The 144,179-nt window shown below is 45.5% G+C and overlaps 1 protein-coding gene across 1 annotated transcript; it reads right to left on the bottom strand.

The window, feature by feature from the left end:
• Positions 1 to 27,238: 27,238 nt before the first annotated feature.
• Positions 27,239 to 109,002, bottom strand: SLCO2A1 (solute carrier organic anion transporter family member 2A1). Its single transcript, XM_079156044.1, has 14 exons — positions 108,765 to 109,002; positions 73,282 to 73,419; positions 69,860 to 70,022; positions 46,397 to 46,624; positions 45,629 to 45,727; positions 43,440 to 43,576; positions 41,719 to 41,797; positions 41,091 to 41,255; positions 39,887 to 40,076; positions 38,133 to 38,298; positions 35,989 to 36,152; positions 32,576 to 32,640; positions 29,940 to 30,063; positions 27,239 to 29,241 (listed from the first exon to the last, which is right to left on the bottom strand). The coding sequence occupies exons 1-14, from the start codon at positions 108,858 to 108,860 to the stop codon at positions 29,121 to 29,123; spliced, it is 1,935 nt and encodes a 644-aa protein (XP_079012170.1). The 5' UTR covers positions 108,861 to 109,002; the 3' UTR covers positions 27,239 to 29,120.
• Positions 109,003 to 144,179: the final 35,177 nt, after the last annotated feature.

Consider the following 144,179-nt stretch of genomic DNA (forward strand, 5'->3'; position numbering starts at 1 on the left):
TTTTAAAAATGGTATGTGGTATCTGATTGCTTGGGCACCATTTCTTGAAAATACTACTTCATCTTCATTGAATTCTCCTGGCATCATTCAATTCAATCGATTTATATGTGGGTCTATTTCTGGATTCTGTTCTGTTCAACTGAGCTGTCTTTATGCCAATGATACACTGTCTTTATTATTATAGATTTGTGATGGGTTTTAAATAAGTAAATCTTTCATCTCTTTTCTCTTTCAAAAGAAGAAAATTATTCTGAGACCCTTGCATTTCCAGATAAATTTTAGTATAAGCTTCTCAATTGCTACAGACTGGTTATTCTTTTTTTAAAACAGGAATTGGTCAAAATTATAGTACAACATGAAGATAATTGACTTTTTAGCAACACTGTGCCTTTTGACCTATGAATATGACATCTCTCATCCTTTACTTATTTCTTTAATTTCTTATGGTATGGTAATATGATTTTCAGCATAAAGGGCTTACAGATCTTCTGTTACATTATCCTTAAGTATTTCACATTTTAATATTATTGTAAATGGTATTGTTTTAAATGTTAATTTCCAATTGTGCTGCTGTATAGAGATACGATTAATATGAGTGTATTAGTTTTGTTTCCTGAAATCTTGCTAAATTTACTATTTCTAGTAGCCTTTGTTTGTAGATTCCATAAGATTTTCTACAAAGAATATTATGTCATCTGTTCATATAGACAATTTTACTTCTTTCTTTGTAATCCAGATATTTTTTCTTGCCTTATTGCAGTGGTTAGAACACTAATACAACACTGAGTAGAAGTGATGAGGGTAAACTTTCTCTTTTCTTTCTAATCTTTTGGGTAATAAGCATTAAGTCTTCCACCGGTAGGGATGGTGGTGCCTTTAGTTTAGTTGTTTAGTTTAGAAATTTTATTTTGTAGATAGCCTTTATCATGCTGAAGAAATTATTTCCTATTTATAGTTGACTGAGAATTTTTAGTCAGAAAAGAATGTTAGATTTTGTTACTTTCAGTTCTAAATATCTATTGAGTTAATCATATAGTTTTTCTGTTTTAGTCTGTTATTAAAATGAATTACATTAATTGGTAGTCAAAAACTAAGCAACTTGCAGTCTTTGAATAAACTTCACTTGGTCATGATATATTATTATTCTTTTTATATACGGTTGGATTCAACTTTCTAAAATTTTTAAAATCTAGGTGTGGCGGCATGCAACTGTAATCCCAGCAGCTCAGGATTCTGAGGCAGGAGGATCAAAATTTCAAAGAGCCAGTCTCAGCAACTTAGCAAGTCCCTACACTTAACAAGACCCTGTCTTAAAGTAAAAGGTGAAAAGGGCTGAGGATGTGGCTTGGTTGGTAAGCACTGCTGGGTTCCATTCCTGGTACCAAAATAAACAAATCAAATAGAATAAAATTTTGTGAGAAATATTTTTATTTGTGTTTGTGAATAATACTGACCTGTAGTTTTCTTGCAATATTTTTTGTTTTTTGAATAGCAAAGGAATGCTGGCCTCATAGAATCACCTGGGAAGTATTAGAGCTTCATCAATTTTCTCAAAGAGTTTGTTGGAAACTGATATTACTTCTTTAAAAGTTTGATAGAATAAACCAATGAAACTTTGGTTCTTGATTTCCTTTGTGGGGAGATTTTTTAAAAGTATAAATTCAGTTTCTTCAGTATAGTTTTCTGGTTTCATTTTTCTTGAAGGAACTTTGGTAGTTTGTATCTTTCAGGAACTATTCTACTTAATTTAAGGTATACAATTTATTGGTATAAAGCTATTTATAACATTACCTGATTATTCTTTAAAATATGTAGAACCTCTAGTGATATCAATTGTCTCATTCAGATATTGGTAATTTGTGTGTTGTTCTTTTTTTTCCCCTCAGCCTTCTGTCTAGAAGGTTATTGATTTTACTGCTCACCTCAAAGAATAAGTAGTTGATTGTATTGATCTTCTGTTGCTTTCTTTTTTATTGATTTCTGTTCTTTTTAATATAATTACCTTTATTTTCCATATTCTGAGTCTAATTAGCTCTTCTTTTTCTATTTTCTTAAAGTTAAGATTAATTTATTGATTTGAAATTTTCTTTTCTAGTATATGCATTTATTACTGTAAATTTCACTCCAAATGAAACAAGTCTTAGCTGCATTCCACCAATTTTAAGGTGTTTTCATTTTAGTTCAGTTCCACATATTTTTAACTTTCCTTTTGATTTATTGTTTTACCTATGGTTAGTTTTAGAATAGTGCTATTTTCTTTACAAATATTGGATGATATTCAAGAAATAGTTGGTTATAACTTATAATTTAATTTCTTTGGAATAAAATACCAAACTTTGCTAGTATTAAAACTTCTGTTTGCTGGGTGTTGTGGCACACACCTGTAATCCCAGCAGCTTGGGAGGCTGAGGTTGGGGAATCTCAAATTCAAAGCTAGCCTTTGCAACTTAGTAAGGCTCTAAACAACTTAGCAAGACCCTGCCTCAAAATTAAAAATTAAAAATTAAAAAAAGGTTGTGGATGAGGCTCAGTGGTAAAGTGCCTATGGGTTGAATCCCTGGTACCCAAAACAAACAAAATTTTTATATTATGTCTATGAATATGGTCTATCTTGGCAAATGTTCAGTATGTACTTGGTCTATTTTGCTGTTAGGTGAAGTATAATATTTGTATTTTGTATCAAGTTGGTTGACTGTACTGTTCAAGTCATGTGGATTTCTACTGATCTTCTACTTCTACCAACTACCAAGAGCAGGGTGTGGAAATCATGTTTTCATTGTGGACTGCTTTATTTTTCCTTGGAGTTCTAACTATTGTTGCTTCATGTGTCTTGAAATTCTGGCATGGGGTGTATTAACATGTAGAATGTTTACATCCTCTTAATGAATTGATCCATACACCATTATGGAAGGACCTTTCCTATTTTATGTAATATTATCCTTCCTTCCTTCCTTCCTTCCTTCCTTCCTTCCTTCCTTCCTTCCTTCCTTCCTTCCTTCCTTCCTTCCTTCCTCCCTTCCTTCCTTCCTGTTTTTGCTTGTTTGTTCATTTGATTTTGAGCTGGGACTTGAGCCCAGAGTCTTGTCCATGCTAGGCAAGTACCTTATCACTGAGCTATCCCCCATTTCCATTTTCTCATTCTCTATTCCAGATCTTCTTGTTGGATCCTGTATTTTCCCTTCCCCCGTCCTGGTATCAAGCATCTCTCCAAGGAGCCTGGTTCTCAGTATCCTGGTTCCTGGTATTTAGAAATCAAGATCTGGACTTTAGGTGTTCCTCCTGTTACTGACAGATCCCTGCTTCTAAGCCTCTGTCTTAGTCAACTTCATGTTACTATACTGAAACACTGGAGCCAATCAACTTATAAAAAGTGAGCATGAATTTAGCTCAGGTTCTGAGGTTTCCAGTGTGTGAGCTCACATTCAAGACCAGAAAGCCCATTGCTCTGGAACTCTGGTGAGGGCACAGCTGGCAGAGTGGAGAGGGGTGGTGGAGCAACTGCTTACGTCATGAGCAGGGAGGCAGAAAGAGACTGAGAGACTGGGATCCCATGATTCCTTTGAGAGCACTCACTCGGTGACTTAAGGACCTCCCCTGTCTCCTAAAGGTACCACCTCCCTGCAGTGCCAACCAGGGACAAAGCCTGGGACACACAGGTCTCTCAGGGACAGTCATCCAAACAGCACCTTCCAAGAGGACAGAGCAAGAAACTGTGTGCATGTGCACTAAGCCGTGAATGTGGATCGATTGATCTATCTATCTATCTATCTATCTATCTATCTATCTATCTATCTATCTATGTATATGTATCTATCTATGTATCTGTGTGTATATATCTATGTATCTGTGTCTGTCTATCCATCTATGTGTCTATGTATCTATGTTTCTATTTATGTATCTATGTGTCTATGTATGTTTGTATGTATCTATCTATCTCCATGTTTATGTATCTATTGGACAACAATGTGAGTTCACACATATTCCCAGCTACATTCGGACATCTCTGGGTTTATCCTAACACTGCCCACACTGGCTTATTTGTAACTTCTTCTGACAGAAAAGGGACTGTCATTATTTACAATATTGCTTTTCTATTCAAACGTGGAATACATCTAAACCAGTTTTGAATTGCCTACTCATCGCTCTAAGAAAAACAAGTTAATTGACTGCAACCTAGTGTTTGTGCAGAAGTCCTTTCATTATGAGACTCACAACATCCATTCAATGTGCTTCTGAGTCTCCTTCGGTCACCTCCTTTGTTCCCCACCCCTTCAGTGTGGTTATGTGATTAACTAGATTTAAGAAGCTGCCAAACTGTTTTCTTTTCAGTGTGTTTTTCAAACAAATGAGGCAAAGGTCACAATTTAAAATTTAAAAAACTGGAGCAGTATAAAATATTTTCTAAATAAACACAAGTTTAACGTGCTGACAGGACTGTATTTAACTGTTACGTTACATATTATTATACCATCGTGTGGTCAACAAGTTTATAGACACACAAAATACATCAGTTTCTATTTGGTGTTAATAGACTGACTCAGTATGAATGTTTTTATATATAACACTGTAATATTCTATATAGATAACATGATTACAGTGAGACCTAGCTATGTAAGTTGTAATTGGTAATGAAACAGTTTTTCCAGCTTAGAAAATAACTGTGAACAAAATTTTAAGTTTAAAATGAAAACATAAACTCAGAATCTAGTGAAGACGCTAATCCTATGACAAGAACAGTAAAGAAAAAAGAGACTGGCATAAATTATGTACATATTTTATTATGAATGGCAATTGCAACTTGTTATAGCAGAGAAAAACAGAACAGTGAATTACTATGTAAAAAATTAAAGACAACAAATTGGACAATACTAACAGACATTTTGAGCAAATAGTGAATTTAAGAATTTTCCTTTCAACAGTCATATAAGAAGCAATAAACTTTTACCCTCAAAATGCAAATAAGAACTGCATTGAGATTTCACCTCATTCCAGTCAGAATGACAATCATCAAGAATGATGAGAATGTGGTGGGAAAGGCACACTCATACATTGTTAGTGGGACTGCAAATTAGTGCAACCTCTCTGGAAGGCAATGTGGAGATTCCTCAAAAATCTAGGAACAGAACCACCATTTGACCCAGTTATCCCACTCCTTGGCATATATCTAAAGAATTTAAAATCAGCATACTTCAGTGATGCAGCCACATCAATGTTTATAGCAATGCATCGCGCTAATAGTTGATGGGACCAGACCAGGTGACTGTCAATAGATGAATAGATTAAGAAAATATACTCGGCCATTAAGAAGAATGAAATTATGGCATTTGCCAGTAAATGAATGGAACATCATGCTAAGTGAAACAAACCAGACTCAGAAAAAAACAAGGGTCAAATGTTTTCTTTCAAATGTAGAAGCTAGAACAAAATAAAGTAGGGTAAGGGGAAGGCAGGTGGGAGACTAGATATCATAGATTAAAGGAAGATCAGTAGAGTAGAAGGAGATTGAGTGGGTGGGAGGAGGGACAGAACAGGAAAGGGGAGGGAATGAGAAATGAATTTGACAAAATCACACCAGGTACATCTATAAATATAACACAGTGAACTTCAACTTTATATGTATCTTTATATAAAGCACCAATTAAAAATAAATAGAAGGAAAATCAACAAAGGAAGGGGAAGAGAGGGAGGGAATGAGGAGGTACCAGGGACTGAAATGGAACAAATTAAATTCCATGCATGCATAATCATGTGAAAATGAACCAACTACTATGTTAAAAAAAAAACACACTAAAAAATTATTCCTTCAAATCAATTTACAATAAAAATTTTCACAACATTTCACAGGATCTGAGCTGTAACTTTGCCCAGGTTACTGAGATTCTTGCACTAAAACCAGCAGCAACAACATTTTTAGATGGAGAAATGGCAAATAAATCATTATTTCAGTTATGAAAATTTTATTTAAAAATTAGGAAGAAATTAAAGATATTTTATGAAATGGGATCTTTGGTTAAGACATCTGACAATTGCCTGTAGACTAGAACACCTTTCTAATAATATCAAGGATCAACTGATTCAATAGTAGAAAAAATGCTAGTTCTTTTCTTTAGGTTAAGTAAGTCATGTGATATAATACAGACTACTTAATGAATATTTTGGTATGTTGTATCTCAAAGGAATTTCAAATTTATAAAAAAAATGGTCAGTTTGTTGTTCAAAAGATTGAACTGAACTTGTGACAAGAATATTTTGAATATTTTATGTCTGTCAAAAGTAATTTTAGCCAGCAGCAGTGATGCATGCCTGTAATTCCAGTGGCTCAGGAGGTTGAGATAGGAGGATCACAAGTTCAAAGACAGCCTTGCAACTTAGTGAGGCCCTAAGCAAATTAGTGAGATCCTCTTTCAAAATAAAATATAAAAAGGGCTGGGTGTGTGGTTCAGTGAATGGTTAAATGCTGCTGGATTCAATACCTGGTATCAAAATTAAGTAAATAAATAATTTCAACTAGAATAAAATTAAGTGAATAAAATTAGGTTCAATCATGATAGAAGGTGCTCCAGCAATGCTAAAGGTCCAGATTACTGGAAGTTTAAAACTAGAGACTGATATATTTAAAAATGAAGCTTATGTTGGCCAAGATTCAATAGTTAAAGATGAATATGTCAGTGGGATTTACATTTATACTGATGCTTTATCCTATGTGAGTGATCTAATTTTGAAATGGTAAAGAAAGAAAAAAAGTTTATTTGTGACCTAGCTAAATAGGAACCATAATTTATTTTGAAGGAACAACTTGTTATAATATAATCCCAACAATAATGATTTGACCTATTTTTCTACAATAAATCAATAAGTTGAAGGTTTTTATTGTGATTATCGCCATTGTATAAGCTGGCCACCAAAACTGCAAGAAAAATTTGAAGAATGCTTTGTTTATGTTGAACAGTTTAGAGTTGCTTTTTAATTTATGTATTACTTTTTTGATATGTTATTAATAATACTGAATCAAAACAAGGTATTAAATTTACTAACTTTAGTCAGACATAATTTGAAAACCAATATGCTTTTTCTTTAAAATCAAATCAATTTTTCTAAAAAAGATGAGTCCATTTCTTAGTATAGATGCAGATATTAAAGGAAAATGAAAATACTTAAGGAAAAATTTTAGAACTCAATTCAGTTATTAAAATGCTTTACTATATTTTTGAAAGAATGTAAATATGTGAATTTAATCTTTCATTTATAAATTTTGTGAAGATATAGCATCCAAACTATAATATACTATAAATGCAAACTACACACTAGAATTCCAAGACTTAATATGAAAAAAATGTAGAGTATCTCCTTATTAATTTTTTATGCACACTTATGAGCAGCTTAACAATGGCATATGTTCTGAGAAATGTACTGTTAGGCAATTTCATCATTGTGCAAACATCACAGAGTGTACTTACATAAGCTAAGACAAAAGAAGTCTCTCGATGGTATAATCTTAATGGATCACTGTCATACACGTGGTCCATTGTGACTGAAAGGTCATCACTCAGTGAATGACCATATTTATTATGCGTTGAAATCATAATATTTTGGATATATTGGATTAAGTAAAATATATTATTAAAATTAATTTCAAGTTTCCTTTTTGTCGTTTAGCATGGCTACTAGAAAATGCAAAGTGGCATACTTGGCATAGATCACACGTTTTTACTAGACAACGCTGTTCTAAAGAGTCCGTGTTCATTTAGGTCAACTTGTACATTTATTGGTTCACTGTTCTGTGCTTTTGTCTCCATTTCCATCTTCCCTTTGGGATAATTTTCTTTTTGTCTAAGAAGTTCTTAAGTATTATTGGGGAGCTGCCAGTGATGAATTTCCTGGAATTTTAAAAATGTATCTTTATTTTGCCTTTAAGATTGAAAGATTTTTGTTGGCCAAAAAATTCTAGGTTGCAGTTATTTGCATTCATTATTTTGTAAATATTCCTTTGTTTTCTGACTCCCATAGTTTCTGTTGAGAAGTTATTATTAAGTCTGTTGTTTCTTTAAGGGGAAATCTGTCTTGTATGCTCTGACTGTTCTAGTTTTCTTTTTGCTTTGGTTTCAGGAATTTGGTGTGTTTGGGTGTGCTTTTCTCTCTGTTCTCAAGGATAGAGTTCTTTCAGCTTTCTGAATCTGATTTTTTTATCAGTTTTGGAAAATTCTTAGACATTAAAATATTACTTCCTCCTCATTCTCTTCCTTCTCTCTTTCTGGAACTACTAGTATTGGTGATTAGAGATTACTGTATCCTATATATCTCTTATTTTTCATTCTTCTGCCATTTCATGCTCCATTGTGGATATTTTAGTCTGATTAACCTTCCAATTTATCAATTTTCTTTCCAGTTCTGTTTTTTCAAAAATTCATCCAAAGAGTTCCTAATTTTTATTGATATGCTTTAATGTCTAGGTTTATATTTTTCAAATCTCCCAAATTTAAAAAAAAAATACATCCTTTTAGGGTTTTCTCTTCCTTCCCCAAATTTCAAACTTATTTTTTTAAAGATCTCTTTGAATTTAGCAAGCATTAATTTAAAGTGTATCTCTAATATCTTCATTATCTAGAATCCTTATATAATGTCCTATTTCTTTTGTGGGTTTTTGGCATACTGTTTTTGTTCATGAAGTGTGTGTTTATGTGCATGTGTGTGCCAGAGAGAGTTTTGTTTTGTTTTGATTGTCCTTTAATTCATGTTACCATGTATCCTCAAGTGTCTAGGTATTTTTACTATATCATAGGCATTGCATTTGGAAGTCTGCTTCTGTAAAAATGCCCTGGACTAGGAGGATGTGGTCTTTTTCTAGGGATAATTTACATTTGTCTATGCTAGGTACCAGAGAATTCTAGTAAACACAGGGAGTTTTAATCCAATTACAGAGATGGAACTGATTTGAGGCTGGACTGAAGTTTCTGTGAGACCCAGTCTACTTGCAATCCAATCTTGTTACTATGCTGCAGTTTTCAGGTTTCCATCCCAACACTGATTTGCCTTGGTGAATCCTGGACTCTTGTCATTTTAATCCCATTCCTTTGAGTCTATTTAAAACATTGCTGAAGCTCTTGACTTCCTCTTCCTAAATCAGTAAATGCTCCCCAGGTAGAGGTAGTCCAGATGTTGACCTCATTTCTGGATTCTGATTGCCACCCCCCTATGATCTAGACCCCTACCTCATTGCTACCTTGTTATCCCTACAAGATAACAATATCTTCAAGAATATATATACATTAAAAAAAAAACTACTTAATTTGTTTTGATGTTCTGAATGAATTACTTATTCTTCTGTCCAAAGAGGAAAGATTTCTTTTTTATGAGTTCTTGTTCATACTTCATTTTACTAATATTTTCTCTCATCTTATGACTATATCTGTAATATTAATTATGCTTATTTTCCACTGTAGATTTGCCTATGTTATGCATTATGTTCAATTTGTGAAGACTTGTTACTGTAAGATTAGAAAATTCAATTATTGGGGAGATTGATGATAGAAGGCTCAGTGTTGAATAGTATGCCATAGGACCCACACTCCTTCTTACAAGAATGTTTGAGTGAGAGACAATTAGCATATGGGTTCACAGACCTCCTTATCAAGGTCATAAAATGTCATGGTCTTCTCTTGAATGAGATCAGAAGAGTCATAAAAGGACACCATTCCTTCTTCTGGAGAATAAAGATCTGAGTTTCAAGATTATCAGATAAATTGATGAACTTGTTGGATGAGTAGATGAATTAACAGGATAAATTAGGAATGGGAGATGGAATTTAGTGATTTGTGAATGGTTGACGTGGTGGGTAGGTAGATGAATAGATCAGAGTCTGGATAGTAGGTGTATCTAGTACAAATGTATGAATGGATGAATGTTGGAGTAAGTGAATGTAAATAAATGGATAGATAGGTAAACAGAAGATTATGAGTGGATTAATGGAATATCTGGATAGATGAAGTGGCTACATATCTATATGTGTATGTAAGTTTGCATTATTTGTGCATAGAGTAAAGAAGATGTAGGTAGATAGATATTTGATGGATGGATGGATGGATGGATGGATATAACAGATGGATAGATGCAGAACTAGCTAGGTAGGCATGATGGATAATGAGCAAATGTATAAGTGAATGTTGGCATGAATAATGGATAGATGAGAACAGAATATGCTCTGAAATTAGACCTGTATTTGTAAGGATACATCTGTATGACATTGAATAAAATCTTCTAATTTCTCTAAGTCTTGAGAAAAATTTAAATATCCAAAGAAAGGTCACAATTTGCAATGAAAACAAAATTTCTCTTTTTGTTGAAAATAGGTATTTTGAGAATAAAAACATAAAGAAATGAATATTGCTAGCTGAGAGTGGTAAAGGTCTTATTTGAAATTAAATTTATGTAAATCAAAATAAAGGTTTCAGGAGTGAAGAGCTATGGGGAAATATCTAGTGATCTAGTGTTAATTCTTTAAAACATTTAGCTATGAAATAGTATTAATAAAAATCATTTGTAAATTATAGCTACAAAGTAAAATTTAAATACTATTTATGGAAAAACACTAATATTATCATATGTAAAGGTAAAGGGGAGACAAAGAGTAATGAACTTTGTTTTTTTTTTTTTTTTTTTTTTTGAGATGGGGGTCTTGCTAAGTTGCCAAGGTTGGCTTTTTGAACTTGTGATCCTCCTGCCTCAGCCTCCCAAGCCTCTGGGAGCCACAGGGATTACAGGCATGCGCCACCTCACCTAGACACAGAGTAATGAACTTTGAATATAATGTCTTCATCTTTCACAGCAGGGAATCAAAAGATAAATTAAAATATGGAATACTATTCATATAAAATATGGAATTTAATATAATTAGTTAACTTTCTATTATCGTAACAAAATATCTGAGTTAATCAATTTATAAAGAGAAAAAGGAATATTTTGTCTAACAAGTTAGGGGTTCATTTGGTCCTGTTGCTTTGAGCCTGTGGCAAGCATCACATCATGGTGGCAGCATGTGACATAGCAAAACCACTGACATCTTAAGCTAGGGAGCAAAGAGAGAGAAGAAGGGACTAGGGTCTCATAATTTCCTCCAGGGGCACCTCCCCCAACAATGACCTAAAGACCTTCCATAAGACCCCGCCTCTCGGTAGTTCTACTGTCTCCTAAGATCACCACTCTGGAAACCAAGCCTTTGGAGGACACTAAAGAGCCAATCTACAGCAGAATAGAAACATCATTAATCTCAATGGTATTTTTTTCTCCAAAACTTTTGTAATTATAAAAGGGTCTTTCAAAATAAAACTCTCAAGGTGAATAAACAATTTATTTGAAATTTTATAATTCTTTCAGACTCCCTTTGGCTTCTTTTCTTAGTTTTAAATATAAATTAAATGCAATAACTTGTTATAAATAGCATATATAAAATGATCACATATTTATAAACGTATTTCAATCTAACTGTTCAATCTTGGAACACATGCAAAAAAGTATATCTAGAATGCTATGCCACTAATGTAAGTGCTGATTACTTGTGAGTGGTGGCATTTGAATTATTTTAACCTCTATGCTGTGCTTGAATAATTTATAATAAGCATGCATTCTTTTTACAAAACCTACACTGATTTTTCTTTACATAAAAGAGGAAACTGAAAATATTAATTCTCTGCTTGTTCTAATCTTATCATAACCTTGAGTAATTTGTTTGCAGAAATGTTCTCTTAACCTTCTCCATTTTAACCCTAGGCTTTGAGTTAATTCTCGAAGGAATGTACCCCTCATCTCAAGACCTTGAAAATGGCAGTGCTTGTTTTATTTTGCATGTTTCTTAGAGAAAAGTGCAGCTATTAAGATGTTTGTTATAAAAACTGTGACTGTTCACCTAGAGTTACAAACTATATTTTTGGTCGGAAATTGATTTTTTTCCCCAATCATTTGACAAGCAATCCCTGGCTATGCCCCCTCAGGTATTGCTATGATTTATCTGAGAGTTTATGAACTAAGTTGTGTCTTTGATGAATAAAAAGTGTAATGAGGCTGGGGTGTAGCTCAGTGGTACAGTGCTTGCCTAGCATGTATCAGGCCCTGGGTTTGATCCTCAGCACCTCAAAAAAAAAAAAAAAAAAGTAACAGTAAACTTTCCTCCTTAAAAAGATTTTTGTAAAGATTTTTAGCAGATCCATTTAAAAACACACACACACACAAAATCTCTTTTATGACAGTAAGGAGTGGTGATCCAGATGCAGCTGGGAGTGGTGGGCCAGGGGGTTCTATCCGATGGCATGCTGGGAGCATGAAAGCCCAGGCCAGCTCAAAGCTAAAAAGGAACTGATTTTGCTTTGCAATCACTCAGCCATGTGTGGAGAGGAAATGCCCACTCATGGTAGGTAGGGACCCAAGATTCTAGAAACCTGTCAGCCAGGAAGTTTTCTTGTGGAGACATGGTATATTAATTTCCTATGGTTGTTGCCACAAACTTGGTGGCTAAAACAATAGACTCCTATTTTCTCTCATTCCTGGAGGCCAGCAGTCTGAAATTAGTACCACTGGACTGTGATTAGGTGTCAGCAGGGCCCTGTTCCCTGGAGACTCTAAAGACAAATCCACGGGGTGCCTTTTGCAGATTCTGGTGTCTGCAGGTGTCCCTTGCCTGTGACTTGTCACACCAGTCTCTGCGTCCGTCATTTCTTTTCCTTCTCATGGTGTGCATGTCTCATCTCCCTTTACCTCCCTCCAGTGAGGACACTTGTAAATTGCATTTAGGCCCTACCCACATGTTCAGGACAACCTCCTCATTAAAGATCATAAATTGAATTATATCTGCCATCTCTGCCATATAAAGTAACATTCACAGGTTCCGGGGATTAGGACACAGGCATATCTTTAAAGACTAATTTTAGCCTACCCCCCAATGATAGTAAGATGTTAAGATTAAGAAAGAGATACATACACTTCTGTCTCCTCTAGTGGTGGCTATTTCACACCATATAAAGTAAGGTTTCAATCTGAAAGATGCGAATGAGCATTCTGGTTTGGATCTGGTATGTCCTGTAAAAGTTCATGTACTGCAAGCATGGAACCCAATGCAGCAAGGTTAGAGGTGGAGCTTTTAGACAATGATTAAGACCACAAGGGCTCTGTTCTCATCAATGGATAAATATATTGATGACTGAATGAATTATGGACTGCTGGGAGGTGGGAATAGGTGGAGGAAGTAGGTCCTGAAAGCAGGGGTGGGAGTGGGTGGGGGGGTGCCCTGGAAGGCTTTTTCCACCATGGCTCTCCACTTCCAGGCAGCCAAGAACTAAGAAAGTTTCCTCCATCACACCCTTCCAACATGATGTTTTCTGACTTGGAGCTAACTGATCACGCACTGAAACCTCTGAAACTGTGTGAGCCAAAAGAAATCTTTCCTCCTCTAATGTGTTTTTGTCAGACATTTTGGTCACAGAAATGAAAAGCTAACAAACCCAATGAGTTTACTCTGACCTGAACTGTGAAGCCCCCACATGAGGGGCTTCCAGACCACAGAGTAAGCTACCAATTCTCCTCTGGGATACCCAGGTGCACAGCCTCCATTCTGGATGGCCCTCTGTGGCTAGAGGGGAAAGACTCAGTTGGAGAATATTTCCATGCTGGGATGGTTTGAGTGTGTCTTTGCTCTTTGGGATCCTGGGTAAAGGACAAGAAGGAGGAAGTGGATGTGTTGATCCACAAATAACTGGTCTGGAGCTTTCATGCATCTAGTCCCTACCTGCTTCAACAGGAGGCAGTTCTGACCTAAGCATCTCTTTTTCTTTTTCTAATGGCCCATGGCATTCACATGGAATATCATTTGTGCTTAAATAGGGTTCACAATTTATAAGCCAGAACAAAAAGTGGGTGCTTGCTATATATGTCAAGGATGGGTAGACCCCCTCAGGATACTGTGCCTTCCATCCAAGAAAATCCCCTTCCCTGACTCACTAAGACTAATGGACTGCATGAGCACTACAGGAGAGAGCTCCTGGTTCATCCAGCTCCTTCAGGGTTGAGACCCTCTTCTCACTGTGTCACTGTGAAATGATGCTCCCCAAGGACACTCACACCAGGGAGCTGAGAGAAGGGCCCATCTCTAGGGATTCCTTCCTGCTCAGTACTATGAATCATGGCCATGTGAGGTTATTGATTCAAAGATGTGGAGTAATATTCCTGGATTCAGATGAACACTAAGGTGATTTTTAGATTCATGACTCATTGCCTTAACAACTAGAACTGATGAACAGTTTGTTCCTTCCCCTGCCCTCCATGTGTCCCTACAGCCTGGGGAAGGATGTGGGTGGGAAGAAAAGGGTGTGGAGACCATCTCTGCAGTCTCATAGAAAGCTGAATGAAGTGGTATGAATTTTAAACTAAGATGTGTGTTAGCATATTCAATGAGTTTTTTAAAAATCCATGGGTAGTGTTGGGCTTGGTATCACATGCTTGTAATCCTGGTGGCTCAGGAGGCTGAAGCAGGAGGATTGTGGGTTCAGAGCCAGCCTCAGCGACTTAGTGAGGTTCTAAGTAGTGTAGTGAGAAAAATAAAAATGGCTGGGGATGTGGCTCAGTGGTTGAGTGCCCCTGAGTTCAATCCCTGGCATCAATCAAGCAAACAATCAACCAAAATAAATTCATGGTTAGAGAACTGGACTTTATAAAAAAACAAAGACTTTGTTCTTGAAACAAGTACTTTGTAAGTATAAAATTAAATTATGCTTTAATAATTAAACTTTTATTTCTCAAGTAAATATTGCATTCTGATGAGAGATAACAAATAGATGAAGATATTTTGAGGTTAAAAACCCTATCAATTATAATGTTTTCAGTCCCAGGTGAGTTTCAAACAATAAAGACTAACATGTGGTTACAATTTATGCCAAGTATTAAAACTGATAATCCAATCTCTTCCCACATCACTTATTTTCTATCAGTGCAGACTGAGAAGAAGGGAAGAAAAGTCATCTTACTTTATTTTATTAAGTCAACAAATCAGATTTTTGGCTTGAAGCCATCTTTGGATAAAATAAGTTGCAGGGCAAGTGAAGCCTATCAGTCCGCATTCCAAACAACCTCACATAGGTAAAGTTGAACAGGTCAATGTTCTGCAATTGAAAGTGGTTTTCATGTGAGGATATTTTAAGACAAAACCATTTATTTAAAAAGGTGGTAGCATATTACTGTATAATAAAGCCATGAATGCTGATTTTAATCTAAAATTTACTCAAAACCTGTAATTAAATAAACTTGTAAAAAATATTAGGTCCGAGTTTTACTTTAAGAATGATTCTCCATTTTATCCCTAGGATGATGGTGCAATTATAATAGCATCCAACTGAGAAATGCACATGGCAATCCGTCATTTTACACTGTGAAGTATATTACACAGAAGTACATGAAGCGCGGATGTACAACTCAATAAGTTATGACAAAACGATGTGCCCACCACTAGTTCAAGAAATAAAGCATTTCCACAGTTACAGAATTCTCCCTCCCAGTTGCTAAGCCTTCCCTCCTTCCCAAATTTAGCATCTTTTTGGACTTATCACATGTCAATTGCTTATTTTTGGAATCACTGGGTATATATTCTTCTATGTTGTGGTTGTTCACTCAATGTTTGGAAGATTCATACATGATGTTGTGGTTAGTGCAGTTCATTTATATTTCATTGATGTATGTATGTGTGTGTGTGTGTGTGTGTGTGTGTGTTTGTGTGTGGTGTGGTGGTATTTCCAGTTTAGGGCTATTCTGAGTAATGTTATTAGGACTCACCCTGCACATGTTTCTTGGTGTGTGTGCATGCACACAATGCATTTCTGAAATTGTGTTGAGGAGTGGACTTTCTGTATCAGATGATACATAATTTGCTCAACTTTGGTAGAAAATGCCAAAATGATTTCAAAAGGATTACACCAATTTACACTCCCAACAGCACCATATGAGCATTCCCATTGCTCCTTGTTCTTGCCAGCACTTAGTATCATCAGTCTTTTTAACTTGGCCATTCTGGTGGGGGTATTTTAGAATACTGCTGTAATTACTTTAAATTTTCACTTCCTTGATGACTAAGAGTAAGTACATCTAAATGCATTTGATGGTCATTTGGTATTCTCTTCCCTATTAAATATATCTTTCTTATTTACCTGTAGGGGGTTTATGAACAGATTCAGAATACAAATCTTTTGTCTGTTATATAAATTGGAAATCTCCTTTTCTTCTCCAGAGAGCTATTCACTCTTTTAATGATGCTTTTTCTAAAAGTATTTAATTTTAATATCATTCAATTTATCTATCTTTTTATGGATAGCTTTAATTGTACTCTAAGATACCATTTCTGAGATCTTCCATTTCTACCTAAGAGGAAGAAAACTACAAGAAAACATTTCTTCCATTCTTAAACAACAGTAACAAGCCCAAATAAGCTACAAAGGTGTAGCTTTTCATGAATCCATCAGACAGTCCTTTCAACCAAGGACACATGAGATATATAAGCTATTTCACCTTTGGTGGTACATAGAGGAAGAGGTGACCACCATGCAGCTGGATAAAAAGAATTCAGCTAATATTTTAATGAATTCCTGAGGATTGAATCTGGTTCAGCATATCAGTTTAGAATAACTATGTGTCCCAGATACAAGTAGAGTTTGTGCACACTCTTGAAATATTCTTCATGACTTTCCCCTGAGTTCTCCTGAGAAAAATGGGGCCAGAGCAAGAGGCCAGAGAAAGCTCCCTTAGATGGTGTGGATATGCAGGAGGCCATTGCTGTTGCTGAAATACCACCTATTTCCCTGATCCCTTATCTTATATAACTCTAACCCTTAAGGGGTTGGGGTGGAACAGCAAGCCTTTAGAGCCCAGTGCTATTGGAGTAGGGATAGGAACATGTTCTTGAACCAGGCCTACTCTAAATGTGCATTAAAAAGGCCCCAAATCAAAACTCAATAGGATGCATAGGGGAAACAATTTGGAGATCAAATTCCACTAAAAGGAGCTTGCCAACTATTTGGATATGTTTTAAACTGTCTTGTACAGATTTGCCTTGACAAAGTATATAACACCCAATGAACTTCCTACTAAAATAGGAAATCAACATTCTTTAGAAGACAATAGCAGAGTCTGGAATCTCTACAACATGTTATTCACAATGTCCAGCATATACTAAAAAGCAGAAAAAGGGAAATGTGACCCAAAGTTCAGAAATATAAGCAGCCAAGAGAAATGGATCATGAGATGGCCCAGATGTTGGATGGAAAGGGCAAGGTAGCTATGATAAATAAATTCAAAGAGTTAAAGGAAAACAGAGGCAGGGTATAGCTCAGTGGTAAGCCAGGCAGGGTGGCATATGCCTGTAATCCCAGCTAATAAGGAGGCTGAGGCAGGAGGATCACAAGTTTTAGTCCAACCTGGGCAATTTAGTGACACCCTATCTCAAAATAACATAACAAAAAGGGCTGGGGTGTATCTCAGTAGTGAAACCCTTGCCTTGCATGTGTTAAGGCCCTGGCTTCAGTCCCCAGTACCATGCACACAGACCCACAAAGAGAGGAGAAGAAAAAAGGTTCCTAAAGTTGCAGAAAGAAAAAAATGGTCAACCTGAATTTTTGTATACCATGAAGTAAAAAACAACAGCCATGAAAAATGGAAGTCAAATAAAGCCGTTTTCAAGCTTAAAAAAAGCTGAGACAGTTTTGAACTATGAGAACGATAATATAAGAAATACTAAAGAAAGTTCTTTGGGCTAATGTTAAATGATTCCAGATGGAAACCTGAATCTATGGGAAGAAAGAAAGAGGGACAAAAATGGAACATTAATAGTGACCCAACTGTAACCTTAATAACTTCGGTAAACAGTGTGACATTTCTTATACACATTCACTTGGAAGGTGGCTCAGCAGTTCTACTCCTAGGTATTTACCCAAGAGAAATGAGAACTTATATCTCTATACATCTACAAATGTTTCATTGTACTTTGTTCAAATGACCCCAAAGTAGACTCAATCAAATGCCTATCAACAAATCAATGGGCAAAATGTTGAGATATATTCATATAGTGGAAAAGTACTGAGAAATAAAAGAGAATGAATTTGACACTAAAAGCATAATCCATAAAAGGAAAAAATTAGTGAATTGGATCTCATCAAAACTAAAAACTTTTGCTTTATGAAAGCCCACATGAAGAGGATGAAAAATAAATTACCAACAGAAAGAAACTATTTGGAAATCACATATCTAAGAAAAGGCTGGCACTTATTTAGACTACAAAAAAAAAAAAGTGCTTTCAAAACTCAAAAATTAGAAAACATATAATGAAATGAGGCAAAAGACAGAAGACATGAACAGGCGCTTTGCCAAGAAGGATATAGTAAACAAGATGGTAAACAAGCACCTGAAAAGAGATTCCACATCATTAACCATCAAGGAAATGCAAATTAAAACCATGATGAGATATCCCCACATACCTAAAACTTAAAAAGAGTGACTGTATCAAATGCTGGCAAGAATGTAGAGAAACTGGATCAGCTATACGTTGTTGTTGTTGGTGATAATGTAATATGGCACTGCTACTATGGAAAATGCTTTAGCAATATCTTTCTTTCTTTCTTTCTTTTTTTCTTTTTTTTTTGCAGTGCTGGGGATTGAACTCAGGGTCTTATGCTTGACAGGCAAGCACTCTACCAACTGAGCTATATCCCCAGCCCAGCAATTTCTTAAAAAACTAAACACACAATTATTTGACTCAGAAATTACACTCTTGGATATTTATTCCTGAAAAATGAGAATTTGTTTGCACAAAAACTTGTGCAAGAATACCAATAGCATATTTATTCATGCCAATTTGATTCAGATGTCCTTCAGTAGGTGAATGGTTAAACAAATTGCAGTACATCCATACTATGGAAAATTACTTAGTAGTAAAAAAAAAGAACAAAATATACATGCAAACAACCTGGATGAATCTCCAGTGAATTATGTTGAATAATAAATATTACATACTGTGTGATTCCATATATATCTAACATTGTTGAAACGGTAAAACTTTAGAAATGGAGGAGAGATTGATGTAATTGCCAGAGGAGAGGGGTAGGTTGGGAAAAGGCAGAGGAAGGGAGGTAGATGTGTTTGTAAAAGGGTAGCAGGAGAGATTCTTCCAGTGATGAAACCATTCAACCTCTCCACTGTGATAAGATTATATGGGGCTAACTATACATGAACATGTGCACATATACAAGCAGGAACAAATGAGCACAGATAAGCTGGGGGAATCTGAATAAAAAAGAAGGACTGTGTCAATGTGGATATTCTGATTATGATATTATAACACAATCTTTAAAACATTGCAATCAGTAGAAACTAGACAAAGCATTCAAAGAATTTCTCTGCAATTGGTTTCACAACCGCCTGTGAATCTGTAATGATCACAAGCAAAATTTCCATTAAACATATCCCTTGGAAAATTGTCCAAGCACAGGATGGTTAGGAGAGTGCCTTTTTTGAACCATCATATAAGAATTTTCATGTGAAACTGAAAAAGCAGACTCTAAATCGATGCCTTCATAGACTCCTAGGTGATACAATTGCCAAAAGCTTGTTCCACTTTAGAGACTACCCATAGGTATTGTGAAAATCAGGATATTCAACAGGTAGTCTTTAAGTACAAGCCTGGACAAGGTGCACTCAATAAATATATAACGTTGAAAGCTGCATATTTTTTAAATACTTAAGGAGTTGTAAAACAGTTTTAAAACAGACTGCTATGGTGGCTCATGCCTGTAATCCCAGTCACTTGGGAGGCTGAAGCAGGAGGATTGCAAATTCAAGGCCAGTCTCAGCAAGTTAGTGAGGTCCTAAGCGAAAAAGGAATGAACTACTCATGCATGCAACAATGCGGATGAATCTCAAAAGCATTATGGGGAGAGGACATGCTTAAGACTCTACTTCTATCACACTTTAGAACAGGAATAATTACTCTATAATGAGAGACATTACATCATAGTTCTCTGGGGGCAATGGGCAGCATAATGAGAAGAGTTTTGACTACAAAAGGCAAGAGGGAAATGAAAATGTTACCAGGGAGATGAAAATGTTGTATTTCTCCATTGGGATAAGGTAATCATATGAATGCATACATTTATCAAAATGAATTAAGCAATTGCTGAAAATGTGTAGATGTTATTGTATGCAAATAAAACTGCAATGCAGTTGATTTAAAAAAAAAAAAAAAACTAACAATACCAAATTTTCAAGAGGATGGGTGATTTCTACATTGCCAATGGGAAATTCGAAGTAGCACTACCTTAGAAATAGGTGGTTCCTTATAAAGTTAAACATACCCTGGGATCCAGCAATTTTTCTGTCTAGATATTTCCCCAAGAGAAATAAAGATATGGGCCTCCAAAGAGTCTCATCTAAAAATTTTAATAGCAGTTTTATACATAATTGTAAAAAATTATAAACCACTTAATCACCTAGATGAATAGAGAAACAAATTATGGTACATTCATTCAATGCAATACTACCTAGTAATAAAAGCAATGAATGACATACATACAACCACACAAATGAATCTCAAAGACATCATGCTAAGCAAAAGATGACAGATACATAAGAGAATGCAAAGTGCTGTGCTACTTATACGCCAAGTTAGAACAATTTAAATTAATAGTGAAATAAAACATATCAGTGGTTGCTTGTATAAAGTTGGGGTGGGAAAATAGGCATTAAGTATAGCATATAAAGGAGTACCAAGACACTTTCTGAGAGTCATAGAAATGTTCTATACCTTAATTAATATGGTGACAAGGATGTGGGAGAAAGGATCACTAATACATTGTTGGTGAGATTGTAAATTAGTACAATCACTGTGGAGTATGGAGGTTCCTCGAAAGACAAAGACTGGCACCGCCATACAATCCAGCAATACCATTTAGTATTAATCCAAAAGAACTAGCCAGTATACTACAGTGATTCATGCATACCCATGTTTAAAGCAGCACAATTCACAAGAGCCCAGTTACTGAACAATGCAGTAGATATACACAATGGAGTTCTACTCAGCCACAAAGAAGAACGAAATTATATAATTTGCAGGAAAATAGATGGAATCTGAGAGCATTGTACTGAGATTAGTCAGACTTGGAAAGTCAAGGGTTATGTTTTTTCTTATATGTGGAAGCTAGAGAGAAGAAAGAAAGAAAAGGAACCTAGTGAAAAATAGAAAAGAGACCAGTAGAGTAGAGGAAGGGGAACAGGGGAGGGGGAAGAGGAGGCAAAGAGGGAATTAAATGAATGAAATGGAGGAAATTATGCATTGTGCATGTATGGATATATCACAATGAATCCCATTAGTATGCATAATTATAACACCAATACCAAATGGAAAGAATGGTATTGCATGGTGGTATACATTTTTCAAAACTCATTGAACAGTAGGTAGAATTAAAATTATTTTCATTGTATGTAAATTGCCAGTAAATTTTTTTTTTTTAATAAGGCTTTTTAAAAGCTTACTTCCTATCAGCTAAGGCCGGAACGCCATTAGCTGAGATGGGAAAGTCAGCTAAAAGAGGTTTGGGGAGAAAGAAAGATGAGGAGTTGAGCGTCCCTGCCTTTGGATGTGGGTGTCCTCCTGCACTTCTCCTTCACGCACGAATGCACCTCCAATTGATCAGCCAATTGCAATTGCGTAGTTTGTGTGCTTTCCTGGTTATGTCTGTTTTCCTCCCCAAGGAGGAAGGGGCTTTATTTGTCTTGTCCATCTGCTTCTCCAGGCCTGGCGTACAGCATTTGCCCGAATGCCCTAGTCTCTTGACAAGGGCCACTTGGTCCCTTTCCAAGGTGGTCAGCGTCGCGGATAATGACAGGTTTCTTTCTAATGCCGGCTCCTGTCTCAGGGCCGGGCCGCCGGAGGTGTTCTGGTAAACGTTTGGAGAACTGGGGGAAGGAGGCGGGGGAAGCTACTTGAACTCCCGGGGCAGCCGCTGAGTTCCAGATGGTGGTGCCCTGGGGAGGTTGCCAGCATCTGGGTGCGAGAGTCCCCCACTGCAGTCGGGTGACTGCCCGGCCCATAGCAGGTAGAGGCCTGGAGAGGCAATGCGTGCCGGCACCCGATCTCGGAGCCTGGTGCGGGCACGTGATTCTCACATCCTTGTTCTTCAACGTGCTTATTACACTTTCCTACTGAAAATGTAAACAGGCCGAATGCTGCTCTGTTGCAGGGGAGGGAGAGGAGAGTCTTCTCCAGGTCCTGACCAGCGAGCAGGCGCTGGTTGGCTCAGATCGCGGGCCCTTCTGGGGTAGCCAGAGTGGGGAGATGCGGCGTGGGTGTGGGCGCAGGGAGCCCCGCAAGACCCAGGGCACCCTGGCGGGGAGACCCGGCTGTCCGAGGGGCGCCGGACGGGAAGGGAATCCCCAGCCCAGCGAGTGGTCTGGCCTCACAAGGTCCTTTTGGCCGGCAGGGCGTGGTGCCTCCACTGGTCCCAACTCCCAGCCACGGCGCAGGAGGGCGGCGCCCCCTGGTGGCCGGCTTGGATTCTAGGGAGCGGAGAAGTGGCCCCGCCCACATCGCCCAGCTACCGGGGACCGCTCGCTGAACTCAGCACCCGTGGTCCCCACTTACACAGTGTCGCAGAAGCCAGAGGGAGGGACCCGCGTCCGCAGCCAGCTGTTCCTTAGTTTCCTCGTCCGTGAAATGGCATGATAATTGCGTCTCAGGAGTGTCGTGAAGATTCAAAGAGATGTATGTAAAGCACTGATGGTTTGTGTATTCTGAATTTTTAACACACTCTGGGCTGCAACCGCCTTTCTGGGGTTTTCATGGGTCTGGAGAGGTGGTCCAGGATTAACAGGAACCGTGTGAAAATTGCATCTGTCCTTTCCCAGCATGAACCCAAGAGAAAGCTTCTGCCTCATCTGGACCCTATGCCCAGTTCCTCTTCTGTAAGCCGGTGGCTGAGAGGTGTAAGGAGAATGAAATTTTAAACAAATATTTGTTCCTTTATGGGACCCCTGAAGTTCCTTTTATGGATTTGGTGATTGGATTTTAAAAGGGGTGCTTGCACATGGATGGACCCGCAAAGCAAAGAGAGGGGGTTATAAACACATTGGGGGCCTGGTTGAAATTCTTTTAAGTTAGATGCCTCACTCTGCCCTGAGTCTGAGCCTTTTTGAATCCCAGTTCCATGCTTGCAGAATCCCAGTTCTCCCAGCTTCAGAGAAGCAGGTGGGAGAGGACAGGGAGGGTCAGGGTAGAGCAGCTCAGTGCAGAAGAGGGAGGCCAGAAATGGGCAGGTGCTCCGAGTACCACAACTTGGGGGCTCCCTGGAGTATGCTGGGGAGGGATGAGTGTGCTTGAAGTACTTGAGAAGATGGCTTCTCTGGGTGTAGCATGGCCCACTCGGGACTCTCCCAACATAGACTTCTTCTGAACATAGATTCTCCCAACATAGGAGAATCTTCTGAGCAGTGATGCCTTCCTGGGACTGGTCAGCTGGGACTCTAAGCTCATTCCGCAGAATACCCAAGGGCATAGCACCAACCCAGAAGCCAGACAGGCTGGCCCCACTCCTCAAGGCCTGTATGTCAGTCCTGAAGACACTCTACACCCTCAATCTGACCCCTCTTCTGGCCTTACCACTGCTCTCCTTCATGTGTCCTGGCCAATGTGACCTCAGAATGGGCCTCCTTACCTCTGCATATATTTGCCTGTTCCCTCTGCTGGAAAGTCTTCTCCTGCACTTTTGACTTTCTTGAAATCCAGCCCAAGCCCCTTCTCTGATCTCTGTGAGACTGAATAGCTCACAGCACCAGGGAGCATGTGTTTGTCATCTCCTGCCCTTGCACACATCAGTTACTAAATGAATATAGGAAAGCATGAGTGACAAGTGGAAGGGTCTTTGTTTTCTTCATCTGCAGGTTTGACAGTCACCATAGTCTCACAGGGCTAGTGGAAGCTCTGGGTGAGACTCCTCCACTGCAGATCAGGCCTCCTGCTCCTCCTCATGGACTTTACTCAGCTAGCTGTCTTCCTTTGGGCTCCTTAGACTTCCCATCTTTTGTTTCTGTATCCCAGCAAATCTCTGCCCCTCATGACAACCTTTTCCTGACCCTGCATCTGTCTCAGACACTGCCCATCTCTTCCTCCTCAGATCCAATCTTCTTCCCCACCTCCCACCCCACTGCAACCAGACTTGGCCTTGCTTGGTTATCATCTCCTCACCTTTGGGGACCCACCACTGATGCTTCCTCCACTGGGAAGCTTCCGCTCCCTCTTCAACAGCAGGATAAAGCTGGGTTAAGTGTCTCAGTGAGCAGCTATGTCCACCCAGGTTTGCTCCCCAGGGTAGAAAATTCTGGTGCTTATCCACATCTGTTTTTTTTCTCTTCTGAGCACATGAGATTATCATGCTTCCCCAGCTCCAAGGCAGCTGATACAGCCATGTGACAAGTTCTGGCCAATGGGCTGGAAGCAGAGTGGAGTGTGTTCCTTCTGGACCAAAGAGCTTGCTTACCCACCCAGGAGGCTTTCTTTCCCTGCCTCATCGATCCTGGCAGCATGATGCATTGAGACACCTCAGGATCCAAGAATTCTGCTTTACCGAGTTACCCTGGGAAACCATTGTTCTGGAATATCACCCAGACCTGCCATGGACTTTGTGTGAGCAAGAGATAAACTTGTGCTGGGTCATGGAACTGAAATTGGTGAGGTCTGTTACAGATGCATAGCCAAACCTCCCCTGGGTGATTTACTGATGAAGGCAGCCTGTTAAATGAATGGATGGCTTGGCTAACTGTAAAGACCTGTGCACATGTTATCATTGTGATCAAGGTGTAGCATGTACCTAGGGAGGCAGGGACTTCAGCAAGGTGGTGAACTCTGTGGAGTGTGGCCACACTGCAGGGCTGGAACTCGGGGCAGGGAGTGGATGAATGGGCAGGGTGTGTCGTGGGAGGAAGGCTTTCTCTCATTTATGATTTGCCAAGGGCTTGCCCAGGACCTGTTTACATATTTAATCTCTGATGAAAGGTTATAATGAATCTGGAACTATTGGCAGGAGATGGACATTTCTCCTAGGTATTTAGTTCCTGTGGTTGTGAAAGAGAGGAATTTTTCTCTTGAATTTGTAGCGTTTCTCTCTCTTCCTCACTCTCATGCTCACACACATATGCACAGAGCTACTGCCAATCTGCTCTGGGAATCTGTAATATAATATTTTAATATCAATCTGATACTAACTGGATTCTGCTTAACAATCTCTCCATCTATGAGAGTGGTTGAAGAAAATCATAATCTGGTTTTGTGTCTTAAGCAAGAATCTGCTAACCAGTCACCAGATGGGGGTGTTCCCTTGAAGGCCTGCCTGCCTGCAGCATTCTCAGGGCCTTGTCTTTTCACAATCTGTTCCTCTTTGTCCCCTTTCTTCGTGACTCTCCTTTAACTCATGGTGTTGTAGGGTCAAATGGGTCCTATTTAGTGAACAGCCATAATGTCCTTGTGCTACATGAATAGGATGTGGGTGGTTTCCCCGCCTCCATTGCCTGTCCAACATTGCCCAAAGATATTCCTCCAACTCCCTGCCATAGTGAACTTCAGTGGAACAAGAGGCAGTCTCCTCTTATCTAAGTCCACCCCCCAACTTCAGGATGACTCAGTAGGGGAGATGGGGTTGCAACAGGCAGAGAGAGCTGGACAGCCTGGCTTGAGTCCAGCACTGGCAAGTTATTATTTGTGTGAAGTCGCAGTGGTACTTCCGTGATTATAGATTACTCATATTCAAATGGGGCCTTTGAGATCAGATTGGCCTCCACCATGGGATTGTGGTGAGGATCCCTTCAGAGAGGGCTTTGGACCAAAGGACAATTAATGGGAATCTGACATTTGGTTGTCACTGCATTTTCCCTCTCTTATTCTAGGAAGTGTCAAGTATGGAGAAAAACAAAAATAAAGCTCCCGCAAACACTTCCTCTCATGGCGCTCTTGTTCATCGCTGGACTGTGCGGGCAGATGGAGCGGTACAGGGGAGTGGCTTCCTAGGACTGAGAAGAGGGTGTAGCTGTGGGTGTGCCCAGGGAGGTGCCTTAGCCCTGGGTCAGACTCTGCAGGGTTTCCAGGTTCAGTGGAGAAGCAGGGCCACAAGCAGGCCTCAGACTGGGAAGGGACCGAAGACCTACAGTGGCCTTCTTAAATGCCTAGGCACCCAAGGCCCTTGGGATGGCTCTGGGAGCTAGTCCCCAGCGTGGTTGATACTGAACTTCCAGCCAGTCAGCAGGACGGGAGCTTGACATCAGGTTCAGCTGATCTAAACAGATAACTGCAGGCTTTTCTTTGCATACCAAACTTGTGGAATGAGAGTCAGTCTCTCTCTCTCTCTCTGTACTGTTAGGAGCTTAATACAAATGTGAGTGTGTTTTTAGGCCTGCTTGCTCCTGGCTGTAGCCATCCAGGAAATGGGACTCACAGGTGTCCCTTCCCTCTGTCATCCTTCACACATATTTAAATTTACCGAAGGTCTATCTGATTATACATTTTTCAATGGCCTAAACTCAAGTGTGCTTCCCAAGACTCAGATGCACTGATGACCCCAGACATAGCGCTTGAGGCCCACCCACATTGGCCTTATTAGAGAGGCCAGTGAAAGTGCCATTCTTGGGTCCCTTTGAGAACCACAGAAAGAGTCTCTCAGGCTGTGTGGAGGGTGTTCAGAATCCACATTTTAACAGCACCCTCTATGAGTATCTTACACTCTATGAGCATCTTACACTCAAGGAATTTTGTTAAGTTTTGTTCTAGAAGTAAAATGAAAGTGACACCATGATATTTTCTGCTAGCATTTGAGAGGAAAGGTTTGCTGGGGAGTACTAAGTGATCAGTTCTGATTATGACATTAATTCTGTCTTGTGTCACAGACATGGCTGTTCATGTCCGACCCAGCTTCTGAGTCTAAATTCAAAGGCAGATTAGGCCTCCCCAGAGTCTGGTGCCATGGACCCTCAATAGTTTTTTTGCAGGATTCCACTGAAGGAGCAAGAAGGGCCTCGTACCTGCTCAGTACCAACTGACAGACTGAAAACAGCAGTACCGTCAATGTGATTGGCCATAAGCTCAGAGGGTGGAGACATGAGTATTTCCTGTGTCTAGAAGGTGCAGGTTCTGTCTGTTCTCTGATAGATGTTTGTGATGGCACAAATTCATGACCAAGTTACATCAATAGTAAAATTATAATATATTAATAGCAATATAATAGAATAAAGGATTAGGAGGGCAACCAATCTTCTAGAACCTGAAGGTTGGCATTCATTGTTCATGAGCTCAGGTGAAGGCAGCACCTTCAGAATTTGGTTAAACCGCAGCGAGAAAGACCAGGGTTAATTGGAGGGAATCATTTTCCAAGCAGAATCATTGCAAATGCTGAAACTGGCCCCTGAGGTTGCCTGGAGCCTCCTTTCCTGAGTGAGATCTGTGGAAATAAGGCTGGTGGCTTTGGAAAGAGGGCTGTCTGTAATAGTGGTTTCCAGAAGACTTGTGTCTCACGGCAGTTGGGCCACAGACACAAACTGCTGACAGTAGGCCTTTGCAAAGGTGGCTTCCACTATGCTTCTGGAAGGAGGTCTTCCAAGAGGAATGTCACCCAAGGGTCATGCATGGCAATGACCAGTGCCCCGCTGCTCCAGAGACATGGTGAGCCAGGTCTCCATCTCACAGAGTCTGTATGGTGGGGCCATGGATGGCACGGATGGTCAGGTCAGGATCCTTCTTACTGATCTTGGGTACTTGCAGTGCTTGACAGCATGTGTGTCTCCTACATGCATTGTCCACGCTGCCCATGAAGCACGCTCTGGGAGGAGGCCCTAGTGGACATGGAGGGAGGTGAGGTAAGATCTGAGGGAAGCTCCCTGGAGAACCACGTACTAGCACTGCCCAGCACAAAATTGTTCTCCAATAAATAGAATAATTGATGAAGGCCTCCTCCGCTGGCCTCCACCTCTGACCTCCAACACATAGCAGCAGTGTCCCCCAGCCCAGGGACACAGAGGACGTGAGAGGATGTTGAGGAATACAAGCATGTTTGAAACGAAGGAAGTCAACCTTGCTGGCCTCCATTTTGTGGCTGCAGTTTGTCATTCAGTGGGCAGCAGTTGACATCCACTCTGTCACTTGGCTGTGCTGGCATCTCAGAGTGCCTCCCTTAACTCCTCTGCCGCAGGCTGAAGTCCTGATGGGGAAGTCCGTGTGAGAACTCTTCTCCTCCCAGGGAAGTGTAGGGAGGCCTTCCCATTTACTCTGAGATGAGGGGGTCTCATCCCCACTTTGAGGTTGGGGGATTGGGCACCATGACATTTCTCAGGCTCTCTTCAGACCTTCAGCTTGTGTGGCTTTCTTTGTTTGAAGTGTAACCCCAGAAAGACAGAGATGAACACATGCAGGTCCAGAGACACAAAGGTCTTGGGCTCGATGTGAGCAGCATTTGGAGAACCCATCCTCAGGGCTTCTTCTGCCTGCTCTGGACTGCTCAGGGTGTGGGTACTGGAGAGGGGGTTGTACTTCCCAACATGCCAGCTTCCAAAATGGCCTCTGGGGCAGGAAGCAAGGGTTTGGGGGTGAAGGGAGCCAGCCCTTTCCGGGTTCTATGCTATGCTGAATCCAGATGCAGAGGAGGTTATAGCTTCCCCCACTCCTAGCCTAACTCTGGTTATTCATAACTCAGCCACTCCCTCCTTCCTTCCACTCTTGCTTCTCCATGGGGTGTGGGCAATCAGAGGAGAGCCCGCTGCTTGGCCGGGAGGGGCAGGGACTGCCTAGGGGGTCATCCTTGTTGGAGACAACCTGGGCATGTGAGGGCCCCTTCCAAGGAGCCAGGGGAGAATGGGTCCTCTGTCTCTGTGGGACCCAGCCCAGATATACATCAGCTCTTAGAGGCCTTGGGGGAGAGGTTGGGAGGAGGAGGCAGGGAAGGCAAAGAGTGGCTGGGGTTTTCTTTCTTATTTAAAAAAACAAAAAGGAAAAGATGTGTTAACATTAGTAAAGACAGGCAGGGGTGGAGGAGGCAGGGTCCACTCCGGAACAGGGCGGTGGTCCAGGCTGAAGGTCAGACGAGGCCCGCCGCCTTCTCCTGCACATTGTACTCCCTGTTCTTCTTTACCCTCCAGCTGATGAAGAAGAGCAGCAGCGTGCCCAGCGCCTTGTAGCCCACCTGCAGGCCCAGGTAGCTGCGGGACAGGAGGGGACAGGACCAGTGAGGGAGGCGGCCACCCAGAAAGGGAGCATCAGTCTCTCAGTGGCTCAGGGAATGTCGGTTCCGCCCCGGGGCAGCACTTTCCTCATTTTTCTGACCTAAAAGGACACACACCTCCCAGGAAGTAGGAAGGGAGTCCATAGACATGGGACTTCACTGATCCCCAGTCCACTGGAGCCCCCAGAGTGCAAGAGGTGACACTGCCACACCAGCCAATCCCAGGAGTCCTGTCCTCCCAGCAGAGTCAGGAGGACAGGGCCTCTTCGCCATCTGTTGCTCGGTTCCTCTCCCAGCCTTCTCTGCCACTCTCACGGAGTTCCTAGGCATCTCTGTAGCTGGGCTGGGCTCAACCAGACGGGTTGGGACCCACCGCCCTGGACCTCTGGCTCTTTCCACAGCCACAGTCGCTTCCTTCAACAAACTTCTTTCTGCTGCTGCCCCTCCCGAGGGCCTGTGGGGCCAGCACACAAGGGACTACCTCAGTGTGAACTCGTTTCCATAGCTCCCTACACGCCCTGAAGTGCCTGTCACAGTGACCCAGCTCCCTCTCCATGGCAGGGCCTGCAGAATGGCCCCTTGGAAGCCTGGCGAGCCCCCACCATGGTCACCAGGCAAATGATCATACTTTGCTTTGCCTGGCCTCCTGTATGGCCATGCAGGCAGGGCCCTCACCTGTCGCGGAGAGCGTCGTTGTCGTAGTAGGCACAGGCCCCTCGCCTCCCCGAGCACTGGAAGTTCCACCGGATGCAGGAGTAGTCAATGGTGAGGCCATAGAGGGCTGGAGAGGGCAGCCAGGCTGGCAGCAGCAGGGAAGAGTTCAGAGGGCCCAGGTCAGGTGGAGCACAGCAGAGGTGCCAGCAGGGTGGGGCCCTGAGCCCCACTTCATGGTTCACACAGGTGAACAGCTCTGCCCCACCCTCAGGGACCACAGTGGCTTTGGAAAGCAGAATAACTGTCAGTGAAGCCTGAATTTCTCTTTCACCCGAAGGCTTAGGAGATAAAAGGGACCCAGGTCAACCTTTCTGGGCAGAATGAATCACAGAGGTCACCTTGATGCCAGCCCAGACATACAACCCAAGGTTGGCCCTAGGCAAGGATATCAACTGCCCAGGTCCTTACATGGGTCTCAGTGTAATAAGGGAAGGTGAGCTTGGACGGTTCACTGTTACAGGACCAAAGAGGTTCAGCACTAGACTCTGAATCCCTGTTTACATGGGTTCAAATCCCATATTCTTTCTTCCACCACTTTACACTGCCCTACTAGTGGCACAATACCCCTGGAAAACCCTCCACACCAGGTCCCCAGCAGTTGAATGGTAGGACCTGGTTCAGCAGACACTGTGCCTTACTGCTGTGCCTTTCGGTGTTGAGTATTTTGGATGGTCACTCCTACTTTGTACTGCTAGGTCAGATGCAAGCAGCCACTGGCCAGGGAGGGTAAAGAAAAAGGTATGCACTTGTGGCCCCACCCATGAGTGGGAAACTTCCAGAAGTGATCTCTCTACTTAGAACCTGCTCACTCCCCAGTCTCCAGGGGAACAGGGAGAGAGAAACTGGCCCAAAAGATTGCCCTCCAATGATACTTCCCTAAGTAGAAATGAAATCCAGAAAAATGTTCAAATGAATTCCAGTAGGTAATTGTAAACCTACTGCAGTTTACAAATAGGGAGTCTTTTTGTCTATACCTGAGTGGAATTATATTCTTCAGCAATGAATGGAATCTCTCCAGGTCTGGGTTTGCTAACCATCCTTCCATAGAGAGTTTTCTGAGCTTAGATGGACAAGCAAAAGCAGCAAGTGTTTTGAGCAGTAGGAGAGAGTGGTCATTTTTCTTGTTTGGTGGTATTAGGGATTGAACTATTGAGTCATGTCCCCAGTCCTTTTTATTTTCTTTATTTTGAGATACCATCTCACTAAGTTGCCCAGGCTGGCCTCAAACTATGCAATCCTCCTGCCTCAGCCTCTGGAATCACTGGGATTATAGGCATGCATCACTGCACCCAGAAAGAGTAGTTATTTTAAAGGTCACTGAAAAAAGCAGGGCCAGGCTCACAGGAGCCTGTCCCAGCTGCTGGTTGACTGGAAGGAATTAAGGTCTCCCTTCCAGTGGAGGCCACAGAGCAAGTAATCAATGAGTTAGAGATGACAAGCTATAAATGAAGACAAGGAGCTATGAGGACATCAGAGCCTTGTCCCAGAGGACAGGGCACACTGTGTCTTCTGTGTTTATAATACAGGCCAGAGGGGCAGCATCCTGAGGGGCTCCACCAGGACAAGAGGAGCAAGTGGCATGAGGCCAAGAAATCCCACTGAGGACGCTGGTCCCTTTCTCACCAATATCTCCAGCTGGACTGGATTCCTGCAAGGGCTCCTGCTCAGCCCACCCCAGAAAGGACGGGGCCAATGCTCAGTGGAAGCCACTGCAGGGTGTGGTCTGGACCTGGCCCCCAGGGCAATCATGCAGAGTAGACCCTACAGGGACGACACTGTTACACTTTGATAGTAGTGAAGACCCCTCATTGGAAGCTCCAGGTTCCCCACTCAGCAGATCCATAATAGATATGTCCTCAATTGAAGGGTCCCTCAGTCCCTTTACTTCTGTTTACCTGTCATCTCAAGGTCCCCCTATTAGTGCCTTATGTTAATGTAGAGCATGGATGTGTCAAAAAGGGGCAGCCCAGTGTGAGCACTCCAGGAAAGGGTCTCCAGTGTCCCCTCTTGCTCTAGGCTGTGCACTCAGGGACACCTGGGTGCCACTTCTCCCTGTGGGCAGCCTGCCCTCCCTGCAGGACACTGTTGATCACTTGTACACAGCTGGGTTCCTCCAGTGGACTCTGGGCTGCTTGGACAGGCAGGGTTCACAGGCAAAGGACCCTGCACAGAAGACACATTGGCTGAATAGTGAGTGGTAGGAGGAGTGACTTTTTAAAATGGGAAGAAAGCCAGGCTGGGTTCAGTGACTGTTTTGCGAAGGGCAGGGATGTAAAGTTTTGTTCCTCCAACAAATTCTTGGAGAAAGGTTTAAAAATACCTGCTGTTCACTCTATGAGGAATTCTCAGCTGAGTCCACTTTTCATTTTTCTTATATAATTTGGTTTGGAATTAATGCCATGGATGGAATCTTTCCTGACCTCAAGCAATTAGGGGAACGTCCACGTGGGGTTTGGGCTTCTGCTGTTGATCACGCACAGTTTCTGGGTGCCTTTGAGATGAGATGGGACTTCCCCCAATCCTGCCCTGCTCTTCATAGCCCTTGACAGCCTGCATTCCAGGGCCACTACTCAGGAAGGGGACTCATACACACTCACCCAGCAGGCGCATCAGCAAGAATTGTACCCCAATGGCAAATGACTTTTCTTCCTGGTTCACCACACTGGAAAGACAGACAGAGGGTTAGCAGTGTGAGGATTTGGGCTGTACCATTCTCAGAGAGGGGCCAAACCCACCCTCATGTGGCCTGAGAAGCCATTTGGATAATTGGATTCACCTGGGCTTCATGTCCCTGCTGTTATAACAGTGGTTCTCAGAGCATGATTCCCGGATCAGCAGGTTCTTTGGCTCCATGGCTAATGTATGGATGTGTCCAGAAAAGACAGAAACTCAGGGGAGGTGGGAGTGATTTGTGATCTCACAAGCCCTCCAAGAGATTCTGATGCAAGCTTATATCTGAGAATCATTAGTGTAGGTGATTTTCAGGGCTGCCCAGGGCCCACTTTAAGAGAATGGGAGCAGGAGAGACTAGGAGGGAAGAATTGGTGGCAGAGTATTTATGGCAGCAGGTCTGAACAACTCCCAAAGAGTGTCTTGTACCAGGAAAGACAGCCCTGGTATAATTAGGGCCCCTGGGCTGTTGGCTACTGTGCACAACTGAAAGAATTCCTTACCCCAGGCCAGCTTTGTGGGCACGAGACCCGGGCTGCTGCACAGGACTCCACCCTCTGAAAGGCCCATGCTTGCTTTAATGGTCTGCTGTGGCTGACTTGAAATTCTCAATTTTTGAGCCAGGGACTTTACATTTTCACTTGCACTGGGTCCTGCATATTAGATAGCTAGTCCTGTTCCCACCTGCCTCCTTCCAGAGAGAGGGTGAGTGGCCCTGCCATCCCAGCTGGGGATGGAGCACAGAGGAGCAGGAGCTGGCCTCAGAGGCACCTGTTGACTGCCTGCAATTCTCTGGAATTCTCTGTGCTGTTAGCACACATTCCTGATGGGTGCTTGTTGTGGGGAAAGCATGCAAGACTGAGGACGCAGTGAGGAGGGGAACCTGGAAGGAGTTCCACATCCTTGTACACTGTTTGTTTTGCTCCCACCACCAGAGTACTACTAGCAAAGGGAAGGGACCCCACTGCAGACCCCTGGAGGGATAGCTCAGGGAGGGCATACTTAGTGGGGTGTACACAGGGGAAAGAGGCACCTCTGGGATCCCCCAATGGAAATTGCCTCAAATCCTGATCTAATGGATGCTCCCTTTATGCCTAGAGACCCCCACATGGCTCAGTGCACAAAAGAGGCACCCTGTTGATATTCCTGTCCTGGGAAGACTCCCCCAGATTCTTAACTTATAAGACCTGGGCACCCCAATTTGGCTTTTGATTGAGATCTTGACCCCTTCTTACCTCTGCCCCATTCAGCCCTGAGTCAATGCTGGGTTACTGACCACTCTCTCTCCTTCCACATTGGCCCCCAGACTCTTTTCACATGCCTGGTTGGGGGCTACGACTAAGAGAAATAATGCTCAGGGCACCTAAGCATTATTAAGCCTCATCTTCCCTATAGTAAATAGCATCCATTCTGCCATCTTTCCCAGTGGGATTTTATCTTTAAACCATCATGAGATCCTTGGGCCTCCTGTCTAGTTTTACCCTAGACTCTGACCAGGCTTGGAAAGAAGAGATTTTCTAGAAAAGTCCATCTTGTGGTTGAAATCACGCTCTGTTCTCCATGACTTCCCCATCCCTAAGGTGTGACAGAAGTCCTCCAGATGATGATTTGATGGGAATTGTCCTCTCTCCCTGCACTGTGAGATTTCCTTACCCTGCCCCTCTCCTCTTCATGGCCTCGTGTAGATTTATCTCAGGGTAAGAGGGTCTCCTGGGGGTCCATCTGACCGAGAGTGCTAGAAGGAAATTCTACTGAAGTGCCTTGGGTGAAGGCATCGGTACTTGGAAGGCGCAGGATGGGGAGCAGTAGACAGGAGGGTGACAGCTGCATTGAGGGAGGCAACAAGCCATGGGCTCTGAGCATCCCTGCCCGTTCTTGCTGAGTGTGCTAAGAATGCACGGTCCTGACTGCTCTGTTGCTGGGCCACTTCTCGGGGCTGTGGTTGTAGTGAGCAACTTTGAGATTAGACTCCAGACCAAGAGGAAGCGTGCTCCCTGCTCAGCAAGTAAGCACTGGTTCTCTCGAGCTCTGCTTTCTTCAGGTGTGATATAAGCCCCCTGCACGCAAAGCAGCCATCTGGGCCCCTCCATCTTATTCCCCGACACACACTCAGAATTTGGGGGACAAGGATAACTGATAGAACATGAGGGTCACACTGCTTTCTGTATTGTATTGAAGTCCTTTATCTCTGATCCAGGAGTTTCCTATCTTCTGCAGCATCTTCAAAATAGTAACCATGATAGGAGCTTATTGGCTGCAAGCTAACTCAACAGCTAACTTGTAAACAGGGAAAAGTCCCAGACCTTGACAAGTGGCTGCTTCTGCTCTGTCCTCATCTGCTAGTCTTCTGGGGAAAATAGGTCCTGGGTACCTAATTGTTAATAGAAATTATCGCAATTTGCTTCATAGAGATAATTGACCAATATGGAGAGCACCTTATGTTTACGAAGCAATTGACCATATAATTCTGACGCTGACACTTTGAGGTCAATGTCATTATTCCCATTTTGTAAATGAGGAAACTAAGGTTCAGTGAGATTAGAAGATACCCAAGGACACTCAGCCAGTATGTGGCAGCTTAGGGACTTTGACCCTGGCACTGAGAGTCCAAACCCTGTGTCCCTCCATTTCTGCTTTCAAGGTGGGTAAGGACAGGAAAGAGGGTACCCTGTGGGGCGGGTAGGAGGACAGGGTAGTGACCTTGGGTGAGATGTTGTGTTTTCTTCTGCAGAGTGAGGTGAAGGGACGGACATTGACTGTAGAAACCGCAGAGGCATGGGAAGGCAGGTTTGATGGACACCTCTTCTCCCTTCCCACCATGGCCAGCCTTTCCCTTCTGACCTGAGGTCATGACCTGACTCCTAGCATGCTGGGATTTTCTCACAGCCCTCACTCTGTCTCTGGAACTTTCCTGCTTTGATTTATTTCCTCCAAGTGAATTCTTTTCCTTTCTTTCAGTGCTTTTAGGATTTTAAAATAAGAGAACCTACATTCATTTCCACAACAGGACAGGCAGCCTGGCTCCCACATGGGACTCCACCATTTACCGGCTGTGCCACCACAGGCCAGTGATTTATGGAGGCACTAACAGGGCCTGCATCAGAGGGGTGCCATGGGACTGAACAAGGCCATGCAACAGAGAGCCCAGCAGAGAACCTTCCATTGCTGCCATTAGTATTATATCCCCGTTACCAGGAGCACCTTGCACATCACCATTCAAAGAACTCTGTGGGACAGCAAAGGGACGAGCAATGAGAAGCAGGCACCAGGGTGTAAAGGAAAGGGAGATGCGGGAAAACAGAAGCCAAGCCAAGCTCTGGGCCCCAGAAGCATCACTCACCGCAGAACCATCATGTAGAGGGGATTGTGGGAGACACAGGCTATCAGGGCCACAAAGGAGATGAGGAAGATGGTTGGGAGCAGGAAGTGGGCACAGGGGATGGGGCATGATCCCGTCTTCGCTGAAGCAGATCCGCCAGTCACACAGCTGCAGTTCAAATAGATCTTGAAGGGTAAGGGAGGACAAAGGGAGAAGAGTTACTGTCACGATCTCACCTCCACACACTTCAAGCATCTATACCAGCTCCTGCCAGAGAGTCCCTCTGGCATGAACCCCTCTATCCTTCAGGGAAGAGGTTGAACTGGATTTGGAGGCTGAAGTGGAGTCCAGGCAAGGTTCCAAGGTGCCCCAGGGGTCTCACTTCTCTCGAAGTCTGGGCCACAGAAACCACCTTCAGCAAAACCCATCCACTGTGGGCTGGGCTCCTACAGTGACGCCCACATTCGGGTGCCCAAGATCCCACCACCAGGCAAGGCCCACTCAGCTTGGAGCCCGAGGTCTGGGAGGGCTCTCCTCTGCAGAGGGCCACCCCCGGCCCGCTTGCTGATTGTGCAGCTACTGCTTTGGTTGTGCGTGAGTTTACTGCAGGGGAAGGTACCAAGAGAACAGAGGAGTAGTGAAAACACAAGGGAACTCATGAACCTCTCAGGCCTTTGCAGAACCTCCTGCCTGAGAGGAATTCTTTCTGCCTATAAAGGACTCCAGAAGAGGTCCTCATCCCAAGTCTGCAAGTCAATATGGTTCAATAGTGTTGTACAGCTCACTTTGGTGGCCACTGCTTGTCTGGTGGTCTTCACCTTCCTTCCTGCAGTGGCTGATGGCCCAACCTATGACCTTGTGTCACAGCAGTTATGAAGCCACAATTGAAACTAATGAACTGGTATGTTTCCCTCTGCCAGATAGTGGAAATGATGTACCCTCTTTCCCTTGGCTCCTAGGAAGCTCAGAAATATGTTATATATCATGTTGCAGTAATTTTAAAATATAGGTGTTCTTCCCCTTATAATTTATAATTTTTCCTTTGGTATAGTTTTAAAATACAGGATTTTTTCCCCTTATAATTTGTCATTTTTCCCTTGATACTATGCTAATGGGTTTTTTATCTTGATGTACTTATGCTGTTATTGGAAACTTGTCAAGATTATTTCTGGAAGTAGATGAGTCAGAGGTAAGTAAATAAAGATAAGAAAACCACAAAAGCCACTGCAGACTCCTCCAAGTTGAAGGCAGGTGAGGGAGCATCTCGTTCAGCCCCTTGTCCTCCTATGTCTGAGAACCATGCTGCTTTGCCTGCAGAGGCAGCTGGGAAGCAGCCTTACCCTGTCCCCCCAGAGGCGGCTGGTAAGCAGGGGCCAGCCAGGCCCATGACATGACCTCCACAGAGGCTAAGGAAGCAGGTCCACTGCTTTCCTCAGGTATCCTTGTGTAGCAGTGGAGACTTCCATTGCTCTTAGAAGAAAGAACATCTACTTTCTTAAGCTGGGCCTGCCCAACTCTGGTCCTTTCCTGCTGGCTGGCCCGGCTGGGCACGGCACTCCTCATTCAGCACCCTGCCCTTTCTCTGCTCTGACAGCCCAGCCCTTCAAGTGTGTTCACACCTGGGGCCCTTCTGCACCTGCTGTTCCTCCTACCTGCAATGCTCCCCTGATTCCCAGGTCTTCATAGGTTCTCTTCTGCTGCCACCTTCTCAGGGAAGTCCCCAGGCACCTTCTGTCCCACTAAGTCTCTCCTTGGCAAGAGTTTCTCTCTCAAACTATGTTGGGCATTTATCAAACAGAATGCCAACTCCAGGGCAGCAGGGAGCTTGTCCTCAGCACCTGTGGCTGTGCCCAGAGTCCACTATTTGTTGAATGATTGCGCAAATGACGTAAGTTGGTTTGCTGCTGGCTGATCCTAAAAGGCCTGGAGCTATGGGGCTGAGTGAACTTGTTGGACGTGGGTCCATCTTTAACTGATTTTGGGTTTTAGGCATCTGGTCATGACCCCTAGGACAGGGGAGGTGGAAAGAGGGCTGGCAGGGCCCAGAAGAGGCCAGGGTGCTGATAATGAGTCCTGGAGCCCAGGAATGGTCTGCAAGGGATCACATTGAGCTCCATGATCCTGGGGGGGCCTGCCTGTCCCTAAGGACCCGCAGCTGTCCTTACCACTTGCTTGGAGACTACTGAGCTGGTGCTGATGTTGCTGCAACCGGCATGGCAAGGAGAGAGGTATTCGACTCCATTGTCTCCACAGACAGGGTGGAAGATGGAATCTGGGCACGAGCAGTCCCTGCGGCAGGCGGGAGGCTGCAGATGTATAGAACTTGATGTGCTGCCAGCAAAACAGGAAACAAGGAATCAAACAAAGCAAGACCAAAGGGGGAAAAAAAAAAAAAAAAACCCTACACTCCAGCCCAGTGTGAGTTCCTGGCTTGCTTAGTGTGCCTGTGCGTCTCTGTTTGTCTTGGGTCAGTGCCACCCTGGGATCTGAATTACACCTATGGGAGCCAAAAGTGAATCTGCCACTGTTGAGGGGTCACGGCATTCCTCTGTTTCTTCTGTCACTTGGAGCCCAAACCCACAATTCCACACGGTCGGAGAGGTCTGGTCAGCCCCCCCGCTGCCACAGTAGGAGTCAGAATAACCGATGAGCTAGGACTCTGAAGAGAGAAAGGGCAGATAGAAGAGGGACATCACAGGTAGCTTTTGTTTTCTCTCCTCTTCCAGCCAGGCTCAGACTGATGGCAGTGACTGGGTCCCTTGGAAGCCACTGGGGCTCCATTTGGGGGGAATTCACAGTCTGATGGTATGTTCCTCTCCTGCCTTGGATCTGATATTCATGATCTTCTTTGGGGAACGTTGTAAAAGAGGCTAAAAAACCACAGTCCAGAGCTGCACTAAAATATTACCACTAATGATAGCTACCGTTTATGGGGCATCTCTCACGTGCAGGGCACAGTGCCCGGGAGCTTTTCATGTAGTCATCCCAGTAAATCTACAATTAACCACTCATCTTTGATGATGGATGAACAAACTGAAGCTCAGATAAGTCACTTCTCCAACTAGGAAAGGACATAGTGAGTGACTTCGGGCCAGTCTGATGGCAGAGCTATGCACTAACTTCCCAGTGAAAGCCCTCAAGAAGCCCAAAGCCTTCTGGGCTTCTTTCCACCCACAGTCAGCCTGCAGAAAAGCAGTGCGTTCCCCACCCAGAGCCACCCACCATCCCTTACCTGGGCTGTCCTTCACCTACCAAAGACAGAAGGTAATTTCAAACAGAAAAAGGGAACACCAGGGTTGAAAGGTTTAGCATCTCCAAATCTTGCCAAGTCCAAGAAAAGGCTGCTGGAAGGTGACACTCAGGACAAAATGAACACACTCCTTGCCTAGCATACTGCCTTATGCAGGGCTCCAAAGCTCTTCCCGAACTCAAAGCCAGACTCCAAACTACAGCCCATATTGCTTTACGAAAACTGACAGGTATGTCTCTCCTGCCCTCCTCCTCATCTGCCCTAATTTTTCAAGGCTGCTGTCTCTTTTATTGTTCTTCTCCAGATCTTTTCAAGTCTCCTCTCATCTATCTTCAGCTATTCAATGAGAATCTGTAATTCTGATGCTAAAGATAGCTTATTTCCTGGTTCCTGGGGCTCAGGTTGGTCCTGAAACCAAACTAATTAGTTTGAATGCTTCTTAAAAAGCAGAACCTTAACCCTGACTCTGTGGCCTACTGGGACCCTTTGATCTTGTCTCAGAGTGGAGCGTATATTTAAGGCCTGATTTTCTAAGTTACCATGGGAGAGATCAAATCGAAAGTGAACAGGAGACAGGAGAGTAGAGGAAGCAGGAAAGAAGGCATGTGGCAGTCAGATTCAGGCCCTGGTTTTAGCAAAGGATATCTCTGCACACTTTATTCCCCTTACCTAGGGGGGTAGACCTCGGCCACGGTTGGCGTGGAGCAACCCATGAAGAAGAGAGGGGCACAGAGGATCATGGAGATGGTGATTATGGTGGCCGCCACACGGGGGATGGTTTGCAGAGAGAAAACGAAACGCTTCATGAGGATTCCTCCAAACAGCATCCCTAAGGCAGCCGCTGGGAGGTTTATGGCACCTGCAGGGGAGAGGCAGAGCCAGTCTGTGTGCACGGCCTGGGAGCTCTGGGCTGGGCCACTGGGAAGGGAGCGACACTTCAGGCCGAAACTCTGGACATGTTAAATTAAAATAGCAATCGCTGACATTAATTAAGCATTTACTGTTTGCCAGGCACATCTAGAGAGTTATCTTCAGTAAAGGATTTCCTGTCCATGCCAAAAATAAAATACAGCCTTTGGAGCCCAAGGGATATGCATTTATTAAGCACCTTTCACTACCTGGGCCCTCACTGTATCCTCGCTCGGACCACATGGGGTTTGTAAGGTGAAGGTGATGACCCCTGATCTACCAGCCAGTGACTGAAGGCCAGAGGGATGGGGCCATTGTCACAGGAGGTCGGGGGTACAGGGAAGTCACCCTCAAATCTCATGCTCTGGCCATCTTGCCAAATCCATAAGGTCGAGTTCACCTGTGAGTTGGGCCCAGTAATTTCTCTGAGCATTTGGTGGGACCACCTCAGTGATGTTCAACCTCAGCTGTGGAAACACTGGTGCTGGGCCCCACCCCCGGCGGTTCTGATTTCAGTGATTCAGGGTGGGGCTCAGGATCCACACAGTGCAAGGCTCTCCAGAGGAGTCTCAAGGACAGCTGGGGTTGAGGATCACTGGGCCACATACTCTCTTACCAAAACAAATGTATCCAAGTTCCCGGAGAAGGAATAACCCAGGAGGCACTGTGTTGGCCCCCCACCCTCAATTCCATCTTCTCTCTCTCTCTCCCCTCTCCTCTGCCCCTGATGCTGTCAGACTTCCAACCTCTTAATAGAGAGGAAGGCAGCCCCCAGCCTCCACCCACTCCTGAATGGAATAATGGAAGTCCCAGAGACCTGCCAAGAACATTCTATATTGCCAACCAGGAAAAATGTCCTTAAAATTCTTTCTCCTGGGCAAGTCCTCCTGTCTCCTGTCTGTGTCCGGTCTGGTCCCTCCCTCAGCCAGAGCAGCCCACGTCCTGCAGCTCCCTCTGGACTAACCAATGAGGAAGTTGGCGTAGGCCGCAGAAGTGCCGTACTGCTTCTCCAGAAACTTGTTGAGGAACGTGGAGAGTCCTGCGATGACGGAGGAGAAGGTGCACTGGGCCAGGACCACCAGCATGAAGAGCGGGTTCATCAGGAGCCTCATGAAGATGCGGGGGAACCCTGCAAGCAGAGTGCTGTCGGGGGCCAGGCGACCTCAAGAGCAGCCACCACCCTGCTCTGAGGAACCAAGATGTGCAGTGACCAGTCCAGGGGCACACGGCCACTGGGGCTCCCACACATCATGCTCAAGGGCTGAAATCAGCTGTGCCTAAAAGAAATGTGGGATTAACACCGAAAACTGTCTCCGCCCATGACTGCCACCCACATGAAGGGAGGAGGGACAGGACGCAGGGGTCAGACCACAGGGTACAGTAGGGACTGACTTTGCCTGAATTTGGGACTGCTGGTAACTGCAGAGAAGTGATCACCAGAATCTCTGGCAGAAGACCTTCTGAGCTGCAGGTATATGTGGGAGGTGGACCAGTTACAGACCACCTGCTTTTAACGTCCCTTCTAACACACCTGATCACTTCCTCCACCACCCAGAGCCAGCCCGCCCAGGGCAACAGGGTTGGTCAGTTACGTTTAACAAAATCCATCAGGGAGCCTCTAGACTTGGCTTCTTCCATCTTCCTCGCCTCATCGACTATGGCAGGAGACCTCTGGAGGCAGCAAAAGGGGTGAGCGTTAACAGTCCTTCACTGGGCCTGTGACCCCTGATCTCAGTGGTTCGAGGCTGGCATGTGTCTGAGAAAGTATCTAGAGCATGCGCTCTTGAAGCAAGCACCATGGGCTTCAGTGAGCCCAGTGTTGTGGCTGGAATGCATCTGTGCCAATCCCTCTCCTGATACCTATGGGCATTAATCTCATATCTAACTTTCCCATGACTGATATCAACGGTGTCTTCCTGGATCCCACCCGCTGTCTACATGTCCTGGCTACACTTCTCCCCTATGCTCAGATTTCAGGGGCAGCTGGCTTTTAGGACACTGGGATCTGCACTCTGTTTTCAGATCTCCCTTTTTTGGCTCCTCTCTGGGCTCAAGGCTCTGTCCTTGCACTTTACCTGCAACCTCTGGGCGTCCACCTCCATGAACTTGCCTGCCTCTTCTGAATGCAGCAGCCCCAGCCTGAGGCCCCAGCTCTGAACCACTGTGCAGATGCCAGGCCCTGAGCTCTGTCATGGTTAGGCTCCTGCAAGGGAGCGATCACCAGTGACAGGTGTTCCCGTCCACTGCGATGTCTGGCTCCTAGCCACTTCCTTCCCAGGTAGGTAGTCTAATTATCTTGAGTACGTTAAAGAAGAGGAAACTCTGCTACACAGCAACTTGCCTAAGATCAGTTGTCTAGTTTATAACAGCAGAGATGCGCTGTGAACCTAAATCCATCAGGACATGCTGCCGACCTCTGTAATTCTTTCCCAGTACAAGCCGAGATTCTCTTCTCCCACCCCTCTTCCCACAGCTGGGCCCAGATTTCACACACTTCATTCATTGCCAAACACAGAACTCCACATCTGGCTCAAAACCTGGGCACGAACACAATCTCCTTCTTCTCCAACCCGAATCTCTGCCGAGTCCTTCTCAGGACCCTTCAGGAGTGTCTAGCCTTGCCCTTGTCCCAGCTCTCTGAGAGCCACTGCCTGGTCCTCAGTACATTCTCCATCTCTCACCTGCACCTCTTCAGATCTCCAGATTCCATTCCTTCCCAACTCCCCAGCCTCAATCTAGCTGTCACGGTGCCACTCAAGTGGCTCCCCAGTCACTGCAGTGCCCAGACAGAATCAGAGCAAGTTTTGGGCCCTCAGCCTCACATCCTGCACCCAGTCTCCTCCTCCCTGTCTTCTGTTGTCACCCTCCTTGGATTCCTTTCCCCAGCACATATGACCAGAAGATGCATACGAGGTCACCCTACTCCAAAGAGGTCCCACCCCCAGCCCCTCCTCAAGCACTTCAGTGCTAGGAACCCTCTCCCTCAGCTCTCCAAGGTCAGACTCAGTGGCCCATTAGATGACTGGGCCAAGTCACCTACTCAGCTTTTTTGACTCATTAGTCCAATTGCAGTGAACTCAGTGTTTTCCAAACCCTGGGACCCTGATGATCTTTGAGATGCCAACATGGTAAGGGGACATGAAGAGGCTGGACACCCACCAGTCCGTCCACCTCTCAAAGCCTCTAAGAAGCTCTACATATTAAACTTGTTTCAGTTTCAATTTGCTTAGCCTGCTGCTACTTCTCAGCTGTTTCATTTTCCACGCCTACCTCTCTTTCTTAAACTCCTGTTGGTAGAGCTGTGGGCTCTTACCTCTGTTCCTCTGGGCATTGTTCGAGGAAAGAAAAAAAAGGGGAAAGAGGTGAGAACCAAGAAGCCTGAAGAAATGAGCAGGCCCAGCCACCAGGCTCCAATCCATCGAGGGTCACCTGGGCTCAAGTTAACTGCAGCTGAAGAGAAACCAAAGAATACAGGTGTTTGTTGAATGAATGCATAATCTCACCTTACTGGAAAAAGAAACTTCCAGGTGTTTAATTGACTTTCTTCCCACAGGGCAAGACTGGAGACAGAGCTAGAACCTGGGTCAGGACACATTTTTTTTTCTAGGTCATTCTGTTCTTGCCAGAGAACTGAAGGCAATGCACATGAAGCTGAACATGAGAAAAGCTCCAGGCTGAAGGGAGCAGTCCCTTCCCCTCACCTGATTTTATACCCAGCTGTTTAATCCTTAGATGCTTTGCATCTGAGTTTGCTGAGCAAGTTTATGAAGTAGGAGTTACATCCATTCACCTCTAACCAATCAGGAAACTGAGGGTTTGAGAGATCAAGTCCCTTGTCCAAGGTTAAAGTCAGTGAGTATCATTTTATGGTCAATTTCAAACCTAAGTCTTCCTGGTGACCAGGTCACACAAATCTTAACCATTGAACTCCACCACATCCCAGCTTTATTACTCCTTAAAGAAAGGAGACCCCATAATGCTTAGGAGCCCAGGGAAGCAGCCATCAACAGTGTGGCCTGCCTGGTTCCCAGAGGAAAAGCTCCAGCCACAATTCTCCACATCAAGAAGTCTGCCATAGTGATTCTGAAGGAGAAGGTGGCAGAATGCACAGTCACACAGTGACAGGCATCCGGGGCACTCTTCTGGGTAGATGGGGAGTTCAGTTTCTGGTCTCTTTGGACAGCCAAGTATCAAGAACCAGATCAGCAAAGGGCACAGATGGCTTGATGCAGAGGTTAGACACTTCCATTTGATATGTAGGCAGATGACACTGTGGTCTGACAGCCCCCAGGGAGAGGAGTCTAGGCTTTGGCAGTGTGGGTGGGTTTGGTGGGTTTAGCACTCACCCAGTTCTTTGTGAGATGGGCAGGCCCTGCCCTGTGTGCTGGGCACTAATGTTGCAGGGGTGTCCTTCCGGAGGGTCTGACTTGGTCCTGCCTCCCAGCACATTTGGCGAGTGGGACCTTCACATACCACCCCCCACTGCTCACACTGTCCACCCTCTTGGTTGTGACTGGGGGTTTCATCCACCTGGGAGGCCTTCCTTCTCATGACTACTGTGCAAATATCCCACCGGGCATGGCTCTATGCAGACATCGTCTCCCTAGAAAACCCTCCCCTTTTGTCTCATGCAGGAGCTCTCTCTCTTGCTTTGAACTTGAAAAGCACTCTGCTTGTCTCTCTGCCACACTGCCACCCTTCCCTCTCTTGCAAAAGGTCGATTGGGGTAGGACATGCCACAGAGGCAAGAAGACTCCTGGACTCATGCTGGGGCTGGCTTCCTGAATGGCTAAATTGGTGCTTGTGTTCATGTCTTTGGACCATATTTTCTCATTCTAAGATACTCAGTGACTTAATCCAAACCATTTGTTTTTGGGAAGAATGCAAGCTCACACCTGCTGATCTTTTTATATCTATCAGACTTGCTCTTACCTTTAGAAGAACTCTCTACTTCTATTATTGGCCCCATTTTACAGATGAGTAAACTGAAGCACAGCAAGGGGGAGTTACTTGCCCAGATCACTCAGTTAGGAATAGTGGAACTAGGATTAGACACCATCATGTCATACTCTTCTGGATGAGTCATTATAGGAATATCTTATGCAGTGTTTCTTTTTTCCTCAGGGTTCTTATTACATATTTTGTTTTTAAACAATCAAGCATTATCTGAAAAATCAAAGAATCTGAGAAGTCCTTTTCATGCCATCACCAGAATGGGCAGGTGAGGTGCTAACACCTGGGGTCCTGCCTTGGGTTTCAGGGTTTCCTACGGCAGAAACCTTCGTGAGGGCAGAAAGTGTGTTTGCTTTGGCAGCTGGCGCTCCCCACAGGATCTGGTGGGGGCTCTGGGGAGCAGAGGCACAGACTCTCTGCTGGGAGTGGATGTGTGTGGTGGCCATGAACAACTGAGGTAAAGCCTCATTCTCTGCCCTGATTGATGGGAGGTTGGTGGGATGCTCCACGGAACAGGTGATGAGTTGGGTGTCCTCTGTACATGCTTACCTGTGTCAACCCTGCCATAGTCCACAAAGATCTGCAGCATGACAGAGCCCAGCAGGTACCCGAAAGCCGGTCCAAATACAGCTATGGCAAACAAGATGGCTGGAAATGGAAGCAAGAGAAAAGAGTCTGAGGGGGCTCAGAGAGTTTGGCAGTCCCAGGCTTCCAAGCCCAGGGGTATCCCTGAGATGTCACCATCTGTCCTCTGGACCTAACAAGCCCACACCTATTTCATCTCCCACTGACAAGGCCAGAGCACTCAAGATGCACAGAACCAATGAGTCAACTGCCAGAGACCTGCTGGCCAGGAAGGAAAATGGTCTCCTTAGCATTCTAAAAATGCCAGCCTGGGTGTGTTGATGGGGGAAGCTTCCTGCAGGTGCAGTGCTGGTCGCCCTGGCAAGAGCTGGTGGGGTCACAGTGGCTGTGGATATGTCTGTCTGGTCTGGGTTATGGGTCTCCAGGAGGCTTGCTGTGGCTTGTCCCAAGGGAAGGCTTTGGGTATGCAGATGGTCATCCGCTATCTGTTTTCCATGTACTTATTTGAGGCCAACCTGCCTCTAAGTGGACAGCTCAGAGAACGTATGTGCCTGGCCCATTCCCAAGGGCTGGACAGCAGTAAAGCTGCTGTTGATGCAGGGTCTACAGGCTGCACTCACTTGCTGTGCTCTGGCCAGAGTGGGTCAGACCTCATTTCAGTCCCCAGGGCCTCAACAAGTGCTCCATCCAGGACTGACCCCTCCCCACAGCCCTCTCAAGCCCGCGACTCACAGATGTACAGGGGCGAGTTGTTGGGCTCTGCAAAGTCGTCCACATAGGAGATTCCAAAAGGCTGAATGGGCACTGTCCCGATGCCGGCCAGCAGCTGGGCCATCACCATCAGGCCCCACATGCTGCTGGTTTCCTTCTGGGTGTCCTGCTTGGTGCTTTGGCACTTAGTAGGTGGCAGGTCCTGCCAATGCTTCTGACAGAGATCAGTCTGGAAGCGGCTACTGTTCCCTGCAACAAAAAGCCCTGGTCACCACAGCTGACCTCCTGGATCCATCAGCTGACCTCTAATCCTGGCCCTTCTCCCATGACGTTGGGGAAGAGTTAGCCCAGGGCCAGAGGCTGTGCTAGCAGACAGAACATGGTTCCCAAGGATCACTCCTTCTGCTCAGCTGGCAAGGAGAGATTCCAGAGACAAAGGTGAGGGAAAGGTAGAATGTGGGCCCCATTACAGGAGGTGGAGAGAGCTGCTTCTCATGGTATCCATGCTTCCTCCTCCATGGGCGCTGATGGAGAGCTGAGCATGGTCAGTGCCTTTAGTCCTGAAGGAAAGGGTCACCCACCTGGAAAAGGGGAACCCAGGATCAAAGCCCTAGCTTGTTGGTCAGCAGCACCTGGGGCGCTGGGTTCCCAGAGTTCTCTTCAGCAAAGGTCATCTGTCCCACAGAAGATGGGGTCCCCTCCAGCCTGGATTGTGTCCCTCCTGGGTCATGACCTCCAGAGCTTTCACTCCTTAATGAGCCCAGCATCAGGTCACACTGGAGGACCTACTGCCAAAGACATTAAGTGACCTTGCCAGACCTGGGCAGATTTCAAGAACCACAGATCTCCTTAAACAAAATGGACTCTGAGACCTTCAAGTGCAGCTTCTTGAAGTATACATCAGGGAGTTGAGGCTGCACCAAAGGCGCTAGGCTGCACCTCCAGGCCCCTGTAGGATGGCCCTGGTGTGGCCTCCGGGCACTGCAGTTCCTGTGGCTATGGACCTGGTCAAGTTGGCCAGTGCTTCTGTACCTCTGTTCTTAATTTGGCCCATAGTAAGCAATCAGAATTGTCTCTCCAAGTCCTTGAGGATTTTAAGGGGTTCCTTTCTACAAGAACCCTTTTATCCCTGCCCCATTCTGGCCAATGGAAATCACTGACATCATGGATCTGAATAAAATTTACAGGATTCAGCTTAATTTTCATTCATGGCACTCCTGGAGTGGGTGTGGCTTAGAGCTGGGAGGGCTTCAAAGTCCCAGGGAGAAGAAAATTGAGGGCCGTGGACTAGATCTTCTTTCATATTGGAGTCTCTTGGGCTCAGACCTGTCCTAGATGTTGTGACAGGGGAGTGTGCGTGGAGGTCTTCCCTCTTTACTGCCCCTTCCCATCTCCCACACATACCTCATCCAGCTAGGCCCCACCACTACCTGTCCTCTACCCTGCTATACAAGACATGCTTGAAAACTGCTGGCATAGGGGTGTCCCTAAAGGGCATCCAGGGCTGTCCCCAGGGAAAGCAAAGCAGGTCAAGCCTTCCCTCTCTGTCAAGATCATCTAGAACCCACACCATCTACAGGCAGGGAACTGAGTGCCCTGGCAAGATGCCAGCCCCCAGACATTGATCAGTGTTCCTCTGTACCTTCCTCCTCCATTGCATTCCCATTATCCCACCTTCCAGTGAAGAATTCAAACAGTGGTCTAACTACAGGATGGAATAAGAGGCAGCCTCTTAGAATTAGAGGCAGGATATAGCTTATTAACATGGAAAGACACTGTAACATCTCATTAGGCCCCAAACTAACTACTAGTAGTGTGGAGAACAATTTGATCCCTAATTTATAAAACTCACGTGTACTACCTGAATATGTAGTCAAAACTTTTGGAAGATCATGTGTTCTATTCTATGTGAGGGGATGAATTGAACTGTTTGGTCTGCCTCTGTTTATTTTCTCATTTTTCTACAATAAACACATGATAATTTTTTAAACAAGCAAAAAAAAATACTTTAAAAAGTTTTTCATAAATAAACATGCTCCCAATATTACAATGTCTCGTTCATTTCTTGGGCCATTTCCATTGTCCTTCTTTCTGGCATTTGCCCGAGGCCTGCCAAGGTGTGGGCTGACTTCCTCTGCTCATCACCTCCTCTTCCCTGTCAGTGCTGAGCCTTTCTCCCATGTAGAGACTTTACTGTAGAAACTCAAGTTCTAGCACCACAATTTTTAAACCTCCCTGGACTAGCTGGGCCAGACACTTTCCTGAGTCTGTGCTATACCTCGTCTCCTGCTCACAGAAGCTCTTGACCGACCTAAGGTAGCTGGTTTGGGGCAGAGCTGGGATTTGATTCTGCAGGTATCTGACTTAAAGTCCACACTGAAATCAAGTCTGAAAGGCAGCTTTGAAAATGCAGAGCACACATTTTCCAGGGATGGAAGCAAAAGGCTTGCAGAGAATTCCTCATCCCTGTTCACATTCAAACATAAGAGCTCTCGACCTTTGAAGGTACCTGGAACCTTATATCTACTTTCTCTAAGGCAGAGGTGTCCTAGAAGAGGGCTGGCTATTGGCAGCAGTAGTAAGAAATTTGAGGCAATAAGATAATAATATGGGGCAATAAATACATAGCATAGGGAGTTAAGAAACTGATTTATCCCTAGGCATCCAGGTGATCTTCAGCAAATTTCTAAACCTCTTTGAGCCTTAGTTTCCCTTGAAGCACAGACCATAAGGTAGCTGGATAGGGAGACCGCATCAGGTGGCCATTAAGAACTAGAAGGCTATGGTTCCAGAAAGAGGCCTGGGCATGTGAAGTGGAAATGTGGGTCAGTCAGCAAGCCTGGCGTCTTTACCTGCGCTCCTGAAGGAAGGCTGGGGTGGCTCAGCAATGCTGCAAGGTTCCCATTCTCAGAACACTTTAGTCTAGAAGCACATGATTATAAAACGCTTCTGCTGAGACAGAGCCCCAGGGCTGTCTGACCCACCCCCACCCCACTCAGGAATCCTTCCATTAACACTGACTGGCATCCAACACCCAGATCTGAGAATGGTGCTGGCAGATCCCCAAGGGGAAGTCCTGGTGACCGTGGGCAAGTGAGGCCAAGGCTGCAAAGGGAGCCTGGGATCCGGGTTCTGGTCTTGAATCTGTGACTCCATATGCCAGTGACCTTGACTTTGAAAGACCTTTGAAGGTTCTAGGGAAAGGCTGAGCAAAGCAGAAGGTGGGAGGCTGCTGTTGAGTCAGCGGGGCAGAGGAGGCTCACTCTCACTGGCTGTCCTCAGTGCAGCAGCCTCATAGGCACCCCCAGGCTGCTGGCCCAAGGGGATGAGCAATTTCTCACCACAGGTTGCACTAGTCCTTACAATGAGTGATGGCCCCTATGTCCTACTTAACACCAAAAGTGTATACGCCTGGCCTGGGAAGGGTTCTAATGCTTACACAAACCCACCTGACCCAGCATAACCAGATGACCCAATACAGCCGCATGGCCACTCAGATAAACTGGCATGCACCCTTCTCTGCTCACTTCCCTGCACCGGCTTTGACCAAATCAATGCACTTCTCAAGAGTCAGCACATACTCTGGGTTCATAAATGAAAGGGCTGCTGCCTAGTTTTTAAATGGGTATTTCTCTCCAAATGTTCAAAAAAAATTTTTCAGGTATATTTCAAATGCAGAAATGAGCAGTCAGAGTTCCCTAAAACCTCAGGCTGTTGTCATTTGCAAGTGTCACTTGGCTGAGCCATTCTTAGTGTGATAGTGACAATGGCTTTCTGTGACATGGTGCCTCAGAGGCTAATGGGACCAGGACCGGATCTAAGTTATATTCAAGAGTAGTTTAAGGCTCCTGTGTTAATGCAGGAGGTGAAGTGATCAGTTTGTGATAGCTATAACCTAGTCAGTAATTCTAATTTGAATGGACTAGAAGGTTGATAACTGTAGGTAGGTGGAGTGTGGCTGGAGGAAGCAAGTCACTTGGGGGTGTACCTTTGGGGTTATATCTAATTCCCTGGCTCCTTCCTTTTTCTCTTTCTGCTTCCCAGCTGCCATGAGCTAAGCAGTTTTCTCCAGCAGACCCTTCTGTCATGATGTTCTGCCTCATCTCGGCCCACAGCAATGGAGTCTGCCAACCATGAACTGAACCCCTGAAATCAAAATGAACTTTTCCTTCTCTAAGCTGTGCTTGTATTTTGGTCACAGTGATGAAAAGGTGACTAACACAAATGAGAATACTGAGAGAGGGATGCAAAGAATTGGCCCTGAATCTCAGCTCAGTCCCTGAAAGATGGTGCCTAGGTCCAAGCAGCTGTCCCCTCAACTGCAATATGGATGATTCCTGCTTCACAGTGCTGAATCCTGAGAAAACACCTGGACAAAGATTCATTCATTCTTCAGTCACACAGTTGTTTTGCTTGAGACTGGGTGAACCCTCTGCTTGAGTGAAAGATGTGGAGGTGATAGAGAGGCACAGGCACTCTCCCTACAAACTTTTCAGTGTACTGTGGTACACTGAACAACAGGAGACAATAATAGAAAAGGAAAAAAATCAAATTATCACTGCTTGCAGATGATATGATCCTAAAGAAGATCCACAAACCTCTGCCAGAATAATGCCAGAACTAATAAACAAATTCAGTAAAGCAGCAAGTTACAAAATCAACATACAAAAATCAGTAGCTTTCCTATACACCAATAATGAATCTACTCAGAAAGAAATCAGGAAAACAATCCTTTTTACAATAACCTAAAAAATACCTAGGAATAACTCTAACCAAAGAGGTGAAAGACCTCTATAATGAAGAAATGGAAGACACAAGAAGACGGAATGACTTCCCATGTTCATGGACAGGAAAAATGGATATTGTTATAATGGCCATATTATGAAAAGCAATATATAGATTGAATGCAATCCCCCTCAAAATACCAATGACATTATTCACAGAACTAGAAAAAATAGTCCTAAAATTCTCTTGGAAGAATAAAAGACCCAGAATAGCCAAAACAATTTTAAGCCAAAAAAAAAAAAAAAAAAAAAAAAAAAAAAAACAATGCTGGAGGCATCACAATACCTGACTTAAAATTATACTATGGAGCTTTAGTAACAAAAACTGCACGGTACCCACACAAAAACATGTATAAATCAAAAGTACAGAATAGAAGACAGAGAGACAAACCTACACAGATGCAGTCACCTGATCTTTGACAAAGGTGCCAAAAACATACAATGGAGAAAAGATAGCTCTTTTAACAAATGATGCTGGGACAGCTGGTTGTCCATATGTAGAAGAATGAAACCAGACTCCTATCTCTCACCCTGCACAAAAATCAACTCAAAAGGGACCAAAGACTTCAGAAGTAGACCAGAAACTGTGCCACTCCTAGAAGAAAACATAGGGTCAACACTCCAGCTTTTAGGCACTGGCCATGACTTTCTCAATAGGATCCCTGAGGTTCAGGAAATAATACCAAAAGTTAAAAAAATGAATGGCATCAAGTTAAAGAGCTTCTGCAGAGCAAAGGAAATAAGACTGTAAAGAGAGAAATTACAGAATGGGAGAAAATCTTTGCTGGCTACTCTTCTGATGGAGGATTAATATCCAGAATCTATAAAGAACTCAAAAAGTGATGGAAGGGTAGATAGAAACGGACAGACACGTTGCTCGGCACCAATGACTCATTACAACTGCAGTTCCCTAAGCCCAGCAGGCGCCAGATTCACCCTGAGGGCTCGTTAAAACTCAGGCTGTGGGGCTCCCCCCTCAGAGAGGCTGATCCCCTGTCTGGGTGGGCTGAGATTTTGCATTTCTAACAATTCCCAGGTGCTGATGCTGCGGCTGAGCACCCTGCCAGATAACAAGAACAGATGACAGAAGATCCAAGAGGAGGAGGAAGGAAGAACCATAAAGAGACTGGAGCTTTGAAACAGTCCTGCACAGAACTGAGCTATGGACACCAACAAATGAGGCACTTATTCATTCATTCATTCAGCAAATATTTACCCACAGTGCACCGCAAGCAAGACCTGGTAGTCACCTATCAGCCACAGGGACAAGGCTGAATCTGAGCAGAACAACACTGAGTTAAAGGACTAACAACTTACTGAATTAAACCAGAGCAGTGTTAAAGAAAGAAGCCAGTCTCCAATAGGCCTCACCTTTGGTGGGGACAGCAGGGGGTGGGGAAGTGTGATAGAATACACATAAAATTTACCATTTTCAAGTATATGGCTCAGAGATATCAAACGCATTCACATTGCTATGCAGCATCCATCTCCAGAACTTTTCTCATTTTCCCAAACTTTATTTCCATACCCATTAAACATAAATTCCTTATTTCCTCTTTGCCCTGGCGTCTGAAAACCATCATTCTGTTCTCTGTCTCTCTAAATTAGTCTATCCTTGGAATCTCATATAAGTGGAATCATACAGTATTTGTTCTTTCATGACTGGTTAATTTTACTTAAGCATAATTTTTCAAGGTTCATCCACGTTGTAGTATGTATCAGATTTCCTTCCTTTTTGAGGCCAATATTTCACTGTACAAGTGAAACACATTTTGTCTACTGACGGTCGATTGGGTTGCTTCCTCTTCTGTGCATAATGCTGCCATGAACATCAGTGTACAAACCTCTGCTCCTGTCCCTGCTTTCAATTTAAAAAAAAAAAAAATCTTACAATGAACATTTGTTAGACAAACCACCTTATAGATGCTAAAATCAAACAATTTCTTACTTCAACAATAAAAAAAAGAATTTTAAAAAAGCACCAAAAAGAACCTCACCTCCAGTTAATAAATGGGTAAGTGCACTAAATAGACATTTCTCAAAAGAAGAAATACAAATGACCAACACACATATGAAAAGTGTTCAACATCCTTAGGAATCAGGAAAATGCAAATTGAAACTACACTGAGATTTCATCTCACTCCAGTTAGAATGGCAACCATCAAGAATGCAAATAATAATAAATGCTGGAGAGGATGTGGAGAAAAACACCTTTTTTTACACTGTTGGTGGGATTGTAAATTCGTTCAAACACTACGGAAATCAGTATGGAGGCTCCTTAAAAGTCTAGAAATGGAACCCATATGACCCAGCTATACTACTCCTCAGTATTTATCCTAAAGAATTAGTCAAACCACTATTGCAATACATGCATATTCATGTTTATAGCAGCACAATTCACAATAGCCAAAGTATGAAACTGGTAAAGGTATCCATTAATGGATGAATAGATCAAGAAAATGTGGTATACATGCACAATGGAGTCTTATGCAGTCATGAAGAAAAATGAAATGATGTCATTTGCAGAAAAATGAATGCATCTGAAGAATATTATGTTAAGTGAAATAAGCCAAACTTGGAAAGGGTCCTGTTTTCTTTATTATGAGAGAGGAAACAGGAAAAGAAAGGTGTGTGTGTGTGTGTGTGTTGGGGGGTGGATCTCAGGTAAATTGAAGGGAGATCAGTAGAGTAGAAGAGACGGGGCATGGGGGTGGGGAGGGTAAGTAGAAATACCGGGGAATGATATTGACCAAATTCTATCATTATATCATGTGCATGAACAACAATCTAACAATGAATCCCACTATTATGTGTAATTATACTGCACCAATAAAAATGTGGGAAAGCAGACAATCACAGTATTGCTTGATCAGACCCAAACCACAATGAGAATACTTCATAGGCAACAGGATGGCTATTCTAAAACAAACAGAAAGCAAGAAACATGGGCCAGGATGCACAGACGCTGAAACCCTTGTGCACTGCCGGTGGGAATGTAAAACGGTACAGCCACTGTGGAAACCAGAATGTTAGTTCCTTTAAAAACTCAAAGTAGAATTGCCATATGATCCAGCAACTCAACTTCTGGATACACCCAAGATACCTGAAAGCAGACTGGAACAGACCTTTGTGTCCCCATATCCACAGCACCATTTTTTATGAGAATCAAAATGTAGAGATAACCCAAATGTCCATTGAGGGATGAATGGATGAACTAAATGTGGTCCATACAATGAATATCATTCAACCTTTGCTACAGTATGGATGGGCCAGAGGACATCGTGGGAAGGGATAATAAGCCTGACACAAAAAGACAACACTGTATGACTGCATCCATGGGAGGTCTCTAACGTGGTCAAATTCATAGAAGCAGAAAGTGGAATGGTCACCAGGGTTGGAGAAAAGGGAACAAAGAGGTAGTGTTTCATGGGCACGGAAGTTCGGACTGGGAAAAATGGTGATGGTCTGCACAACAAGAATGTACTTAATGCCACTGAAATACATGCTTAAAGTGGTTAAATGGTACATTTTATGTTATGTGTATTTTACCCCAATTGAAAAAATTATTGCCTGGCATGTACTGGGACACAGTGCCCAGGAACAGATGGGAGAGATGTCAAACCCAGGGTTGTGGGGAGAAGGCTTGGGAAAAATTCCTAGAGAGAGGTGCCTCTGAACTGAGAAAAATCTACAGGCACAGACAGAAGATAAAGGTGTGAGGGGCACTGAGAACAAAGGGAGCCACATGCAGAGGGGCTCAGAGGGGGACCCAGCATACTCCATGACTCAGATTGAAGTTCATTATGGTGGGTGGGCAAATGCAGCCAGGGTGAGGCTGGCTGCTCGTGGAGAGCTGATGCATTCTGGGAAGGAACCTGAACTGTATCCCAAGGAAAACCCCAGAAGGGTGAAGATCATGAGGTCACAGTGCGGTGAAGACATGGAGGGATTGAGACCAGTTTTCAAGTCTCCACGTGGAAGGAGGGGACTCCCCTGTGCTGGTGTGAGGTAGGAGGGGTGGGGTGTGGGGGCTGGTCCGTGGTTGTGCAGAGGCCAGAGCGGTGTGCATAAGATGCACAAGACCAGGCTGTAGTAGGGGAGTGGGGACACAGAAACCCTCCTAGGTAAACACAGGGCCAGAGAATAAAGTGTTTAAGAGTGCTAGTTCTTGATTTTGCTGACTCTCTTTATTTTACTAAATTCACATTTATTAGCACACTGTTGCTGACTTGGCTGGCGAAAGCATTTTTTGTGGGATGTTTAACAATCATCAAATATCATAAAAATGTTGACCGTCTTATGAAGTCTTCAAGGGGCACATTGTGTGGTGCACCAATGCCACAAAAATCCCCATCGTGTTTTACCTAATGAAGTTGTCCGGGAGGCAAAACACTCTGGGGATCGTTTAACTGTTATTGTTAACTTTAAAAATGTCAGATTATGTGTCAGCCACTGTGTTTGTTAAAAAAAAAAAAAAGTGTGTTTTTAAAAATAATCAGTTGGCCCCAGTTACATCCAAGTCTACTGAGTTCCTCTTCACTATGCTGCATTCCATATTGATTTGAGATCTGCCAAGCCTGAATGGGGCCCAAACCTACCCTAGAGCAAGCTCTGACACTTGTGCAAAGAAGCAGTGAATTGTAACCCGGGAGGGCAAAGCCTCCCGCCCCTGTCTGTCCTCAGGGAAGTAGCAGCTGGCTGTCCCCAGGCTGGGGAGATTTTGCATCCTGGAGCCAGTAGGAGCTGTACTAACAGGATCTGCTGATCCCTGCTTTGTGTGGGGACTGGTGTTTGCGTCAGAGTCATACAGTGTGTTATCCCAAGAACTCAAGCCTGGGACCCTCTGCAGTGGGTGGCCCTGGTGAGTGCAGGATCTGGCAGACAGAACGGGGTGGGGGCGTGGCTCTCTGGGTTCTATTCCCCCATATTCTCTCTGGAGTGGAGTTCTCTTTCTTCAGGAGCCCCTTTAAGGAGAAAACTGCAACCTCACCCTTTCCACACTCCATATCTAGAGAGTCTCCCTGAAAGTTATTGAAGGGCACTGTCCACCCGCCACCCATCCCCTGCAGAGGCTGCTTGCTGTAGCCTTCCCACTGTGTCAAATCCAGTGGTGAGGCCATAGAAATGCCTGCCCTTTCCTGTCTACCACAGAGGCCCTCTTCCAGAGTCCATCTGCCCACCCAAGGCTGCCCACCTCTGTCTTGGAATGGCCTTCGTTAGCTGGATGTCAGTCTGCTTTTCATCTTCCCTGAAGCAATGTTCTGGAACAATCAAGTCCATCAGAGCACATTCTTTTTCCTGCAGGATTGCAGAGGCCCAGCCCTGCCCGTTTTCACAGGACTGTGAAATGCTAACTAGAAACAGGCCGAGACCTCTCCCCTCCTCTGGCTCCCCCCAGCCCCACCCCAGAGGCACGTGAGTCAACCCTCTGATTCATCCCGCAACTTAAATATGCAGAATTTCAGTTCTAATTTCTGGACCTTTCCATGGGTTTGGAAATACAAGAGACTCTGTGTCAGGAAAGTTTGCTTCTCTAGCAGAGGATCCGCAGAGATGGGGCAGGTTTGGGGCAGACCAAGACGAAGGGATGGCCATTCCATTGTTCCAGGCTCCTTCCTACCCCTCAACTGGTCAGGCTGAGGCTGGTTGGAAGGTTGTTGTCGGTATAGTAACAGGTCTCTGCACAGAGGTCGGGAGTGGGGCAGAAAGAGGGTCTCAGGAAGACCAAGAAACATAAGAAGGTGTCAAGTGGGATTCCTTTGACTGATCATTCTGTCATGCAGAGCAAAGAGAAGATCCTACCAGGACACAGGAAGGCAACAGCAAATCCTCCTTCAAGTCATAGTTCTTGCAAGCCACCCATTACCCCCCAATCCAGGGCATGGCTGTCACTGGGGAGCCTGTTGGATGAGTAGGGTAAGGTGGGGAGGAAGATTAGCAAGCCCATATCCAGATGCATAAAGCAACAGAGACAGGCAGTGATGTTTCTGGAAAGTTCCATGGAAGCTGTGGCCCAGGTGCTAAGCCCCTGGGCTATCAGCGCAACTCTTGGAACCCTCTTTCAGAATGCTGCACTCATCCTCCTAAATTCAGCAACTCCACAGTTCTTCCGGAAACTGGCAACACCCACCAGCAGGCTTGGAACAGACTGTCTAGAACTCTGTCATGATTAGATATCTCATATCATTTGTAACTTGGGTTGTTTGCAAATCAAAAGTGATCAGGTTCCCAGTGGAGTCTACAAGCCCTATCAATCCATAATGCCTCCTATTAATGAAGTCTATTCCAACTAAACTAAGCCCCATTTATCAAATAATTTGTATAAGCAAATGCATTCTGAATCTCCTCTTGAGAAACTAGAATATAATCAGTACCAGCAGAAAAATCAGTCAAGGTTTATAGCCTGAGGAACCCTGTGGGACAATGGAAAAAATTTACCCTTTGAAACTGGACATACCAGTTCAAATCTTGGTTTTACTGCTTACTAGTCAGGGGCCTTTCTGAACCTCAGTACTGTCATCTTCAAAATAGATATAATGACACTTGAAATATTCTTATGACAATTAAAGATAATGAGTAAAGTTGGATAACTATGACTGACAACAATTAATTGAATATTTCCAAATAGCTAGTAGCTACAATTTGAATATCCCCAAGACAGAGAAATAAAAAATGTCTGAGAAAGATACATATGCTAATTATTCTGATCTGAAAATTGCACATTGTATATGTCTACTAAAATGTCACACTATACCCTATAAACATGCAGTCACCGTGTCAATTAAAAATACAATATATTGTATTTAAAAAGTTCATGTTTTAACCTCACCTGTAGTGATCTTACCATAATACCAATTTTCATCCAAAAAAGATGAGGAACTTTGAGAAACTCAGATAGATAAGGGAGATGGCAGAATACTGGAGACAGGCAGTGTCACCCAGGCTTATAAGAAGTTGGGGACTGGGTCTGCAAATAAGAGACAAGTAAGATTAGAGCTGGTGTCCAGCAATAGATGGATTATAATAGAGGAATCACAGGTCAAGTGATGTGCCTGGAAGAGTTTGCAACTGTGCAGAGAAAGAGTGAGCTCTTCCAGGGTAGAAGGATGAGCGTCTCTACTCTGCTCTCAAGACTAGGTTTCCACAACTAGATCAGAGACTGAGAGTGGATTCTCCTTTCTACCCTGCCACCCTGCCACCAGCAGTGGGGACTGGTCCCTGGGAAAATGCCTACTGGTATTGAGGAGTCTGAGTGATGGATGAACTGGGCATAAGTGGGTGAGCCTGTTGTACACTGCCCAAGAAGTCTGGGTGACATGTTGCTGGGCAGGGGCTCCCCGACCTGCCTCCTCACCCCACTTGCCAGTGCACACAAACTCTCCCCCGGGGCAGCACCCAGCTCAGCTCCTCACCCGAGTCATTTCTTCAGTGGAGAGCAGGGAAGGAAGGCATACCTAAGCAGGCAGGATGGTGACTCGGGGCCATTTAATTTTAATATTCAAAGAAATGTGCACTTAATTAGCACCCGCCCCCATTGAGTATGAGGCAGAACTTACTGTTCACACATTTATTCCTGAGGCTGACGAGGAGCTTTTAGAAGAAAATACAAAGCTGTTAGCTGAACCAAAGTGAGTTCATCAAAAGCCATTTGTATACCCCACCCACCCCCTTCCATTTCCTCTGTTCGTGGGGCTCCCGAACCAGCAGGAAGCCATAACACGGTGTTTATTGACAGGAGAAAGCCTGTTGACAAAGCCTGTCATGATATCCTGCTAGACAAGATGGGGACACGTGGCTGCAGAGTCCCCAGGGCAGAACAGCTGGACTGGCCCTGCCCTAAGCCTGAGCTACTGTGTGCCTGTTGTCAGCGACCAGGGTGAGAGCAGCGACCTAGCTTGCAGGCTTATCAATGAAAGTCTCAGGTGTGAATTCCAACCAGACCCAAGGCTCTAAGAAGGGGCTCCAGTTCCTCAGAGACTGGGAATGGAACCACCCTCTGAGCCAGCCATCTCACTCCTTGGTATTTATCCCAAAGAACCCAAATCAGCACATTTGAGCAATACATGCATCCCAATGTTTTTACCAACACCATTCACAAGAGCCAAGTATGGAACCAGCCTAGACAGCCATCGATAGAGAAAGAAAATGTGGCAGATATACACAAGGGAATTTAACTGAGCCATAAAAAATGAAATTGTGTCATCTGCAGGTACATGGATGGAATCAGAGAACAGGTGCTAAGTGAAATAAGCCAGACTCAGAAAGTCAATAGTTAAATGTTTTCTCTCTAATGTGGAAGCTAGGGGGTGGGACAAACAAATAAAAAAAAAAATCCTGAGAAATATATATAATAAAAAAAGGTGGGCGGGGGTAGATCACACAAAAATAGAAGGAAGACCAGCAGAGTAGAGGAAGGGGATTAAGAGGGAGGTAGGAAGAACGGGAGGGAAAGGGGAAGTACTGGGGAATGAGATTGAGAAAATTATGTTATCTGCATGTATGATCGGGCATAATGAATCCCACTATTATGTGTAATTATAATGCACCACTAAAAAGGGGGGGACACCAAAACAAGGAGAATGACTCATATGGAGGTAAAACACAAAGCTTTACTTGCACTTCAAAGAAGTCAGCTAGTCAGCATTTGGAAGGGTTTGTGGGGACAAGTCCCTGGTCCTCTTGATCACATGTTTCTAATTTCAGTCTGTATTAGGATCCTGTCTTCTTCCCAGGGAGGCCACCCCAAGGGCACCATTCCCCTGCAGGCTGCTCCCCAAGGGTCTGAAGTCTCATTTCATAAGGAGGAGAGAAGGGAGTGAAGCAAAGAAAGCAAAGACTTGCTGGGAGCAGTGGCGCACGCCTGTCCTGAATGCAGGGGAGGCTGAGGCAAGAGGACCACAGGTTTGGGGCCAGCCTGGGCAACTTGGCAAGACCTGGTCTCAAAAGAAAAAAATAGAAAGGGCTAGGAGTATGGATCAGAGGTAGAACACTTGCCGAGCATGCCTAGGGCCACAAGTACTGCAAAAAGAATCAAACAAAACCCAAAACTCTGAGCTGTGTGACGGCCATTGTCGCTATGGGCTGCTGGGCTTGTTCTGTATGTTTCTAAGATGCAGCCCTGACACTCACGGAGTATGAGGTGAGAGAATCCAGGGAGACCTTAAAAAAAGAGACACATGGGGGAGAAGGAGAGTCTGCCCCTGTAATCCAGGACTGGCCACATTAATGCAGCCGGGTGGACCCCTCACCCTTGGGATTTGGCTCTGGGTGCCAACAGCGGCAGTGGGCCTGGCCGATCTTGACTAAACAGCTGTTTAGTCTAGTGGCTGGTAAACTACTACCTGTGGGCTGAACTTGGTTCCCAGCCTGTTTGTGCCCAAATGTTTTGTGGGAGCACATCTAGACCATTTGTTTCTCTACTGTCAGGGGAAACTTCCTGCCACCAAAGCATTGCTGAATAGTTTCAGAGACCTCGGGGTGGGCAAGCCTGAAATATTTACTACCCAGCGCTCTTTGTGGCACTTTACCAGAAATGTGGACTCCTCCTCTGCTGCAGTGTTTTCAAGCATGTCAGCCACCAAATCTTTCTGAAATCAGAGTTCACCATGCGTGAAACAGATCAAAACAGAGGACTTGTCCAGCAGGAGCTCCCCTGCTCAGACCTCTCCTCACCCCGGCCCCAGGCCAAAAAGAGGTGAAAGGCACCACAAATAGTGAGATGTCCTCCTTTGCACCCTGGATGCTGGTTCCCAAGGAGACCCTCTCGCTGCGTTAGTTGGGCCCATGACACAGCCACTCTTGCTAGAGGAGCAGGCCGCAGCTTGTCTCCAAGACCCTTGACCTGAAGCAGGCCTGCCCTCCCGCCTCTCTCCTGAGCAGGAAAAGTGAGTGGACACACCTGGGGGACCGGAAAAGGGAGGAGAGTGATGCTCAGGGGTCCACTGGGACTGTGCCTGAGGCCCAGGAGATCCAGGGGTTGTGTTTTCAAGCCAGCCCGGAGGAGCTGTGACTTGTCAGAAAAACAGACGTTAAAAGAGTCTGACGGAAAGTCAACTCGACCAACGGCTCTGGCCTCCGGAGAGGCTGCCACGCCACTACCACGGAGATGAGCTGGTCTCCATCCCGCCCTGGAGCCCGTGCGCTTTCCCTGGCCGCCTCTGATGTTCAACATGCTGCCTTGCGTTTTCTGTCACTTCTCCACCTTTAGTTCTACTCTTTCCTACACCATGCATTAAAAAAAAATAATAATAATAAGATTCCACATCAAATCTCATTAGGTTTTGTTCTGCTCATCTGTTCGGGGCTATTTTTTCTCAGCGGAATTAATAACACCCATTCGCCTTGTGATTTTCCTTCTTGTTTGTTTTCTCTTCCATTTCAGGTTAAATAGATCCAACTGGCCGGTTGTATAACTCCCAGGCTGACCGCCCACCTGCTCACCCTGCAGCGGAGGCACTCCCCTCCCCCTCCCACAAGCCCCACCTCCACGCCCCTCCCCAGCCCGTCCTGCGCATGTCCACAGGTCCTCCCATCTCAGTTTCCTGCCTGTAGTAACGCCCCGCTCATCGCACACCAGTGCACCGGCAGTGCACTCACGCTGCCCTGCGCAGGACCTGCCCTTCACCTTACATGGGACTTCCTAGTACATTCATTTCGCCCCCCAGGTGGATGCTCACCCTGGAACTGCCCTCAGCTCATGTGCCTGAGCTGTTCCCTCAGCAAAGACCCTGTGTGGCTCACAGAGTTTAGGGAATGGATTCTGCTTTGGGGGCCAGGGACTGTGTGTTGTTCACCAAGGAGGGGACACAGTCACTCAGGATACTAAGGCCTTCCCACCGGTTTCTTCCCAGGACAGCCTTGGGATGGGTGACCGACCGTGCATGGGGACTGGCAGTTTCATGAATAAAGGACTAGAAAGTGACTCTTCTTTTTCTTTTCTTAGCTGCTCCAAAAATACAACCCGCACTCCCCTTTCCTGCTGCACCTGGCGGGAGGAGCTTCCTGCCTACAGCATCCATTGTCTGTGGGGGCGGACTTCCCTCTGGACTTGGCCTTGGGATCTTTCACAAGTTACACCTATTCCCACCAGACACTAGTTTCCGAAGACCCTTCTCTTATCTCCTGGGAGAACTGGTCTCTGCTGGCCTGTTTCCCGTCTATGAAAACCTCTCGGTGCCTTCCAGGAGTGGTCTTGGAGGCTTTGGCTGGGTAGCCAGTCTCTCTCAGAAAGGCGCCAGGGCACATTTCCGGACCCCACTGACATTTAGAAAATCTAAACATCCATAAATGTCTCCGTGGCCTTTTTAAAATTAGTAATTAGTTGTTAAAGGTCTCCTTGATTCCCACAATGCTCAACCCTTCTTTAATTTCTTTTCCTAAAACACTCAGTTACTCTTCATTTCCCATGTTTGTTTCTGGGGCAACTTTGTTTCAAGGGGGAGGAAATCAGTGGTAAGAAAGTGGAGTAGGTCTGGGGGCCGTTACTTACGCAGAACAGAATTCAAATACCACAAGGGCAGGCAAATGGAAATGTACTGAATAGCTAACGTGAGCCGGTCACTTCACCTATATTATTCCATTTAATTTATTATTTGGGACCAGGGATTGAACCCAGAGGTGCTTCATCATTGAGTCACAACCCCAATCCTAATTTTTTATTTTGAGACAGGTTTTTGCTAAGTTGCTTAGGGCCTCACTAAGTTGCTAAACTCTGGATCCTTCTGCCTCAGTCTCCCAAGCCACTGAGATTACAGGTATGTGCCACCACACCTGGCTCATTTTAATTTCACTCTAAGAGCACACTGAAAGTGAAGATATGCTTGTTCCTATTCTACAGGCAAGGGAACAGATTCAGAAAGGTGAAGTAGCTCCTTTGAGGAGAGTGGCAGGTGAATGGCTGAGCTGGCATTTGAATGCCCTGCCCTTGCTTTACCCATTATACTAACCTCACCAGGCTGCACCAACCTGAGAATCTGGGAATCGAGCAAAAGAGCACAGAGAAAGCCCATGACTTCACACATGAGGATGCAGCAGGGACCATGCCAAGGGAAGGGCCTTCCTCCAGACCAGAGCAGAGGACCAGAGAGAAGCCACCTGCAGATGCTCCCAGTCCCATGGCCAGGACTCTTGGACTCAGCTTTTCCCAGGAAGCAGGGCACTTTTTCACTTGGGATCCTGAGCAGTTACTAACTTATTCAACGACACACATGTATTGTCCCTACCCCCACCAGGAACAAGAGCCACCTACTCACAATTACTTCCATGCACGAGCCACTGGGCTAATTGCATGGATATGCAACTTTGCAGTCCTAGGGGGTCTTACGGGGAGGAACTGAGAGAGACTCATCAAGGAGAGAGTGGGGAAGTGGCCCAAGGCCACACCATCAGAGACTCTCAAAGCCTGGCTCACACCTAGGACCGCCTGACTCCAGAAGCCAGTTCAGACTCACACCACCATTCAGGGTGTTGCATTTATGAAATGTGCTTATTCTTGATGAACTCACAAAATTCAAAACTGAAGTTCCCATAAGAATAAATTTGAAGTAGGAGTCATATGTCAAACTTTTCTCCTGAAGTGAACCTTGATGAATATTTTTATTTGCACATATTATGCACACTGGCACCCAGTGCACAGCCCCACCTAGATTCCACAGATGTGGTTTTTGGGCCAGAGTCCTGCTCATCCCAGCACTTGGCACCAGGAAGATGCTCTGAAGGTAGCCCAGCCCTGAGCACTTGCAGCTGTTGCTCTGTCCCAGCTGTTGCTCTGTCCCAGCCCTGGCGAGGAAGCTGATGTATCCATTGTCGCAATTAGAATTTGCAGAAAGAGGGCAACAATGACCCAGAGTCCACTCTCCTGGCCTGTGGATACCCTCTGCCGCCTGGCAAGAGAAGCTGTGGTCCTTCTTACACCCACTTCCGTCCTCTCTCAGATGATTTTGGCTAAGACCACTGAGGTTGAGGCTGAACTGGCAGAGTGTTTTCTTCTGAGCTGGAGGTCCCTTGGTGAGCTGAACCCAAACCAACTGACCATCCCTAACAAGGAGCAGAGTGGGGCCCCTCTCTCACCACCCTCCCATGGCTGCTCTGCAAAGCAAATGCCATGGGGAGGTGGGCCCAGGCTGCAGGGAGCCAGTCCGTGAGGCTGAGCAGGCTGTGGTGTGTGGTGCTTGGCAGGAAGCCTTCCTCGGCCTGGCCCCAGGGCTCCAGGCTCCCTTGCTAATTTCATTAGCTCTGTCTTCACGCACTGGGAAGGTCCACTCCTGACTCTCCTTCAGAGCTAGCCTAAAACTCCTTGTCCAGACTCAGGGGGTGGAGGGAAGCCTAGGGCAGGGCACATTGGCTCGGGTCTGTAATCCTCTGCTCACTTGAAGAAAGACTTAGCCTTTAAACAGTCCAAATAGATCCAAGACCAGAATGTACTTAAGAGAAATGACTAGCACACTGGTGATTTATGGAGAGGTGGAAAAAAGATTGCCAGAACCAGAACACCTCCTTGTTAGAATCCCTGTTTCTGCTCCATTCTTTTTCCATTCCAGCCACCTAGCTCTCTCCGGCAAAGGTCTCGCAACCTACAAAAGAACCCCCTCTATCCTTCCAAGTGTTTCTTGAACGTGTTCTACACACCTGACTTTTAAAAGAACCTTGTATTTAAGCAAACCAGAATCAATTATCCCCTCAGCACATCCCTGGGTGGCTTGCTTGTTTCCAGACACATTTAACTCCACTCCAGGGGTCGAAGGATGAGCACTTACAGACAGGGCCTCTCACTGCTGTTCATCATAAAACCACTGCTACTTCCTACTTCCCTTAAAGTAAGTGCGAATTTATCCCAAGCTAACAAAGTAACATAACATGAACTCCAAAGCAATGATGTTCCTGGGGAGCTGAGGAAATGCAAAGACTGGCCCAAAACCACTCTGTAGAGCTATTTCCCAACCCTGACCACAAACAATTTCTTCAGGGAAAAAAATGTCACTGTAAATGGCTCCCTGGTTAAACATTGTAGACCATACAAAGAGATGGTTTGCTATGAACAAGAGCAAGCAGACACTAATCAGCCGGAGGAGTAACATTCCCCAAACTTGAGCCAGTAGAAAAACTGGGAAAAGATCATAAAATAAACATATTTTCAATAATTGAAGACATCAAAGAAAAACAGAAATCACAAGGAAACACCAAGAAATCACAACGTCAGGGGAGAAAGATTTGCAAAACCATCATAAGAACTTTGAGAAATTAGCCAAATATAGAGAGCCATTAAAATTCACAATGTGAAGGATGGACTTGACACTTGACTAGGAAAGCTGGAGGGGACTAAAGGAACAAAAAGACATGCTTTAAGGAAATCACTGAGGATGCAGATGAACAAAACTCCAAAAGGTATAGAAGAGAGGTCAAAGAACAAAAAGGCCAGAAATCAAAAGACCAACATACATCTGTAAAAGGAATTCGAAGAGAGGACTGGGAAAAAAAAGTGTGCGTGATATTAGGAGCACTTTTGGCTTAGCATTTTTCAGAATTAAGAAAAACCTTCATCTTCAATCCTAATCTCCAGAAAAACAGCATTGAACTTCCAAATAGATGAGTAAAAATAAACCCATACTCAGACAACTTATGATAGACATGCAGAACAACACAGAAAAGACAAAACTGCTAAGTATAACTATGTAGAAAAAAAATCATACCTAAAAAGGGATGCTAATTAGCAGTCCCAACACCATCAAAAAATGCCAAAAGAGGAGGTGCATTATCTTTCAAAGCACTCAGAAGAAACACTCATTAATTTAAAATAGTTTGTATTCATTTAATACAGTTAATACAGTTTGTAGCCAAACTCTAATTTAAGAGCAAAGATAAAATTGGCACATTTTAAGGCAAGAAGAGATTTTCTCACTCATGGGCCTACCTGAAATTAGCACCAAAGGATATACTTCAGGAAAAAGGGAATTGATCAGCAGAGTGGGTGAATCACAAAAAGCATTGCTGAACAAAGAAACCAGTAAACTTGTGGGTAAGTATAAATAAACAGCAACTTACTTATATTAACAATATAATAAAAATTATAAATTATGCTAATGACCACTATGGAGATTCAAGACAGGTGGAAATAGAATACTAGTCAACCAAAAAAGAAGATGGGAGAGGTCAGGGGCACCAAATATCCTGGAATTCTTATCATATTCTCTTGAAGAACAGAATAGATCAACCTCAGAGTTTGCTAAATCACAGGTCAATATTAAATGTAAAAAAAAATGGTGAGGTATATTGTGTTCACAGGTGAGTAGACCTGACATAATAAGCATGTGATTGTCCTCAAATTGATCTGGAATTCTGATAAAATTCCAGAAGGAGTTTTCTTTCAAATATAGACAAACTAATTTTAAAATGTGCATGCTCAGACAAATGAATTAGAATAGGTAAAACAGTTTTGAAAAATAATGAAGTTGGAGATGTGCTATAAAGCACTCACAAGACCTTGTGATACTGGCAAAGATAGACACACAGATCAATAACTTGGAATAGAAAATCCAGAAACTGACTTTTTTTTTTGGCAGTCAGTGCTATGTGTGGAACCTGCATGCGAGGCAAGTGCTCTGTTACTGATCTATATCCCTGGTCCCAGCCAATTTATTTTTGATAAAGGCACAAAAATAATTTTATGAAAAAAAAGATAGACTTTTCAACAAATGGTGCTGATACAATTTGACATACACTAAAAGGAAAAATTAAAGGAATCCTATAAAAATTTAAATCAGAATCGATGACAGATCTAAATGTAAATGTAAAACTGGAACACCTTTAGAAAACACATTGAGTCCTAAGGTTGGGCAGAGTTCGAATGAAGCACCATAAGCACAAGTCAAAAAATAAGATTTAGAAAAAAGATAAATTGGACTTCATCAGAATTTAAAACTTTTGCTCTACAAATGACACTGTTAAAAGAATATGAAAGTCAAAGATGGGGAGAAAATATTTGCAAATCTCACATCCAGTAAAGAAGTATCCAGAATTTGTAACAAACCCTCAAATTCAACAATAAAAAATAAAACAAATAATCCAATTTAAAAATGGGTTGAAGACTTGAATAAAAAATTCATCAAAGAAGACATTTGGATAACAAATAGCACAGAAAAAACAACATTAACTCGTATTCCCACAAACACCTGTACAAAAAAATTTGCAGCAATCTGTTAATAATGGCTACAGACTGGACACAGTCCAAATATCTTTCAGTAGGTCAATGGATAAACGGAGGTACATCCACGCAACGTATGTCAGGAATAAAAAGGAAGGAACTGTTGATTCATGGAACATCTCAGATGAATTTCAAAGGTTACGTGCCAGGGGCTTCCATTTATAAGATATTCTCAAAACCATTAATGTATAGTGATAGAAGCAGAATAGGGTTTTCAGGTCTGGGGAGAGTGTGTATAAAGGAATAGCAGAATGGCATTTTGGGGGGCAATGGAACTGTTAGGGACCCTGATTGCAGTGATTCTTATTTGAATTTATAAATGTGTTATAATTTATGGACGTGTAGTTCACCCCCCAAAAAAGTCAATTTTCCTGCATAACAAATTTTTAGAAAAATTTTTAATGTAAGGTAACAAATAACATAAAACTTTCAAACCAGTAAGAAGGAAAAACAAGACTCAAGAAGCAGGACACTAGAAGGAGGAGCAGTAGGTACACAGATAAACAGTGGCTTAAGGACACCAGCTAACGGCCAGCAGCTACTCATGGGGAGAAGCGAGGGAGAAAGAGCAGGGAACGCTAACTTCCTTTTTAAAAGGAGGGGTCGGACAATGCCTGTGTTATGGTTTAGATGTGAGGCATCTTCAAAAAGTGCATGTGTGAGCCAGTGCAAGAATTTTCAGAGTGAAGCAATTAGATTATGAGGTAGTGCCTAATCTTAGTGGATTAACCCACTGATGGATTAACTGCGCAGTAACTGTAGGCAGATAGGGTATGGCTGGAGAAAGTAGATCACTGGAGGTGTGCCTTTGGGAGTTATGTTTTGTCCGTGGTGAGTGGAGTTTTCTCTGCTTTTTGAGGCCATGTCCTGAGCTGCTTTCTTTGAATACACCCTTCCACCATGATGTTCTGCCTCACCTTGGGCCCAGGGCAACAAATTCAGCCATCTATGGACTGAGACCTCTGAATTCAAGAGCCAAAATAAACTTGTCCTCCTCTAAGTTGTTCTTGTGAGGTCTTTTGGTCACAGTGATGAAAAAGCTGACTAAAATACCAAGTGTTTATCAATAGATGACTGGATAAGTACAACGTGTCATATACATCAACAAAATATACTCAGTCATAGGGAATGATTCTGATACATTCTACCACATGGATAAATCCTGAAAACATACGCTAAATGAAATAAGGCAGGCACAAAAGGACAGATATTGTATGACTCCCCTTTAACCTGATATATCTAGACTTGGCAAATGTACAGAGGCAGCAAGTGGACAAGAGGTGACCAGGCTCTGGGGGTGCAGTGGCGAGATTTTGCTTATGGATACAGAATTTCTGTTTGGAGTCATGAAAATGTTTTAGAAATGTCAGTGGTAGTTGGACGTTTAGGATGTGTTTAACAACACTGAATTGTATACTTAATGGTTAAAACAACCAATTTTATATTATGTTCATCTTATCACAATTTAGAAAAAATGATGTAATATACCAAAATTGATTAAATTAGGCACTTAAAAAAGGATGCATTATATGGCATGTGAAGTAAATCTTAATACAGCTATTAAAAAAAAAAGTTCTGAAGGAAAACTGCTAAATCTTGAAGTACATAGGTATGGGTTATATTATTTACTTTGCCTATGTTTTGAATCTTTTCATATGAAAATAAAACAAAAATTTTAAAAGGGATCTGTCCCTGGGCAATTTAGTACCATTTAACACAATGCTTACAAATCATGTAAACTCTACCCATCTCATCCTGCCCTGGACATCTCCCCACAGAGAGGTGGGGGTCCCAGAAGGAGCATTCCTCCAAGTGCCAAGAGACCTAAGCCCACCACCCCCTTAACCAACTGGCCCTTGGGGTAGTTCACTGCACATCTTTGAATCCTTGACTTACACCTTTTCTCTGCTCTCCACTGGTGTCCCCGGGAACAAATGCATGATGCCGGCACTGTAGGAATGCAGTGTCATCTGAAGCATGATGGACACGTCAGGAAGTGCCATTAAATATCCGGAAATCCCCAGATCTCATGGTTGGTGCTTGGACCCTATTTCCTCCAGTTCTCATCAGGGGCACTGTTCACAAGTGTCCTCAGGCAAGTGGCATTTAGGTCATTTCTGACAGGGAGTCCTGGGAGTCATAGGAAGGAGGAGGGCTGCATGCTCCATCCTTACCAAAGGGGCTTGGGACCATTACTCAGTGTATCTAGGGAAAAAATGTCTGTCTAAGTACTTTGGCTGTTCTGAGTTTCAGAAGGGCATTATGGAGCAACCAAACCATTATAGTCAAGAAACTCTGGTCCAAGCCTTCTGCCCACTTTTTAAATTGGGTTATTTGTTGTTTGATGGTTGAATCTGAGAGTTCATTCCAAACTCTGAATACAAGTTCTTTATTGGACATAAGATTCGAAAACATAATTCGGGGCCCAGGGTGGTATCCACACCCCCAGGAGCAGATGCGCCGTTCCCCGTCCTTGTGAGGCCGGGGGCGGAGGCCACTCACCGATGCTGGCCGAGGTGTACTGGTAGGGTTCCGAGAGGAAGTGCGGCAGGGTGAGGACGAAGGCACCGGTGGCCAGGAGGAGACCCCCAATGCCGATCAGTCGTGGACGGTGCACCCGGCTGCCGAAGTAGCTGACGAAGATGATGAGGATGGCATTGCTGATCTGCAGAGGGACCAGAGGGGCCCGGTGAGCCCACAGATCCCATTCTCATCCATCCCACAGGACACCTGACCACACCTCGCCCAGAAGACCAGAGCGGGAAGAGGCTCCCAGCCCCAGCAGAGCTACCCAGCCAGTCCCGAAAGTCTCGTCCCTGGACACGCATGCGCAGTCTCAGCTTTCCCTCTAGTCAACCCAACCTAGCCTCCATCTTCCAGACGAGCCCAAGGCAAGTAATTCTCCAGAGACATGAAGAGCCCTAAGCTAAACATCAACCATCATAGAACCAATCTTTAGGGGCAAAATCCAAGGGAGCCTCCAATCCTGGTTGACTCCTAGGAAAAGCACATGCTCCCCAACTAAGTTTAATCAGGATCTAATTAAAGGAGCCAAGGACTTTGGCCTGGTAGACAGAAAGGCAACCAAGGCAGAAAGAAGCATCATCTCATCTAACCATACGACAACTTTTATTTCACACGGGACAGAAGGACATTGAATACCATGCCCACATTCACGAAGTCAGGAGGTGGCTTGAACCAGGGCGGCCTGCCTTTAAAGTGCCCAGGCTTCACTAGAGTCCTTGGCTTCTTCCTGGACAAGTGCATGTCTGTCCCAGCAGCTCTGCTTCTGATCTGCCCCGTCCTTCTCTGCGTCTATTTCCACTTCTGTAAAATGAAGGGTAGTACAGCCTGGCTAAGTCCTTTCCTGGTTGGAAACATTGGTAACTCCATGTTCCTGGTGTTCCCTGGAGAATGAGCTCTCTGGACCGACTACTTTGACCCCACAACTATCTTTTTTTAGGGGTACTGGGGATTGAACTCAGGGGCACTCAACCACTGAGCCACATCCCTAGTCCTTTTTTCATTTTATTTAGAGACAGGGTCTCACTGAGTTGCTTAGGGCCTCCCTAAGTTGCTGAGGCTGGCTTTGAACTCACAATCCTCTTGCCTCAGCCTTCCGAGATGGTTTATCTCTGTAACTAGAGATTTTTGTCTCTCTGTTCTTTCCTACCTCCCAGCACAGGGCCTGACACATAGTTGGTGCCCATTAATGAGTTGAGCCAGTGAAAGAACTAACATGCACATGGAGGCTTATCCAGAAGAGGATGTGCTGTGTGCAGCACTATAGCATAGCCGAGAGAAAGGTGCATGAGGAGGCAGCCTCAGCAGAAGCCCCTGCAGGGGAGGGGGTTCTAGAACATTCTGAAACCTGCCTCTGGGAAGAGGGCTTTATTCTTGGCTTCTTGGATGTCCTGTCTGTCCTTCATGTTTCCCCGTCATTTTCCACAGAATAATGGAATTGTCAGACCATTTCAGCTGTGCTGAGGCCGACTTGAGAAGGCTGTGTGAGAGCGATGGAAGGGCCCCAGGAGGTTCCAGGGAGGATGGACAGGTGGTGGCCACCAGGCTGCACGGGTCCTTTGGCCTCTCCCAGGGGGCGCGTTTCTCTGTGGGAAGCTAGCCCTCGTCAGGTGTTGTGGCTGCTGCTGGCTTAGGGCCTTGCTGTCAAACTTGTCTTCAGCAGCACAGGCCCTTTGAAAGAAGTACTTTTCCCTTCTAGAAAACACACCCTGAAATGGCAGCTGTGCAAGTCAAGAAATGGGCCTCAGGCCTCACCCCCCTCAGCCCCACAGTGCCCCTGGAACAGCTCCAAGGACTCACTGGGAGGCCACCTAGAGCTGTCGCAAAGCCCATTAGTAGCATGTCCTGCCCTGCAGTGTCTTGAGCCCAAGGGTCCCCACAGCTCTAGTGACAGGCATTTAAAGGCAGGGTCTCTGGGCTCCTGCTCACCTTGGCTCCTCAGCCCTGGCTGCTAGAGGGCACAAGAGGAGCCACTGCTTCCCAGAGCTAAGACTCCTGTGGGCTCTTCTTGTTCAACGAGCCCCTCCTACTGCCCCTGAACTTCATGCCAGACCTGTGTCCCTTCACCTCGCCCCTGAGAAGGCTTCTGAGACTGTGAGCTCCAGCCTCACACCGACCACACAGGCCGAGATCCAGATGGCCTCACCCGCCCCTGCACAGGCTGGATTCTTTCCACACCCCCAGGCTCACAAACATACACAAAGACACACACATGGCCACACTCAAATCCTCAGAACCCGCAGATGTGGGTGCACAGAGGACACACACAAATTCACACCCAGGCAGCCACACACATCCCCAGTTACTCACAGCTACACAGTCACACACAAGACAGGTACACAAATACATACAGATACAGATACACACAGTCACACACAAATCACGACACCAGACACAGATGTAGACATGCACACAATCATACACACTGTCATGCATAAATAGACATACACACAGTTATACATAAATCCTCAGATACCATAAATATGGATACACATAGACACAGTCACACACATATACACAAACAGTTACACACAAATACATACACAGATTCTTGAATAGTCACACACAAATATAGACACATATAGACACAGATATATACAGAAACAATAGTCATGTACAGATGCACAAGTATACACAGTCACACAATGACACAGGATACTTAGACACACACACACACACACACACACACACTAGAACTGAAGAATAAACCCTCTGATGGTATTTATCTCAAATTGTGCTCATAGGCTTAATGTGGACTCAGATTCTTGCAGTTTGGGGAAGGGAAAATTAATGGTTATTTTCGTTTGGATTGAATGACAGCTCTGGCGCAATATGACACCCCTAATTTGCCTCACAGCCCGCTGTCTTAAACAGACCCTGTGTCATATCCCAGCTAGCTACTCCCTGCCCCTTGAAAACTCCAGTTGTTCCTGGACCCACACTTTTGTTCCAAGCACAGGGACAATATGGCAGATAACAGATTTTGCAGTTTTGGGGGCTGAGTTGGAAGAGAGCATTTGCCTTACATGCCAGCTCCGGTTTTGATGAGTAGAGGGGCCTCGAACACTGTGCTGAGAAGGATTCAAAGGCACTGTCCAGACTCAGCAGGAAAGAGGCCTGTGGGCTACTCACTGTGTGCCAGTGCCACAGGGCGGAGAGGACTGTGGTGACACAAACGTAGAGACTTGTTTTCCTTGCTCTGTCGCCAGTGAGGCCAGCTTGTGTCAGGGTATTATCCAAGTCAAGGCCAACTTGAGGAGGGTGCCTTCTGTGTCCTGATGCAGAGAGAGGCCTGTGCCCTAGGTGCACCCCCAGCCTCCAGGCCCCTGTTCTGTTCCTCCCTCTTCCTGTGATCAGGGTGGTATGCAGGGGGATCTGATAGCCCAGTATCTCCTGCTCACCTCGTTCAAACTGGAAATGAGACCCGAGGAAGAACTGGAGAGCCCAAAGCGCTTCTCGATGGTGGTGAGGCTGCTCTTGAAGTAGGCGCTGTAGAGGAGCTGGCAGAGCTGCAGGAGGCCATGGCAGAGCACGAACACCTGTGGGGAACAGACGACGCCCGTGAGGCCTCCACGCAGCGAGGCCTGGCGCCCGCCAGCCTTCCACATGGAGCCTTTGGGGGTGAGGCCCAGCGGGCAGGTGTTTCCTCATCTGTTACATGGGGACTATTTTAGTCAGCTGTTTCACTGCTGCAACTAAAAGGACCCAATCAAAACGATTGCAGAGGAGGAAAAGTTTATTTGAGATTTCAGAGGTCTTAGTCCATAGAAGGTCAGCTCCATTCCTCCCGGGCTTGAGGTGAGGCAGAGCATCATGGCGGAAGTGTGTGAAAGAGGGAAGCAGCTTGCATGGTGATCAGGAAGCAGAGAGAGGTCTCCACTTGCTAGACACAAATGTATACCCAATGCCACACCCCAATTCCCACCTCCTCCAGCCACACCCCACCACTTCAGTTACCACTCAATTAATCCCTATCAGGGGGTTAATTCACTGACTGGATTAAGACTCGCATAGCCCAATCATTTCTCCTCTGAACCTTCTTGCATTGTCTCACACATGAGCTTTTGGGGGACACCTCACATCCAGACCATAACAGGTGCATGTAGTTCATAGGGTGGTCCTGAGGGTGAAATGGCTCTGTAGCTGGAGGCACTCTGCAAATGTCTTCTTTCCTATATCTCATCACTGCTGTGGTAAGTAGCCCACTAAGGCCACAGGAAAGGCATCCCCAAGAGAAAGGCCCGACTTATCAGCCCAGCATCTAGGGTATTCACCACCTTGAGTTGTTCCCAGTGCCCCATGGACTGGAGAGCTGCCTTCTTCCTGTGCCCTGTGAGGGCTAACGGCCACCCCCATCCAACTCAGGCTACTCCCAGGAGCATGTACAACAAGCCCCAGGTCCACTTCTCCTGACCTGTCCTCCATCCCCAGTACCCAACCTCGAAGGCCCATTTCTAATGTCTCCAATAAGGCACCGTGATGTATCACCTGGTTTGAATGAATGTCCCATTCACATCCTCACCAACCTTGTTATGGCTTCTTATGAGGCCTATCTCGACCCCTTATCAGGGTATCTGAGTTTGTGGTTCCTTTCTGGATGGATGGTCAAGGTCTTAGGGAGGAATTGAGGCTATTTGTCACTATATCTCACTGCATCCCATATACCTTGTCCTAAGAGTACTGAGTAAATGTGAGTTCCATGGTTCATGGGACAGATGTATATCAGGGAGGTGGGAGAGGGGTTTGATGGCATCCTTAGCTCCAAGCTGAGAAACAGAAACTCTGGTGGTCCATTTTCAGAATATAGTATTTAGCCTTAAATGTAAAATTGGGATGTAAGAAAGGCAGCCAGAGAGGAAATGGAGCAGAAGGGAGAGTTACACAATAGCACCACAGCCTGTGGATTTCTTTAAATGACCCCATCAGCCGTTCTGAACTTTGCCCTCCCCAATTTTAAATTAGCCAATCTCATAGATTGTAACCCTGAGTTCCTCCTATCAGAGCAAGAGGCAGTGCCTTGTTAGGGATAAAAGCAGGTGCTCGCTTGCAGACTTTGTTCAGTAGCACACCCTTCTGCAGAAGTAAATTTTGCCTTGCAGGGCTACTTGGAAGCATGTGTCTGATTTTTCATGACACTCAGTATTTCTAACAGTTTGGGCCCTCCTGGGTTCTCAGCTGTTGGGCCAGACATGACTGGGTTCCAGGCCAGGAGTCTCACATCCCCAAGCAGCCAGTGGAAGATACCCTTCTGGGTCATGCTTTTCCTCCAGGACAGGGTGGCCATTATGATTTGTTGCAACACGGGTTACAATCACTGAACTAGAGGAATGTCCTGGCTCTGACGATCTGTGCAGAGGGTAATAAGTGGTAATAATTAGAAAATGAAAAGCATAGAAATCTCCTAGCCTACAGGTGCTGCCACTACAGGCAGAAGGAAAGATAAGAACCTTAAAACAGATTATGGAAAAGTAACAGGTGAAGGTGATGGGGAGGTGATGGTGATGGGAGGTGATGGTGAAGGTGATGGGAAGGTGATGGTGATGGGGAGGTGATGGTGATGGGGAGGTGATGGTGATGGGGAGGTGATGGTGATGATGAAGGTGATGGAGAGGTGATAGTGACAGTGATGGTGAAGGTGATGGTGAAGGTGATGGTGAAGGTGATGGGAAGGTGATGGTGAAGGTGATGGTGGAAGTGATAGTAAAGGTGATGTGAAGGTGATGATGATGGGGAGGTGATGGTGATGGGGAGGTGATGGTGATGATGAAGGTGATGGAGAGGTGATAGTGACAGTGATGGTGAAGTTGATGGTGAAGGTGATGGTGAAGGTGATGGTGAAGGTGATGGAGAGGTGATGGGAAGGTGATGGTGAAGGTGATGGAGAGGTGATGGTGAAGGTGATGGAGAGGTGATGGTGAAGGTGATGGAGAGGTGATGGTGAAGGTGATGGAGAGGTGATGGAGGGGTGATGGAGAGGTGATGGTGAAGGTGATGGAAAGGTGATGGAGAGGTGATGGAGAGGTGATGGAGAGGTGATGGTGAAGGTGATGGAGAGGTGATGGTGAAGGTGATGGAGAGGTGATGGTGAAGGTGATGGTGAAGGTGATGGAGAGGTGATGGAGAGGTGATGGTGAAGGTGATGGAGAGGTGATGGTGGAGGTGATGGTGAAGGTGATGGAGAGGTGATGGTGGAGGTGATGGTGAAGGTGATGGAGAGGTGATGGTGAAGGTGATGGAGAGGTGATGGTGAAGGTGATGGTGAAGGTGATGGAGAGGTGATGGTGGAGGTGATGGTGAAGGTGATGGAGAGGTGATGGTGAAGGTGATGGTGAAGGTGATGGAGAGGTGATGGAGAGGTGATGGTGAAGGTGATGGAGAGGTGATGGTGGAGGTGATGGTGAAGGTGATGGAGAGGTGATGGTGGAGGTGATGGTGAAGGTGATGGAGAGGTGATGGTGAAGGTGATGGAGAGGTGATGGTGAAGGTGATGGTGAAGGTGATGGAGAGGTGATGGTGGAGGTGATGGTGAAGGTGATGGAGAGGTGATGGTGAAGGTGATGGTGAAGGTGATGGTGAAGGTGATGGTGAAGGTGATGGTGAGGGTGATGGGGATGGGGAGGTGATAGTGATGGTGACGGTGATGATTTTTGTTAGTCTGATCATTTTCCACAGACTCAGGGCACCGTGCACACTCAGTTCCCTGGTTCAGGGACTTGGGAAAGGCAATCTGATCCTGAATTCCTTGCCATGTCCTTCTCCTCTGACCATCCCCTAAGGTTAAATGTCCCCAAAACACCGCAGTCCCCTTCTCTGGACATGTACCTTTTCTGCACACACTTAGGGGTAATGCCATTTGCCACTAGAACAGTGGTCCTCAAATCTTGATTTTTATTCTAGAACTTTCCCCAGAGCTCTGCACTCAGGTCCATTTACTATCTGGTGGACAGCCCACCTTATGTTCTCAGACTCCTGAGACTAATCACTTCCCAGATGGGACTCATGGTCTTCCCCACAAACCTCTCCTCTTTTTCCTTCATTTCCCATTACCTTCACTCAGCTTCCCAAGAATCCCCTGGATGCCCCGAGCACTCACCCCATTGCCAGACCCTGTGATTTCTTCTTGGGGTTTCTCGTATTTGACCCCTCCCTCATGTCCAGGTGCATGCCTTGGCTCAGGCCTCACCATTTCTCCCCTGGATGACTGCAACAGCCTCTCCCACGCCTTTTGTCTGATCTCTCCAAATCTTTCCCCAAATCACCCCAGGAGAGCTTTCTTGAAAGCAAATAAGAGCAGGTCACACCCAAATCAACATGTCTCACTGGCTCCCACTTCGTGTGAATGAAAACCAATGTTCTTGGTGGGTGTGGTGGCCCACACCTGTAATTCCAGCGACTTGGAAGCTGAGGCAGGAGGATTGCAAGTTCAAAGTCAGCCTCAGCAACTTAACAAGGCCCTAAACAACTTAGTGAGATTCTGCCTGAAAATAAAAATAATTTTTAAAAAGGGCTGGGGATGTGGCTCAGTGATTGAGCACCCTTGGATTCTATCCCTGGTACCAAAACAGAAAGAAAGTAAAGGAAGGAAGGAAGGAAGGAAGGAAGGAAGGAAGGAAGGAAGGAAGGAAGGAAGGAGGGAGGGAGGGAGGGAGGGAGGGAGGGAGGGAGGGAGGGAGGGAGGAAGGAAGGAAGGAAGGAAGGAAGGAAGGAAGGAAGGAAGGAAGGAAGGAAGGAAGGAAGGAAGGAAAGAGGGTTGAAACCCAATATACTATACCCTGCCTGCCTACTCTTTGGTTCCATACCCTGCTGAGGTTAATCATATTTTGCAAAGATGGCCACATCAATATCTCCCAAGAACATGCACCTCTTACAATGTGACAATGACATGCCACAAAGAAGCAGGGTATATGTTCTCTCTCTTTGAATATGAGACACTGGCTACTTGCTTCTAATGAGAAGAATGAAGCAGAAGCGATGCTATGTAACTTCTGAGGCTTGGTCCTAAACGTGGTAGAGAATCTGCACGGCCCCTTCTAAGGATCCTTCGAACTCAGACAACGCACCATAAGGAAGCCCAGTCTTCTTTACTCACCGGGAACCCACATGTTGGTGTTCAGCTGACAACTCCAGCTAAGGTTTCAGCCTTGGGTTAGAGTTCAATTGTCAGCATAGGACTGAATGAGCTTTCAAATGATTCCAGTCCCAGTTTCTGATGCCAATTAGAACAGAAATGAGCTACCTCCACTGGGCCCTGTACCCACTGCGGATTGCCAGGAAACCGAGAGTTGTCGTCGTTTGAAGCACCAAGTTTCAGGGTGCTTTGGCATGCAGCTTTGGATCCAGCAACACCTGCTGCTGTCCACTTTGCTCCTCAAACACCATCAAGGTTATACTCTCAAAAGTCCCCAGGGCACACACTCTGTGTTCAAGCCTTTGCTCACAGTCTGCACAGAATCATCTTGCCCTTCGTTATCTGGATGGCTCCCCCTGGTTTTCAGGATGCCACTTGCCTAGCACAGGGCTCAGCTGTGTGACTAGTTCAAGGTTGCTTCTGAAAATCCCAGCATCCTGTTGCTGACTTCACAGAGGCATCACGAAGACTCAGCATATGCTGAGGAGTGAGGACAATCATGACAGCTGAATTCAAGGCCTAGCAGCTGAATTCAAGGGCAGCAGGCTTGTGGGGAGGGACCAGCTCAGGGGCTCCTGCAGAAGCTGAATTCATACTGATTCCAGGTGGAGGAAGAGAGGTGATTGTGTTTCTAACGTGAAGGCCAGGAGGAGGCAAAGCCATGCTGGAGACAAGGTACTGGAGGAAAAGCGTCTGTGGAGATGAGCTCCGTTTGGGAGCACTTGAGTTTCTGAGTACTGAGCTCAGAAAAGACCACCCTCCCTCCATCCAGATCAGTAATGAATCAACAGCAGTTACTAATCTCCACTAGCTTCCTCAGCAGTCTCATGAGAAGAAGATGGGAATAATGTAAAAGATCATCTATCTCATCTCTTTTCCTGAAAGAGACATTTAAAAATTTTTCCAATAAATTCAGAAATTTCCCACATTCTTCCCCAAGCTGCTAAGTGGAAGACTCCAGCAAGAACCAGCTGACCCTTTCCACCCCGACCCCCTCACAGGGCCAACCTCATCTCCAGCTGTGGGTCACTGCAGCCCTGTCAAGTCTACATGCCCCAATGGGTGCCCCAGCAGAGGTGCTGGAGTGGATCTGGACCCCAGGCATAGCTGGCACAGATCACATTTGTGACAATGGGAGGGAGGGGTCGGGGGTAACGCCAGGAAATGAGATGGCAGTAGATGGATGGTTCAGCAGAACTTTCTGGCCAGGGCCCCTTCAAGGTCACAGACACTTGACCTCAAAAACTGTGTTATGTGGATTGGACCATGGAACCATGACCCAGGCTGCTCAAATCAATCAAATACCCACTACATGGCCTGCAGGAGACAGAGCAAGTTAACACAGGGCAGAAGACAGGTTTAAAAGTATATGTAGATGAATTGTAAGAAGAAGGAAAAGGTTTCAGCTCCTCTGTACCATCCCTCAGGCAATACAGTGCTCTGATTTTTGATGGTTTGGATTTTGGAGTTTCAGATCCTGGCACGACCTTTGGCTACTAATCTGATCGCTCTGAACAGCATTTTCTCCAATAGTAAGTGGAAATGGTAGCAACTGAGTTATGGAGACAGCACCAGAGAATGAGTTTAAGACACCTGGTGCCCAACCTGGCCCACGTGGAGGGAGATTCAGTAAGTGGAGGCTGACTCCACTCTTGCCTCTTGCTCCCCAAGTAATTTAACTTCTCTGTGGCTTTCCATTTTCCTGCTATGTGAACTCCAGAAGCACAATTCCCAGCGACGTGTTAATAAAGAGCACCAGTTTGGAGCTCCAGATGCTCCAAATCAAAAGGGTTCCCTGGAGAAAAAAGTCTGGAAAACATTGCCTACTACAACCCTTCCGCATGAATATTTGCAACATGTTAGCATTTCGAAGGCACTGAAATTCCTTCCGTAAGGACCTGCTTAACTTTGTTTAATCCAATTTCCCTGCTGCCATCCTTTTTTTGTTAAACCAAGGTATTGTATATTGGCCAGGCTGATCTCAATCTCCTGGATCCTAGCAAGTGATCCTCCTTAGTAGCCAGGACCACAGGCTTGGGCCACGACACCCAGGTTCCCCTAGTTCTTTAGCTATGTAACCCTCACCCCAACCACCACCACTTTTCCCCTCCTATTATGGACACTAGAACTCTGCAGAACACACTTTAGGGAGAGATAACATGTCCCATTTAGAAGTAGATTATCTGAGTCCTGGAATTTCTTTGCCAAAGGAAAAGAAAACAAACGATGTGTTACACAGGCTGCGTGACCGTCTTTAAAACAGCACACTATCGTTTTCTATCTCCTCAATCTACTGTCTTTTTCTGGGCATTTATTGCTTCCTAAGATTACATCATGCATTTGATTTCTCCTTTATTCACCTCTGGCCCCCACCAGCATATAGACTTCATGGAGGAAAGATGACAGGGGCTTTTTAGGACCAAAATAAAATCCCAGTACTTGAAGCAGTGCCTGGTTCATGATTGGGGCTCAGTCTCAAGTGGGCAAGTGTCTTTAGAGTACCCGGTTGACCCATGCTCATGGGACTCAGCCATCAGAAAAGTCCCCTGTGAGACTCAGATTCATCTCAATGATCTGTCCTCCATCATTTAAAAACATCCCCTATGATGTGACTTCATTCCATATGCCACACAATTCCCAAGGCACAGAAGAGCATTTGCCTGTTTCATTCCCTCACTTACTTGGTTCACTTCTAAATCACTTTTGGATATTTCTAACTCAAAATAAAAGGTTGAAGAATTGCCAACTATGTCCAAAGGAACTTTCTGGTGTGGTGGGAATAGTCCACATTTTTATAGTGATGGTATTTGCATAGGTATAGTTTACACTCACCAAGACTCATCTAACATTTAAAGCATTTTATTATATGCAAACGAAACCTCAATTATGTTGACCGAAGGAAAATTCTTTCGAAAAACTATTTGTAACCATAAAGGTACTTAATATAATCTAACACTTCAAAGGGAATTCCACACACATTTTTTTTTAAATTATAATCATTGGCGACGTCATTGGAATAAGCTTGTTTGTCCAAGGGGCCTACTTTGAGAAAGGTTCAAAACCTATGTAAATATCTAGATTGGAGTGTATGTGCTAATTTAAACATCTAGGTTTACGTGAGGGGTGTGTGTGCATGTTTGTTAAAATTAACATGTCACTTAAGGCTCATCTTGTAGAAGGAAGCTGGCAGAGAAATCTCATGTTGGGGGAACAACATTTTTACAGGGTGGAGAGGAACTCTCTCAGATTCTAAATGTGGAGGTCACGCTCACAGCCCCATCCTCCATCTAATTCTAACAAGCACAGAGAGGGAGTTTGGAGAGAAAGGAAACAAAGAAGCTGAGTGGCCATGAAGATCTTCTAACAAAGAGGGAACTTCTTACCACATGTGCCAAGGAGTTAAGGAGGGCTGAAGAGATGCGGAGACGCCAACTGAAGGTACAGAGGTGCAACTGCAGTGATGTAAGGTGACCCTAAAGGGTGAAGTATGTATAGGGACAAGAAGGGACACTGCCACAGCCAGGGAGTATGGGAAAATGCCAGAGTATAGCCGAGACATGGCTCCTTTCAATCTGCATGCTCACAACTCACTTCTCCAAACTAAATGTTGGAACTATGTTCTAAGCCACATGAGACCACAGAGGCATCTCACCATGGTCATGGGGACATGAGACAGAAGTTCTTTTAAGTTCATTAATGGTAGGGTTACTGCCTGGTCAGTGACTGACTGCTGTCAGTCAACTCTGATTTTGTTGACACAAATTTCAGGGAAGACAAAACTCTAGAAAGTTCACCTGATTCCTTATGACCACTGTGATGTGACTTCACTGAGGCCATTTCACATGACGAGGGAGTGGGAAGAAAATCCCTTAGGAGCAGGCAATGGACTGACTGAGACACACGGCTGCTGACCTCCCTGTTGGGAAGAGCTGCTTCTAGCCCTACATGGCAGCTGTTTACTTTCCCAAACAGGGCAATCTAAATGGAACAACTCTTCCAAAGGGAGGGAAGGAAGGAAGGAAGGAAGGAAGGAGGGAAGGAAGGGGCAAAGAACAGAGCAAGAAGACTGTTCTCTCACATCTACAAGGATGCAGGGATCACTCAGGAATGTGCTGAAGGCCACTCTAGTTCTCTATATGAGGGAGGGGACATTGGAGGTGCCATTTGCTTTAGCTTTAGCTCTGTCAACCTCTAAGAGTCAAAATCTGGCCTCAGAGACCGTTCTGTTCCTCCTCTCCCCCAGCCAGAGCTGGCTGCACCCCAGAGAGGCAGGAACACATCTCTCTGGAAAGAGAGCTGCTTGGCTACGCTGACACCCAGGGTAGCAATTTGCATTTAGGAGTTCCTTTCCACAGCCAGCTGGGTCCCACCTGTGAAATTAAAATCGACTTATATTTCTTCTCATTTTTAATTTTTTAAATTTATTTTAAATAAATGCAATACTTGCATAGGTTCAAAAAGTCAAGCAGGGCTTGACATGGCAAGTGTGCACTCAGTTCCAGCCCACCACCAGTATCACAGCTCAGGGACAATCACTTCCCTAGGGAAGTTTTTGTCATTTTGGGGTTTTTTTGGTTCTGTTTTGTTATTTTAGTTTCTCTGTTAATTACACCCACACATCCCAAAATATGCTTGTTCTGCAACTTCTTGACTTGTCACTTTAGACTGTTTGCTACTATAGAAGAGAAATGAGCTCCCTTAGATTTGCACCTTTGCTCCTCCCCACTCCTCTCAACTTTACTAGTCCTGTGAGTACCTTTGTTGTGATCAGATCACTTCATTTTGTGGCAACAAGCTGGGAGTGAGAGGGGCAGGGCTTCCCTCCTGGACAGAGGTACTCACACTGGTGATAGTTCCCCTGGTCATGGAGGGAAGGTGTCTGGAGTCTTCCTGGAGCCATGGACTGTCCCCACTACCTTCCACTACACCTGCTGATTCTACACCTCTCCTCTCTGGGGCTTCAGGGATCCCTAACATTGTAAGCCTGGTATGAGCATCTGAGAGACCACCCCCGCCCCTCCACTTCATCCATCAGTAACTCATAACAACTTTTCATTCTGCCCATGGACTTGAGAGCTTCCATAAGTTCTCTCCTCGTTCAGGTTTTTTCCATTACTGTTTTTAAATTTTTTTATTCATTACTTACATTATAATGGGGGTGTTGGAGATGAGGAGAGACAGAGATGTGCTCAGTCTGGGATCTTGAATTATAAACCCAATCTATTCCCTGACATGAGCCTAGCAGACAATCATTCTGTCCCTACTTTTTCAACAAGAAAAAAAAAAAAAAAAGATTCTGAGAAGTATATACAACTGTTTCTTGACTTCCCATGGAGTTACATTCTGACAAATTTGTCATAAATACCTCTCACCTTAAGTCAAAAATGCATTTAATCCACCTAACCTACTATACACCATAGTTTAGCCCAGCCTACCTTTAATACACCCAGAACTCTTACGTTAGCCTACAGATGGACAAACTCATCTAACAGAAAGTCTGTGTTATAATAGTGTTGACTATCTCGTGTCATTTATTGAAGAGTGTATGGGTATGCTTTCACACCACAGTTCAGTTGAAAAGTTGTTACAGTGAATCTTCCTGAGTTGGGGACCATCTGTACTTATGAACTAAGCTACCAAACCAGAAAGTACACCCTGATCCTTCCTCTACCCCAACTATATTCAAGTGCCCTGATACTGTAACGGAGACTTAAAGGCTACTTTTGCTAAGCGCATGGACTTTTGCTATCGCATTTGCTACATTTGGGTCAGATTCCTGTATACTTCTGGCCTCTGGCTTTTGTCTTTCCCCCATGTAATCCAGAAGCTCTTAGCAGCATCTCAAAAAGAGGGCTTGGGTGGCTGGTCCTCTTATTTTTCCCAGTTTGACCACTCATGATTGGCATAATAAATCCCTTTCTTGCTTTGACACGATACGTCTCTCTCTGACTGGATTCTCAAGGTGGTGGGTGGCCAAGTCTGATCTGGCCTCAGACTCTGGTAACAACACTTCATTTCTTTGACTGAATCTTCCAAAGTCATCAGTGTGTTTCCAACCAAAGTCATGTGGCCGGAGCTGGCTCTGGGTGCCGGCTCATCTCAACTTGTGGTTCTCTTTCTCGGGTCTCCATTCTCATTGCTCATCCTCAGTCCTGACTGGCATTTCACCAATGGGTAAGGACTGAGGGGTGAGGCTCAGGGTTCAGGGATCCCCCAATGCAATGAGGACAAAAAAATGAACTCAGAAGGGTGACTCCTGGCTATCTCCCAAGGTCATCAGAGATGCAGGCACTTGAAGGGGGAGCCTGAGTGGCTCTTCTGGGACCCAACCGAAAGAACCCAGGAGCTGGAGAGAGAGGGGGACCCTTCTCCCTGTCCTTCCAAAAGATGCAGTAGTAAAGCAAAGAATCGATGTGTCCTTGAATGGAAGGCTCTTCAGTGAATCAGCCTGCCTGCTCCCCCTGTACCTTCAGCAGGGTGTGGCTTTGGATCCAAACTATGGTCCAATGCCCCAGCAGGGAATTGCTCTTTCAAGAAGTGATTCAGGAAATCAAGTATGTTCCCATGCAGGAAGAATGTCTGCACAAGATAAAGTTCAGAGATTCAAAATAGCCAGGCTGGGGTCAAAGTTGGTGGTGTTCACAGCAGCAATAATAAAAGGTATCTTTAGCATTATTAGTATTATTATAAGCTAGACAAAACCTTTGATAAGACAGAGCCCTGTGGGCCCTGAGAAGGATAAAAATCAGAACAATCTATAAAGAAACACATACATTTCCATCACAACCTCCTTGCTGTTTTAGAGGGAAGGAGCCAGTTAGGAGAGCTGGGCCTGGGGCTAGGAGGGAGGCCAGCAGGGGCCTGGTGGGTCAGGTATCTCAGAGTTCTCTAAAGGCCTGGTATCATTTCCTCCCCTTTTCTTTCCAGGGCCCCCTTGCCAGCCTCTACAGTCCCAGAGGGACCTTGCTGTCTAACAGGGCTCCCTAATGGGCCTTTAGAAAAGCTACCCTTAAAGGCCCTGGACAACAGTTTCTGGAAAGACAGGTGTGGCCTCAGTGGAGGCCATAGGAAAACACAACAGGCCCAGGAAGTCAAGTCCAAGAAGGACACTCTTCCCACATTTTGCATTGCCTGGGGGACCCCAGCCAAGGTATCTCTCTGAGCCAAGTCCTGACTCAGTCGGACCAAAGCAGGATTTTCCAACCATTTTTAGCTTCATATACTCAGTTTAAACAAAAATCTCACTTGAGGGCCGCCATGAAAGATACAACTAAAACGGACACTGGGAGCCCCAATCTGCATATGTATATGATTTTTGTCATTATTTTGAATCTTTCTATTGTGTATTATTATGAGCTAAAATAAGATCTTTGATGAGATCCTGGGTATCCTTGGAAGACCAAAGATCAGAACCATCTGGAAAATGAAATGTGCACATTTTCATGGCTGCATCTCTTTTGAAAGCTAGGTCATGAAAAAGAGAATCTGAAAAGCTTTCTAGCGAATGCAACCCCAGAAATCCTACTGTGGTTGTTTTGGTTTTTTTCCTAGTGGTGCCCTGTCTGAAACTCCATGGTAGGAGTGTGTGACAGGAACTTACAGCGGCTGCCTTTGCCAACAGATCTTCATCCAGATCTGCAAATGCCCTATGGGTAACCAAATGCAGATAAGGCTCTGGGCATCTCTGCCTTCATTTCTTATCTGTCTTCTTTATTATATTAAATGTTGGGTCAGGTCCTTGCTCAACTCTGCCTGTAGACATGTTAATGATTTAAGGAGCGTTGTGTCCAAAACCTAGTAAATCAACCTAAATTACCCTATTTTGTTCCTCTTCAAGATAGACACCAGATATGCAGAAAGATTTATAGCATCCTATTCCAGAACCTTGGTGTGGCCCTAGAAGTCTCTAGTCCTTATCCCACGCCTTCCAGGAACAGCAGGAGGCTGGCAGGCACATCACACCAGGATAAGACTTCCCCCAAGCAGGAGCCAACGTCTCATGGGAACTGATCACAGGTCTGAGCAGCAAGTAGAAATTGCCCCCTCAAGTGGTAAGGACTTCTCCCAAGGGTGCCTTTGGAGCCATCTCACAGAACTAGACCTGAGAAAATGAGCAATCAGACCACAGTTTGACCAAGATTGTTTAATTATACATCTCTCTCAAGCTCTGCCCCAATTCTTCCTCTATTTAAACCTAAACCTCATGTCAGCACCAGAAGAGAGCTGACATGCTGGGCCTCACTTTGCCTTCCTAGTGTGACCATATTGATTAATGTTTGCTTTCCACCATTACTTTTCTGCTTGGTGTTTGGGGCAAGTGACCAGACGGGCTTTGTTGGGACCCCCCAGGGTCAGACCTCTGGGCTATGATCCTGGTACGAAATGGATGAGGTAAACAGCTGGATTTGTGTCTGGGATTTGGGGTGAGATTTGTGAGAGGATGAAATGGAAGAGTGAAAGGTGAGAGATTGCCTGAGGGCTTGGGTCTGGGATCTGGGCTTTAGAAGTCATAGATGCAAAAAAATAAAAGTTCTGGAAGGGATGAAACATAAACATGTGAGACTAGATGAATTTACCAGATTAACTAGAAATGTGGTGCTCAAGGTTTCCCAGAAAAATAAACACTTAAAAATAAAATTATCAACTAGCATTTATCTAAATATGCATCCAAATTCTTCTTCAGAAATTCCTGAAGTCTTTGTTTTTTTAAGCCAGGAAAGCTTTCCTTTATGGAGGGCAAGTGCCATCTTGTCTTCTGGGGAAGCTGGTTCAGGAGTAATTCGCTAGGATGAAATGAGGCCCCATTAGGGGATCTGCTTTGAATCCATTTGTGGCAGGAAAAGGACGTTCAGACCATATGAATATGGAAACTTTGCTATTTTATATCCTTCCTACTCTTTGTTCTAATAAAAAGATGGGATGTCAATGTTTTTGCTCACATCCTGGAAGGGTTTGAAGATGAAGCCCTTCCCTTCCTGCCTTCAAGGAAAGGGAAGCCAGTTTTTCAGAGAGAGAAAGTGAGGATTGGGGACACAGTATTAGAAGAGCCTAAGATCTTAGGAGCTGACCTCAAGGAAGCTGGCCAGGAAAGGAGGGGCCCTGGGCCTCAAGAAGCTTAGTGACAGACACTGGGAAACATTGAGGGATGGCACTTATTTTTCCTTCATGTCACCGCATTTGTTTATTTACTTATGTATTTCTGTCTCCTCACTTGTCAGTCTTGATCACTCTGTATCTTCTGCCTCTGGCTATCAGCACATAACAAATGCTCAATAAAAACTTGCTGAAGTAGTAAGTCTTTATAACTGCCCTAAAAGGTACAAATGATTCTTTGAGCTTAGGGAGGAGAAAATAGGTTCGGGGAACCTTGGAAAATTGCCTCCTGTTGTAGTTGGTAGGTGGTAGCAGCCAACAGATGCCAAGTTACCCCATGACTCTGCTCCATCGTGATACCTGGGCTTATGAGAGCTCAGGGGAAGGAGAGCCAGTAAAACTGTTTTCAGCAACATTTCCAGTTGTTACATCCAGTGGATTCTCCAACAGTTGCTTTACCTGAGTTCTACAGGGTTTGACACTTGCCATTTGTGATGTCGCTTGACATCCCAGTGTTGTTCTTTGCTCTGTTGTTCCCCCTTAGGAGGGAGGCTGATGGTCCCGGGGCTCTGTGCCCATGTCTCCACATACTCTTCTCCTCTGTGTCCTGTTCATCTGCTCACTGGGAATCCTTAACTATGTACTGAAGACTCTCCTCCTATAAAACTGTGCTCTTCACATTTCAACTTTAACTCCCCATCAGTCCCTCAAACCTATGCCCCAGACCATCATGGTCCCCCACACCGTCTCCTCCTGATTTCAGTTCTTGCCTGGTGCTGCCATCTCCTAACCAAGTCTTCAAGCTGCCGTGCCCACCTCCTCTGCTACCCTCCAGTCCCAGTTACCAGCAGTTCTCACGGGACCTGCAACCATGACCTCCTAGCTGTTGCCTATGCCCACTCTCTTCTCCTTCCTATCTATTTTTTAAACAACAGTCAGAGAAACCTCTTAAGAAAAATGTTATTCAAGTATGACATTCACAAAGGAAATGCATAAATCGTAAAAGTATGACTTGAAATTTTTCACAAGCTGGGTATACCTGAGGGATTGGTGCTCAGAGCAAGAAATAGATCATTGCCAGCTTTGAAGAAGCCCCATGGGGCCCCTCTCAGTCACCACCCACCTCACCTCCAGGGTAACGACTCTGTTGACTTCTAAGAGCAGAGATTGGTTTATCTGGTTTTTTTTTTTTTTTGCTTTATAGAAAAAGAATCATATAGTACATCAGCACAAGCTTCTGAAAATGGAGATCAGAGCTTGTCATGACTGTGGAAACCCCTCGAATGGATTCTCACTACCTCAAATTTGAATCCAACCACAGTATCCAGCCCACAGGGCCCTCCCTATTCCAGGTCCCATACACCTTCTGCTTTTCCCTGAGCTTCTGCTGCAATGGCCACCTCTCAGGTCCCAATCTTTCTGTATGCAGTGCTTGGTAATAAGCAGTGGAAATGTGTAGCTGAGAGGAAGATTGAGGTCCACATTGGATGCTGTGTTGCCTTAGAGACTTTGGGGGTGGGGGTTCTTGTTGGGGGGCTCTTCATTCCCACCCACTCCTTTGGTTAATTTCTACTCACTTTTCTGGGGGCAAAGAATGTCCCTCCTGTTACGGTTCTCCATTGTTCCTCAGGGCACTGAGTTCAGATGCAATCACAACCACCATGAGTGTTTTGGGTCCTGTGGCAATTCTGTTACCCAATGCATATATGTCACTAACAGGACAGAAGAGGGCAATGAACACAAAGTGGAGAGATTTTAAGATGAAGAAACAATCCTTTCTATAAATAATGATGAATGAACAAATTGAAGAATAAACATTGGTGAATGACCCCATCAGTTACCTAGGTATCCAAAAGCCAAAAGTGAGAGGACATAAAATTATCAAATTGGGTTGTAAATTCATTGAAGAAAGAGATATCTTCCTTTTATTGTGCCCATTTATCTCCCAAGAAAGTTCTGGAGACATTGGAAATGACTTAGCAAATGTTTGCAGGTTCTTTCACTTTCTTGAAAACACCCAGGGCCAATTCCATCCCAGAGCTCCCAAGAAAATAATCTCCATTTGGAGAGTTGAAGCCCTGGACCCAGGTTTGCCTCTTGGCCCTACAAGGTATGTTTTGGCAGACCAAAGACTGAAGACTCACTCTCTGAGCATGAGGAAGGGAAAGTATCAGGCTATGTCCCTGGGGCAGCCAGTGAAGAGCTCCAGGAAGTTTCATCAGGAGCTAGTCAGTGTCCTGGCAGGATGGGGAACAGCCCTCGCCCAGGGAAATCCCTGCCCTGAGGCACTTGTGTCCACCCCCCACCAGCTCAGCCTCCACAGCACACCTTCAGGAAGACCTGATAAACCACAGCACACCTAGCCTGCTCAAAGTCACAGTGGAGGTGTGAGAACAAAGATTCAAGAGTCTGTAATGGGATCCCCAAATAGTAGATGCTCACCAGGAGGATAAGCAGGCTGCCCACCAGTAGGGGAGAAGGCATGGAGGGACATGGCGCCTGTCAGCCCTTCCCCTGTGGCAGCCTGGGCCTTGCTCATTGTTAACACTGTCTCCTCTGACTACTCAGATGTCAGTCTGTCCTGAGGCTATGCATTCCAGAATTGCATATACAACAGACAGGCAAGCTCAGCCGCCATTCCCTCCTGACACCCAGAGGCAGGGGCTTCCCTGCAAAAGGCTGTCTCTGGCAGAGACATCTGTTCCCACACAAGACCATTCCCACACTCTGTTCTGTCACTCTGAATTCTCCTTCCCTGCCTGCCTGCCCAGGGACCCCAGATTCAAGACCACAGGCTGTCTTCATAGGTGTCCTCTCCTTTCCAAGACCCTGCCACCCCAAAAGCAAATTGAGCAACCCTCTAAAAAGTTGGCCCCATATAAAGCAGGTCCTCAGCAGCTGGAATAAGATGTGTAGGGAAGATACAGCAAGTGACAAAGCAGATTGACTCTACATAGGAAAATTGCCCCATTCTGGGGTCATCCCTTCTTGTTTTGCTGGGTGGCAAGTAGGAGAAAAAGACATTTTTGTCTAATATTTAAATCTCTGTGTCCCGTTAGACAACTCAACAGAAATGCCCCCCAAGCACTAAACTATGAGCACATCTCCTGATCATGACCTGGGACCTCCTGTAGATCACAGGAGGGTCACATAACTTGGTCTAGCTTATCCATTGGTCAATAACAAATACCAAATACCCAAAATACAAATACCCAAAGGGCCACCTCTCCTGTGGGTGACTGGAAAGGGAAGCCTGATGCTCATTCCCAACACACCCTGTGGGTCTCTACCTCCTCCCTATAAGCTCCTCTTAGCTTTGGTCTCAACCGGGGGGGGGGGGGGGGGCAGCATACTTTGCTATGATCCCCACAACAAATTTCATAACTCTTTCTAACCTACTAGAACTTGCAGTAGGATTTTCTCTGCCACAAGTCTCCTCACTGAGCATTATGGGTGGAGTCATACCTCCCAAAAACAAAACTTGGGCCAAGTCAAGTTTCTGGTGTGGTCTTTGGATAATAGAGGCCTGCCAATGTGGCCCCACCATGTCCCTTCTGCAGGAGTGGCAGCTTTGTCAATGAAGGTAGCACTCAGAGAGCAGGGGTCAGGCCATCTGCTTGGTCTTATGTGGTCACCCCTACCCAGCACATGGCCTGGGCCACCTGCTTGCCCCAAGAAGCCTCCACTTCTGCTCTCCTCTCACTATCACTTCAACTCATTTTTGGACCTTTCCAGACAGGGAGCTGCTGCTTCCACCCCCACCCCTCTCTTGCTCTCCTATGTGTCTCCAAGTGTCTTCTCCACCCTCCTCCCCTGCAGTCCTCAGCTCAGCAAGGAGGGAAAAGAGAAACATTTGCAAGGTTCCGATAGGGGAAAGGGGAAGAAACTGAACAAGACAGGAGAGAGTGACATTCATAAGTACCTCAGAAAATGCCCAAATCCTTTCTCAGAAACTCTTCTTCAGGTCCAAGGCTGATGTGAGAGAGGAAAGGAAACTGGTTCATGCAGAGGTCAAGGCAGAAGGTCAAGAAAGGCATGCTTGCGTCTTTCCCATGTTTAGATAACAGCCACCAAAACATGCCTCCCTGTACCCACACCCTCTGGTACTCCTTCCCAGCCCCCATGCCATGGCTCCAGAGAACAAGGGGGTGAGCCACAGTGAGGCCCTCCCACCTGTTGCTGGGATGGGTCATCCAGGGCGTCAAGGACTTCTCTGCACCATTAGCTGTCTAGTCCAAGCCTGGGAAATAAGGCCAAGAGTATACAAAGAGAAAAGCAAGCCAATTTCTCAAATTCCCTGTTTACCTATAGTATTTAACTTGAAGTTATAAATATTCTTTGGAACACTCCTGACCTCAGCCTCCCAGACCATTTGTCCTTTCCAAACTATCTGGGGGCCAAAAGAGGTAGACATGGAACTCAGTCTAGCATAGCCAGCCATGCACTGGAACGCCCCTGGAGATTCTCTGAATTCCAGTATGTGGCAGCCATTCCTTGCTAAGAAGGCCTCATCTCAGCACCCCCCACACTCGAGTCTCCTGGTGCAGGAAGATCTCAGGGTTTGTGGTGCACAGCTCCTGGCTTTGCCCAGGCCACAGAAGGGGGTTCTGGGAAGCCTTCACTGGTCATCCAAAATGTACCCCCACAAAGCTCCTCCCACCCATGGTGGCTCCCACATTAGAAGCTCCTGTTCCCTAGCAACTCTTCGGATTGAAGACTGATTACTTTCCCCCAATTGCTTTAATGAATATCCTGGCCACAAGCATATCACAGCCACCTCAGTGAACTCTGCATGTGACTGTGCTCCATGATGCTCTAGCCTCAGAACAGATGTTCTCGAACTGGAGGGTACATCAGAATTACCCAGAGCACTTGCTGAAACAACTTGCTTGATCCCTCTAGTTTTTCATTCAGTGGGTCTGGGGCTCAAGACTTCACCTATATAACAAGCTCCGAGGTAAGGCCAATTCCGTTGGTCTAGGGGCCATACCTTGAGAACCAGTGCCTCAGAATCAAGTAGGTGTTCCTGAGCGCTAGCCTAAATCCTTCTTTCCTGTGATCTCTTTGCTGGAAATAACATACAACCTCTATGTGCAAATCTATTCTGTGAATAGGGCAACTAAAAAGAAACCTTTCTCTGGAGTAAAACTGAGTCAACCCCTTGCTTTCTTTACTCCCCTTGGCCATCTTCCCTTCTGGGCATGGGGACTCTATCCTGGTGAGGGTTGGCCTGTGCTATTGGAATGCCGGGAGCACCCCACAACTGGTCCACCTCCCAACTACTCTGCTTCACCTAGAGTTCTTGAAGGCACGTGCAGGGGAACCTGGTTTCATCATCCACACCTGGTTGGTTTTGGCTGGACTTTCTACCTGTAGGTTTCAAAACTCCTGAGTGAAATCATCAATAAGCATCTTTAGACGGGGAAAGATTAGGTAAGCAAATACTTGACGCCTACCAGCTGCGGTCCTCCATGCAGCAGACATGAGCTCAGCCCCTTTCCAACATCACTGGTCGACTCATGTCTACAGCCCAGGGGCCTGTGACCTCAGTGACAAGAAAGGCAAGGCAGGGGAATCTAGGTATTGGTGATATGCTGGGCCTCTGATCTGTGGGGCACTGGAAGAGTTGGAGCAGAAGAGGGAAGCATACCCCAGACATGGGATTTTCAAACTGTGAAGAGGAGCAAACAGAAACCCCACTCTAGGACCCCTTGCAGAAGTTCATCCCAAGCATGCCTTCCTTCCACCAGTGATTTCAGCAAGACCCCCAGCTCCCCTTTGGTGTTTCCTATGGCCAAGTGGTGCTCACCACCCCTGGAACCCTCTGACTGCTACTGCCACACTCTGTCTTGTATGTGCCCTGGATGTCACTGCCTTTGACTTTGTGTGTGTTTTTGATGTGTCAGCTTGGCTGGACTACCATCTCCACCTACTCAAGTACTAATCTCAACACAGGTGTTGCTCTGCAGGGAGTCTGCAGGTGTAATCAAAATGCACCATCATCACTTGGCTTGGAGTGAGGGAAATTTTCCTAGATAATCTGGGTGGGTCTGATTCAATCAATTGGAAGACCTTAAAAGCAGGGTTGAGGATTGAGAGGAGGCAGGTTGTGGGGATTTAAAAAGGAGAGAGAAATCCCCCCATAGACAGCAGCTTTGAACCATGCCTGTGAATTCCAGCCTGCTTGTCATGGTCCCTTCTGATTGCCAACCTTATGAATTTTGGATTTGCTTATCCACCCCCAGGACTGTGTCACTTAATCCTTCGTAATAAACCTCTTAAAACATATTCATGTATGTACTCTCTACAGGCTCTAGCTGATTGAACTCAGTCATACAAAATAGTGTCCTCCTAATGTCCACATCCCACTCCTCAGGACCTTTCAATATGTTGCCTCACATGGCCAAAGGGGAATTTTCAGGTGTGATTAAGAATTTTAATTTGGGAGATTATCCAGGATCATCTGAGTGGGCCCAATGTAATATCACACATATCCTTTTTAGAGCAAAGCAAAAGTCAGAGAAAAAGGTGAGAAGGAGAGATTTTAGGATGTTAAGCTGTCAGTTTTGAGGACAGAGTAAGGGGTCATGAGTCAAGGAAGGAAGATGACTCTAGAAGGTGGAAAAGGCAAAGACAGATTCTCTGATGAAGCCTCTAGAAGAAGTACAGCTCTCCTGATATCCTGAAAACTCAAGGACTCCTGACCTCCAAAACTGTAAGATAGTAAATGCATGCTGATTTAAGCCACTACATTTGGAATCATTTGTTACAGCAGCAAATAAGGAACTAATACAAACCTTGATTCATGAAGCTTCCTTCCCATTATCTCACTGCCCTTATGCAGGCTGCCTCTTTTTCTTGTAGCAGAAATAAAATTTGTAGGAGGCCACCTGCACTGGGCACAACAGTCCAAACCAATACAGAGTTTAATTGTAGTTACTGAGCCTTGATTGGTTAGTTATTGGAGGCCCTACACCTTAAGTAAGCTGTAACCAAATGAATGGTTAATTGACTAATCTGTAGCCAATTAATTAGTTTTCTATGCCTCACGTCTATGTTTCTGTGAATGCTGTCTGATCATATTGTTGGCTAGAAGTCTCAGAATCTGCTCTGGTCTGGGAGTTGATGGATTTGTCAATAATTTTTGTTTCATTTCTTTGTTCAAATAAACTCTGCTTGATATAATTGACCTAAGGAATTTTCCCTTTTTATCAGGGATCATGCCTGTTTTTGTTTTTGTTTTTGTTTTTGGCATGGTCCCTGTTTGAGACACTCTGTTCTCTTCCTCTCCAGAGGAAGTCTTAATTGTTTTCTCTGTTCAGTCCTCCTCTGAAATTCGCTCCCCCCTTGTTGTAGAGAAGGATCCCTATTGGACCACATGCTTCAAGGAGAAGCCATCAGTTAAAGCATTCTGCCTAGCCTCGGGGAGGGACACATGACCCAGCTGAGCCAACCACAGCCCTGCCCTGGGACTGTTCCAAATTAGAACTAAATGAAGAGCAGCAGGAACTCTCTAGTTGCTGGCTGTGACTGAGCCTTGGGGAAATCAGAGGTTTATAGTGGAAAATAATGACAGTTGACATTCAGAGGGTAGATGGAGCCCAGCTGGCACTCCAGTCCACCTGCCCAAGACCTTCCTTTTGATTATCAGGAGTTACTTGTGTATTCTAAATATTAGTCCCTAGTCAGTTTTAGACTTTGCAGCCATTTCACAGACTGGCATTTCTTTTGTTTTAAACACTCCTATCTGTTGTTAATATAGATAAATCATCTTTCTTTAGGTGGCATTCTTCTGGTAGGTCTTCTTTACCCCTGGATATTCAGCCTTTTCGTGTCATATTATTTTACACGTCTCTTTTAAGGACCATGTGACTAGCTTGGCATTGCTTTTCTAGATCCAATCTGGGATTCTCTAGCTTCAAAATGGTAATAGTGTCCATTGGCATGTGCTGTAATGTTGGATAAAGTTAGATTTGTCTCTGCTTGTTATATTATGCTACTACCATTTACCATGAAGGGTTTTTTGTTAGTTTTTATTTTTGCCTTTTGTCTTCCCCCTCACCCTTCCAATCATCTATTGTTTATGTTTCTTTTAAAATTTTTGTTATATTTCCTTATTCTCCCTTGTATTCCCTTCTGCCTTGGAAGATATGCATCCAATATCTCTGTCTTAATGATTTTCCATATGTTGTTAAAATTGTGGCACAATGCATATAACAAAATTAACCATCTTCACCATTTTTAAGTATACAGTTCTGTGGCATTAAGTACATTCACTTGTGTAACTGTTACAACCATCCAACTCCAAAACTCCAAAACTCTTTATCTCACAAAACTCTATTAATTGAATACAACTCCCCATCCTCCCTGCCCCCAATTCCTGTCAACAACCATTTGACTTTCTGTCTTTACAAATTTGGCTATTTTAGATACCTCATATAAATGGAATCATCAAGCATTTAACTTTCAATGACTAACTTATTTCACTTTGTGTAATGCCCTCCTGGTGTATCAATTGTACAACATGGGTTAGAATTTCATTCTACATACATTCCATTATATATATATATATGGCTCATTTATCCATTAGTGGAAGTCTGGTTTGTTTCTAACTTCTGGTAATGTTGCTATGAACATGGGCATATAAATATCTCTTTGAACCCTAATTTCAATTCTTTTGTACATATCCCCTGTAATGGAATTGATGAACCATATGGGGATTCTATTTTTAATTTTTCAAGGGACAGCTATCCTGATTTCCATGGTGGTTACACCATTTCACATTCCCACCTATAGTACCCAAGAGTTCCAATTTCTCTACATCTTTGGCAACACTTATTTCCTGATTTTTTGTTCTATTTTTGTAAATAGCCATCCTAATGGGTATAAAAGGATAACTCATGATTTTGATCTTCATTTCACTAATGATGAGTGATGTTGAGCATGTTTTCATGGACTTCTTACTCACCTGGGTATCATTTTTGAAGAACTGTGTACTCAAACCCTTTGCTAATTTTTCAGTCCCTTATTAGATGTATTATTTGCAAATATTTTCTCCCAGTAATGTGGACTGCTTTTTCATTCTTTCAATTGTGTCCTTTGATGCACAGAAGTTTTTAATTTTGATATAATATGGTTTGTCTATTTAACTTCTGTTGCCTGTCCTTTTGATGTCATATCCAAGAAATCTTTGCCAAATTCAATGTCATCAAGCTTCACCTCCAACTTTTCTTCTAACAGTTTTATGTCTTACATTTAGATCTTTGACCCACTGTGAGTTAATTTTTGTATATGGTAAAAGATATATTCACCATATGAATAGGATAAATTCTGTTGCTAATTCTATGTGCTATAGCTTTGAGGTTTTAATTTCTCAAAGGAATATTTTCACCCAGGTATCCTGTTAGAGGCAAAGCTCCTCTGTCCCTGGGGTGGTGTGCTGAGTTTACTAGTTACCCTTAACCAAGGGGCCCAGCTTTATGAATAGATCTGAGTTTCATTCAACTGCCCATGAATCTTTCATACCTGTGTGATTACTAAAACCCATTCCCCACTAGGAGTTTCTTTAGGGTCTTTAATTGTTCGTTTATACCACACTCATTTTTCCCTTTTACCCTGCTACAAGGTCAACTGATGCCCCTGTTATTCTGATATTTAATCCATTCTTCATTTCTTTCACCTGAAGATTTTGTTCTTTCTTGCAAGCTCAGCTAGTATTTAAACCTTTGGTGTTGTTCTATATTATGCAGCACCTCTAGATATTTGTAGTAAGGTTTCATGTTATGTGGACCCATCATGTGTATGGAAACCATAGTTCACTAGAGCTCTTCATGGTCTACCTTATCCCATCTAACCACAATCTTTGGAGGGCAGGGACCTTATCTAATTCACAGCTGTGTCTTCCATACAGAGGATCTACATGAGAAACACAAAGGTGACTTGTTAAAATTCAGAGTCCTTTACCTAGATGTATTAAGCAGAATCCAGTTCTGTTTCCACCCTATTCTTCCTCCTGAAACAGTTCTTCTCCCCCTTATGTGACAGGCTTTATAACTTTGCATTTTTTTTGTGTATCTACCCACTGTCTATTTCACTCCCTGAGGGTGTAGCCCACTTTATTTTACTCATTATTATGTCTATAATGATTGTCGATAAGTGATCAATACTAATAAGTGAATGAATAAATGAGTTTCAGGCATCCATTTCAATACTGTGATCTCTGAGTTCAGAAATTCATGCTGTTTAGAACACTGGCAAAGAGTTGTCTGGCAAACAGTGGGTGGTCAATCAAGGCTCACCAAATGACTCAGTGAAAGCCCACTCTGAGAATTCTTTCCACATCCTCTCAGGTGTAAAACCCCAGGCACAGAACCAGACCCCTAATCAGCCTTTAGAAGATCCTGTCCTAGCTTCTGTTCTTACCGCCTCACTCTTGGGCCCACTCTTCCTATAGGGCAAGGAGCCAACCAGATATACTCATTTCTCTAACAAGTGTGTCTAACCCTTAGGGCTGAATTCCTAAGCTCTGAGCCAGCCCCTGAGAGTGGGCACCAAAAGACTTCCTGGACAGAATCACCTCCTAATCTTCCAGAAAACATTCCATCTTTTTGCCTCTCTTTAAGACCTCAAGTATTGTTATTTGACTTTGCCTCCATCCCTAGAGAGCTGTGAGACTCAAATGCAGTGGGAATGGTGACAGTACTGGGGGACATGGTCCTTCCAGACAACCACATCCTCCTGGCTGCAGTCTCAGCTGCATCATCTTTGGTCTATTCTCGGGGACCTGAGAATAATGCAATTCCATTGCATTTCATATACCACAATTGAGATGGCCAGGTGTACCTGGGAAAGGAGGGTGGCTCTCACCATAGACTTTAGGACTTTTCAATTGATTGTTTTTTCCTGAGAACAAATACAGGACATGTTTACTGTAGAAAAATGGAGAACATAGAAATCTGCAAAGAAGAAAAGTGAAGCCGTTAATACATTTTCTATGCAGAGAGATTCATCACTGTCCAGATATACTGCCTTCAAATCTTCTTGCTCTACAAGTTAGTAACTTAAATGTTTTGGATCACCTCTACCTGTGGTTGTTCATGCCATCTCCACTCACTTCACATTAGAGATTGGACTCTTCCCCAAAGTTTAAACTATTCTCAGTAACACTTTGAAAAATGATTTGTAAATATTTTATAGATAGATCTCCTGTGATTGATTGATTGGCTCTCCAATTGCTGTATATGCAAGCCCTTCCCTTGTTCAATGTTTCTGAGCAGATGAGTTACATGATAAGATATAGTGCAGCTGACCAGGTTTCCACTGATTCTTTCATTTGGAAATCAAGTGTTTCTAAGCCCCACGGTTGCCCACACCCACACCAGTGTAAATGCTTCCAGCTGCTCAGCTGGAGTGTGGGTCTAGGCCCAAGACCAAGGGTGAGGGAATGTGCACCAAGAAAGGGAAAGGAGGACTGAAGCCTTGCAATATTACCATTGCCAAATTCGTCTTGGAAAACACAGCAATAAATAGAAATAGGCAACTCTGCTGTGTCTGTCAGTATGCACCAAGACTCTGGCTTGGGGTTTATGATGAAGTACTAGAGCTGCCATAGAGGGAAAAAACCTTAAGACACTGTCACCCAGAGAGCCCCACTGTAATGTGGCGATTCCCAGAGGCTGCCTCCCACTTTCCTCCATTATAAACTGTGGATAAGAAGCACCTGACAGCACTGGGGGAGGGGCTTAGTCAGAGAGTGTTTCCGAAAGGACCTAACCTTGCCCCATTTATGTCTCTACATTTTCACATAGTGGGTGCTGCCAAGCAGGAGGCCTCAACTGTATTTACATTCACAACTCAATATCCATAAACCCCCTTTTATGTTTTACCACACATAGAGGCCCTAACAAAATAGGTCCATGTTGGGGATGATATCTCAGAAAATCATAATGGCTGCTCAGAATGTGTTGATGCTGAGGGTGGGAATCCTGAATATGTGTCATTTAAAGATAACCTGAAACTGGAGTGACTAATGCCCGTCTCCGTGTACATTTGACATGTTTGCACATTAAATTTACAGATAGGTTCCATGAACCCACTATTTTCCAGGACGCTGAAGACTGAAGAAGAAGGTGACTTGAGAAATATTTTGGCTGCACAGAAAGACAGCTTCCATGAATTTGCAGGGTCTGGTGGGCTAGGGGTCCCCACCATAAGACCCTCTCTGCTGATCTGGGCCCCTGTGCCACTTTACAACAGCTGTCACCAAGCCTGAGGCACCCACATGAGTAGTGACTGAGCTTCTTGCAGAGACAAGAGGGACAAGAGGAGTCGGGGGTCACACAGCAATGCCCACCTTCACAACCTGGTCTGGCTTTCAGAAGAGGATGGCCCAAGCCACCTGGTTTTCTGTTTCAACCCTGCTAAGCAGTCCTCAGCTAGAGGGACTTCTGGGACAGGGGAGACCTTCCTAGTACAGACAAGGAGGTAAGTGACGAGGAGGTGAGGTGTCCCATTAGCTTTGCTCTGAGGGGGATTCACACAGAAGGACAGGCACAGATTTCAGCTCAATATGGGTCTGCTTTGGGATGCAGCATGAAGTCCCTGGAGCTATGTGAACAGAGGTGGGACTTTCAGATGATTTCTGCATCTTGGAGCAAATGAGCTTGCTTCTTATGGTCAATTCTGAAATTCAATAATCCCCCACAGCAGGAAGCACCATCTTTCTATAGCTTGATTTTGTCATCATTCGTATAGATCCTGTGTAGGAAGAAGTTTTTAAAGGCCATAAAAGCCATGACCAACAATGAAGAAAGGCTGAGGAGGAAGAGGAGGACCTCAACAGAAATAAGACAGAAACCCAGCCTTGCAAGAGCCCACCTCTGGGCTTCGCCACCTGCTCTCAGAGAGCCTCCCCTTTCTGCCTCCCTGAATCCCCGAGGTTCATTTCCATTCGCGGACACCATGCCTGACCTCCTTGATGCCTTCCATGCACCACAGTCAGAAGGCAGGAGTTTGCTCTTGTAAAACAGCGATAGCAAGAGAGGCAATAAGGTGACTACTCATTCCAACTTGCTTAGAACATTCCCAATTCTAAAGCTGAGAGTCCTGGGTCCCTGGAACCCACTCAGTGCCGGGCAAATGGAGACAGCTGCTTACCCCGGGAGGCAGGGAACGGCGCAGGCAATTGTTTCTTGGAAACTGGGGAGCCTCTTAGGGAAGCTGGGGATAAAGAGCAACACACCTAGTAAAGGGCCTGACCCGCAGATGCTCAATAAATCCTCAGCTCCCAGCTTTCCCTCAACTGCACTGTGAACCAAAGGAAAGCATTAAGTTGCAAAAGCGCCTGAACAAGCGAGGAGTAACTTGTAAAACAGTCTGAGAAAGTGATCAGACTAATCCCATCCGGGGATCTCTGGCAGTCCGAGAGCAGGAGGAGCAGGACCTGAAGCCTGCTGTTCTCTCCACCGCTGCCCCTTTTCCCCAGGTCCACAGGGGCCTCACTGTGTGCCCCTTGCTGGGCTCCTCTCCTGGAGTGTACCACCGAGCTCAGCCCAGGAACTTTCAGACACCCACACCCCACACACCTGTCCCCTCAAACTGTCTAGGTGCCAGTCCCAATGCACCCAACAAGTTAGCTGGGTGAACTAACCAGATAAACTAGTTCTGACTTGACATCTGCCTGTGTTGTTTCCCGAACTCGGTACACCGCACCTGGGAGTCTGCATGTAGGAGGCACGAGTTAGACACGACACAGCTTCCTGGAACATCAAGGTTACCCCAAGATTTGTGGGGAAACGCAACATGCTTTTGGATACAGATGATCGTGGAGGAAGATAGAAAATTCACTTGATTTTCAGACAAAATGTAAAAATATGTCTATGAAATGTCATGCTCAGGGTTAGGCCACATCCCGAGATACCTCCTGCTGCCCCATGTACTATCCCCATGTGGAAATATTTTCGTTCCACTGTCTTCTAGAATTCAGGGCCTTTTATCACAAACGCTAGCTCAGTGGAGCCTCCTCTGATGACGACTGCATCCTAACTGAGGCCCCTGGTGTTCCAGGGCAGTATCTCCCAGAGCTGCTGGATGGAGCAGTCTGGTATCTAGAGCAGCACTGGGTAAACAACACGGAACATCTACCAGGCTCCCAGGTTCCTCCAGGGCTCAGATGCACAATCTCTGACAAGGGGATAGCGTGCCACATTTCTGGAGGTGGGGGATAGTGTTGATCAAACTGAATGCTCCAAAGTTCCTAAGTCCCAAGGTCACTGCTCCTTGGCCACGCCCTCAGGCTGAGCACAAGACTCCCTGTGAGCCCCCTAAGCATTCGCCTCCAGCCATCAAAGATCCTGGGAAAACAAACCCTGGAAGAATGTGGCTCTGAGACTTCTGCTCTGCTTTCATTTCCCACCCCTGAGCAAATTTAATCCATCCCAAACAGTAAGTCACACCCAGAAAATCAAGGTCCTCTAAACCAAGTGAGCTGGGGATTGATCAGGGACGACCTGGCTGCTTCTGCCAGGTTTCATAACAGGTTTCCCGGCAAAGTTCAGACCCAGCTGGCCCTGTTCCTAGTCTCATCTCAATCAGCAATTTAAGAGCATGAGAAGAGAATCTGAGAATGGAAAAGAACGTTCGAGATCACCAAGCTTAGGTCCAAATGATCAAGGATGAGAAGACCCAGAACTGAGAGGCATTCTGTGGTCACAGGGAAAAGGGGACCGGGGAGGGAGAAATTCCTGCTTTGCCAGTTACTGGATATGTGGCCTTGGCTCAACCTCAGTTTCCCCAACTAGGAAATGAAGATGGTGTTACCTCGATTGCAGGGCTACTGTTGAGATCAGAAAAAAATCAGAAACATAGATCAAGTTCAGGAGAAAAGAGCTACTGATCAGCTAGGACCAGAAGAAGAGCTGGGGCATAAATACATAAGATCCCACACTGTTTCCAAAAGTGAGCTTTATTTTAGAAAGTAAAGTAAGCTTGGATTTTAGGAAAATTCCCGATATCTATCTAAAAGCCAAAGTAGAAGGGGAATCAAATTTGGCAGCCATAAGCTAAACACATACAATTGGGAGGATAAAACCAAGCTTTCCCCCAACTCAAGACTTGATCCACACCTACAAAAATCAAGACATAGCCAGCATGGTGGCACATGCCTATAATTCTTGTAGCTTAGGAGACTGAGGCAGGAGGATAAAAAGTTCAAAGCCAGCCTCAGCAACTTGGCTAGACTCCAAGCAACTTAACAAGACCTTGTCTCAAAACAAATATTAAAAAGGGCCGCCGGGGATGTAGCTTAGGGATTGAGTGCCCTCGTTTAATCCCCAGTACCAAAAACAAAACATCAAGACACAGTGGTATTGGCAGAGAGCTATACACATAGATCAATGAAACAGAATAGGAAACCCAGGATAGACCTGTGGTCAACTCACTTTTGATGGTGGGTTTTTTATACATTTGTTGGTGGTGTGCTGGGGATTGAACCAGGGCCTCACACATGCTAGACAAGCACTCTACCATTGAGCTACCTCCCCAGTCCACCAACTGATTTTTGACAGAAGTACAAAGGCAACTCAATAAAGGAAAGATAGTCTTTTCAACAAATGGTGCAGGAACAACTGATCTACGATAGCCCCCCACCCAACACACACACACACACACACACAAAGCAAAATTAGAAAACTAAATTTTTGAAGATGTAGGAGAAAGCACTTGGACACAAAGTTTCGGTGAAGAGTTCTTAGACCTCAAAAGCCAGATCCAGAAAATTAAAAGGTCAGTAAATTAGAATTCATCAAAATTAAACATTTTTCCATAAAATATTTAAGAGGATAAAAAATATTCTACACACTAGTAGAAATTATTTGCCAACCACATACCCAATGTATGTATGTAATTTACACATAAAGAACTCTCAAAACTCAATACTAAAAAAAGAAATCCAATTTGAAAATGAACAAAATAACAAACAGACATTTCAATGACGAAGAGATACAATGGAAATCCATGTAAGATGTTCTAGGTTATTAGCCATGAGGGAAATGCAAATTAAGACCATGTTGTGATGTCACTACACATTTATTAAAATAGCTAAAATAAAAAGTAGTGACAATATCAAAGGCTGACAAGGTGGCAGAGCAACTGGAACTTTCACACATTGCTGGTGCAAATCTAGAAAACAGTTTGGCAGATCCGTAAGACAGCTCAGCTTGCAACAACCGTATGACCCACAGACACACTCCTGGGCATTTACCCCAGAGAAATAAATATTTATATCCACACAAAAACCTGCACACAATTGTTCATCAAAGATTTATTTGTAATAGCCCCAAACTAGAATCAACCCAAATGTTCTTCAGTGAGTGAACATTTAAACAAACTATGGTACATCTATATCATGGAACACAACAGCAATAAAAAGGAACAAATTCTTTCTATGTGCAACAATTGGGACAAATTTCCAGGACATTGTGACAAATTGAAAAAAAAAATGAATCTCAAAAGGTTACTTCTTTTATGACTCCCTTTATGTAACATTCTAGAAATGACTAAATCACAGAGATGGGGAACAGGTTCATGGTTGCCAGGGGTTGCCATTCAGTAGTCAGAAGGGGGATGGATGTGACTGTAAGTGGGTTAACAAAAGAGAAGCCTTTGTGGTGGTGGAATAGTTCTGTATCTTCATGTGGTGGACCAGTGGTTATAAGAATTCCACACAAGTGATAAAATGGCACACAACTGTACACATGCATGACAGCAATGTCAATTTCCTGATTTTGATCATACAGTATATTTATCAGAGTTATATAAGATGCAACCACCAGGAGAGGCTGGGTGAAGGACACACAAGACCTTGAAGTACTATTTTCCTTCGAATCTATAATTGTTTTAAATTTGTTAAGGTTTGGCTCTGGAACATCCCCCAAAAGCTCACGTGTTGAAACCTTGGTCCTCAGTGCAGTAATGTTCAGAGGTGGGACTTCTAGATCATGAGGGCTCTGACCTCATTAATGAATTAATCCACTGAGGGATTCATAGCTGAATGGAGTATTGGGAGGGGTGGAAACTGTAGGAGATAGAATCTGTTTGGAGGCAATGGGTCCTTGGGGGCATGCCCTCAGGAACTATATCTTGTCCCTGGCCCTTTCCTCCCCACCCATCCTACCTCCCAGTTTCTGCTTTGCTCCATTCACCAGGCCCTTCTGTCATGATGTTCTGTCCCACTTCAGGCACAAAGCAGTGAAGCCAGTCAACCATGGGCTGAGACATCAGAAACCGTGAACCAAAATAAAATTTTCCTGTTTTTCTCAGTTATTTTGTCAAAGCAAGGAATAGCTGACTAACAGAAAACTAAAACTTGTTTTTAAAGAATCAAACCAAATTTTATCTTATATTAAGAACTCAATTGACTTTCTCCTGTGATCCCTTATAAGAAAGTCCCCAAATACGATGATGCCAGCTATCTGTGTGGATCCTGTGGGATATGGATAATGTAAGCTCACACACCTATTTTTTCAAGTCATTCTCCAAAAGAAACTGATGGAATGGTCATGGATACATGGGTGATCCTCACGATGTAAGAACGGGAGTCTCTGAGGGACTCGTTCACTCCAGGAGTTTCCTTGGCTTCTCAGTTCCACTATCCCTGCTCTCATGCTTTGGCACATAACTGGACCTCTGACAGACCAGGCAGAAGGGAAGTTCAGGTAAGGTCCAAGTGTGGTTAAACCAAGCAGAGGCACAGGACAAACCAAGAAGAGGCTGCAAAGAGAAAGACTGAGGAAAGGGAGAGGCCAGGGGACCTCCTACATTCCTCTGCATGAACAGACGTATGGCACAGCAGAACAAAAGAAGGTGAGGGGAGACCACACTTCCATCCCAACACCCCATCCTGGGTCTTCCAGAATGGGAAAAAAGTAGCCACTGTCATGAACAGAAGAGAACCATCAGGAAGAGATGAAATGAGCTATCCACGCCGTGCAACACAGGTCACTCTCAGATTTGTTCTGTGTGCCACTAAAGAGAAAATACAAGCTAAGAAGGGTTCTGAGCAACATCCAGGAGAAGGTCTGAGTGACCTGTGACGCCTTGACCCCAGCAGTTCACGCTGTTCCCCACCAGAAGCAGTGCCCAGGTGGCTCTCAGGAGGCAGATGCCTGAGAGCTGAATGATGCTGTCTTAACATTAGAGAAACCCCACCCCCGGACAGGAGTGGGGGTCTTAATTAAGCAGATCAGAGAAAGAATTCTTAGGCCTTGGGGATTCTATGGAGAGTGTTTTCCTGAGCATGAATCAGATTGCTGGGATATAGTACTTTGTTCTAGAAACTGAGAGGTTAAGCCCAAAATGCCTCCCCATGGTTGAGAACTGAAGGTCTCAGAAGTTATGGACACAGGCCAGGACAAAGGACATACCCCCCATTTTTGGTTCTCCTAGGCTAGAGGTTACCAGGGCTGCTTAGGCCAAGCTGGAAGGTTTGCCTTTCCTTCCTTCCCACTCTTCTTCCCGTCCCGACCCCATCAAATGTATATGAGTTCACCACACTGGAGCCTTGGCAGCAAATGACCACTCCCGCTATAAGATAGACTCAGTTTGGCCCCAAAAGAAAGTTTCATTTTAAGGAGAAACAGATCTCTTAGAGGCTGCCAGGATAAGTCAGCCACAAAGCCTCCCTTCTACCAACACCCACCCCCACCTCCATGCTCACTGAATGGACCTGTTTTTAATTTAGAGTTCTAGCCTCTGAAATACTCCCTCTGACAGTGAGTCTCAAGTAGGTCCTGTACTTCCTAAGAATCCTGCAAGTCGGAGGCCAGAGACTATCTCTAAATTAAATATCAGGACATGCACTCCTGCAGGGAAGTCTAAAAAATGGACCCTAAGTGTTGCCAGGCTGTTTGAATGAGCAACTGGGAGCATGCATATGCATCCTGCTGCCCCTACAGCTCCCCGCGGTCACAGCTGAGACTTGTGTGTCACCAGGGCCTGGGGAAAGCCTTCCTAATGGAAACCCATGGAATCCTTGCCTGCTAAACCAGCTGATGGGAAGGCTGGGTTGTACAGTGGTTAGAGTTCATGTCCCTCTACACTCCAACCCTTGCTGGTTATATGTCCACACATGGGGATCCCCTACCAAAGCCATATTTTCCTCATCATTAAAGGGGACAATAATTTACCTGATATAGTTACAAAGAAGACAAAACTGGGTACAGTATTTCCACTGTTCATATAGCTCAATTGCTGTTAGCTACTATTACTGTTATTTTGGACACTATTATTATTAATTGTAATTTTTCTTAACTAGTAGTTGTAACTATTTGTAGTTATAACTAATAGTTGTCGTTTTTCTTAACTAATGATTCCATGATGGAATTGGTGGAACAATAGTTCCTACATGGTATTTGAACGTACAGTTCTGTTTGCTGAAGCAAGAAGCACTTTCAGATTGACAAAGTCCCCTTCCTGTGCCACATCCTGTTACTGAGCCACCTCACGATGTGGGCATTGTTTATATTATCCAATTTTTCAGGTAAGGACCCTGAGGACCAGGAAAAGTCAGAGATGCTTCCCTGTGTCACACAGTTAGTAAGTGATTGGGATGGGATATGGATCTGAGTCCTCTGGCTTTATCCCTTTTCCCTAAACCTTACAGTATGTGGGATTTCTCAGGAATGTCCATAGGCCAATAGGTTAGTCTGCCCCAGCAACAAGGAACCTAGGAAAATGACAGATCCTCAAGTTGAGTGTCCCCTTTCCTATCCACATCTCGAGGTGTTTGCAGCTCATTCCCCACCGGGAAGGTGAAAGGCTGTGGCCCAACTTCTCATTCAGAGGACGAAATTTCCCCTCAAAGCCCTGGATCGTTCTTACTGTCCCCGGAGGGACGCTTAACTAATGGGATTCCAGATTCCAATTTCCCTGGAAATCGCCAGCCTTTCGCCTGGTTTCAGGCTCCTGAGTGAAGCTCAGTTCAGATTCTTCCAAATTCTGATCTTAAGACTGTTATCCATCCAAAGAAAAACTCTTAACTGATGAGCCCTTAACTCCCTTAGGAGCTCAGAACTCAGGCCTCAGGCATGAATCATTAGCATGAGAGAAGTTATCTTATTCTTATAGATCTTCAAAGAAACTGCTGCCATAAACTATTTTAGGGTGTGTCTAAATGGCTCGGCCTTATCCCTTGTCACTGTCAGGAATCTGTGCAGGAACAATGACCCCTCCTGCCATTCTTGGGGGTGAAGGAGGTAGACTGCCTGTACCCTGTTTCCTGACACAGGCCCATTCCTTTCAGACCATCCGGCACCCACCCTGCCCTTTCCTTCCAATTCTTAATTTTTAAATATCACACTTTCCACAATTCTCAGCTGAAACTTCTCCAGAACACTTTCAAATGGTGGAATGGAAATCGCACACAATGTTCTATGCAGGTTTGGCCAGAGGTGAGGTTTTAGGATTATTTTAAATGATCTCAAAATATCTGTCTTATTTATACTCAACCATGAAATCTATTCAACCTTTATTACTGTGGTGTGGGAAAGAACAGCAACAGGAATAGGGAATTCCACTAGTAACAATCTAAGTACAAGTATGTAGGTGGGATCCTCTCTGACCTCCAGATCCCTTTCTGTTAGATACATGTAACCAGTTCACAGAGTCCCAACCTCCCTTGGTGTGGTCTGAGTTCCCCCTATCTCCACCACTGGAGGCTTTACCCAGTTCCATCTGATTGTATGATTGTGGGAAACAACCTAACCTCTCTACACCATAATCCCTACCCTGACCCCAATATGCCCTCATGGTACGCTGTAGCCTTCCACTTCCTCATAAGGTAGCTTCCCTCTGCCAGGAAGTCCCCAAAGAACCTGAGTGTGGATTCAACCATTCTAGGTCCTCCTGGACCTGTGAGTGAGTGGAAAGCATTTCTGACTCCCGGGGAAGAAGGTGTTGTCATTCTATTAGCTGCCAACACCCCAATTTCTCTTCCCTGTCTCCCCTTAACTTGCTGGGCCAGAGGCACCTGCTCTGATCTTTCTGACCACTAGGGCCACTGCTTTCCTGGGGCCATTTTCAGATCAGGAAAGCAGGTCCTAGCAGAAGGGTTGGCTGCTGAACCTCTGAGAGGGAATTCCCAGCATCGTTGGGAGAATGGCAGCCAGGTAGCAGAGTCCCCACCAGCTTTGGTAGAAGTTGACAGCCCCAGGAAGAACATCTTCTGCTACCCGCCCCAGGACTGGCTCCATCTCGAAAGTACCCACAGCCATCCCCACAAGGCGCCCACCTGGCACCTCCAAGCCCATCCCAAGAACGAAGTAACTGTCTGCGGGAGACAGTGTTCCTCTAGATACTCTTTTTCTAAGATGGCAATTCTCGCATCGCCGTTGTCTCTCTAGGGTTGTCTCAAAAAACACAGGTACTTTCACCGTCCTCTTTCTTAGCCTGTTGAGGGCAGGTGAGCACTCGCGCGCGCGCGGCCCCTCCAGGTGTCCCAGGGCCGGTAGCGCCAAACGCCAAGGGTGCGACTTGGAGTGGTGGCCCTGAGGGCCGAGGAGGGAGCCGGGAGCACCCAGCGCCCCCTGGACTTCGGCAGCACCGACGCCAGCGCCTCGCGAAGGTGCGCGCGGCGCGGTTCAGCCCGGACTGCCCGCGGACTCTGCTCACCTTAATGTTGCCAAAGACGGAGCGGGGACAGCGGCCGGCTCGGCCCGAGGAGGCGCTGCTGCCCTGGCGCGCGCCGGGCTTGGGCAACAGCCCCATGGTGGCGGATGGCGGGCCGGGCTGCAGAGTGACACGGGGACGGCGTCCCCCACCGCCCTGCCGAGGCGGAGGCTGCAGGCTCCGGGCCGAGCTCTCCAAGCGAGACCTCGCGGGCTGGTCCGGCCGGACTGGTGGATGGAGAACTTGGAGGCGCGCGGCGCGGAGACTGAACAAGAGAGTGCGCGCCCAGAAGTTTTTATAAGTGGCCGCCGCCGTCGCCGATGATGAAACGCGCTCTCCCTCCTCCCTTTCTTCCTCCGGAGTCAATAGCGCTGCGAGCCCCCGCCCCCGCCGCTGCCGCCTCCTTGGACAGGTGTCTTCGGGGCTCCGGAGTCCGTGCTGCCCAAGCCCGGGAAGAGCTGGGTGCGCTGGGGCTCGACCTCAGCTCGAACCCGTGAGTCTGGACGGTCCCGGGAGAAGGTCCCGCCTGCTAGGAGGGGTGGGGGAAGGAGGGAGTTAGTGGCAGGAGGGACAGGACGCTGCAGGAGGGTGGGGGGATGACCGGGTGAAGGTGGGTGCAGCCGGTGCGGGCAGGTGGGTAATTAGAGGGGATCCAGGAAGGAATGGGCAGGGCCAGGGGGTAGAAGGGGTAGGAGGGTCCGAGGGACCCCGGGGTAGGGACAGCAGGAGCGAAGCGGGTGGAAGGGAGCCTGGGGTTCCTGGAGAGGTGAGCCCGGCACCCCGCCCGACGCACTTGGGAAGATTTACGCAGCCAGTCTCTGCTTGTTTGCACTCGCCGCGGCAAACGTGGGCCCTCAGTTCCGGTGATGGCTCTGAGACTCGCCGAGGCTCTGTTTGTGCTGCGGGCTGATTTATATTTAAACTGCTCTTTGCGCTGGAGAGGGGGCGGGTAACAAGGTGGAGGGGTGGGGGCCGCCCCGGGCTGGGCCCGAACTCTCTGGACCTGAGCCAAGGTAAACGGCAAGCGCTGTCAAGTGTCGGCCAGGCTGGGTCTGGGCTGGAGTGCTGCGGGGACAAAGGAGGGGCCTGGACAAACGGGATGCACCCCACTGACCTCCTTCTTAGGGTTGGAATGAACAGCAGATTTATTTTTCCCAAGGGTTTTTTTTTTTTTTTTAACCTCTGGGACTGCAAACTCAGAAAAAGGAAAGAAGGTGAGGCTTTTGCCTAGGCCAAAAAGATTCTGCCAAAAGCAGCTGCCGTGTGGAATCCAGTGCTAGAGCCCTTCCTCCAGCTCCCTAATTTCTGTAGTCCCCTACAGAGCCAATCTCTCTGAGCCCACCCCACACCCAGGAGAAGATGCGCGTCAATACCCAGGAAATTTCAGCTATCACAAAGTCATGGGATGGTCGAACCATATAGGCTGTTTATTTCTACCCAGGGCCTGAGGCATTTAGGCCTAGTGTGGCCTTGGCCTGTGTCTACCGGCTTCTCTTCACCAGGGCAGTAGGACCTCAGGCATGGCAGCATTCAGAAGCTATTGGACAGTGGGTAATCTCTGACCACTCCACTCACCCACAGAGAGAGGTGTATCCAGGCAAACTTTCCAGAGCCCTGCAGCAGCCCCAGATCTAGAGCAAGCAGGAACTCCAGGTCACCATTCTGTCTGGTTGGACAACAGGAAGCACAAAGACACCTCCTATCACAGAGAACTCAAGGTGTGCTGGGCACAGATAGTAACTCAGGTGGTAGATTATGCCAGGCACTTGGCTGAGCCCCCACAAGCACGATTCTGTGTAACCCCAAGATTAGCTCTACAGTGACAGATTCTATTACAGTTGGGACTTCACAAATGGGAATGCTAGTGGCCAATTAAAAATTGCCATACAGCAAATAAGTGGTGGATCCTGAAGCACTTGAAAAGTTATCTAGTCTAGGAGCCTCATTTCATGGGTGGAATTGAGCAGGGACCAGAGAATACCAGGTCAAGGTCACAGGCACATTAGGGCCACCATGACTTGAGCTTCTTCTTCAATCTCTAGCCTGAGGATTATCCTCTAGTGGAATCCCAGGGGGGACCAACCACTCCAGCCCTCACATTGTCTTGCTCAGTTAACCTTGACCTCTGACTGCTCTCGGGATCAGCTTCATCTCCAAGGCCTATTCAGAGATGCCATTTCTGTACTGGTGGAGTTCAGCTAAATGTAGATTCAACCAAAGTGACTTAAATGAGGTTTATTTGTCTGTCATAATAGGTCTGCAGTAGGTAGTGTGGAGGTCACGATCTAGACCCCTTCAGTATTCCTTAATGTGTGACTGTCCTCCCCTATGGTTTGCTCATGGTCGTAAGATGGCTGCTCCAACTTCAGCCTCTCCTCCTAATTCCAGGAAAGAAGTGCAAAACAAGAAACAGAAAGGGTCCAGGCTCACATCAGGGAAGCAGATCTTCCACACATGCACAGTTGCTTTCCCTTAAACCTCGTTGCCGACATTAGCTGGGCTTTGCAAAGGAGGTTAAGAAATATAGCTAACTCCAATGCGGCCCCCTGAGCAAAACTGAGACTCTGTTAGGGAAAGAAGGAGAAAGGATCTTGTGTCTTCAGCATTCAGTGTCTACACACAGAGTAATCCATTTCCTTAAAAGAGCATGCTCCCCAGGTCTGTCTCCCAGAGTTTCCATCCTTCAATTTCAGAGTAATTTCCTGGCACTTCAAAATAAATAAAGCATAAGAGCAGCCCCCAACTTCAATGCCTCTCTGGCCTCAAGGTGGAAGGAGAGAAGAGAAAGCATCGGCGTGGTGTTCACAGGTGCTGTGGGAATGCAAGCAGAGGGCCTTCAACTCACCTGGGGCCACGGGAAGGCTTCCTGGAGAAGCTGCCCCAGGACTAGGAGGACTAGGATTGGGGTGACAGAGGGTCAATCTGCTGCCTGGAACACAGGACCAGGGACTGTGGGAATGTGTGAGAGGCTAGAACCCCGAGTGGCATGCTAAGACTGTAGGCCTGCCCCTGGCACAAACCGGGACTCAGGAACAGCGGGCGACCTGGGCTGATGTGCATTTCTCTGAACCTCTCTGGCAGCCAGATAAGAGAAGAATGTGGCCATCTGGAAGGAGACTCAGGAGCTAAGAGGCAGGCCCCAGCAGCTGCAGCGGGATGGTGAGGAGGAGAGAGAGACTCAAGAAGTGTCAAAAGGAGATGGCATCTGCCTGTCAGAGAGGGAGACGTGGGTGAACTCTCCCTGAATCTGACTACCACCAGCATGGATGATGCCCTTCCCTGACACAGGGAATCCAGAAGGACCAGCAGCTGTCGTGGGGAGCCAGTGAGCCAATGCAAGCCAAGACGTGTCACAGGCAGATGACTATACAGGTGCAATGCCAAAGTGGACGCTGGGCTGGAGATGTGATTTGGGGAGCATGTGGTGGCGGTTAAACCTTGGGAAGGAATCTCCCAGCGAGAGTGTCTTGAGAGGTAGGTCCAGGATGGGCCACAGCAACACCAGGGTTGGCCCAGGTGAAGGGAAGCTAGTACCTTTGTCTGACTAAAGGTCTGTGCCCTTGGCCACCACACATATTGCCTCAACTGTGACCTGTGATGATAAAGACAGGAGAACATCATGTGCACAGCGAAGAGTCCTGAGCCTCAGTTTACCAATCAGTAAAATGGGGACAATGATTGCTAGTTTTCTGCAGGACAAGGGGTGATGTATGTGACAGGACCATCTCAATCTAAGACAAGTTCCTACTGTGGTTAAGGGGGCTGAGGATAGCTTGCTAATCTCTCAGATCTTCAAGGCCTTATTTAAGATGAAAGCATTAATGTTTGTTAGAAAGCGTGTATGAGGAGATGCAAGAGTGTTCAGTGCCCAGTAGGGGCTCAGTGCCACATAGCCACCTTGGCTGTGGTGGTTGGTGGTGTTGATGCCAGTAAACCGTACCCCATGTCTCTGCCTTCTACACAGCTGTGAGCTACTGAGGACCAGAGGTTCTGTGTCAATTCTCCTTGCATTCGGTCCAGTATATCTCATTGCTTAAAACTGTTTATTAAATGATATTAAGCAGAAACGAATTCCAAAAAGACCCCAGTGACTGGGGAAGACCTTGTTGGTCTGAGGCCTTAGGGCCATTGCTCTCTCTGTCAGAATCCATCTCTGGAAGCCTCTGGCAGTCTCTGGGCTAGCCTTGTCAGTCCTCACTGGTGACTGGCTATGAACTTGGTGATGGGTCCATCAGTTCAGTCCTGCAGCAGTGGATGAAAGTCCCTTCAGAATTTCGATACCCAAGTGTGATCATGGATCCTTGTGGGTGACCTGGCTCCTTGTGGGTCAGAAGTCTCCCCAGTAACTGCCTTTCCCTGTTGTAGGGCATCACCAAAGCCAAGAGCCCAATCTCTTTGTCATTGTCAGTGGCAGAGCAGCCTGCTCCCCCATGGGTCACTCTGATCATTGTTTTATGTTTTTATTTAACAAACACACAGTGCAAACAGTCTGTGCCAGGTGCTGGTAGAATGTGGACTCATTTAATCCTCAAAATGACCCAGGAGAGGTTACCTTCCTAGGGCCATTTTACATTTGGTTAAATGGAGGTCCAGAGAGGCACAATAATTAGGTGAGCCACATGGCTGGTAAATGACAAGAGTACACATTCAAACCCAGGCAACACAGGAAAAGAATCTAAGCTGCCCGAGAAGCTTGGTCAAAGTGACTGAGCAGCACACAGTTTGCAAGCAGGTCAACTCCAATGCCCACCCACACGATGACACTTCAGGGGTCAGAAGTCCACCTCGGTGCCTCAACCACTCCTGCACCCTTAGCAAGCCTTTATGGCCTCCTCCTCTGCTGAAGCATCAGGAGAGGTGTAGTCTCTGCTACCAGAACCACATCCACGCCTGACCTGGGAGATCCTTTTTAAATGAAGGCTGGGTCACTGGCAGGCCACCTCCAAGAACCCCATGCTCCTCCTCCCTCTTCTGCACCTTCCATCCCTCTAGCATGGGTTTCATGCAGCACCTGCTGCATGCTGGTCTCTCCTCCACCCTCCCCTCCCCTCAGAATCCAGGCAGAAGTTTCCTTCCAGTTCTCCATTCCCAGCAGCTGCTCTGCATTCTCCCTGGGATACACCAGGCTGGTCCAGGGCCTGGTACAGCCAATGGGGTTTCCATAGTGTCCGTGATGACTTCTTCAAGGCCTGGCTCTGCTGGTCTAGCTCCCAGTCTTACTCAGTGGAAGTCACTCGCTGCTCGGCAGGAAACGGAGAGACTCCAACAGGCCTTGTCCCACACCCCGCCCATGTCCACTTCCTCAGCAGACACCTCCCTGGGGGTAAGCGCCCCAGCCTGGCCTCATCTACTCTGCACGCACCCTAGCCTGCACTCGGGTGCTCCAGCTCATCACTACTCCTGTGTGAGACTCAGCCACCCCTGGACAGCAGGGATCTTGTCTCTGCAATCACTGAACACACATTCAGCGTGCACCTTGCATGTCTTCAGTCCTGTGCTGCTCCTGGGGACCCAGCATGACCTGCCAGCTCTAGACTGCTGAGCCAGCCAACAGGAACCATGATTTGTCTCCTCCATGATGCTTGTTTTTAAACTGATTGATTAATTTTTACATTATACCTTTTCAAAAATAATTTACGGTGTTTCAACTCTGCTTGGGGAGTTAAATTTTTATTTAATTCACCTATCATTCCACACCACTATTTAACGCATTTTGGCCAATCATCCCAGGGTGAAACACCTATAACAAGTTAAATATGATAATAGAAACTGGACACAGTGGCACATGCATGTAATCCCAGCGGCCTGGAAGGCTGAGACAGGAGGATGGCAAGTTCAAGGTCAGCCTCAACACTCAGTGAGGCCTCAAAATTTTAAAAAAGTAAAAAAGGACTGGGGATACAGCTTAGTGGTAAAGTGCTCCTGGGTTCAGTCCCCAGTACAAAAAAAAAAAAAAATATATATATATATATATATGTGTGTGTGTGTGTGTGTGTGTATATACACACATATATACGTTTATATAAATAATATAATCCATAATAATACAGTAGTAATGGTGAAAATATAATTATATGATAATTACAGTAATATTAATATATTAGTATAAACAAACCCTGGATTGTGATTTCTAATCTATTTTAATGCACCCCTGTCCATTTCATTGAAATATTGGCAGAATTGAAAGCTTGGGCTTAATGGATTTAAATTTTGCTGAATTTTCTACTTTTGCTAATTCTTTCCCATAAGCATGGTTTTACTTAAAAATCACAGTAAGTTGTCCTGCTCTCTTCAATATGGGTCATTCCACCAGAGAGGAGCCCTTCTTCACCATCTCATGCATGACTGTGGGAAGCTAGGAGTTCTAAGCCACTGCCCACTGGTGTTGAATGGTGAGGGTGTATGTGACTCTTATCTCACAAATAGTGACTTGATGGACAATTTTGTGCAAAAAGTCCATTGCCTTAGGACGGGCTGCCAACAGTTTAATGACTGGGTTCAGTAATTAAGTTCAAAGCTGGGGACAATGGCGCACGCCTATAATCCTAGTGACTGGAGAGGGTGAGGCAGGAGCATTTCAAGCTGAAGGCCAGTCTCAGCAACTTAGTGAGACCTGACCCAGAATAAAAAATAAAAATGGCTGGGGAAGTAGCTCAGTGGCGAAGCATGCCTAGGTTCAACCTCTAGTACCATCTCGCCACCATGCCACCAAAAAAAGACCAATAATGAAGTTCAGGGGGGTTGAATACTTCCAGAGCTTCTAGACATTTCCTCTGATATTCAAACTCACCTCTCATGCAGGTTTCATCACGTAGGTCCCTCTTCCTCCTCATGACTCCCTCCCAGTCTCTATAGAGGAAGGCCAGCAGTCCGGGGTGTGGCCTGACTATACCAGCTCTAGAGGACCTCCCTAGTCCCCAGGGCCTTCTTGGGCCTTCTGTGCCCTGGGCAATCAAATCTATGGAGCTCAGAGTGCCTGGCTCTTTCATTTCCCTCCCTTCCCTGTCATCTTGAGGCTGACCAAGAATGTGATGGGAAGTGGCTGATCCAGACCCCGCCTCCCACCTCAACTCCAGAGACAGCCCAGCACTGCAGATCATCAAGGTTTTGAACTTCATGGTTCAAACCATGGCCCTCCCCATTCGGTTTCCCTCTTTTCTCCACTGGAGATCCTGCCTGCACTGGGGCCAGGTGGCACTACCGCTGTGGTCTCCTCCCAGCCCCTGCTTGCTCCTCTCCTCCCTGAATCTTCCCCTCTGTGGGCACGTGGGGGAGCCTAGGAGTCGGTTGCCAGCCCTGAATTCCACTCCTCTTCCCCAGGAGCACAAGCCCTGGATGCTGTCTTGATCACAGAATGTGTGCACACACACACCCACACCTCACCTGGCAGGCGTCCTTAAGGCTCTCTTGGCTATCTGGGTCAAAGTTGTTCTCCTGTCCTCTCCTCGAAACTTTGTACCTTGTCCTCAACAGGGACAGCCCCTGGAAGCCCTCACAAGGAGGCGCCTCAAACATCTTTGTCCATTTTCAGGATTTCCTGCCATACCTGTATGCATCTGTATGATCGCTTTGGGGTGGGTGTCCCCTGCCTGTGTCTAGTCCCCCATTGTGAATCTAGGTCTGAGCTTCTGCTTTCCCCTGACTTGGTCATCAGTCTTGTCCCTTGGAGTCCTTTTCTCCTCCCCCTTTATTTTTCCAGATCTATGGCCTCTTTGCCACCCTGTTCTCTGCCCTCCTGCCCCTCTGCACCCTGGCCATGGCCCCACAGGTATTGGGTCCTGTTTCTCACCTGGAGAAGGGAAACTGGTGCCCTACCTTGCCCTGCACACACCCTCACTGCACTGTTTGGATTGATCCTGTACCAGGTGGCTTGTGAGCCTTCAGGGCAGGGACCAAGCACAAACACAGGTGTAGATAGCAGGATGCCACTGCAGGAGGCACAGCCGGACTATCTGTGGGGAAAGCCTGCCTCTCCCAGCCTCTCAGGCACGAGGGGCTCATGGGATGAGGTGCTCACATTTGTTTTTTTTTTCCCGCTGAGCCAAGTTAAGGCCTAAGGCACTGGGAATGGACAATAGCTCCCAGCTCTTAGCCTGCAGCCCACACCTCTTCTGCTGCGCTGTCCTCTCCCTGTGCCCGATCCCTGCCCTCACCCCAGCCTGGCTCTCCTGGGCAGCATCAGCTTTGCTTTCTGAGCTATAAACATCAGGCCTATAAACGTTCCATGGGGCCCTTCCGCGGGGCCGGGACCCTAACACACCCTGGGCCTGGGCTGTACACGGTGCGCTGAGTCACCTGATGAGGTCACTGGGAGTCAGGCCTCCTCCCAGTTCATGGTCACAGGGAGGGAGCGCCTGGAGGTGTGGCCTTGTGGCAGGGGATTCGGGAAGAGAATGCTCACTGCTTCCCTGCAGAATTGACAGGAGTGGAGGACAAGGAGAGTGACCAGGGATTTCAACCATCCTGCAGCAGGCTGGGGAGACCAAGGCCACCGGCCCCTGGCCTCACCAGCTCTGAGAACCTCCCTTAAGCCACAGCAGTGGGAATGATGGTCAGCAAGGCGGGTGGCTGCTGTTTGCCCCTCCTCCAACTTGCCCCTCTTCTGGTGAAAGCACTTAGATTCTCTTTTGGGGTACCACACTCAGGTTAGGAGGTCTAGGTGAGCTGGTGCCAATCAGGGGAGAAGACCTGGGCCAGGCCTGGCTGCTTGGGCCCTCTGCTGGAGCAGTCAAGATCATGTGCTGCCTCCCGGGCCTGCCAGGGTTGGGGCACCTCCCTCAAAGTCAGGGTCTGGGAGACCTGGGGAGAATCTGCCCCAGGATGGAATGGGAGCATGGGAAAGAGGTCACCGAGTCCTGTCCACTGAGACCTGTGGCCATGTCCTTCAGGCTCTGGTTTCACTGGGCCATTGCCTCTGGGCCTTGCAATTTTGTAAGCCAATAAATTCCCTTTATGGTTTAAGTTTTGTTGAGCTGGATTTCCTGTTGCTAGCATCTGAAGAGTTCTGATGAAGCCAACAAACCAAGATTTGGAGAGCACTGGGAAGTTACCCAGCAGCCTCTGAGCAGGCACCTCATTTAGCCTGGCAGCTGCCATGAGAGGCAGGTCTGGCTGCTGTTATCCCCATTTCAAAGAAGGGAAACTGAGGCTGGAGTTTAAGAGGACAGTGTGATCAGGCGCCCAGGTCTTCTGAACACAGCCCTTGTCCTGCTGGGTCTCAGGCATCAAGGAGCAGGGAGGCCCTGCTGGAATCAGGCCTGGAAGGTGTTGTGGCTGCAAGGCAGAGGCAGGACTGTCCAGCTCCTTGGGGAGAAGCCGAGCTGCGTAGGGCTGCTTAGGGCTCCAAGACCCGCAGAGCAACACGCCCTTTGATATGCACAGCTGCTCAATTATGCCCATGAAGGACTTGTAATAACAAGGGAAAGACCTATGTCAAGACCTCAAATAAAAAACAAAACAGATGTCCATATTACACAACAGATATAATAATCGCAATTATGGCTCTCAAAACACTGTTACATAGAACTTAAGGCCAGAATAAAACAGAGCAAAATATTAAGAAAGATTATCTTTCCATGTTGGGAATGTGGCCTTTTACACTTTAATTTTTCTTTACGTTTTAATTTTTATGATAAATATTACTTTGGAAAGACATCAATGCAATTATCTTTAAAAGATAAAATTATCTTTTAAAAGATGCAATTATCTTCTAAAATAAAAGAAGGGGAAAACTACTTGCTCACATTGCAGTTGTCCATAAATATCAATTGCAGAATGGAAGCTAATCACTATAAATCCCACGACTGGATGGGTGTCAGGGAAGATGCTTCTGGTCCTGCCCTGCCTTGACCTTCACAGACTTGGGGGAATCACTGCTTTTCCCTGTCTGTTGCTTCTCTGCACAAGCCGAGGGCACGTGGGCGGCCTCCAGTACTGACGTCCAGTCACTGCCTCTGCCAAAATTCACACTTACTCTCTGCCCTCATGAGAGTGCTCAGCTGCTTGCAGCGCTCGTTAAAAAAAAAAAGCTGCTCTGGGCTTATTCCCCTCCCTGTGAGAACAGCTCATCTCTATGATTCCTCCTCATGCACGCGGTGTCAGCGCCTGCCGGGGAGATCTGGTCCTTACCCCCTGAGGTTCAGGGAGGAAAGTCCTGTGTCCTCCGTCACAGGACTAGTGAGGAACAGGCCTGGAACTTGAGCTGCAACCCTTCTAATTCCAAAGTCGAAGCCATTGGCCACACTGTGACATTGCCTCTATTCCAGAACATTCCTGGGTGACTTGTTTATTTGTCCCTTTCACAAATATTTACTGAACACCCGCTATGCACATAGCAAACCTCTTGTTTACACAGGAGACACGAGGAAATCTGAGACACCAGCGCATCCCAGCAGCTCTCAAAGGGAAGTGTGTACACCCTGGTGGGGACATAGGACCGTCCATGGGCAGTGGGCAGAGAATATCCGTTTCTTTGTGTAGCTCTTTTCTGTCTTGTAATTTTAAATCCCTACTTTTTAAACTTGTTCTTTTTAGATATACATGACAGTAGAGTGTATCCTGACATATCATACACACATGGAGTATAAGCTCCCATTTTTGTGGTTATACAATATGTGGGGTTACACTGGTCGTGTATTCATACAAGAACATAGGAAAGTTATGTCAGGTTCATTCTACTGTCTTTCCTATTGTCATACCCCTACGCTCCTTCCCTTCCCCTCCCCTTTATCTAATCCAATGAATTTATATTCTTCCCTCTTCCCCTTCCCCACCCCCCACTTATTGTGAGTTCACATCCACTTATCATAGAGAACATCCAGCCTTTGGTTTTTTAGGACTGGCTTATTTCACTTAGCATGATAATCTCAAGTTCCAACTATGTACTGGCAGATGCCATAATGTCATTTCTCTTTAATCCATTGTGTATATATACCACATTTTCTTAATCCATTCATCTGTTGAAGGGCATTTAGGTTGGTTCCATAGCTTAGCTATTGTGAATTGAGCAGCTGTAAACATTGATGTAAGCTGTGTCACTGTAGTATGCTGATTTTTAAGTCCTTTGGGTATAAACCAAGGAGTGGGATAATGGGTCAGATGGTGGTTCTATCCCTAGTTTCCTGAGGAATCTCCATACTGCTTTCCAGAGTAGTTGCACCAATTTGCAGTCCCACCAGCAATGTGTGAGTGTGCCTTTTTCCCCACATCCTCACCAACATTTATTGTTACTTGTATTCTTGATAATTGCCATTTTGACTAGAGTGAGATGGAATCTTAGTGTAGTTTTAATTTGTATTTCTCTAATTACTAGAGATGTTGAATATTAGATATTTGTTGACCATTCATATTTCTTCTTCTGTGAAGTACGTGTTCAGTTCTTTTACCATTTATTGATTGGGTTATTTGTTTGTTGTTTTTTTTTTTTTTTTGGTGCTAAGTTTTTTGAATTCTTTATATATCCTGGAGATTAATGCTCTACCTGAGGTGCAGGTGGCAAAGATTTTCTCCCATTTTGTAGGCTTTCTCTGCATGTTCTTGACTGTTTCTTTTGTTGTGAAGAAGCTTTTTAGTTTGATACCGTCCCATTTATTGATTCTTGAGTTTACTTCCTGTGCTTTAGGAGTCTTGTTGAGAAATTCAGTTCCTAAGCTGACATGTTGGAGATTTGGGCACACTTTTTCTTTTAGTAGGCACAGCATCACTGGTCTAATGCCTAGGTCCTTGATCTACTTTGAGTTGAGTTTTATGCAGGGTGAGAGATAGGATTTTTGCTGCATATGGATTTCCAGTTTTCTCAGCACCATTTGTTGAAGAGACTCTTTCTTCTCCATTGTATGTTTATGGGGCCTTAGTCTAGTATGAGGTAACTGTATTTATGTTGGTTTGTCTCTGTGTCTTCTATTCTGTTCCATTGGTCTTCATGTCTGTTTTGGTGTCAATACCATACCATTTTTATTATTATAGCCCTGTAGTATAATTTAAGGTCAGGTATTGTGATGCTCCTGCTTTACTTTCTCACTAAGAATCTCTTTGGCTATTCTAGGCCTCATGTCTTTCCAAATGAATTTCATGACTACTTTTTCTATTTCTATGAAGAATGCCATTGGAATTTTATAGAAATTGCATTAAATCTGTAGAGAGCTTTTGTTAGTATGACCATTTTTAAAAATCCCTACTCTTTATAAATTGTAGTTATATATGCATATATATGTTCATATATATATGCATATATATATATATATAACTGATATAGTAACATTCACATAAAATATATATGATAAATCTCTAAGCCTTCTCTTTTCTCTATAGCCCATGACCTTGGCTAATACCTGCTAATGACTCATAAGCATTTTTCTCCAACCCAGACTCTCTCTGCCTTCTAAACCTTACATACCCAGAGGCCTCAGGACCTCCCACCTGGACAACCCACAGGTGCCTGGAACTCAAGCTGAGTGCATTCTCCTTTCTCCCACACCTGCGCATCCTCCTGCTCATGTCTTTCCTACCAACAGCTCCAAGGCGAAAGAGTTTGATGTCTCACTTGACACCCTCCCCTGCCACACAGCCATGCCTGCTTACCTGTAGGTCTTCACTTTCCCAGGGTTTAGTTTCCCGCAGGCAACTGTGACCCTCCTCCTGACGTGTGGTCGGAAGACCTCACCTCGTTGTATCACGTAGGCATTGTGTCATCTCACATCATCACAAGAGGAATGAGCACAGCATTCTAAAGGTTTTTTTTTTTGTATTGGGGATTGAACCCAGGGGTTCAACCACAGAGCCACATCCTCATCCTTTTTTTATATTTTATTTTGAGACTGGGTCTTGCAAAGTTGCTTAGGGCCTCACTAAGTTGCTGAGATTGGCTTTGAATTTACAATCCTCCTGCCTCAGCCTCCTGAGCTGCTGGGACTACAGGTGTACACCACCATGGCCAACTTCAGGAATATATTTTGAGAGAGTATGAGAGAGAAAAAAAGAGAGAGAACACATTTGCATAATTTCATTGTAGACTACTACTGTAACGGTTCCATTTTATTATTAGTCTCTTGCTGTGTCTAACTTATAAGTTAAACTTTATCATTGCATGCACGTGTAGGAATAATATAGTATATGTGTTGAATACTATCTGCAGTTTCCAGCATCTTCTGGGGATCTTCATAGTGACAAACAGCAGTGAAAATGTTGGTATTGTCAACCCAGGCTAACATAACTCATTCTCTAGAACCTGGCTAGAACATTGAGACTGTGGGTCTCACTGTCCACACCATGCTGTTCCTGGGAAGGGTAGGCCCATGGGGGACCTCTCTAGACTTCATGCTACCACCAATCACTTTCCCTATTTTTTAAAATCTCATTTTATTAAAGTCCTCACTTCCAGAAATTAGCATGTCCACAATTTTTTCTGCTCCTGATAAACTTCCACAGACTCCACCATGAGATGTGAGTCTTGGCCATTCTCTATGTATGTAGAAGCTTCATTATAGTATGTATGTGTGTGTGTAGTGTGGAGGGAGAGAGTTCCAGAATCCTGATGGTGGAGGAGGATGGTCAACTATCAGGATACTCTCCATTCCAGCTGCAATCTGCTTCTCTCCCTTTTGGTGTACCTGAAGACCTAAAATATGTTAAATGTAGCTCATGTGCCAAAAGTAATCTCTTCCCAATTATGTGAGATTTGCCCCCCTTATCTAGCCTAACTTTGTCCTAACTATACAAGGAGCTCATCTGACCCTTCTCTGACTTCATTTTACCTTGCAGAACTCTTCTGCTTCTACTTGTCCCCAAGAGGAAGCATCATGGGTCATATAAGAGGTTGGCTCATTGGGTCTCTGGAGTGAATCTCAGGTTCCAGTCACCCTGCCTTCCACACACTGTGGGACTTTAGTGAAAGAAAGGAAGAGAGAGGGCATCAGTTAGGCCTGGGCTGTTTCACTAGTTGAATCCAGGGACCTGGATGTCCTGACCTGCAGAATCCATGCAGTATCACTCAGGGACTTGGCACAGGTGGAAGCAGGTGGTCTACAGAGAGCAGTGCTTCCCAAACTTGAGTGTGCACCAGAAGCACCCCGAGCCTTTTTGAACACATATTGCTGAATCCTGCTTGGAGTTTCTGATTGAAGTCTCGGGATAGTGTCCCAAATTCTGTATGTTTAACAAGCTCCTTGTTGCTACTGCTGCTGCTGGCCCAGCAATCACATTTTGAGAGTCACTGTTTTAGAGGAAAGCACCTCACCCTGAACCCCTTCAATGAGCACAGGAAGCTCCAAACAAGGGGCCCACTCCTGCCTGAGCTAAAGGAATGTTTTTGGCCTCCATGTTGGCTTGGCTGGCAGTGGTGAGTCTCTGTGCCTGGATTCACCTGTGGTTCATTTTCCAACTTATTCTTCGTCACTGTTGCTGTGGCTGGTGAGCAGCACATGAGCATTAACCATGTGCAAGGTACTGGAAAATGGTAACAACAGCCACCAGAGGGGTGCCCTGCTCAACCCCCGCCAGAGTCAGACATTATTTTCATGACTTGCATTTTCTTGAGACCCCCCTTCATGTTTGTTTTAAGAGGACACAAATCTACACTTCCACAAAGACCTAAAGACGACCTAAATTGAATTCAGAGTTCTTTCTCAGTTTCCTCTAGCACCCCTCAGCTCCCCGGCAACACCCGTATTCTGGGCTGACAGGCAGAGGGATGTCTCTACACGTGAGGGATGCCAGCCTGGAAAGGAAACAAAAGAATGCATTTGCTGATGCAGGAGACCAAGGACAGCCTCAAAACAGGTGAGCAGCATTCCCCGGGGACACGGCCCCAGAGCAACCCAGCTAATTTCCTCTGCCCTCCATCTGCTCCAGGAACTAAATACACAGTTTTCACCTCGAGCCTCTTGCCAAATTCCTGCCCTGTTTTCAACAGTTGGCAAAAGCTGATCGTATCTACACAGGAAGAAGGGGGCTGATGCTCAGAGGACTGAAGACATAAGGACGCGTGTATGTGTGAAGCTGCGGGGGCAGGGCTCGAGTTTCCTTGGATAAAGCCTAAAAGTATTTGATATTTTCTTTGGTAAATAGTGTAATAAAATGGTACTCACTTCCTTCCCAAGACTCAGATCCGATTTAATCATTCCAAACAGACACACTTTAATAAAGCTAGTGGTGCAGGGCCTGGATCCTTGCCTGGCCCTCCAAAGGTGCTCAATAAATATTTGCTGGATGAATGAACGAATGCGCTCATTCCAGGATCATCTATCCATTCCAGAAGATCTGATGCGATCCTGGCTGCTCTCCTCTACACTGAGTTTTTCCTGTTTCTTTTAATCCTTCCCTTTTTTAATGTCTCATACTGGGCATAAAACAAACTCTCTTTTATCCTTCAGCTGTCTGCCAGGGAGCAATGTAGCAGTCACTCAGCAATGCACAAATTAAAATTCTTCCATCATGGGCCTCCGGTCCACTTGGAGAGGAACCAGCTCTCTCCTCCATTGCCCCTGTTCCTAGCTTCTGATGCTGCCCCCTCCCTACCACCACCCACAACACCCCACCATCGATTTCAAGCATTCATGGCTCCCTACCTTCTCTGGATGTTTCTATCTGCAGAAATCTGTACAGGGAGAACGGCCCTCTAATTACAATGAAGACATCCCCCTCCTTGTAGATTCCCCAGTCCAGTGGTGCCCCCACCCCCAGCCCCAGACCTCTAGAGATTTGGAGGACAACAAAGAAGGACCAGGTATGAGGAGACAGGAGTCAACCAAAGGCAGACAAAACAAGTTTTTAGAGGATTGATTTGGGTGTCGATATGTAAAAATAAACCTGCTTTGCCCAGAACCGAGACCAGATTATTCACAGTTGTGGTTCTTTTCCCTGGTTCACCTTGTTCACTGGGCTCTCTGTGCCAGATTCAAGGGGATGCCACACAAATTAGGCATAGACCCTTTACTTAAAGAAGTTGCTCATCAAGTCTCCCAAAGGAGGGCCTGCCCACTGCCCCCCATCCAGCCCTTTGCCTGCCCAAGTAAATGGCCGTGTAAATCCCCTTTCAACATCTAATCTAACTCATGACCCAGCATCTTTGGGCAAACCATGACAAGAAGAAATATGAGGTCCCTAGCAGGTTTCTGAGTCAATTAGCCAGTGATTTCAGTGAAGGCTAAGAAATATGGCTACAAAGTCACTCAAAGCCAGGATGTAGGCAACCCACAGGGTCCCCTGGGCCCGTCTGCAGTCCTCTCCCAGGGCTGCTACCCCAGCTGTTGACACATCTTCCAAATACTGTGCAGAAAAATAGTAGAGCGTGCTATAGATATGAAATTTTGGAGCCATATTCAGCACAAAACATTTCACATGTATGTGAGTAAACATCAGTTAAAATTTGATACTTTACAGAATAAATGCAGAAGATTGATAAGAAATATCAGATGCCAAACATTTTTCAATAAGTATTGATTTGGTTTATATATCACTCATTTGTATTATTAATAGGTTTAGAAGTACTACTGAAGCCTGAGAATAAATAAATATTTGTTATTTAATTGACAGATGATCATGAACCTGAAAAATGTCAGACAAAGCCCTGCTCTGGTCTCAGGTGGGAGTGCCACTCACAGGACATCATCCTGGCTTACAGGCAGTGTCACAAGGTGCATGCTCTTGACACGCTGTCTTTATTGGACTTGTCTTCTTTCTTCCCTAAAGAAGTATGCATGGGTAAAGAAGAAAAGGAAAACGGTGGAAATGTAAGTTCAAAGCACTATCTAGCTGGTGACCTAGGTACAAAGCACTGAACTGACTGACTTCTGGGGTCTGGGCATCACTGGGATTAATCAATTCCACTTTCTAGAACCTGAGAGGGGGGCATTACTGCAGGAAGGACCTGCATCTGCCTTTGACTATAGATCAATGAGACTCTCAGTTGTTACTATGGTTACGGGTTCCTTGCAGAGCCTCTGATGCCTGGTGGTACACACCAGTGGGGAAAGGAGTTGGATTAGGCTCACCAGATGAAGCCCTGGTTGCCAGTTCACTTTGAATTTCAGATAAACAATAAATTTTCATTATAAGTGTAGCATAGTAGTACAAGTTTTGCATACTTGGGATCTACTTATACTTAAAAATTATTCATTATTGATTTGAAATTCAAATGGAACTGGGTGCCCTGTATTTTATTTTTACTTGTGAATATGGCAACTCTGTAGCAGGTGGCTGACAACTGTCCTGAGCCACCTCCAAGGTGCCAGTGGTAAACGTCCAGCCTGGCCAGGTCTTCCTGGACAATCAGGCCAGGGAGACTCACTGTACACAGGACAGCAGTACACTCCAGTGGCTTCCCTGAGAATGGTTCCATTTAACCCATGCCGCAAGCAGGAAGTCACGGTGCCAGCACTTCCTCTCAGACACATGAAGCATTTCAATGGGATAAAAGTAAATAAGAGCCAAATTTAATGTGAAGATCGAGGTTGATGGTCAGATGCTTTGCATCAGATGTGATTGCTTCTTTGTTTGCAGTTGCCAGTGTCAAATGTTTAATGGGAAAAGGACTGAAAAAGAGGGTTCTCAGTAGGCATTCAATTTCTCCTGTGGATTGCGATAAGGCTATCATTATTTTATTTGCAATGTAGAGTGTGCCTGTTCCAGCTGGATGGCTGCCAAGGGCCCATCAGTACACAGCTTGTAGCAAAGGCTGTCAACACAGACCTAAAGGGTAGAGGTGGGAGAACCCGGACAGTGAGCCCCAGGCAGAGCTGAACAGTTTCCAGGGCCCATGAGAGGGGGCAGCTGGTTAAGGGTGGCAGGGCCTAAGGAGGCACAGTACCTAGGAGGTATGTGTTCAGAAACCCTCCGGAGAATACATGACCCATTGTGGATGTCCAACAAGGCCTCAGGCCCTGAAAGAGCAAAGGTCAAGGCACGCTCAGACTCGAGGGGGTCAGGTGGGGGTGGATAACAGAGCAAAGGCTGGCCTGCTGCTAATGCTTGTTGCACAGGATGGACCCATCTTGGGAGTGTGTGGAATCTGTCAGGTAGGATGGGGTCTCTGTGAGAGTGACCAGGTCCTGCCTGGCTCCTGGGACAGTGAAGGCAGTATGACATGGCCAGGGAGGGCCAGCAGGACAGACATGCTGGCACTGTCTGGCATAGCCTGTTAGGAAGAGGGACTGGAGTTTAGTGCCTCCCTTTATCTGCTGTTGGCCAACCAGCTGGGCACCCTCCTTCCATGCAAGGCCTGACGTCTGTTCTGGCCTTGCCTCTGGCACCCACCCAGTGTTATTTTGGATAAATCTGCTCCTCTCGGAAGCTGCTTTCTCACCAGCATAAATGAGAAGGAGCAGAGAGCTACAGCTTGGTGTACTCAGGGAAGTCATCACCTGCCTCATCAGGTCACTGGGCTGGCAGATCTCAGCGATTGATGTGCGATGTGCACTGTGGGTCAGTTCCCAAGCTTGGAACATGTCCACATAGGAGCATGCCCAGGGCCTTCAGGAAGTCCTGGAGACTCGGACACTCGTCCCACCATGGCAGATGCACCTTCCTCGGTGTTTCGAGGAGGGAGTCTGAAAGTGAAAACAACTGGGAAGAAAAGTGAAACTGGCCTCTGGGGAAAAGGACAAAGAGCCTGCAGCAAGCCCAAGCCGCAAGGGCAAAGGCCCCTTGAAATGAAAGGCCCTCTGCCCCTTGAAATGAAAACCCAGAGGAACCTTTGAGACTTCCTCATTCCTGGTCTTTGACAGCAGTTCCTGGACGGCTCTGGCTCCTGGGTCACAGCAGGCCCTATAAAGGTGGTCATTACAGCCCTGGCAGTCAGGTGGCCCAGATGGCCTGCCCCACCCGATCCTGAGCTATGACTCATCCAGCTGCTGAGGGCAGAGGAGCGATGCCTCACACACCAGCCAAGCACAGAAATTGCGTGCGCACACGCGGCTGTGCACAGAATCGCACCTGGGCACAGCCACCCAGACCCGCCACACACCCAGAGCTCTCTCAAACCACACAGCCACCCTCTCCTCCTGCTCTGCCTACATGTGCATCCATCCTGCACAAACACAGACGTCCAAGGACATAGAACACCCACACTGGCATGTCCCCCGACTCCTGTCTCCACACATGCCTCCTTCACACACACCGCACACCACCAGTTGTTCAGTCTCTCTGCTGACCTCAGGCCACAGAGCATGAGGTCATGATCTGGATGAGACCAGGACACCAGCTTCCTCCTCCCCACCCCTCTCCTTGGCCAGCGGGGCAGTGCCCCATTCTTGAATCTGAAGGGCGCTTTGAGACCCAGATCCTTCGAGAGCCAACAACATTTCCCACGTGTGTTTGACATAAGTGGTCACCTGGGCTCTCTGGAATCACGAAAGTTCTTTTTATTTCTATGCTGGGGACGCTCTTTTAAGCTGCAAGAAACAGACACACTCGAGTGACTTTGAGTGATGACAATATATTGTCAAGGAAGAAAGGAAATACGGACAGATAGATGAATGGGTAGGATGTGAAGAGTGCCCTGCAGTTAGGACTTGGGGCTGGGGATTAATACTAAGGCCTCCTGGACCATGATGACAGCAAGTGTTTGTTGCGTGCTTTCTCTTCCTGGGTGCCAGCCATGGCACCAGGTGCTCTTTGTGCATCATCCTTGATGGTTGTGCAGACTCGTGGCACCAGTTACCACCATTGTAACTGGAGGAGCAGGAGGTTGAGGCTAAGAGGAGGTAAAAACTGGCCCAAAGTCCCAGGACTAGTAAGGACAGCTTGATGCCAACCCACGCTGTCAGGAGCCCGTCAGTGTAACCCAGGACAACCACTCTGCCCACCTGAACCCCATCTTGCCGCCCCTGTGAAACTCACATCTGCGACTCCCACCCTGGTGGGTCTGCCACTTCCCTGGCACCTCTGCATCTCTCTACCTCCCTTCTCATTCTGTGTGTCCCTGCGGGTCAGTCAGATTCTGGCCAGTGTGGAACCGCTCTGAAGCAAAGAAAGGCGAAAACACTCACCCAGTCGAATCCACAAGCACCTCACCCGCTAGCTAGCAGCTGCCTCTGGGTGGGACCTGGGTCACAACAGTGGGGCACAGTCATCACGGCCTCTGGACCACAGAATGTCCAGCATGGCTTCACATGCCATTCCTGGAAATCTTTAATAAACATATTTCTCATTTTCCTGACTCTGTAAGAATTGTCTAGTAAGTATAATTGAACTTAAAAAAAAATTGGTCAGGATTTTACAATTCCCAGGACATCATTCTGAATTCCAGCTGGATCCAACTGCAAAAGTAGGAGGTAAGAAGAGCTATGGTGTGGTGACAACCAGGAAACTCCCTAAATATCTTTTAAAAATGCATTCCTACTTGGTTATTTGCTCTCTTCCATGTGGAGGCCACAGCAAGAAGGAAAAGTCCCTGGCAGCAGGTTCCAGGGAACTCAGACGTCATGGTAGATGCTACAGATGCAGGCAGGCCCCAGGCAGATGTGGCATCCTTCTTGGACCGTCCAGTGCAGGCTGCAGAGAGCCACCTGCATGGAGGGGCCTCCAGGGAGGACTTGGACATGTGGGGACCCGGGCCAACTCTTCCACCATCTCTCTTCTCTGGAGCCACCTCTACTAACAGAAAGAAAATGGATTTCTCAGGTCACTCCAGCTTCAAGAGTCACACATACAGGCTGCTAATCCACTTAGAACTGTCAGAAAAAGCCCATTTGAGTCTGGTCCTTTGTTCAAATAGGTTAGAGGCTACAGACCTTGACATCTGGGTGTGGCTCAGCTTCTCTTAGAAAACATCCTCATCTAGGGCATCTGGGAGACACAGAGAAGAAGGAGCAAAGGTCTATAACATTTCACCGAAACACTTGATCAGGACTGAATATTTGGACGAAAGCTAAAGTCTGAATTTCTACATGGTCCAAAGCCAAACAGGATCTGAGACGCCCAATGCCAGCAGCTACTGGGGAGCCAACAATTTTATGGGATAATCGATTCTTGCTGCACTTATCCCCACAGCCTGATCCAGGCTGGCTGACCTTCCCTTTCTTTAAACACAGGAGGCAATTGGGAGCAAGGCGGTGGGCCTGGAATGCAAACCTCTCTCCCCAGAAGTCCCAGGGTGTGTCGCCAGTCGCCCAGGAAAAGGGAGGGGAGCTGAGGTGGGGGGCATCCGCTGTGGGTTTCAGGCAGTCTGAGTCCTGACAGCTCCTATTTTCCTAAATCAGGACTGAGTCAATGAGGAGATGGCCTGGGACCATGCGCTGCAGGGTGACAGTTACATGACAATAGACCAAAACACAATTACTCCAGGCAGGCCTGGCTTCTTAAGGGGAGTGTATGTGGGTGGCCTTGTTTTGCCAGGAAAAAAAAAAAAATTCCTTGTTTTGTTTAGAATCTCCCCCTTACCCTCAAAGAAATTAGACCTTTCCACAAGGTCACACATGTGTGGCTTGGAAACTTCTTCCACAAGGATTAATTAATTTCACACTATTGATATGCGGTCTTGTTCCTGTGATGTGTAGCCTGGACTACTGACCAGAGCCGCTGAATGGGCCAGAAGAGGGATTGGGGCCAGGTGATTTTGTGGGAGACAAGAGAACACCATCACATCTTATGACTAAATCAGAACCCAGCTCAAGATGGGAGGAGTAGGATAATTGTCCCAAAAGGAGTGATTAATGACCAAAAAAGCAGGATGACCTGAGTCCATGGTTCAGAGGCCATTGCTTGACACAAACAAATCTCCTCACCCCAAGGGCTCCGTGTGCCCTGCAGAGTCACAAGAGCGTGGAGGGAAGAGGGGGTTTGGACCCAAGGCCTGGGTGTCTGCTCTTCCCTTTCTAGAGAGTACAGATTTCTCTCTTCTCATCACAGAGGAAAAGTAAGCAGAGGCTACTCACTCCCTCTTGATTAATGTGACCCAGATCCTTCTAGAAAGCCCTCCTAAATAAAGTCACTTCTCCCCACTTTGGCCCCAGTCTGGCGGCTGTGGACCAGGCACTCTGTTAGGTTCTTCATCGGTATTCTCTCTCTTAATAGCCCAGGGAAATCATATTTTGTAGGTGAGGAAATGGAGGCGTTGGGAGGTGAGACAAAGCAGGCAGTGCTAGCGGGGTCTGAGAAACTCAGAGTAATTTGGAAGCCCTGGCTCTTTGCAGGGCAGTGACCTTTGACCAAGCCATTTATTCGACAGTGCTTATTAAGCAACTGCTCTGCTCCAGGGCCTGTCCAAGGTGCTGTCCTAAAAACTCAGGAGTCTTCAGTTCACAAAACAGACACCAAGCTCTGGCTTTCACTGTTTAAAATCAGAGGTTCCCTGTGGCCTTTTTGAGATTCTGGACAGATCTGTGAGAGCTGGAATTTATATTCTTCCAGGGGGAAACAAAGAATACAAATGATAAATAAGTAAATAATATTACATATTAGGAAGTGCAAAGTGCGATGGACAAAAAAGTGGGGTGCAGGGTAGAGGAGATCAGGATTGCCAGGGAAGGGACAAGCTGTGGCAACCCTTAAGGTGGTCAGAAAGTCCCCATGGAGAAGGTAACATTTAAGCACCAGACTAAGATTCCAGCGGCTTTCGTTCCCCCATCGACTCTGCCAGTTTCCAGTTCAGTGAACTTAAAAAATGTTCTCCATGGCCTCAGTTTCCCCGTCAAAGGTGGGTCTCAAAATGGCTGTGCTTGTCTCCAGCTTCTGGAGGTTTTCTGAGCCTGAACAGAAGCCCATGTGGTGTGCTGTCCCGTGTTTTCTCATCTCCTTACTTTTCCTGTGTGATTTGACTCGATTTCCTGACACCCTCCTCTCCCCAACTAATTCCTTAACTTTGTCTGACCCACTTTTATGGGAAGGGCTGATGAATTGAGCTGGGATCAGAAAAGTCCTGGAACAAGCCTGAGTCACACAGACTCACTGTCCCCCACTCTAGGATGGGGGCTTTCCTTAACCCCTTGACGCCTCTTAGGGAGAAGTGAGGATGTGGTCGTGCTTGGTAGAGATGGGCCCAGGAAAGTCCCTTAGAGACTTCCATTTTACAGATGGGAAGGTCCTCACCTCACCTAAGAGAAGTAAAGGACTTATCCAAGGTCTCACAGAGGTCACTGAGAACCTCTGATTTAAAACATATAACAAATAGTAACAAACAACTTTATGGAGGTGTAGTATACATGAAAACGCATGATTTAGAACAAATTAAAAAATTAAAATATATACAATAAATAAAAACCTTTAAAAAATATATATGGTTTGATGAGTCTGGGCATTCACACACACCGATTAAACATCTTCACAACAAGGTACCTAGATTTCCATCATCTCCCAAACCTCCTCAAGCGATTGCAGCCTCCTCCCTCAGCCAGCACCACGGATCTGCTTCGTATCTGGATGAATTAGTATCTGCATATATCTTAACCTGGACAGAACTGGCTGACCGATTGGGTGCGGATTGTGAGAGAAAGAGGAGGGTCCAGATGACTCCAGGATTTTTTGCTTGAGCAACTGGAAGGCTGGAGCTGCCATCACTGGAGATAAGGGTGGAGTGAATCTAGGGAGAGCTTCCAGAACTCAGCGCTGGAGAAGAGCATGAGCTGTCAAACGGTTGTCCATGTGGGAAGGGAATTAGTGGCAGCTGGAGATACAGATGTGGAACTGAGCCTTGGCCAGGGCTCAGATGGTGAAGACTGAGCTTGGTCCGCTCACACTTTCTAGAAAGTGCACCCTCGCTCACAACTCTGCTCCCTGAGAAGGGAGTCCTTTGTTGGCAGAGCTGGGTCATTCTGTCCTCATTGTCCCGGTGCCTGGCCCCTGGTAAGAGCTTGGTATACGTTTGTTGACAGTGGGTCTGGGAAGAGCCAAGGAAAACTCTTCACCTCTGCGAAGTTAGCGGGAACCTATTTTCGCCTTCTTCCCAGAACCAACCACTGCAGAGGCCATGAGTCACACAATCCTTTGCCATCAATTGAAGAACAATTCCTACTCCCAGGGACCAGGAGGGTGTCTGTGCTTGTCCTCACCTCTGGCCTGTGATTCTGCAAAGAAGGGAAAAGCAAAGTGACCTTCGGTTCAATAACATCCTTCAAGAACATTTCCTCTGCTGACCTTTCAATAACACCACCAGTGTGTCTCCTCCTTACTTCACAGATGAGAAGAGGGGGCTCTGGGGAGAAGGCGGGAGCTGACTGGAACTCTGCTGCCTCCCTCTGCAAGGCAGGAGTTCTGTGAAAGGGGAGGGCACTTGGTGACTGATGCAATGACCTCAGGAGTCTGCCTCTGGCTGTCCCTATATGGGTACAGTCCCTCCATAGGTCTCACCTCTATTATAAGACATCTGGGCCCATTTCCACCAGCTACCCCTCCAACCCCTCTTCCCAACACCCCATCCTGGCCTGGCCTGTCAGTGTGACACCCACAGGCTCTCTGCCCTACCATAGCTATGCTCCTGATGCTGCTTGCCTCTTCTGGTCTACAAGTCTACAGAACCTCATGGGAGAACCTTCTGGAAACCCCACCTTGCTAGAACATCCCATCATCCACTTGGCCAATAAGCACTCTTAAGTCCTCATACTGTGTCTGGCCAGTGCACAAGCAGTGGCTTCCTGGCTGGAGAGAAGGAGTCAGTGGATTGCCCTCCAGTAACAAACTGTGGCAGAGGATTGCTGGGGGTGAGGGAAAAAGGGCGTGGGACAGAGGCACCAGCCTTCCAGAGTCCACAGAGTCACCCTAGGGAAGTGGGTAGAGAAGAGGCTGAAGGATGAATGGGAATCAGCAAGAGGAAGACTCGGGAGAGAGCATTCCAGGCAGAGGAGAGAGCAGAGCAGAGGAGTGAGGAACAGAGAAGGCATGTGTACCTTGCGGGGAGACCAGGAAGGAAGACTGGGGGTGTCTGCAAGGGACACAGGACCAGAACCTGCGACACTTGAGCTCCAGCTGAGAAGCAGGCTCTTCCTCCACTGCTCAGTGGCTGGGGTCCAGGAATTGGGAGCAGGGAGTGGACTGGGGCCCTGCAGCCTCATTTTGTGGAGGTAGGAGGGATGCAGGCTCAGTTCCCACCAGAGGCCAAACAACTCCAAGAGCTCTGACTGTCAGAGAGGGGCCGCCGCCAGTCCCCCACCCTGTCCACTGCCGCCTCCAAGGGCAGCCCGGGGACAGGATGAGGCCCAGCCTGTGAGTATTAAGCGGAAGGGCTCAGCCCTGGAATGTGCTGACCTCTGCCTCCTGCAAGGCTCAGGAACCGAGGCCCGTTCTTTCCAGCACCAAAGACCTGCTGAGGCCAGAGTGGGCAAGGCCCAGAGCAGGGCAGGGCCACACAAGAGTGACCACTTCCCTCAGAATGGTTCCCAGAAGGGCTCTGTCTCTCCCCAGAGCCTTCTCCACCCTCCCCAGCATCCTTCCCTAATGAGGAGAGGAAGGCCCCTGCGGCCAGGGTCAGCCACAAGTGCAGAGCCGGGGAAGTGCTGTCTCACTGCTTCCTGGGCAGGGCTCTGCTGAGAGCCCTTGAAGCCTGTCACCCTACAGCGCCTTTCAGGAAACTTCACAGTTGGTCTTGGAAACCAGTCCATTCTGAAGGAGCAGACATGCAGCCTGCATTCAGATGGAAGTCGACTGGGGGCTGTCGGGAAAGTTGTAAGGCAGGGCCTGGTGTTAGCCCCCACCCCCAGACCCCCCACCAGTGCCATATTCGCCCTCTCCAAGCCTCATGGCCTCATCTGCAAGACAGGAACCACAGCTACTCTGCCAAGTTCCAAGGAGGAGTGTGATCCAGCAGGAGTGGGCAAGGTGCTTCCCACATGTGAGATGGGACTCTCATCAGGTCCTCATTATTCTGGGAGAGAGATGCAGAGGTCAGCCTTTGATTGAAGCAGAGAACTTGGCAAGCTGGGATCTCCCTGCCTGTGGTATGGAGAGCCCCTCAGGGTGAGGAGCCAGGCAAGGTCCCAAGGAGACTGCCTCCTCCCAGGACCCTTGATTGTGAAATAGAACACCCTGGGATTCCTTGCCTCCCATTGACGTGAGCTCTGAGCTTCCCCGGCACACCAAGACCTGGACTTGCATTCTAGCAGGTGGCTCCCTGCTGGAGCCTCTGAGAATCTTTCTGGGAGGTAGGGAAACGCACACGTGTATTCTGGCAGTTTGAACACCGGTGCACTATGCACAATGATCTGGCTTCAGAACCCTGGAGGTTGGGGAATATAGATACATTCCCAGGAAGCCTCTCCTAGGCAGCTCCCCCAGCCCTCTGTATTCCATTTTGGATTGGCCTGTGGAGTCTTTCTGTGACCAGGGAGTTCTTGAGGGCCTGGACCATACTTCATTCCTCCAAGGACCTCCATTACAGGCCTTAGAACAGAAGTTCTGTAAATCTCCACCGTGGTCTCCAGCAAACAGCACAATGCCTGACACCCAGCAAGTACTCCATAGACGTGCACCCGCTGACTCTCCTGGAATAAACCCTGCCCATAGCCAGCGTGGACATTTCCCAAACATGCATCGTTCTTTCTTCCCAGGCCTCATTCTTTCTTCCCTGAGTCTTCCCAAACCCCTCTGCACCAGTGACAGTCTGAATGTTCTTTATGGACCTTTTTCTTGTAGGAGGACGTCTCTGACCAGTCTGACCCCAACCCAACATCAGCTCCAGCCAGAGACCCACAAGGATGTTCCTCAGACTCACCCAAAACCACCTGAATCTCAACACTCACTCACACACCCAACCCCTAGCCCTTACCCTAATCCCAGCACCTGACACCACGGATGGCAGATGACAGTTGAGCACTGTGCTGAGACATGCCACTAAGTGCACATACACAAGGCTTCTCGGGAGACAAGTCACCCTTCCTATCAGAAAACAAGTGTTGGATTTAGAAGAGTACAGAGCTGTCCCTCAGGAAACTTGGGCAGGTGAACTTGGAAAAGCCATCTCCTTGAGCCTCAGTGTCCCCATCTGTGAAAAAAGGATTTGGATCATATTTTCTGAAAGGTCTCTTAGCACAAAATTCTGACACATGGAGACTGATCAGTGACAATGGGATTACTCAAAGTGACTCTGGGAAAAGAGAAGGAGAGAAAGGTGCTTGGTTCTTTGTTGACAGCAGGGTTTGGCATCTCTGCACTCCCAGTTCCCATCCCATTTAGTCCTGGGCTAGGCTCTCACTGGGGACAATCCCTGAAGCTGAGGAGATGCAAGCAGTTGATAGAGTTCCTGTCAGGCCTTTGCCATGTTTTACAGTGTCTATTAAAATCCCCTGGGGGTGGTAGTAGGTGGCCTGTGGTCAGCAGCCCCACCTCATTTTAAGCAAATTTCCTGAGGAGGAGGCCCTGAAATACGCTCCCAATTTCAGAGAAGGGAGAACAAATTGATTCCATGAAGGACTGCTTTTCCAGGAACATTAAAGCCAGCTGTTGTTTCTGCAGCCTGTGACCCCTTCCTCCTTCCCCCAGTGTTGCTCCCCTGGGGGGTCAGCCACCCCCACCCCCACCATGGAATCTGAGAGAGATGCTGTCTTCTGGTCCCCTGTCCCACCACTACCCTCTCAGTTCCAACCAGCAGCACTTCCGGCTGGGATTCTCCACCTTGGACTAGCTCCCGGGAATTTCTGGAAGCATCAAATGGTGCAAACAGATTGTTTTCATTATGATTATTCTGGGTTTAACCTCTTGGCCCTGCGTCACCAAGATTACAGGCTCTTTCTTATTACTGCATGGGGCCAGACGCCATTCTGTCCCTGTGCTCACCCACTCTGTTTCCTTTCTCCAATTCCAGACCCTCTCTGGAGGGGCTCTCAGGCCTCCAAAAGCCCTCTCTGCCTCCAAAGTCCACATCTGACAAAACCTAGGAGTCTCGGGGCAGCAGACAGGTCCCTGACACCCCACCTCCCACCCCAACCCGTGGCACGATCAAATCCTCTCTATGCGAAGCCAGCATTGCTGGCTCCAAGCTGCCTCTCAAAGGACTTCAGGGGACCTGCCAACATTTGGTTTGAATGTTTTTAACATGAAGATTTTCTTATTCTCAAAAATTATATTAAAAACAACACACCCACTCAAATGTGTTACATACAAATTTTAGAATATTGAAATCTACCGACACATTAACTTAGGGCACTGTTTTAAATTTTTTTTTTTTTTTTTTTTTTTTTGCAGATCTTAGAATAAAACTTCTATTGAATTAAAGGTGGTCCAGAGAATGTCAAGAGAGATGATTTTTAAAAATATAAAATAAAGCCGGGTGTGTTGGCGCATGTCTGTTATCCCAGTTACTTGTGAGACTAAGGCAGGAGGATGACAAGTTTGAGGTCACTCTGGGCCAATTGTAAGAACTTGTCTCAAAATAAAAAATAAAAAGAACTGGGGATACAGTTCAGTGGTAGAGCTGTGTTCAATTCCCAGGACAATAAGATAAAATGAAATGAAATAGAGTAAAATAAAATAAAATGAAATTTTCCTCCCTGTTGCAAGCACTTCTCCCTATGAAATAGGATGTCTTGATAGTGCACAAACAAAATAAATGGCAGTGATTCTCAGCTGGGGTGATCTTGTTCCCCAAGGGACATTTGACGATGTCTAGAGACAGCGCTGGTCTTCACAACATAAGTGGGTATTGCTACTGGCATCTAATGGGTAGAGGCCCAGGATGCTGGTAAACACCCTTCTAAGCACAGGATACCCAACCCCAAGGACATAGAATATCTGGTTCCAAATGTGAAAAGTGCCAGTGTTGAGAAACCCTGATACACGGGAAGGTCTTGGATATGTAGATTGGCATAAAACTGACTGATTTTCCTGGATTTCCATTGCTTATCTTATTAAAACTGACCTATTGTTCTCAATAGACTTAAGAAGTAAATACTATAAATAGGAAGTCCTCAAATAAAGTTATGCTAATAAAACATTTTTACATGGGATTCCAGTAAGATTCCTTTAAAAAAAAAAAAAAAAACCGTAGCTAAGAAAGTCTGTGGCCAACTGGTCTGGTTGCTACTCAAGGCTCTGCTGTCTCTGGTCTGTACCCCACTGGCAGCAGGAAAGGCATGACCCCTCAGGGTGAATCTTCCACACAAGCGGGATATGGGTTATCATTCCACTAGAGGTGGGCTCTTGGGAGCTGTGAATTGGGTCTACTTTGTTCCACAAAGTAGGTGCTCATTAAATAATCTTTGAATGAGAGGTTCTCCAAGATAGTGGAGATGAGGCAGGTTGCAAATCTCAACTCCTTGGTGGTTTGAAATCAATGCAGTGAGAGAACAGCTGACAGCAGAGATGGGTGACAGAGGGAAAGTACTGATTCATCAAACTGGAAAGTCGAGGACTTGGAAGGATTCTGAAGTTCTAGTTACTGGAACCGAAGTGAAAGAACTTGTTAACCTGGAACCAGTAGCTGCACCATCAGGGCAGGGGTAGCAAAGGGGTAAGGGGGAGAAGCAAACCTGACCTGCTGTTTTTGGAAACAGCATTAGAAGAGAATGTCAAAATGAATTAGCTGGGACAGGAGCTACAAAGTTTCCTGTGAACCAGAAGAGCTCCATTTTTCTCAACTCGCTGATGGAGAACTGTGGTAGGCAGCCAGCTTGCGGAGACCACGCCTAAGCTTTCAGCTTGGGAGGCAATTAAATCTCTACAGCTTCATCCCAGCTAGAGAGACCAGTTAATAATATCATAGGGAATGCCTGGAAAGTGGGCCAGCCACATAACCTGTGTGGCGGGATAGCAATCCCACTGCAGGCTGCTCAGCACCCCTCCCACCACCCCCTGCATCTACACAGGAGTTGGGGGAAGCACAGCTGAGTGCATGATTCTCCCGGGGAGTGTGGTGCCCAGGAAGTAGCACCACCTCTGATGCGACTGCCTTTGTGCCCCCTACCACTGGTGGACACTCTGTGCCCTGGCCACAGTCCCACAGTCCAGTCACTGGCCACAGACTCACACCCCAGCCACTGCCCCAGGTCCTATACCCCACCTCCAGCTGCCACCCTGTCCTCACTATGCCCCAGCTGCTGACACCCACCCTGTGCCCTTCTGCCTCCCTGTGATCTGCCGCTACCCCACTCTCCAGGTGCCAGGCCCCCTCATGTCTCTACCATGTGCCACCCCACCCAACATACTGAAAACTGCAAGGGCACGTCCACACCTGTTTTTAAACATCTCCACAAAAAGAAAACTAAAGCTTTTTATGATTGTTGTTGCGTTAGTTGTTTTGAATGAAGTGTTTTCTTGTGTCTTCCCTCATTATTTGTTTATTCATGGTTTTATTTATTTATGCGGTTTTTCAGTTGGTTGGATTTTTTCTCTGTACCTCTTTTTTCCTTTCTCCTCTCCATTCCCTTTCCTTCATAGTCTTCCTTCCTTCTCTCCTCATTTTTCTTCTATCTCCCTTTCTTCTCCCACCCTACACTTCTCCCCCTTCTCTCTTTTCTGTCTTTTTCCTTCTTCTGATACAATTTAATACTAGGTATACTATCATTAATACTGAACTTTTCAGTCTATTTTATTTCTCACCTACTTTCTAATCGGTTAGTCTAGTTGTAGACAACACTAGCAATACATTTTAAAATATACGTTGATATATGGTTTGCTCTGAAATTACCACTATTACTGGCAGTTTCTCTCTCCTCTCAAAGTGGTACTGATGGTTTAATTTAGCACTTTGATTATGATAATTAAATAAGTTGATGGTAAGATATACCCCCAGCTTAGGGATTATTGTAAAGAGATAAGGAAAACGCCGGGCAAGACTTCCTTGCAGGGGAAGTAGGCCCAGAGAGCTGGGACCAGACCAGCCAGGCCCCAGCCCACAGCCTAGTGTCCCTGTAGATGACCATCTGTAAACACATGGAGGTGCCTCTGCCTACCAGCAGGGAATACACCCCACCTGGAGTCAACCATCCCTAGAGGGGCAGCATACTTTTTGGGTCACTGCATTATCAAGTTCTTCCAAGACTTCAGGTTACTGAAGACTAGGAGAAGGGAAGATACCTGAGAAATATGAGTAAACAAGGGAAGAAAGTGTCCCAAACAAACCTAGATCAATAAAATCCAATGACAGATGGCAGAAGAAATGTCTGAAAGGGAGTTCAGAATGTACATAGTTAAAATGATCAGAGTAGCAAACGATGAGATAAGAGAGCAAATGCAGACATTGAGTGATCATACCAATCAACAGTTAAAAGAGCAAATGCAGGAAGCAAAGGATCATTTCAATAAAGAGATAGAGATTCTGAAAAACAAACAAACAAACAGAAATTCTTGAAATGAATGAAACAATAAACTGAATTTAAAACTCCATAGAAAATATAAATAATAGGATAGAACACCTGGAAGACAGAACCTCAGACACTGAAGATAAAATATTTAATATTGAAAACAAAGTTAACCAAATAGAGAAGATCAAAAGAAATCATGAATGGAATCTCCAAGAATCATGGAATATCATGAAAAGACCAAATTTAAGAATTAATGGAATTGAGGAAGGCACTGAGAAACAAACCAAAGGAATGAACAATCTATTCAAAGAAATAATATCAGAAAAATTCCCATATCTGAAGAGTGAAATGGAAAATCAAATACAGGAGGCTTATAGGACACCAAATGCACACAATTACAACAGACCCACACCAAGACACATTATAATGAAAATACCTAACATACATAATAAATATAGAATCTTAAAGGCTGCAAGAGAGAAAAAAATCAAATTACATTCAGGGGGAAACTAATATGGATATCAGCAGATTTCTCAGCCCAGACCCTAAAAGCTAGAAGGGTCTGGAACAGCATTTTTCAAGCTCTGAAGGAAAATGGATGTCAACCAAGAATCTTATACCCAGCAAAACTTACATTCAGATTTGATGATGAAATAAAATCCTTCCATGATAAACAAAAGCTAAAAGAATTTACAAATAGAAAGCCTGCACTACAGAACATTCTCAGCAAAATATTCCATGAGGAAGAGATGAAAAACAACGATGTAAGTCAGCAAAGGAAGGAACTACCCTAAAGGAATAGCAAAACAAAGGAGAAACCAAGTCAAGTTAAAAACCAAAAATAAGCCAAAATGGCCAGGAATACAAATCATATCTCAATAATAACCCTGAATGTTAATGGCCTGAACTCATCAATCAAAAGACACAGATTGGCAGATTGGATTAAAAAGAAACACCCAACAATATGCTACCTTCAAGAGACTCATCTCATAGAAAAAGATACTCACAGACTAAAGGTGAAAGGATGGGAAAAAAACATACCATGCACATGGACTCAGCAAAAAAAGCAGGGGTATTCATCCTCATATCAGGTGAAGTAGACTTCAAGTCAAAGTTAGTCAGAAGGAATAAGAAGGATATTTCATACTGCTTAAGGGAAACATAAATCAGCAAGACATAACAATCACAAGTATTTATGCCCCAAACATTGGCTCATCCATGTATGTCAAACAAATCCTTCTCAATTCCAGGAACCAAATAGACCACAATACAATAATACTAGGTGACTTTAACACACCTCTCTCACCATTGGACAGATCTTCCAAATAAAAATTGAACAAAGAAACCATAGATCTCAATAACACAATCAATAATTTAGACTTAACAGACATATATAGAATATTCCATCCATCAATGAGCGAATACACTTTCTTCTCAGCTGCACATGGATCCTTCTCTAAAATAGACCATATGCTAAGCCACAAAGCTACTCTTAGTAAATACAAAAAGATATTACCTTGTATTCTATCAGATCATAATGGAATGAAATTAGAAATCAATGACAAAATAAAAAACAGAAACTACTCCAACACCTGGAGATTCAATAATATGCTATTGAATGATACATGGATAACAGAAGACATCAGGGGGAATAAAAAAAATTCTTAGAGGTAAAAGAGAACAAAGATACAACATATCAAAATCTCTGGGACACTATGAAAGCAGTACTAAGAGGAAAATTCATTTCATGGAGCGCATTCAATAAAGAAGGAAAAATCAACAAATCAACGACTTAACACTACTGCTCAAAGCCCTAGAAAAAGAAGAACAGATCAACACCAAAAGTAGTAGAAGACAGGAAATAGTTAAAATCAGAGCTGAAATCAATGAATTGAAACAAAAGAAACAATTAAAAAATAGACAAAATAAAAAGTTGGTTCTTTGAAAAATAAACAAAATTGATAAACCCTTAGTCACACTAACAAAGAGAAGGAGAGAGAAAACTCAAATTACTAAAATTTGGGATGGAAAAGGAGTTATCACAACAGACACAATTGAAATACAAAACATAATTAGAAGCTATTTTGAAAATCTCTACTCCAACAAAATAGAAAATCTCGAAGACATCAATAGGTTTCTAGAGACATATGATCCACCCCAAACTGAATCAGGAGGACATACACAATTTAAATAGATCAATTTCAAACAATGAAATAGAAGAAGTCATCAAAGCCTACCAACAAAGAAAAGCCCGGGACCAGATGGATTCTCAGCCAAGTTCTACAAGACCTTCAAAGAAGAGCTCATTCCAATACTCCTTAAAGTATTCCATGAAATAAAAGAGGAGGGAACCCTTCCAAACTCATTCTATGAAGCTAATATCACTCTGAAACCAAAACCAGACAGCGACACATTGAGGAAAGAAAATTTCAGACCAATATCCCTAATGAACATAGATGCAAAAATTCTTAACAAAATTTTAGCAAATCACATTCAAAATCATATTTAAAAGATAGTGCACCACGATCAAGTAGGTTTTATCCCAGGGATGCAAGGTTGGTTCAACACCCAGAAATCAACAAATGTAATTCACCATATCAACAGACTTAAAGTTAAGAATCACATGATTATTTCAATAGATGCAGAAAAAGCATTTGACAAAATATAGCCCCCCCCTTCATGCTATAAAACTCTAGAAAAAAGAGGGTAGAGATAGTAGGAACATTCCTCAACATTGAAAAGGCAATCTATGCTAAACCTACAGTCAATATCATTCTAAATGGAGAGAAACTGAAAGTATTCCCCCAAAAAACTGGAACAAGGCAGGGATGCCCTCTTTTACCACTTCTATTCAACATCATCCTTGAAATTCTAGCCAGAGCAATTAGACAAACCAAAGAAATTAAACTGATATGAATAGGAAAAGAAGAACTCAAACTATCCCTATTTGCTGATGACATGATTCTATATTTAGAGGAGCCAAAAAATTCCACCATAAAACTTCTAGAACTCACAAATGAATTCAGTAAAGTAGCAGGACATAAAATCAATGCTCATAAATCTAATGCATTTTTATTCATAAGTAATGAATCCTCTGAAAGAGACTTTAGGAAAACTACCTCATTCATAATAGCCTTAAAAAAATAAATACTTGGGAATCAATCTAACAAAAGAGGTGAAAGACCTCTACAATGAGAACTACAGAACACTAAAGAAATTAAAGAAACCTTAGAAGATGGAAAGATCTCCCATGTCCCTGGATAGGCAGAATTAATATTGTCAAATGGGCGTACTACCAAAAGTGCTATACAAATTTAATGCAATTCCAATTAAAATTCCAATGACATAACTCATAGAAATATAGCAAGCAATCATGAAATTCATTTGGAAAAATAAGAGATTCAGAATAACTAAAGCAATCCTTAGCAGGAAGAATGAAGAAGGGGGTATCACAATACCAGAACTCCAACTATACTACAGAGTAATAGTAACAAAAATGGCATGGTATTGGCACCAAAATAGACAGGTAGATCAATGGTACAGAATAGAGGACACAGAGACAAACCCAAATAAATACAGTTTCTCATACTAGACAAAGGTGCCAAAAATATGCAATGGAGAAAAGATACCCTCTTCAATAAATGGTGCTGGGAAAACTGAAAATCCATATGCAGCAGAATGAAACTAAACCCCTATCTCTCACCCTGCACATAACTCAACTCAAATGGATCAAGGACCAGAGACCCTGCACCTTATAGAAGAAAAAAGTGGGCCCAAATCTTCATCATGTCAGCTTAGGATCATACTTCCTCAATATGACTCCCAAAGCACAAGAAATAGAAGCAGGAATCAATAATTGGGATAGATTCAAACTAAAAAGCTTTTTCTCAGCAAAGGAAACTATCAGTAATGTGAAGAGAGAGCCTACAGAGTGGGAAAAAATCTTTGCCACACATACTTCAGATAGAGCACTAATCTCCAGAATCTATAAAGATCTCAAAAAATTTTACACCAAGAATACAAATAACCCAATCAACAAATGGGCTAAGGATATGAACAGATGCTTCACAGAAGAAGATCTACAAGTAATCAACAGATATATGAAAAATGTTCAACATCTCTAGTAATAAGAGAAATGCAAATCAAAACTACCCTAAGATTCCTTTCATCTCACCCCAATTAGAATGGCGATTATCAAGAATACAAGAAACAATAGGTGTTGGCGAGGATGTGGGGAAAAAGGTACACTCATACATTG

The sequence above is a fragment of the Sciurus vulgaris genome (genome assembly GCF_902686455.1).
Source record: "Sciurus vulgaris genome assembly, chromosome: 10".
Taxonomy (NCBI): Eukaryota; Metazoa; Chordata; class Mammalia; order Rodentia; family Sciuridae; genus Sciurus; species Sciurus vulgaris.

What these genes read in the sequence shown, in the direction of transcription:
- SLCO2A1 (XM_079156044.1), bottom strand. Translation starts at nt 108,860, where the DNA reads ATGGGGCTGTTGCCCAAGCCCGGCGCGCGCCAGGGCAGCAGCGCCTCC. An exon ending in CTACGCCAACTTCCTCATTG is followed by an intron (nt 40,077 to 41,090) that starts GTTAGTCCAGAG and finishes TCTCCCCTGCAG; the next exon opens with GTGCCATAAACCTCCCAGCG. An exon ending in CTTGCTGATGCGCCTGCTGG is followed by an intron (nt 30,064 to 32,575) that starts GTGAGTGTGTAT and finishes TGCTGCTGCCAG; the next exon opens with CCTGGCTGCCCTCTCCAGCC.